At 44.9% G+C, this 144,179-nt stretch overlaps 1 protein-coding gene across 2 annotated transcripts; it reads right to left on the bottom strand.

Moving 5' to 3' along the window:
• Positions 1–47,727: 47,727 nt before the first annotated feature.
• FOXO3 (forkhead box O3) lies at positions 47,728–143,072 on the bottom strand. 2 transcript variants are annotated; one of them, XM_074150148.1, is made up of 3 exons: positions 142,491–143,072; positions 64,450–65,885; positions 47,728–51,926 (listed from the first exon to the last, which is right to left on the bottom strand). In XM_074150148.1, the coding sequence occupies exons 1-2, from the start codon at positions 143,070–143,072 to the stop codon at positions 64,485–64,487; spliced, it is 1,983 nt and encodes a 660-aa protein (XP_074006249.1). In that variant the 3' UTR covers positions 47,728–51,926; positions 64,450–64,484. The 2 variants fall into 2 exon arrangements, with proteins under 2 accessions (XP_074006249.1, XP_074006250.1); XM_074150149.1 differs by lacking the exon at positions 64,450–65,885.
• Between the last annotated feature and the right edge of the window lie 1,107 nt (positions 143,073–144,179).

Here is a 144,179-nt window from a genome sequence, read left to right as displayed (position 1 = left end):
CTGCGCCCCGCCGCGCCCCGTCGCCCGGGGACGCGGATCAGCACCGGGGGCTGGGTGGGAGGACGGGGTGAGGAGTAAACGCACCTGGGCAGTGGTGTTGGGGGACGGAGAGGGGCTGGGTGCCCCCGCAGGCTGTCGGAGGCCGTGGATGTTTGCTCCCCGCCGAGCTGCAATGGACGCTGCCCGCCGCCGGCCGCTGAGCGGAGCCGCCCCGCCGCCGCCGCTGCCGCCGCTGAGGGAGAGCTGCTCGCCAGGAGCCGGCCCTCGCCCGGCGCCCGAGAGGGACGGGGGTTTTTCCTCTTCGGCAACGCTCCGCTGCCGCCGGCCGCCCAGATAGGTGGCATGGCAGCCACGGCTCGAGCAAATAGGTAAACGCCACTGTGTAGATGTGCTGTCTGGAGAGGAAAAATAAATAAATAATAATAATAATAGTAAAAAAATATGAGGATGCGGATGTTGGGCCTGGCACAGGGGAGGTGTAATGGCCTCTTCTGCTTTGCGAGATGCAGCCTGAGGAAAACGCAAGCCCGGCGTGAGGCGGGCTGGAGCCCTGCGATGCCCCCTCCCCGCCCCAAAATTGCCCGGGTCTGTCCCCGCCATGCCGCAGCCTGTCACCACAGGGCCTGTCCTGAACGCAGACTCTCATCTGTACGAGCTGTGGTATTTAAGAGCTACCACTGCATTGTGGAACAAACAGAAATCAGTTACATTCCGAACTCAGAAAATTTTAACTCGTTTCACTTGTTACCAAGCTTACGAGCTTGAAAGGAGAATGTAGAAACCTGCTTTGCCGTCAGGCCGTAATAGCATTGGTTAAAACATTTCTGCTTGGTTACTGTTTACTGCTTCACACCCTCCCAAATATTTCTGACTTGCTTTTTTCCCCTATCCACAATGTGTTAATACGTTGCCTGAATATCCTAAAGATGTCAGTGTGTGTACTGAAAAGGCAAATGCGTGTGGAAGAACTGTAGGCAAAACACAGAGCAGGGTTGAAATACTTCTTGGATTTAATGTCGGTTTCTGCCTCTGCCTATGATATAGAGCACGGTGATGAACTTTCTGCCTTGATGCTTTTCTTCCCTTCTTCCCCATTCATCCCCAAATTAAGAACAAAACTTGATGTCACGGTTTTTCTGGGGAGTTATTTTTTTTAAGATAAAAAATTCTTATGCAACATGAAATATTAATTATTGTAGGAGAAGCTGCAAATACTTACTATAGAGGACCTGGAAAAAGTAAAAATAAAAATCAAAAGAATACTTCATCCTTCCCTGAAGCAAAACCCACTGAGATATCGGCAATCTGAGGTGCATGCCTGTTTATGGCTTTATGATATGATGAAGTTTGTGCCAAGGTTTCTTTCCTTTTGGGAGAGGGGAGCCTGTAATAAGAAATCCTTCCCCCTCTATGTTTCTGTTTCCTCCTTTTCCTTACCTTATCCCTGTCCGTGAAGGATGAGGAGGACTGTGAAGCCTTGTTTCCCCTTCTGTTGTTGCAGGACTCCTTGGATGAAAGCGAAATAAGCGCCGGGAGCATTTGGTGATGTACGTGGGAGGAAGGCACAAGCCACCAAGGCCCCGTTCCCTCCATCTTGAGCCTTCCGTGGTGATTTGCAGCAGCACAGGGAAGTATGAAGCACTGAGGGACTGAAGTCAGTGTTTAAACCTGAGTTCACTTCAGTGTAAATGACTATCCAAGGTTCACATCAACAGAGGACCAGGGGTAGAATAGCAGAAGTACTTAAGGTGCCTCTTTTAAAAGTTCGCTTTTGAGTATTTTAAGATTAAGGAGATATTTAGAAAAGATGACTCTCCACATGTGTTTATGTTTACGTGTCCTAATAGAAGATGACGATCCGCATTATCTTACGCGCTAGATACCTCTTGGGTCAGTCTGTATCACTTTAGTGATTTCAGGGGAGCTGTATTGATTTAACATAGTTAAGGAACTCACCCACTTAAGTTTTAAATAATTGAAATAATATTCTCCCTCTCTTTCAGTCAGATTTGCCCTTCATGTTACTTGTGTTTCATAATCCTCCTAGCTCTCCATTTCATCATTACAAGACCAGAATCTCTATTGCAAAAAAAAAAAAAAAAAAAAAGGAGAAAAAATACCCCTTAAAAGATAGTCTTTTTACAATCTGATCTTTGTTTTCATGTTTAAATAAATTGAGGGCACAAGCTCATCCTATTTTTTTTTAATAGACCAATTTAGTTTCATTTACTTACACTGGTATTTTTTTAAAGCTAGAAGCTCTCAGGAAGAGAATGTGTTCGATGCACCAGAACCCTTTAGGGTTTTGATAAAAGACATGATATCATGAGTAACATCTCCTCTTCTGTTATTCTTCGTATGTAGTAGCGACAAGATTGAATCACCATTTTTAGCTATTCTTCAGCAGAACTGGTAATCTATCAATGTGTCAGCTCAACAGCAGTTTTCTCTTCACACTAATGTGAACCAGAAGGTCCAGCTATCACTGATTTTGACAATTTTATTTTATCTGAGATTGCATGTATTGCCGAAGTTTGAAGAAAATGAATTATAGGACCTATTATATTTTCCTAAGGATGTACAAAACATAAAATATGTCATCTAAAACATTTTAAACTCATTTGTACAGGATAACATTCCTAAGTTAGATGTTTCATAAGACTTAAGCTATAAGCACTAGAAAATATTCGTGTGATAAATAACAAGTATAAGATCAAATGTGGGTCCCATATTTTTTTGAATGCCTCGGATTGCCCTCTGTGTTGTTACATAATGCATCATAAAGAAATACGTGCCTTCATTCTCTTTAAATCACTCCGGCATGGATAGTACTAAGCCTTCCTTCCAAGTCCTCGTTATGCAAGTCCTTGCTACTGTTAATAGCTGTCAGTTTGGCACGGTTACTTAAAAAACAAGGTAACCGCAGAGTTTTTGTGAAGCTCCTTGCATTTCTGGAATTTACAATGAGTCAGTTCCAGGTGCTTTGCTCCATTTCTTAACTATAAACTAAATTATTATGAACAAAACAGGATTTTCCTCATTAGAAGAAAGTTCCATTCATTCCACTATATCACAAGGTGATCTGTTTTTTTGTTTAGTTGCATCTGCAAGCATATTATGTTATGGGTATCTGAATGCACTTCTCCAGCGTCAAAATACAGTGGAATAGACCAGAATAGAGTAATATTTTGAATGTCTGTTGAAAAATGCAGGCATATAACTAAGTACTGAAAAAATGCGTAGCATAGGAAAAATCCATGACCAATCTAGCGAAGTTATTAGATAACAAAAAATCCATATAGGCATTAAGTACTATTATTTAAAGTAAAAATCTGTGTTACACAGTATAAGCAGCATTCAAGTGAAACTGATGAGACATCTGTATAGAACAGAAAGAATCATTTTTTAAAGCTATGATACTATGACGTTCTGTATTTCTTTACTTGGGAAGTGGAATTTTCCTTCTTTTCATAAAGGCATAAAATTAACAACAAGCCCTTCAGAGAATTAGGTGCACTGCCTGTTTTTTTTGTGGTTGTGGTTTTTTTCCTCTATCGAACGTAGAGATTGTTGGTGGAAAAAAATGTGGAGGAACCTATCTGTTTTTTCCCATATCATAGAGATCTTTCCACGTAGCCTGTCCTTGAGTAAGGCCTCGGCTTTAAAGATACTGAAATAGGAGTATCTCAAAATTCATAATACTGACTCTATAAAGAAAAATTTTGCTCTCAGTTTATACTTGTAGAAGTATACAAGTAGTAACTCGGTGATGTGTCACCAGAAAAAGGAGGATTTTGTTTCATATTCTATGAGTAGATCTATTAGTGTAACAAACCTTTATGGCATTTTTACATTTTTTTTTACCTTTTTGATGCTCTTATAAATTTGGGGTGCTGGCTTATCTGTTTACTTCCTTTCTCCTACTAGTAATTCTTTTCAAAGGTTCAACTATATTCTGTTCGGGTTTTGGTACGGCACATGGAAAATATTTTTTTCATTCCTTTTGCAAGCAGTAGGTTGGTGGGAGGAGGTCTGCACTGTAAAATAGTATACCTACTAAATTGTACTCCAGTGGGAGATTAAATAAGAAAGAGCAGAATGTCTGAGACAAGTCATTTGTCACAGATGTTCATGCAGTTCTGTGTTTTGTTTTAAGCTGGATTCATCAAACACGATAAGGAGTAATTTCTGTCTGATATGAAGTTCCCATCCAAGGAGACTAAGTGGCTTAAATTTAAACTGTGGTTTGAAAATACAGGGAAATGGTACTGGACTCTTGACAGCTTGATTCGGTAGCCAAAGTGGACGCAAGGAAGTAAATTGGAGAATGCTATTTTTGCAGTGTCTAAAATATGTCAATTCAGAAGTAAGAAGGAAAATGCATCACAAATATATTACTATGGAGCAGAGTTACTTTAGCTACAAGATGCTTCTGTCTATAAAGCGCCGAGATTTTACCATAAATGTCTGAATACGTAGATTATAAAGGGTACCGATGCTGTCGGAGAGCAAGCATGAAATGTTGATGTGATAACGTCTCATACTTAAGTGGCATTTACTGACTGCTTTTACAGTATTTCATAAGTTTATGAAATAAGTTTATTACTAAAACTTAGTGAAAATGCACGAGATAAGCATTAGTGTAGTATTTATTTCAGGTTTTTTAGATAGACTGATTATCATATTTAATGAAGTAGAATACGAATGAGAAGGCCCAGGACTAAGGTTACTTTAAAAAGGGGATTTTAAAAAATTAATATCAGACTCATTCTTAGTTTTTATTAGTTACTATCTTAATATTTTTTTCCCTTTTGTAAGTTCTTATCTGTCACTATTCCTTTGGAAATACTATGCCCCTGCCCCAAAAGGGAGAAATATAATGGCTGCAATTAGCTTCTGTTTACTGGAGCAAAATTATTTTTTCCCAAACTGAAATATATGCATTAATTTTCTAGACTTCCAGCTATTTTTACCTATGTTATTTGTGATAAATGGATAGTGGTGTCCATTTTAATGCAGCTTACTGCAGTATAGCAGCTGTAATCTAGCATTTTTCTCTTTGGAAGTCAGATACGCAGAATTGTCAGCCTGTTTGCTTTTAAGTACCTGAAAGCTGAATCGGAAAAAATATTTTTGATAGAATAAGTTTGGCTTTTCAGTCTGTACTTCCTTTTGAGTTTTCTAAGTAAACGCTACATAGACTGATTATCAGAAAAATCAAGGCTTATATAATCAAGCCATACATTTTTCTACTGCCTCCCTTCCCCCACGTAGCTTTCATTTTACTCTGAGAAATTTTGAATAGAAAATTACTATGGGATACTGATTATATACACATTTTCATGAGACTGCATAGCTAAGCTATTTATATGTATTTAGTAAAAGAAAGCAGTAAACAAAATTTTAGAACCTTGAGATGGCTAAACTTTAAAATTACAGTAATCATTAAGTACAGCTTTGTACCTAGCTGTGTAGCATGGAGTCTTTTTTCTTTGCATGGGGAATTTGGGTACTTCTATGTGTTCCTTATTCAGAATAAGAAAAATGAGAACGTCGTACCCCATTTTTTTTACTCCTCGTAAAGCCGATGCTCCTTCGTGAGGCAGGCGGTTTTAATACCCAGCTTTCAGAGGATGAGCAGTGATTGTTGTTGGCAAAATATATAGCAAATGAATCAAAACTCTGGCCTGCTAGAATAATTACAAATTGAATTAATGACAAAGAATGATATTAAAATTTTATCAAAATATGCTAACATGAACTCTTACCCATAGGTGGCAGTCAGCTTTCACTGTAGTAGGGATGCCAAACTTTTGGTTCATGGTATTCATGCTTATGCTGGAATAATGTTGATGGCTATGCGTATGTGCGTGTACATAAGTATATACATACCTGTGTGTTGGGAGAGGTGGAAGGAGGTAAAATTTACCCTAAAATAAATTAGTAATTAAGAGGATTCTGAATTGCTATATATAAGCAAAAGAAATTATCTTATTCTGGAGAAAAGACGCAGGTATTAATTTTTAAAACCACACAAACAATTTTTTATCTGTCCATTGCTGATGCTCATATAAAATAAGAAGTGGTAATTCAGAAACGCGCAGGTGCCCCTAGAAATTGAGCAGAGAGGGAAGTATCTCACCAGCCTTAGAGAACACGACCCCGTACTGTGCCCAGTCCTCCAAACTGCATTTCTGTTTTGTCACCCCTTATCTGTAAATTACAGAAGAGCCGCAGTGACGACACTCTGTCCTGGGAACCCGAGCAATAAGCTCCCTTAAACATCGAGCAAATACAGAAAAGGTGCTCAGGGTGAGGGTGTCCTTTCAGCCACAGAGAGCGAGCAAAACCTGTGGGCTGGGGTTCTCCTCCTCTATGCAGAGCTGCCATCGACATCTGTGGCAGTGCTGCGCAAGGGGAGGACGCTGCCTGCAAGAGCAGAGATCCACTCAATTTTGCCCTCAGCTTTTTGGGGGTTTTCTGAGGTTTATGGGGATTTCCTTTTGCAATATCGCTAAGGAGGCACTTGGGACCCCACCAAAACTGGAGGGGATAGAAAGAGCTAATGAGGCCAAGTCATCTCAGTCTAAAACAAACAGAACTTGTGAAACTGCACACATGACATACTAAGACGATAGAGCTCTTACGGGAAAATAAGACCGAAAACTGAAATTCATGAGTGGATAAAGTCATATTCTTTTTACTATTACAGCTACACTGGGACTATTTTCAGTTAAGATTAATTTAATATAGTGTCAAGGTAGGCTGTTTAGCAGAGGTCAGGAACTAGCATTTTACAAAATGGAAAATTGGAAAAATACACAATTATGTGTTGCTACTCCAATGTTTCGCTGTGATGCAAGATTAAGGGCTCAGAATAGAGTGGAATGGCGCAGTATTATTAAAACAGAAGGCCTAATTCTCCTTATGCAAGAGTCGCAGCAACACACATCGTTGTATAAGCCAGAGCAGTCAGTATGATTTCATAGTCAAAGAGAGTATTTCCACATACATGCCACCACGACGTGACTAATTAGATACTTGCATATACACAGACCCATTTGTTCCCCAACTGTAATAATCAGGAGGATTGCACTCCACATTAATTCACACTCTTGTGTAACACTACTGCATACAAGATACCAGGTGATGATAAACTGGCTGGTGACAAACATATAAATTTTATGTGAATTTTGAAAACCAAGGCTTTCGTAGTCAGGTCTGACCATGACATAGGCAAGACTGGAGAAGACTCTCCTCAGCTCTAGGGCCAGCTATCGCTTTTGTGGCCCAGCTATCGCTTCTGTGGCCCAGCTATCGCAGGCAGCCATGTTGCACTGTTCAACTTGTTTGCAGAGATATCAGGTGCCATCTTGAAGGTACCCACCCTTGTCATGAGGTTGCTCCTCATTTTCTCTTCCTCTGAATGGTTAAAGATTTCGGATGATGTGTATTCAGCACCATATTTCACCAGATTCAACACCCTCATGTTCTGTGGGGTATTTGGCTTCAGTTTAAAGAGCATTTCTCTCTCATGGTGTAATCACAGAATCACAGAATGGTAGGGGTTGGAAGGGACCTTTGGAGATCATCTAGTCCAACCCACCTGCCAGAGCAGGGTCACCCAGAGCAGGTTGGACAGGAACGCATCCAGGCAGGTTTTTAATATCTCCAGAGAAGGAGACTCCACCATCTCACCAGGCAGCCTGTTCCAGCACTCTGCCACCCTCAAAGTAAAGAAGTTTTTCCTCATAAAGTCCCTTCCAATCTTTCACCCCTTGAGCTTTTGTAGGTTCCTGCCAAAAACTGCTCCTCCGCAGTTCATCCAAAGCAGCCATGCCACACCTGTCGTAGAGGAGGATGCCTTTCCCCCACCATTCCTTTAGCCCTCCTTTGTACCTTTTCCATTTCCAGTAGATCTCTTTTAACGTGCAGGGTTAACCTCCACAACGGGAGGTTGTGGAGTCCCCTTCTTTGGAGATTTTCAAGACCCGCCTGGATGCAGTCCTGAGTAACATGCTCTAACATGCTCTAGGCAATCCTGCTTCAGCAGGGGAGTTGGACTAGATGATCTCTATGGTCCCTTCCAACTCTAAAAAAATTTCAGTGAAATTCAGTGAAATTCAGGGTTAGAAGTAGACACAGTTCTCCAGATAATATGTCATCAGGGCCTCTCGTGGTGGCTTTAATACCTTCCTATCCCTGCTAGATATACAGCAACTATTATTTTGATATCTTTAACTTTTATATTCAGAGCTACCTGCTATCAACATCTCACAGGCCTTGAGGACTGACCGAAGCACCCAACATACCCTTTTTTTATGGATGCTGATAACAAAAGTTCTTGTTATTCGTTCCTAGTTTATGACCGTGAACTTTGCACTGTTATACTGGTATTGCATGGCAAGGGTGTCAAAAGGCTTTTTATAAGAAGAGTGTCATCAGTTTCGTCCAAGCCACAGGCTTCCCGTGAATTTCCTGGCGTGTCCAGATTTGTTCAGGAATCTCTAGGCTTTGCACGACTATAGACGTGAGCTGGCACATGCATGTGACACGGCGCAGGGCTTTGCAGGTGAGCTACCTTGGCTCGTGAAACAGAGTTGTCTCTAGTATTACATTACTCCGGGCACATCGTGGCGTGTTATTTCAGGTTAGCCTTCAGGAAGTCATCCAGTACTTGTGACTCGATGTCCTGCACTGGCCTCACTTGACAGCTCTGGGAGCAGGAGACCGAATTCTGAAATATTTTTCCAGGATCAACAGAGGAGATGGACTGAGTGTCACATTATATTGTTTCGATTGATCTTGTAGGTTAATCTCCAGTTTACAGGTTATGCCTGTGAGATTGAAGGGAAAGTGGGATGTACAAGAGTTGTGTGGCACTCTTGAATAACATGTTAAAAAAAGCATTTTTTTTAATAGAAGAATCTGGAGGATTTCAGTGGTTGTTTCTGGAAGTTAAGTAGCATCATGACTGTCTCAAAATAAACAAGCCAAAATCTATTTTTCTTTCTTCTCTTTGTCTTCCCCTGGAACTTTCTGTACAAAATTTGTATTGTGGCATTTTTATATAGCAATTTTATTTGATATGTTTTACTTCTGTGCCTGCAGGACAGCTAAGAAACTTGACCACTGTGGTTTATCTTTATAATGAAAATACCATCCTGAAGAACTTTCGCTAGGTTTGGTGTATGCCAGCTTCCAGGATATTGGGTCAAGTTCATCCTGTAAAATGACTTTCGTGCCCTTTGTTATACGATATTTCAGCCCCTCTTTGTGCAAACAGTGCCCCAGCTTTGTGTCATCATTCCTCAGTTAAGGTAGTCAGTGAAAATAGCTCTTAAGATCTGTCTGGGATCATTCTTTAAGGAAGTCCACTATCAACTTCCCTCTGGCTTGAGACTTTCCCTTCAAAACTACTTCGCAAGTTTTTATTCATATTAAGAGTTAAATTAGTAATTGCTGTCTTCCTTACTTTAATTTTTTTTTTTCAAGTAGCGTACTAACAAATGTTTCCCTGAAATCCAATCAGATTAGGTCAGCTCATTTCCTTGATTTAAAAAAAGTAGGGTTTGATGTTTTTTTTAAGTGTCTGGCTAGTGTGCCATAATCTATTCTTAGGAAAGCTTTGTGGTGTTTTTCTTATTTTCTATTTATCCAATTTTATCCTACGCTTCCTTGCATCCAAGTTCTTGGTGGGCAGTCCCAGTTTTTTCCCCTTTTAAACTCTGATTACTTCTAAATCCTGTATGAGGTGGATGTTCTTCCACTTGGATTCAAAGACCAGCCTGTACAAGTTTTCCCACCCAGAAATTAAAAAAGGCAGAATGAAACTAATTTTTTTTTTTTTTTGGTCATTTCACCTCCATCTAAAGGATTCATGAAGAAGCTCACTCAGAGATGGTGATGAAACATGGATTTTCTTGGTGTCTTCAGCATGTAGCTGAGAAGACCATACACATAAGAGCCTCTAAATCCTGCAATTTACCGCTCCAAGACATTCCCACTTGGAGGGCTTGTCATTTCTTAGAGGTTTTCTAAAGTCTTAAAAAGAAAGTGAACATAGCTAAACAACTTGGTTAAGGTTGCTACAGGTTAAAAGGCATCTTTTAAAAACCTGAAGTTATACCCAAATGAAGAAAACAGAGAAAAACATTTATCTAGCACGTTATATGTGTGAAAACACAAGTGCATCAAAAATGAGTTTGAGGGAAAAATTCAGTGGCTCGCATGGCAGGAATTTTTAGTAATGGCTCTAGAGAAAGATACAGGTGCCATTAGGCCTGGTGACCAAGCCAGGTGAAGTAAAGAAAATAATTAGTGAGCAAAAGGATAACTAAGTGTGATTTTGGGAAAGAAACAGGCAGCTTTGGTGAAGAGAAGTGATGCCTCGCAAGTCCCTCTGTATGGGGAGAGGAGATCTGGCTGATACACCCCCAAGGAATAAAAAAAAGACATTTGACATCTTTTAGCAAAGACTCTGAGAAATTAAGCTGCGCAGGCAAAGAGGCAGCTTCTCACGTGGACAAATAACATGTGAAAAGACTGAAAGCAAAGGACAGAGATGAGTGCTCACTTGTCGTGGTGGTGGGAGACAAATAGCAGAGCCCCTTCACCAGCATTAATTATACAGCGAGCTCAGAAACGTTCTGGGGAGGGGCATGAATAAAAGTTGCAGAGATCGCTGTCAGCAGGGAGGCAGGAGGAGGAGGGAGGACACCCTGAGGCAGAGTGACTGGGCAGCACACCAGCAGATGAACCTTGGTGTAGGTGACTGCAGTGTGTTACTGAGGGGGGGTTGGCGGGGTCTCAGCTGGCTGCTACCCCTCTGGAGCAGCCTCCTCGGGCTGTAAGAGACCCTTCTGATGTACTTGGAGACAACACTTCCACGAAAACATCCATGCGCTGCTTGGCAGTGGTTCAAAAAACAAGCAAAACGTTAGGAATTACAAAGAAAGGGACAGGGAACAAAACAAAACAAAACAAACAAACAGAAAAGCCCCAACCAAAACCAAACCAAACATGATTATGGTGCTGCGTAAAACTTTTCTACCACTTTCCAAGTCTTGCACATGTTTCTCTGGCCTGGCTGCCTTTAGCATAAATGCATAGCAACGTGCTTGTTTAAAAAACATTGCAAAATCAAAGCTAGAAAGCCAGTATCAGACAAACAAACAAAACCCACTGTAGTAAAAGAAAACAAAGGTTTTCTTCGGGGGCTTCTCCCCCACCTTCAGAAAGGCCAAGAGGAAATGAAGCGATGTAAGAGGGTAGCCATGGCACTGCTGGAAACATGCTTAGGAGCAACGGAGGCGAGTATGTAGCGTAGCCTGGTGATACTGTCACCCTTATTTGCATCTCCCCTTATTTTTATCCTTCTAGAGCAGATCTAGTAATAAAGCAGTAAAGAAGTTGTTACAACGCCACGCTAAAAATCATTAGTGAGCAGGAGAGAGCATTGTGGCCAGGACTGTAACACACACACACTAAACACTGGGAAGAGAGATGTGATGGCAGACTCTGTTGACATGGTCTCCTAGATGAGGCAACCAGGAGTACCTCAGAGATCAGGGTTATTTAATATTTTCATTAATGACCCTGTACCAATAACACAACCCATGTATGAACTGTACTGGTGAAATCTGCCAACAAGGCAAGAGCTGGGAGTTCGCTGTGGGTACAGAAGAGGATTAGGCTGTTAATGGTGGAAGTGGACAGCTGTGTTCACTGCCTTAATAAAAGCAGGTAAAAATGTAATTAAAAAACATGTTTGCATGCTAAGGAACTAGTATGAGGCTCAACTACAGATGGGAGCTTATGAGTGAGACTCTCCAAGACACGAGGGTCTGTGAAGGTCACGGGATGACCCCGTGGGGCACAGGAGTGATGCAGCTGGGAAAGAAGCAAATGCAGGCATAGGGTATAACAAGGGCAGATGAGGGATTTCCAGTATTGGTACCACTTTCCAGACCAAATGGCATCTGCGATACCATTCATGATTCAGGTCACCTGTGCTCAGGAAATGTGAACCGTAACCAGGTGCAGAAAGCTGTTCAGGACAAAATGGAGCTCATCTTGCAAGAACTGGTTAAAAAGGGTTGCATTTATTATCCAAAGGTGGACAGGGAGGGGATATTTCTTTGGAAGGGCTTTTGTTCTCCGACTCCCACAGGCTTTCCCATCCGTGCTGCTCAGGTGCGAGTGGAAAACTGAAGGGGAGGAGGAAGCAGGGCTGGATGCACTCACCAGCCCCTCCGCAAGGCATGGAGAGTGGTTGCGGGAAGGGGTGTTCAGCCAACGGGTCTGCCTTGTGCGTGATGGATGGTAGCATTTCTCACCGCTGTAAGGCGGCAGCAAACATTTTTAAGCACCGCGATCAATTTTATTCTTTAGCATCTAATTGAACATCAGTAAATATGTTATTAAGATGCTTGACAGTGTGCTCTTTTGCAATCAAGGCCAAGATGTAGCCAGATACTCATCTTAATCTCTCCGGACACATTTCTAATGAATTTTTACGGTGCCCAGAGGAAAGGTCCCTGGTCTGAAGTGGGGTACCTGGGTGATAAAATACTATCCTTCCAATATCTGAAGGGAGCTTACAGGAGAGCCGGAGAGGGACTCTTTGTCAGGAAGTGTAGTGACAGGACAAGGGGTAATGGTTTTAAATTGGAAGAGGGGAGATTTAGATTAGATATTAGTAGGAAGTTCTTTACTGTGAGGGTGGTGAAGCACTGGAACAGGTTGCCCAGGGAAGTTGTGGATGCCCCATCCCTGGAAGTGTTTAAGGCCAGGCTGGATAGGGTTTTGAGCAACCTGGTCTAGTGGAGGTGCCCCTGCCCATGGCAGGGGGTTTGGAACTCGATGATCTTTAAGGTCCCTTCCAACCCAAACCATTCTATGATTCTAAAAGCAAATTATAATTAATAATATATTGTGTTTATGGTGTCAGATTGTCATCTAAAGACAGTGGTAAAATCTTGTCGTATAGGCTACTGCTAGAATCCTATTAATAAAATTGCTTACTTTATATCACTCCCAAAGCATAAGGTAGGATGTTTCTTTGTGACAGTGCTTTCTCTTGAATATTTATATTTAACTCCCTATTTATGGTCTATCAAGAAACCACCCAACAGTGATAGAAACTGTATTTTGAAATAATTCCATTGTATTGCAGTGGTTTTGTTATCATTCTGTCCTATGAAGATACGGATAAACTTCCTTTCTACTTAGCAGAAATATGGCACAAGGTCAAGGCTCTATACCCAGTGCAGAGCACAACTAGGGAAGAGAGCTAGAATGGCTTAGGATTAGTATACTGTCTCCTTCACTACTCAGTCCTCTATTTCTTTGGGTAATCAATCCACACTTTTACAATGGCAACATTTTGATCTTCTGTTTTCTGCTGGGCTGGAGGAGCTTCTTTACTTCATTTTTTTTTGAGTAAAATTTACAAATTTTACTTGAAAAAGTCTGCTGACTTCTTCCATGTATGAAAGGCAATCCCAGCAGTGCACGCTACAGAAACAGATTCTAGTTCTCATTGAAATTCACATTTCTAGTCAACCTAATTTTACTACAAAAGCATTTTGCTTTCCTTTGCCCCCTAGATTTTCTTATTCTTTTTGAACCATTCAAGCAGAAAGGATGGAATCCCTGGCCCCATTGCAGTGCTGGAAAATGTGCGGAGAACTACACTGAAATGAGGGCCTAAGGTGTTCAAAGCTCAAATGAAAGCTGTTTGGGTCATGTAGTTGGCTTTCAGCAGTCTCAACTTTTTAGCTCAGAAAACTATGTAACCAATCTAGAAAAAAAAATCCATTTATCACCTTGTGCAGTGTAACCACAAAGGGCTTGAGTAATAATAATAAAAAGACTGAATTATGAATTTTAATGGTCTGCTTTTTTTTTTTTCAATTATATACTTGTTATTTGACATATATGTGTGAAAGCATATGTATATTTTAGTTTGGGGGGTTATGACATTACTTCTGGAAAAAAAAAATACAGCAGCTTTGCAGACAATTGTTTAGTATTTCACAAACTCCAAATAGCTCCTCAACAACAGACCTGAGTTATAATATACAAAATTTGATTGCATTAAGGTATTTATCAGGAAAGCCTGAAGCAATGTATGATGGAATAATTTCCGGTAAATCATTATTATCAGATATGAAGTAAATTTTCCATTCATTAATTACTACAGTCTTTGGACATTCATCCTTGACCTATAGATTATTTTCCTTTTTTTTTTTTAAGGAGACAGCAGAATGTGTAAGCTTTATTGTTGTAATAACATGCCAAAAAATAAAAGGACTCAGTTAAGCAACTGCAATCCAGGTGGTAATGTGACAACTCTATTTGAGCAGCAGATAACCAGAAGAGCACATCTTCTCTGCCGTAAACCCTGGCAGAGGTCAAATGCACAAAAGCGGTTGTTGAACTGAAGCACATGGACCTCCTAATAAACTGGGATTCCTGTGGTGCTTACCCATGCCATGGCCCTTTTCCTTCTTGAGAAAGAAAAATACTCGCAATGTCCCTGTTCTGTCAGGGACCTTAATGGAACTCCCACTGCCAACTGCAAAATCTGGAGGCCTGATTTAAAGGGAGACACTTTTTAACCTTGGGCCATGGCTGTAGAGATAAAAGCAGGGTGGCAAAGTAGAGCAATCTTCAGGATGTGTGGCATCATTATCCTCAGACACGGCATAAGCCTGGTACGATAGCTCCTACCACTTCTTGTTCGAACTTGAACTATACCTTCTTTAGGGCAGGGAAACGTTTTCAAAATTGCCTGAACACCATAGCGTTTTGTAGAGGTATAATTTTCAGCTCTTCCATTGACTACCTTTTGGGCAAGTCAGTAGTTCACTTTCCCCTGATTTATTTGTCTGCATCATAGGGATAACTGTATTTGCCCGCGTGCGTGAAATGCTGGAGGGTCCTGCAATTTCTGTAGTTTCAGATTGCAGTATATCTTGATAGGGAGCAGTATCCTCAGATTACAAATATATTCATTTCCTTCCTGGAGTGGGAGTTTTTCAGGAAATAAAAGCCCATTCCTAATCAGGCAGGGAAATGAGAGCATCATGGCATATCCAAAGTGAGACAAAATATTTGCAATTTTAATATAAGAAGCTCATGTAAGTGCGTTGACTTTGCTTTTTGCAGGACAAGGAAATATGAAAAATGGTAATATTTTTTTTGTCTCGAATTATACAAAATCCTGTTTTGTATAAGAGTTAAACCAATCCCACTGGGTGTGGATAGCCGGGATTTCAGAGAAGGCCAAGACCATGTGGAATCGGGATTCATCTGCTGGGCATCACTCAAAGACTATTCAGTTAAAATCTTTCCATTTCCAATGACCTTTTATGAATCCAGGTCTCAGCCGTCACAGCCAGGGGCCAGACTAACTTTGCCACCCTCTGCACTCCCCCACACCTGCACGATTCCTGGATTGCCAAAACCAACACATCGGTTAACTGCTTTTTAAATGAATAGCCTAGCAGTAAGAATTACCTCCCAGGCTAACCACGGTCTGTTGGCAATCCCAACAGATACATCCTTGTTTGGAGCAACCTCTTAATATTACTCTCCCTTTTTTTTAAGTATTCATCCAAGGCTATAGCTGCTGCTAAAAGCTGTTAGTATAGATCGGATAACAAAAACCTTTGGATTCTTTAAACCTCCCCAGCGCACCCCTATTCTTCTCTGACCTCCCCTTATATTTGGGGGGGAGAAATAAGTACCAGGTCACCTCAGTCTGAACTAGGGATCTGAAGCAGGTCACGGGAGTTGTGCTCCAGAAAGTCCATTTTGTCCTATTGACTAAAGGGAGGCTGCATGGTTTGTGGGATCACAAGTGGTTTGATGTGATACGTCACAGGAAGGGATTTTTTTTTACATTTGATGGTTAAATTCTGCCTCATTTGCACCCATTCTTTCTCACTAATAAGGGTGGATCTGCACAGCCATACTTAAAGACAAGTTGTGGTCCATTATCTCAGTATGTTAATGAACTCTGACTTTTTTTTTTCTATATTTTATGCCAAAAAAGCTGGGTGTGGGGATGAATACAAAAGAATCTTGTTCATCAGATTTGCCTTCTGCTCAGGGACACAAGGCGGCTTTCACTGGGTGCAGAACATATTTTATTCATTTCATAGATTTTGGTTTGCATGTGATACAAGTATTTGTTTTGCTGGATTCTCAAAACTTTTGAGAAAAACAAAAAAAAAAAAAGAAAAAAAAGAAAAAAAAGAAATGTTGCCACATAAATGCATGTCTTTCCAGAAAACAAGCAAACAAACCAAAGAGCCAAGATCTCCAACTCGGTGCCGCTCAGCTGACATCTTTGCACGCGGGGGGAGCGTAGCCTCTGGACCTGCTGTAGCTGAATCACTACAGATGAGAAGCAAAGGCAAGTTTTCCACCGACCAGGGTTTTGTCTTCAAAGGATAACTGCTTTCTGTACACATCCTAGCAGCACCTCAGGGATGGGACAAGTTTTATTTCCCAGTGGCGCCCTTTAGGTGCAAGAAAACAGGCTAAGTCTGGAAGAAACAAGAAGAGGAGGAAAGCAGGGAGTATTAACTGCAAGTGAACAGAACAGTCCTTAGGAGGATAATTTTCTCCTTTTAAATCTGGTGCCCATATTAAAATTTCTCCCAACAGCACGTGCACGACCGATACTTACTCAGCTGATAACGCAAAGCAACAGTGACCCTGGCACCAATGCCGAGGCAATATTTACAAAAGGATGAACTGTTTTCGAACAATGTCTCCAATGTACTAAGCACAAACAGGCTTTTCTTCAACATCAGGCATGCATGTTGTCTCGTTCCAACGATTTTGTTCATGTAGAAATGTATTCATTGTGGACAATGCAAGGAAAATGTCATTCTCTATTTATATCCCAGTTTCCCTTTTGTCCTCTTTACAGTATCTCGGGGCAGTGATGCAGAGCAGAGTCTTGCTCTAAACTCATGCTATTTGCCTCCCCGTCTTCTTCCGAAGCTCTCGCAGTTGCAGAGCCGCAGAGTTAAAAGGCTCTCTACAGCAGATTTTTTTCTGAGGCACAAAGATTGGTCTCTCTCCCTCCACTTCCCAGCAGAGAAGATCTAAGTCCTGCCTCTTGCTCCATCACTCGGAGTACATAATGGTCTTGGCAGCCGAGGATGTGGTGGTAGCAGCGTTCTGAGCCCTATAAGTGGATGCACCTGGCACATCAGCGTGAATAGGCAACGTTAAGGCAATTCTCCCCCAGTAATGTATGAAACCATCCACTTCATGAGCAGCCTCTCTGTGATAAAGGCTGCCTTTTTGTTGAGTTGGATAAGTTCCCCAGTATGGTCAAAACAGAATAATGGAGGACTTTGAAAGAAGGGCCTTTGCACAGAAAATAATTAATCTAGCAGCGGAGGGGCAGGGAGAAAGATTTAGTGACACTTGAAAACAAAAAGCAACCCCCGAAGACCTAGGACTAAACTAAAAGCTTGGATGTAGACTTGCACTGTGTTTTCATCATAGAACAAATCATCTGCCCTGAAAGCATCTTTCTTGGGCAGGTTGGCCACATTTTTGGGTAGGAATTAGGAACATTATTTTAAGCGATGTTTCAGGGAAAGGCTATTTTGCCTTTCAAGTATTGGCTAATTTTCTCCAAGGTGGAAATTTCCACTGCTCTCAAGTACGGCATTCCACTCTGATAGGCTTCAGTTTATTGGTAAACCCATAAGCACCATTTTAGTACCTCTAAGCACATCTTTAAAAAATCAATTGATACAACTCCTTACTTGTACAATTAAAATCACTTTAAATCGGAAGCTCAACCTTAAGCGGAGTTTGCCTTTAATAGAGTTCTGCAGTCTTTCCAACTATGTGTATACAAAGAAAATATTCATACATGCCTCAGATGCAACAATGAAATGAATATAACACATTCCACATGTTCTAAGAAATTGAAAAACTCACATTTCTAAAGAAAGAATATGTGACTGTTTTCCAATGTGAAACTCCTGAGGCCTGTACACTCACTTGAATGGATCTCCCAGTAAAGAACATCCTTTACACACAGAAGTCACATCTAATTCACTGCCAAGCGTCAAAAAATTCACTGATGCTTATAGACTTTGTAAAAAACCCACTTTTTTCCCCAGATAAACTATCTCAATCAGGTTGAAGCAATTTTGTTCTCTGAAAGAAAAGTTTGAGACTTAATGAGTATTACTAAATGAAATTTCTTTAACCACGTAATGCATTTTAGATAAAGGTTATATATAACACCAAATAAATGAACTCTTCTTGTAATTCGTACTTCTAATAATGCATGATTTCATATGCTTTAACACATAAAAGATTAGATAGCTTTAAAATTAGAGCAGTCAAACTTTTAGCACAGCATGAGATGAAGATAAGGAGTATTCAGTCACTGAAAACATCTTTCCTTCATCACCGTCTTTCTCATCCTTAAGGAATTTTAAAATTGCAGTTGAGCAATTCTTAACTACTGGACAAAAATAACTTCTATTAGCTGAAAAACATTTTAAGATCTTTCAACTTTAGGGTATAGAGATAAACTGTCATGTGGGGGCATGCCTTATCGTTCCCATGAATTGAAATTTGACAGAGGTTGGTAATTCTGACATTTGGAGAGATGATTAAACCTAAATGATTGAAAGCTATGCATAACCCTCAAGATTAAATGAAGATTAAATGATCATCTATTATGGATGTATGCAATATATAAGATTTCAACAGTTAGCTGGCAGCAATCATTCATTCTCATTTTTCATTAAATTTTTAGAAAGTAGCATGTCCCAAAGTTAGTACTGGCATCTCCAAATAAGGATAGTATTGAAATTCAAATAATTCGGTTGTAATCTATTTTGTTTTTTGGGGGGGTTGTTGTGTCTTTTTTTTTTCCAAAAAATCCTAACATTGCTCCATTACCATATTGAAAATACTCAAACAACTGATTAGTCCCCTTTGGAAAACCTTTGGAAATGTTTTAATATGAACACCAGGAAAAATATGCTCATTTCAGCAAAGTTTTTAAAACTGTTTTCTCAATTTGCAAAGAGCTTCACTGTGTACGTGTCAATACAGAAGACCTTTTCTGCCAAACCGTATCATTTTATCTAAGGGTAAGTCTCGGAAAATGCTACTTAGCAAGTTCTTCTAATCAGATAATATATAATGAATGATTGCAGCTAACGATATTTTATGCTTTTGTTGGTTCTGCAGCAACCGATATTACTGGTTTTTGTAATTTCACATTTCTTAGCAACAAAAAAGTTTAACTTCTGTTGTTGGAAGCTATGCTAGGATTATTTTCACAATCTGCTCAATTTGCCTGCTCTTACATCTGACAATCCACCATAAGCAATTGAGAAATATTTTCTGCACGAGCTACATTAAGCCTCATGGCAATTATTGCTATCTTGGCTGATCCATTCAAAACCATTTATCCCCTTTACCCGAAAACCTGAAGCTCTTTCTTTTCAGGCTGCAATATCTTGCCTCGTGGAAGGTGTGTTACCACTGTAGGCACAGTCAGAATCCAGGTACACATGCAACATGATCAATTAAAGTTACATAGACTCAATGTTAAGTTATAATCACTGTGATTATTCTCACTCTCTGCTGGGTCAATACACCCCTGGATGCTGTGCTACACCTATGGGCAATAGCGAGTCTATTATAAAAGTGTGTGGTCACCATTTTTAGACACTAAAATTTTGCGTATGAGGTGATCCTAACTGCAGCTCTTCTAGTGTCACCACCTCTAGTCTGGGCATGTATTTAAAATGTATCTTTTTACATTTTGGTGATAGTTCAGTTTGCAAAGAAATTTAGGATTTGTTGGCTTTAAAGGTACCTATGGATGTAACACCAAAAATAAGAAGAGGGTTTGGGAAATAAGAGAGATTTCAGCAGAGATGGCTGAGGTTCAGCATCTGAGAAATCCTTCTGGGAGAGTGAATACTTAGCACTTCTCACAGTAGTTGTGAGATCTTTGTTTTGCTCTGGACAGAGAGTTGAGGTTGTTCAGCCGGGAGAAGAGAAGGCTCTGGGAAGACCTTCCAGTACCTAAAGGGGGCCTACAGGGAAGATACAGGACCAGGCAAAACATTTTAAGAAGATGCTGAGTGAATTTCAAGTTTTACTTACACCTGAGAAGCTAATAAAAAAAAAGCAGGGTTTAGTTTTCATTTCAGTTTTCAGTGAAACTTTAAAGACCAGGTAATTTTTAAGCAGCGATAAACAAATAGCTAGAAGGGAGAATAAAATGCTGGTACAAATTTTGGCAGCTGATAGTTTTTAGAAATTGGGCAGTCACCTTCAATATAACCATCTAGTAAAGGGTCTAAGGGAGTTAATAGAACTAACCTTTTTCACCATGACCGGGATATCCAAACATCTAAAAGAGGATCAGATGTCATAGAATCATAGAATCATAGAATCGTCGAATCGTCTAGGTTGGAAGAGACCCTTGGGATCATCGAGTCCAACCATCTACCCTACTCTACAAAGTTCTCCCCTATACCATATCCCCCAACATCACATCTAAATGGCTCTTAAACACATCCAGGGATGGTGACTCAACCACCTCCCTGGGCAGCCTATTCCAGTGCCTGACCACTCTTCCTGTGAAAAATTCCTAATGTTCAGTCTAAAGTCTAAATGTCATCATGCTGATTCCTTTTCCTTTTTTTTTTTCCCTGTAGTCAATTGCTCTTCCTGATGTAGAGAATGTTTTGTTGATTAAATTGCTATTTACTTCCATATATTCCTGGAAAACCAAGCCTCTAGCCCGTAAGAGTGACATGTCACTGAAAGGTGGCTTTCCTCTACTCGAGCACTTCAGACCTTCTAAGTCAGGCAGTCTTGGTGCACATCCTTATGCAAAAACTTCTGTGGGACGTTTTACTTTACTCCTTAAACAGTGGCATTAAATTTGATAGCAAAACTGCTTCCACCCTCTTTATATCAGTAACTACATAGAAGTAGGTTAGAGCACATGGTTTTAATTTAGCCTTTAGTGGTTTTATTTGGCAGGGAAAAAAAAACTGTTGAGCACTAACCTTGAATTAGAAGCTGACCTCCAAATTAGTCAGCCTTTTTCTTGTAAATGCATTTTGTAGAGTATAAACATGAACCGTCTATTTACATAGCGTTACTGACAGCCAAATGATTTCTTACCAGCATTAATGCTGGAAATCCCAAGCACTCCTTCCTTGCTGGAGAATGGTTTATCACTCCTGAGAATAATCTCCACCAAGTAATGGCAAACAGAAAAGGCTGATCATTTTCCAATCAAATTTAGGATTTCTCTAGTATTTCACTAAGAAATGCTCCCACAAATATGGGATAATAATAATTATAAGGTGCTGTTAAATGAAATGCAGGTCACCTCCTAGGGTGCACGGGAAAGGTCTGACTGTGTTGGCAGTGGTGCAGCCTGCTCCTGTACCACGGTGGCTTTATCCACTGTGCTACGGGAGACACCATGAAAGAGCAAAGAGCAGCCTGAGTCCAGCTTGGCACTGGGGAGCCCTGGTGCCGACAGAGTACCGGTGATGGCCCTGAGGCGGTGTAAGTCAACAGCAACCCAGTTGTATGCCTAAGTTTCTCCACCTCTCCCGTTCTTGGTCTGCCAGGAAGCCAAGGGCAGCGAGGAGCACAGGATTTTGGTTCTTCTGAAGCTGAGATCCTCCTTCAACCAGGGAAGCCTCCAGCAGGTGGGCAGCCCTCCTCTGCTTTCCCAGCTGGAGCGGCACAAGAAGGCGGTAGAGCAGACTGGTGGGCCCTGCACGTGCTGCCGGTACGTGTATGCCAGCACTGCCTCCTAACCAAGCTCGCTGCAACGCCTTAAGGGTTTTTAGCTATTTTCACACATCCAGGGAAAATGAAAGCCATGGAGCGCCACCAGGCTTTTGAAGTTCCTGTGTTTCTTTGGCTGTGAGCTTTGTTATTTTTAAGAATAAAATTCGATAAAATGGACATACTAAGTATGATGAAAAACAAATCTGAGAAAGATACAAAGCATTTGTGTGGCATATTCTGCAGGCCATGGGGACATTTAACAGATTTTGAGAGGCAGAAAAGTAACTTGATTAATTTTAGTTTATTTTTGCTCATTTTAAAGAGACAGTATTTTGTGGATAGCATAGCTTTTTTGCTTTTATTGTTGAATAAACAGCAGAACATCCTTTCTTTTTTTGAAACTGTATTTTCAGAAGGTAATTTCTTTTATTATTGCAGTAAGAGTACATACCGTAGCATAGCGCTTCTGCCTTGCTCCACATTTATTGGCATGCACTGCCATAATATGCCATAATAAGTCTCTAAATTAAGATGGTATTTTTCATGCTTTCAGCAACAGCAGCAAAGTACTCTGCTCTTTGCTGCGTGTTGTTATTATTAGCTCCCCCATGATCGAATTCCAGCCTCGGGCACTGGTTGTGTGATGGGGCCGAGCTCTGATGGCAGGTTTCAGCCCTTGTTTTGTCTGGCTGCGTTTGCCCTACCTAATTCACAATAGGAAATGCGAAGACTTGGCTCAACAGAAGGGAAGTGCACAGCCATTTTACGGCTTACGACTTGTCCCCAAACTAGAGTAAAGCGGCTTCTGTTTAACGTAAAGGGTGGGAAGAGTTCTACTCCAGGCAGAAGTTTATCAGCCCCAGCGCCATCACCAATAGGTGGGAAGAAGAAACAAAACATCCAAAGGCTTTTTAGATAACCAGCAGCAGATCACTTTTCACTGCCCAGCACTGTTTTTGCTCGCTGGCATCCTCCATGGGAGTACCACCGGGCCATTGGGGCTGGAAGGCATTTGGAGGACAGGCTGCAGGGCCACCGATGGTATTTCTTTGTTCTTCAGTGTATTTGAACACTCAGTTCAGAGTAACCTTGCTACCATCTTGGGCAATGTGGAGCCTTTCCTGAAGGATTGGCAAAAATACTGTCACTTGCTACTAATAAAAGAAGGCAAACATTTCCCCTCCCATCAGGGGAGGGTGTTGGTGAGTCCCAGCTGAGGATGTGGTCCATTCCTCCTGACAGAAGGTCAGAGACACCCAGCAATGTCTATGTAATGGCTCACAGTGAGAGGTCAGGAGCATCAACTCCCACAGGTGTATCTCCTACTTCTTCAACAAGGCTGGGGCTGATGAAGCCTGCCCTTTCTCAGGCCTCCTTCCTGTGGGGATCAGGTGAGCTGGAGCATCTGCTGCCATGTTTTTCTCTGTGGCTTTGGAGAGCAATGGTTCCTCCCAGTGACTTCCACACCCAGCTCTCTCCTAAGGACATGGCCGGCTGCCACCAGGCTGCCCTTCACTTGTCTTTTGCTCCTTCAGGTTACAGACCTTTGAATTTTCTTCCAGCTCTGTGGTGGGCAACACCGATGGCAACTTTAATTTAGACTCCTGTTGTCTTTAGAAACCTCTGATTGGGATCCTCCTGGTGTAGTTTAACATGCCTATGTCTGCCAAATGTAATTTTTTTTTTTAATTCTAAAAGCCTTTCTGTTGCTAGGTGGGGATTTTTCTGCCTTTCAGATATAAGGTGACTAATGGGATACATTTCATAATACATCAGCAAGTGCAGTGCTTGTCATTATCATATTTCAGTGCCCTTTAAATATTACCAACCTGCCCTGGAAGGATGGGGTAGTATGCAAATTGTACGTAAAAAGAAAGTAGGGGGAATCTTTGTTCTTTGATAATCATATTTATAATGCTAAGAAGGTTTATTGCATTAGGGAAATGAGGCTAAAAAATGTTGGGATTTTTAAACAGTTCTTTTCAGGAGATGAATGAATGCCCAAGAGGAGAAGTGTTGCGACTGAGGTGGAATTTAGATGCTATAAATCTCATCCTGCTCTGATGTAGATCCCGTCTCAGGCTTCCGTGGTCACAGGCTGGGAACACATTTTCTTCCATCCCAGCTGGATAACCGCTGTTTTTTCACCTCCTGTTGCTGCTTCCTCCAATTGTGTGTTAATAGACAAGGCAAAACATCAACCCATAGGAAAGCAAATGAATGGAAAAGTAGTCATGTGGACAAAAAGGAAGAGTGGGCACTGACAGTGGAAAACATCTTGGGATAGTATCGAGTGTACATCAAGGAAAAAAGTGATGATGCCATTTAAATTAATATATATAGTTGCAATTTTTGTCCGTTAAGCTTCTGGTAACAAGTCATTGTGCTACTGGCAGCCACTCTCAGTCACTAGAGTCACCATCCCACAGGTGAGATAGTTCTAGTTCCTGAAAACCCACAGTGGCCATGCTAAGAGAAACAGGCCTGGAAAATTCATTTGTGGCTTAACAAAATTAACCATTTCCACCTGTGCAGGTTTCTAGAACAAATAAGATTTACATCGTTCTTGGCTACTCTGAGGACTCTGTGTGAGGTATGGTGTGTTCCCTAAATTACTGCAAAAGAGAGAATCCAGCTCCGTACCGAGGAGCCCATCAACCCGTACTGCCACGCTTCACCCATTTTCTATTCTTAAACGCTCCATTGATTGATAATTTCAAGGCATATATGTGAGAAACTTGTATCGCAGAGATTTGTCTGTAAAAGAGCATTTAAAACACCAGGCAATTTAAGTTAGATACAGCGCGATAGGTTTTGGTAATAAAGACATAAGGTTTTTGTTAGTATATTGAAGCTGTTACAGAATATAGCTTGCCCATAATATGATCAGAGTTATCTTGCTGGTTCTGTTACGCCTTCTTACACAATATTTGTAAGTGAATTAGCAAAATGGTTTGTGAAGATTCCTCTTGAGCTTTTGTTCACTCTTGTTAAAGAGATACCAAGAGGTCTCTTTGTAATTTTTAAATATTCCCTAACCTTTCGGTTGAAGGTAACATTTATTTATTGTAGCTGATAATAATTAAGATAAATAAATAGAGATAAATAAACTTGGACTCAGATTTTTATTTAAAAAAAATGTGTTCAAATCTGGAATAACTCTAGATTCAAATAAAAGTAGAAAGAATATACTAAAAATTGTGAAGTAAAAAACCTCACTTTTAGAGTCATGGGATAGTTTGGGTTGGAAGGGACCTCTGGAGCTCATATGGTCCCAACCCCCTTCTCGGAGCTGGACCAGCTGCCACAGTAGTTCAGGCTCCTCAGTGCCTTGTTCAGATGAGTTTTGAATAACTCCAAAAATGGAGATTTTGTTTTTATGCATTCTCTTATTCAAATAATTTGCAAAGAAACAATTCACTCCTGATGTTTAAAGGGTTGCCTGACAGTGTAGGAATTTTGTTTTCAATGGCAAATTTTGTTTTTCTTTGAAATTCCTTGACACATCTGAATAGCGAAGAGAAATAAAAAAATCACCATTTATACTCCTGTAGAAATAAAAGCATAGAAAAAGTCAAATCTCATCATTATATTTTACAGACAAAAATGAATTTATGGTGACACTCTTAACTGTGGAAAATACATTTCTAGGTATGAATTTGGATATATGAAAAAAACTTCTATACGACTCATTGGAAAAACTCAAATAAAAGTCATTGAAATATATTAAACTTACTGAGTACTTTCATAGCTTTTTAATTTCTAACCTTATGTGTCCTTGGCAAAACTGAGTGCCTATCAATGGACTCATAATGACTCAAAACCTGCATCAGGAAGAGGAGGACTACACAGAAGAAAGATTTTTTTTTTTTTTTTTTTTTTTTTTTTTCCTCTGTGTTTTACAAAATTTTGCTAAACCTATTAAAAAAAAAATTGAAAATTCAGGTAGAAATTTTGAGGGTTTTTATAAGAAACCGATAATCTCAGACCATTCTTAAATGCTATTTCAAACAACAGCATCTAGATTAGATTTTGCCAGCCCTTTCGTTTGTTTTTATTCAAGTTCTACAGCTGTTAATATAAACTTTTTTTCTAAGTAAAACATTTTCATTTTAGCTGAGTGCCCAGCTTTGTCTCCAACACTCAACCTGTCGGTGAAGGGATATTTAACACCAGCTTGCACATTCTGGTCAAGGACTCGGTGGTCTGCAGGTATGGAGGTCTTATCAGATGCCGTGGTCTTAAAACTCTCACATTTTTCCTTCCTCTTTCCTTCCCACCCTTGGCTGTTATAACTCTCATCTTTTATACCACAGAAAATGTAAAGTAAGTAATATAAGGGAGAGTCTGCATTTTTGTCTGTACCAGGTTGTCTTGCCCACACACGTTTGGAAGGATGAATAAGTAGAAAATGTTTCAACTGTCCAGGCTTCCCACCACATTTACATTTATAGTATTGCCAAAAAAACCACCTAAATTAGATTGAACCTCTGAAAAACAAAATTATGCAATTTGTACCACCTTTCCAAACAGCTTTTCTATACAATTCGCCTCTTAGAAACCCATCCTACCCCAAAAATGCAGAGGAATAGATAGGCCTTGAACTGAAGACCAGTCCGAAACATTCTGAAGGCTAAAAAGAGAGAAACAAGGCAGAGGACCAGGGCCATCCTATGTGAGAGCTGAAGCTCAGTGCTGGACCAAATCCACAACTGCTATGAGTTGTCCCAGTTCCGTTGACTGTTTAAGTAAGTGCAGCAGTTTCCACAGAATGAGAGTGCCAGTCATCAATACCCAATTTTGGGGGCTGCTGACCAAAATGAAGGCTCTGGACCGCATCTTTCCAATGAATTCAGATGCCCGGCTCGCCGTACAGTCAGAGGTCTGCGTGCCCACCTCCAGTGGCAGAAGCAACAAAATAGGTTTTGTGTGTGCGTGTGTCTGTGTGCATTGCGTAATTCACGATCCAAATTTAATCCAAAGTATTTGGATGTCGGCCCACCCCAGGCTTGCTTGGTGGAGCTGGAGAGGCGTGCCAAGAGCAGCACCGACAGCTGGGGAGCCCGGGATGGTCTGCCTCCCAGGCTGGAGGCCCTGCACCTGCACGGAGGCACAATCCATGGACTGTGCAAGTGAAAAGGCTCCTGGTTTTTTTTTTTTTTTTTTACAACCAGCTCTGGAGGCAGCTGAGGTTTGCCTCGGTGAAAGCAAAGCAGGGGATAGTTTTCAGCCTGTACACCAGTTCCAGACCACCTCTCCCACCAAAGCTCTGCAGCTCATCCATTTCTTGCAGCTTTTTGTTCCGGTGGCCGTCAGGATGCATTTGGCAAGTCACTGCTGTTTTACGGGTGGGAGCTCAGTTTAACCACACCTCACAGCAGCCAGGTAGGGACTCGTAGAGTTTTAATGTACAACTGTTAATGTGCGTTTGCCTTTCAGCACGGCTTGCAACCCAAGATTTCATTTTAGCTGGTATAATATGCTTGCATCATTAACAACAATTACCAGTCATTGTTCCATTTGGATTTCTCTTGCTAATTAGATTCACTCTGACAATCTGTATGGCCCATAAACCTAACCCCAAAAGGAGTATCTTCCCACAGTGAACAGAACGCAGTATGAATAATCAGTTTAATAATTGTATTTGACTTAGCTTCTCAACACCAACATGTTTATCAACATGCTGACAGGGTTCCCCGGTGGGAGAGTCCTGCTCTGCTCCCGGTTCTCGCGAGAGGAGCAGGAGCCCTCCTGGCTGCTTTGCCAAACCTGCAGAAGCTGTGTGGGTCTTGCACAAGCTTTAAGGTCCTCCGCTTTCAATTCTTGCCATTTCGCACGGGCATCCAGCTCTTCTCTGTCTTATTTACTCTTGTCTCACACTCTGCCTTTCCCTCTCCCCCCTCTCTTTAGAAAGGCAACAATGACAGAGGCAACATTAACTCCTAGGGAAGCTAAAGAAATTCAGAAACACAACCACACAGTCCCTCCGCAAAGGGCACGGCCCTGCAGCCTGGCTTCGACAGCCCCGAACATCTCTGCTTCTCTTGCTGAGCTCAATATTTGGGTGTCAAACCTGGGCTGGAAGCCATTTCTTTAGCATCTTGCTGGGTCTTATCTGATAGCCCCCAGCAACTGCCCCTCTCCAACAACATCTCCGACAAAGGCGGCAAGGCAGCTTCCAGACCAGGGTTGCTTTATGTCTGACTGGCTTGAGGCATGGCCAGAGGGTCAGAGTCTGTTTATATCTGTTTGTTTAGGTTTCATCTGGAGCCCTCCTGCAAATTCCCTTCTCCACATGTGGAAAAACTTCTCTTCTGGTAATTGCTAAGCAGAGCAATCTGCAGTTTATCTCTCTGGCTGTGAATTGCGCAGACAGAAAGTTGTTTTTATTCATATTTCAGTTGCTTTTCCAAGCATTGAGGAAAAATACTAAAACAAATCTAATTGCATGCAACTGCATCCGCTCCTCAGCGAGCACCATCCTTGGAGTCGGACCTCTGATGCTGCCCTGCTGCAGCGTGAGGTGCTGGTGGAAGGGGCTGGTGACTCCCGGGATGGAGGGTGAAACATTGCACTGAGGCTTCATTTGGTACCAAAGCACGGAGACACCAGCGAACTGGTCCAGCCTGGCCTTTCCTCCCTCCTCTACCCCAGCCTATGCCACTTGCCCCAGGGGTTGTTTTTGCCCCTAATCCAAAGAAAATAAATGTGAGAGTGCTAACAGCTGGCAACACCATGCAGGCAGCGTTTGGATACTTGAGCCCAAGACTACAAAAGGGTACCTGCTCCATCAAACTCCATCCCCATCACTACATGCATGTGCTCTGGGACATTCCCCTGGCCTCCTGGAAGAGAGAAGGTCTCTGGTCTCCTGGTCTTCCTTGCAGTTCTTCGCTGCAGCTCCTCTGCTGTTAATGCGTCTTTCCCAAAAGGAGGGGCGGGAAGGGCGGAGAGTCGATCTGGGCTGTGTATGTTGGCACTAATATTTCCTCATCTCAACTGGAAACAGATGCACCATAAGGATCAAGCTGGCAGCACACACCTCTTCTTTGACTATCTAAAGCTGATTTTTATTTCTTCTCAGTTATTTTCCCAACTGATTCACTCCCTGTTAACAGCAAAAGCCGCCTCTGACACTGGTTTTCACCTGCACGACTCTTTGTCTTTTACTTGAATGTCATCCTCCTTTTATTACAGCCGTTCTCAAGGTGCCCTGCTCATCCTGCCTGCCCTCCAAACCACCTCTGTGCCAGCGATGCATCACGGCTTTGTGCAGCACATTTCATCAGCACAATGCTCGCGTGGGCCGGGAGCATGCCATTAATGCAAACATTCAAACAGAATTGGTCCCAAAACTCCTATTGGAAGAACTCTCCCAGATAACTCCTCCTGGCCTGAGATCTCCACCCTCAGCACGCGTTGCTTCCTCTTCTTACCAGCAATGCAATTCCTCTCCTAATCTATTTTGTCTCCAACAACATCAGTTGTTTCACACTTGACATCATAGCAAATACATTAAAGTTGTCTAGATAAAGGAAATCTGGCAGATATCACCTGTCTGGAAAAATAATTGTTTTATCAAAGAGAACCATCGGGTTAGTCTGGCAGGACGTATCTTTAGTTGCATTTCATCCCATTTTTGATGTGCCTTTGCATTCTTAATTAACCTTCAAGGCATGTTCCAAAGCCTCACATACCAGTGAGGTCAGAGCTACAAGGACGATGGTTGGCTGGATTATGTTTTAACCCTGCGCAACCAAATGCATTGTAATGGATATTCCGCAGTCACGGGGTCCCTCACTGACTTGACAGATGTATAAAACCAGTTGCTATTAGATGTTCCACCTCACATGCTGGTCTTTCCAGAACTCCTGGACAGGCATGACCTGCCGCCCCCCCAAGAGGAACGCAGCCTGCTCTTTGAGCTTTGCTTCCCCACAGTAGTGATTCCATTTCCATATCCTTGTTCCCATTAACCAGCCTGCTTTTGCCCCTAGGATTTGTCTTCCTTAAACGAGAACAGAGGTAAAATACTCCTTTGATTTTAGGCCATGCCTAGATTATCTTTAATCTCATTTACTGCACAGCAGCCTGACTCTGCTTTTCTTCCTCTCTTACACTGAGATTTGAAGAAGTTTTTCCCATTTTTTTTCTGGAATACTTTGTAAGTTTCAGCTCAGGTTTGCTTTTGACAGTTATATTGACATTTCTCAACCTCTAGATAATCAAGTCCTCTTTCTGCAGCCTGTGAAACCTTGTGTCTTCCCAACAGCCTTCCCGAGGCTCCTCAGGACTAACCGGAGAACTAGGTGCCACAGAGACAGGGTGTGAGCAGGCAGGGTGTGGGATCCCTCACCTCCTTGCCTCTGCCCGTGCCTCCCCTGCACTAAAGCCTCCACCTTATCCGTCCAAGCCGGCTTTGCTGAGGAGCATCACCCCACTTCATCAGTTTGCTCCCTGGAAAACTGAGTCTCAGATGCATACGTATTTGTGTTTATTCTCCCATTTGCTTCAAACAGTGAGTTCAAAGCTCCGCTCTGTGACTAGATCCCTAGTAACTTAATTGCACATCAAAACAACATCACCTCATACAAGTTCACTGATGAAGATGTTTGTTGGTTGTCAAATCCAAGAATATCTGGGCCCTACTGTTGCTAGCTTGAAGCATCATCGAGTAACGCAGTCTCCTCAGATTGCCAAAGCACTGAATGAAAATCCGAATAATTTCCAAAAGAGTTTTTATTGCAGCCAAAAACAATGAGCAGCAGCTAAAGGAACAAAGACAAAGTGTATTTCTGACCCTTCAGCTCTGCTCCTGCTGAGTTTCAGAGGCCAGATGTGACCATCAGAAGTGCAAAAGCTTCTCAGCAAAATGTTGCCAGAAGCTTTTACGCTGGGAAGTGTGTGGTTATCAGCACGAGGTGTTCTAAGGCACGGCGAAAATGCTTCTCGCTACCTAGAGGACTGAAGCGGGCCAAGTCCAATGGTGTCAGAGAAGATTTTCCTTGACCGATCTCTCCAACCCAGATGTGTGTGCGTTGCACCCTCAGCACAAAGGACTGTCTGGCCTTGCCTGCATGAGGCCAGGATCAGTGTCAGGAGTCCTTCTCTTAAGATCTGCTCTTCGTTTCATCTAACCTCATCAATTACCTCTGCCCTCCAAATCCTGCTGGATGTGTCAGCCTAGCAGTTAAAGAAAAATAATTTCTCCTCTCAAGAACAGACACACCACAAGTGCTGTCGTAAAGGAGAATTTATAGGTTCTTGTTTTCTATTTGGTTACACTTTTGAAAACATTTTTGACAGCAACAGCAGTTCTTTGGTGCCTGAAATGGGAGGCTGGGCCGTTAGGGTGGCCACTGATGGTTCGGGTCACCAACAACTCAGCAGACCATCCCTGCTCAGTTTGAGATGGGATGTACAAAAATCCCCTATGGGCAGCTCCCTGCCCGGTGCAGCACTTTCCAGGGCAAGGAGTGTGAGAGAAAGAGTTCAGCCATAGAAAGAACAGGATTTTAGGCAAAAGCACAAACTGAAAACAGTCTTGTTTTCAGACAGACTGGTGGGTAGCCCCAGGCTGCTCCAGGCCAAACCTTCTGCCCCGGGTTTGGTGGCAGAAGGACAGGAGGGAGCCAAACATCCCTGTCCCTTCAGAGCAGGGCTGTTGGTTTTTTCCTCCTCTTTCTGCATTCCTCATCCTCACGTGTCGGGGGACTGGATCGCGATTTCAGCCCAAAGGGACCGCAGATGCACCCTGCAAATGTACAAGGACTGAAGAGGCTGTGAAGTCAGTCTATCTGCTATACAGCAGGCCCTATAGGATGCTATAGAACAGCAGTCAAATAAAACACATAAGACATCATAATTGCGCTGAATCCTGTCCTTAGCAGAAAAACCTTTACAGGGCCAGCTCCACATCTCTTGTTCTGTGCTCAGCAAAACAACTACATTGTGAAATGCCGTGGGTCTATTGAGTAGCTCCAAACATGTCAATATTCTGATTGCATCAAGTCATGATGATTTTGCTCGACTACATGCCTGGATGAAACAACAGAGAACAAAACCAAAGAGAGACAGGGCCAGAGCTTGCCTGTGCGCTACTTTTATCTTCCTGCCTTTCCAGCGCACCCATCGCAGCAGCGTCTGGGTGATAAGTCCGTCTCTTTACAAAACAGGAAGACCGTGGGCTGGTTGGCTTCTCTGACGAGCTATAAATTACACGGGCTTTACCTGGCTCCCAGCCTGCGCTGTACGCTAGGTAAGGCAGGTGCTAATGGAGGGTGCCGCGGTGGCCAGCGATAGGATAATTACTGTTATTGCATTAGGAGAGAATAGCTGCGACTTAAGAGCCGGAGGGAAAAAGAGTCCCAGGAAATGGAGCACCAAAGGCATCGCTAGCTGCACGCACACAAAGGCGACTGAGCTATAAATAATCTGACCTCTTTGTTCCAGTAAAATGGCACAAGAATTAAGACCCCAGTTCAGGAAGAAACCTAAAATGCATGACTAAACTCGGCATAGCTGAGCAGACCTATTGACACCCCTGGGGCCCGAAGGCGTTTCTGTTTTGTGACCCTTTGTGCTCACCTGGGAGAGTGGCTGCTGGAGGTGTCTGGATGGCAGGGCTGCTTACCCAGGGCTGGGGCAGGCTTAATTACTGCAAGTAAATGAGTTAAAGAACTGCCCCCCCCACTCTCGTTCCCCTCCCCACCCCAGAGTGGGACTTGTCAAGGATACCTGGGGTTTGGTGAAGTACTCTTTCTCAGCTAAGTTACAGCTAAAGAAAGAAAAATCTGTTCACCTCAGTTCTCAGTTACCTGATAGTAGTTAGCAACTTGAAAACAAAAAGCTAACACGTAAAGCAAAAGTATTAGGCAAGGTGTTAGAACATAAGCCTAACAAATGTAGCCTGGAGATTTGTCAGTAAAACAAAATCAAAACAAAACAGAAAAAAAAAAAAAAGAGAAGAGCCAGCAGCAGGGCAGTTAATCTCTAGGTTAGCTTCACCCTGCACATGTATCGTCTCTCACCTTCGGCAGAAAACCCATCCAAAAATATGCTCTTTCAAATGAAAAGGCTTGTGATCAGGCTCTGAAGGTCCTTGGCAGCCTTGATAAAATAAAGCTAGAGCTACTTGTGAAAAAAAATAAAGGCTTTGTTGATTGCCTTGGGTGGGGAGCAGCACCACTTACAAATATATTTTTTTTTCCTAGCTCTTGATCACAGACACTTAAAAAAAATTTATCTGAAATTTATTGGTACATATAAATAGATCAGAAACCCTTCCTAGATTTTTCTTTTTCTCTTTGTGGTACAAAGAGAAAAGAACTATTTTCCTGGAGGTGAGGAGCAAACCTGGAGAGAGTTCAAGACCAACCCAGCATTGCCCACCCCACCACCAGCCCCTTGCCCCCCGTGACTGCCATCTGCAGCAGATACGTGTGTCCCGGGTAAGACAAGATGGGTTTAAGAGCCTTGTTGCTGTGGGGATGAGTACCAGGATTTGGTCAAGCATCTTTGAGCCTAGTGGGGTGTCAGACTTGGTAGTGCGCTACTGGGTTAGCAGCTGGCTGGAAAAGTGATAATCCAGCAACATTTTTCCAGGTGAGGGGGGAACTATAGGAAGCAAAGTTATCTGCCAGAAAGTTTGCAGTGGCTGTTTGGGCAACCACAGGAGGTCCAGCCACTCTCATTTGTGCTGTGAACACCTGGAAAGTGAGGAGCTCTCAGACATGCACCCATCCCTTTCGCCTGCACTGTGTTTTCATGTGTCTGGGGACACTGAGGGAGACTAAAGAGACACATTCTCTTCATAGAACTACTTATCCCAACCCACAGTACCTTTCCACTTCACTGGCCTTCCCCATGCCTCACACGTATGCATAGCCCCTAAAGCAAGCACTTTAAAAAGACTGGAAGCACAATCCAAGTTTGCATTATAATTCTCCCTATGCAGCTTAGTTATTAGTTACCACGGAGCAATTAAGAACTAACAGGTCTAGCAGAGACAGCCAGTGTTTTCTGGTTGTGTTCTCCAAGCTCCCAGGACCATTTCAGCTGATGTCCTCCTGGGTGGCTCTCAGTCCCGTCACATATTGTATGGCAGAAACTCTGCAGCCAGCTATTCCGCAGGCGCACGTTGTGTGCGTCCTGTGTTTATACAGTTCCACGCTGGAAGCCACAATGTTAAAAGCCTTACCATCCCCCTGTTTCTCATGCTCCTCCCGTGCGCATCCCCCGCTGTCCCAAAAAACTGTCAGGCTGCAGAAGAAGCCAAGAGGCAAAGTTCATCTTTTTGTCGTGAGGTAGCGCAGCGCCTGGCATGGCTATTCCTGGTCCCTGACTCAGGGCACAACCATCTTTGAAATAAATAAAATGAAGAAGGAGAACATCTTTGGGCCCATATTTGACACTCACATTCCAACACCACTTGACATTACGTAAACCATATGGATCGGTATGGTAGTTATTTTGACTCATCTGCTTAACAATCATTTTATTTTAATCAATATTTATTTAACTTACTGGCTAGACAAAAGCTCCCTAATTTCTTCATCTGATTTAATTGACGTTCCCCGACAGAATGAAGCTAGACTGGATTAGACAGTACAAACTGTGCCGGTCTTCTTCATGTTTGGTTTGTATCTATCTCTTTTAACAAGTCCTGTGACTGTCGCAGAGCCGAGGCACATCTTACATCTCGCAGACAAACTGGGACCGTACGTGGCTGTACACCCTGGGACCAGAAGCGAAGAAACACGCCAAAACAATAAGTGTTGACATAATAATTAGCATATTGATTCTCAATGCAAATTACCTCTTCATACATTGTGAAACACTTCACAATTTCAGAGGACTTCAGAGGAGCCTGTAGTTTCTCGTAGGCACCACAACAATTAAATACATGTCTTCAGTTTTAATATTAAAATACAACTTTGGGTGAAGGATCATAGAAAGAGACATGCACGTTGCACAGATAAAAATGTATGGGATACATCTACCTGATATTCCCCACACCAAACACGCACCATAAATTACATTCCCAAAGGAGCTTTCAGGCTATGGGTGTTTCAGGCCTCTTAGAAGAACTTTTTGCTTTCTCTTTGAAGGAAATTGTCTCTACCTTGTGTCACTTCAGCCTCGTGCCAAGGGAGAGAAGTGGCTGCAAGCTGAAGGATTGAACCACAAATTTTAATCTTAGCCCAGTACTCCACTTGTCTGGAAAGAAAAGTCCACTTTAGCATAACCTAGAAGAGACCGGCTTTCAGAGGAATGAATTCTTCAAGCTCAGTCACAACACGGGCAGGGGAAAAAATGAACTCTCACACTTACATATGGCGGAGTCACACAGAGACTCTGATCCTGAAGTCAACACATGGAAAAGCTGAAGTGAAGCAACGCTGCAGCTGTAACATGCTGCCCAGATTGGTTCATACCCGGCTCCCACTGCCAACATTTCAAGTCTCTGTGAAATGCTAAAGTGTAAAGGGTAGCCCCGGCTCTCAAGTCCAAAGTCAACTGATATTAGGAAAGGGTGCAATAATTTTATGATTGTTAACAACATTAATGACCCTGTGAGCCAAAACAAAAAGCTGCCAGCCCGTGTGCCGCAGAATCACCTCTGCAAGAAGGAAAAAAACCCCTCCCTCCACAAACATACTGGAGTGTTGTAAAAATTATCTAGCTACCTAAATTGCAGGCTGAGGGGCCAGAGCTACCTGCAGTGCCAGAGGCAGATCCTTTCCGGAGACAAATCTGACACAGCGAAGCACCCACCAGGACACCTAAGTTTAAACGTAGACCTAGGTACATCAGATGAAGGTGGTAAGTCCTACAAAAGGAAGCTGCTTCATCACAGTAAAATTTCTGGAACAAGTCACTGTTCTGTAATGGAAGGCCCTGAGGTTCACTGAGAAGGCCTTTCCTCCAGCGATGCCCTTTGTATGCTCTTCACCTAGATATTGCCACATGCTAATGCTACCGTAGCCTCTTGATGAATTATACCAGCTTGCAAGCATACTCAAGTCCTTCAGGTAAGGCTTCAGGAGGCACTTGAAAAAGGCCATAGAAAGACACAGACCCCTTCTGAAGAGCTCCAGGGAACAGGAGACAAGTGAAGAAATTTCATCTTCTGCCGAGGCACTCAGGTCAGCTCAGGATTTGTTCAAGCTTGGTTTTCTAAACAAGTTGTATAAGGTCAGACACTCCCTGTAGAGAAGCTTTTGAAACCATTGGCTGGTTTTGGTCATGCATGGGAGGACATGAGGATCTGTGTGATCACCCAGTTCCTCTGAGTTTTCATGCAAACATTACCCTTTCCTTGCAGTTTGGACGGTTTGCAGTGGGACGGGTGACCAGAGGGGTCAGAGAGGCCAGCAGAGGGTATGGCTCTGGGTAGGTTCACTGGGTATTTGTTTCCCAGGGCCGAGGAGCAACCGATTACAACCTGAATGATGGGCTACACCTGCTCCAAGGCCAAATCCTGGTGAGCATCCAGAAATGAGGGGAGGTCCCAGCCGCAGGGGGTTGAGTGGCGCTGGTTGAAATGGCTTTCATTCTGGTCCAAGTGCAATTCAACTCTCCACCCTGCGCCCTAACAAGTCCTGGCTGTTAGCAAGAGCTGCCAGCCTTGAAAGCTGTCTGTAATTGCAGGCTTTCTGTTCGCTGAGAGAAAGGGGAGGGACTGGATAAAAAACACCTCAGGTCTTTGAAGCACTGAAAAGGTGTCCGAGTCGGTTCAATAGCCTTTCCCAGGCTCGATGGAAGGTTAATCAAATCATCCGCAATGAAAACAAGTTTGGCATCCCTGTCCCTGGGTTAGCAGTAACGCGGAATTGTCATGCTGTTGCCTACAGTCGATGCTATTACTTGGGAAAGGCCTTGAGTGCAGTCCTATGGGAGGGGGGTGGAGAAAGGGGGTCATAAAAAGCCCACGCCAAACCCAAAAGGCTGCAGGGGCAGAATCATGATACAAATTTGCACTTTTCCTGCCTGTGAACGTAATTCATGCAGTCAGTGCTTTATCAGAACTAACTTAACCCACTTTCTCATTTAAACTACAGAAAAGTGAGTTCAAGTAGGTTCCTTTAACATAAAGGACATCTTTTAACCCAACTTTTGCTCCAGTTCACCCCACTCGCACCCAATGCTATTAAATGGTTTGAAACGTGACACAAAGACACATGCCCTATCATATTGGTTGGCTTTTTTTCACTATAGCGGTCCTTATCAACACTCAGCAGCCCTATTAATGCAGTCCCCCGCAATCAGCAAGAAAAAGTAACACTCCATAGATCTCGGATCCATCCCTTCCCAACATCATAGGCCATTTCTGGATGCAGAATAAAGAACAGGAGCCCTTTTTATGCCAGCAGTCTGCTCCATTACATCTGTTCTACGTGCCTGTGGTCCATAGCTCTCGCAGGTCTCCCCGTGGCAGAGCCCTGAGCTGCTGATCTAGCACGAAGCTGCCCTTCCCTGGGACGTGGCTGATGGCTGCCCTGTTGCTGTCACACTGGGTACCCCTCCTACGGCAGGGCTGGGACAGCCCTGTGCTCATGGCCCTGCGTTTAGGGGATGATTTACCTGGATAACTATTACATGTACCACGCTGCTAAGTACAAACTGCTCTGAGGAGATGCTGTAGATTTGCCTTAATCCCATATTGCGTTCTCAGGAGTCATGGTGGAATAAAGTGTTGGCAAACCATTCCTCATGAGCTGCCAGAATTTTTGTAGGAAAAAAACTGCAGAGACCCAAACCTACAGAGCCTACTCTAAGGAGCAGGGCTTCAGGAGTCAAACTGTTCAGAAACTGGGAGCTGGACATCCTCACTGGGCACTAAATTTGAATTCCAAACAAGAGAAACACAGACCCCAGCAACTAAATCTCCATTCTTTTTAGCAGTTATATTTGCCATTTTTCAGTCTTCATTGCATATGTTGACAACCTCTTTACTAACTGCTTTCCTTGGGTTATTTTCAGTTCATGGGTTGATGTACTTCATTTAAGATTCCCAATAAATTACAAAATAATGTAAACAAGTGTCTTCAAAACTGTTTGCATCTCCCCTTGTTCCCTCCTGAATACAGAGGATGGGACCAGGGTGTCCTTGAGATGCTGTACTTGATCTTAGCCAACAGACTGAGAAACAGGGTCAGCAAAAACAGACAGAGGGAGGATATTGCAAAACACCAGTGAAATGTTTTCCTTTGGGATTTTGAGTTTGGTTGGGCAGGCGAGGCTGGCAGGAGGTGAGGGGGACAACCTCTCCACTTTTGCCCCACATGAAGTCAGGCTTGTGAGGAGGAAGCCTGTATTCTGTAAATGCCTCTTGGGCAAAGTTTACACTGGGCATGACAGGTTACGGGCATTTTTTGGGGCACTCGTGGTGCAAAGACAGGGCACCTATGACATCTCTGCAATGTCAGAGTACCCACAGCACCTCTGCAATGTTGGGGTATCCAGCTGAGCTCAGGACCAAAGCCCTGGAAGGCCCCATCACTGGTCCACGCCTGGGGGACTCCAGCCCAGGCAAGTCCCACTGCCATTCCTCTGGTTACCCTGTCTTGCGTCCACCCTCAGCAGCCACCTCCCCACCTGCAGCCCCATCAGTCATGGCTTGTGGGGGACAAGAGGTGGGCAGGGAGGTGTCAGCAGGAGTCTCCAGGGGCTGGGTTTTTCCCCTGAGGCTTCAGGGCCCTCTTGCAGGGCGGACAGGTCATGTAGCGAAACGAAATCTCCACATGCAACTTCTGTTGCAAGACAGAAACTGCGAGGCATGGTTGCTAGCTATGAAAAATTATCCAGGGAGAAGGTTCCTCTCTTACGAAATCCATCTCCTGATCATCCTGCAGAAACCTCGCCCTCGCTACTGCTGCCACCCCTCAGATTTTCAGTTCTACCTTTGACTTTCTTACAAGCTTTTAGGAATGTCTGCACACGAGGCTGCCAAGCAGCCTTGGCCTTGCTGCCTTTCCTAAAATGCGGTTTCAATTAGGGGAAAAGAAACCCCCAAAGCCTGCCCTAGCTTCGCAGTACCGATGCAAATGGTTTAGGTTTTATTGGGGCTTACCACATACAATTTGGGCTAATCTAGGGTCAGTTTTTATACTCACAGTGTTGCATTCTTATTCTTTAATGTGCTGTTTGGAGGTGTTATTGACACATAAAATGGTAGCAGATCTTCCTTTTAAGTACTTAATCGCCATGTGCACAAAAGCAGAAAAGTTCATACTTCCCTGACCATTTAATTTCTCCATTTCCGACATCATTCTCCAACGCCTGCAGAATTATTAAAGATAAGAAGGAATCATTCCATGGTTAACTAAAAGTACATATACTCTTTTTTTTGTAGGAAAGGAGGAAAAATCAGGTATTTCATATAGCCTTTAAGAACTTTTACCAGTGCAAGAATGGGCTAAATTTGGACCAGTGAGACAGAGCTTAAAAGCGTGTATTGCCAAAACAATTCCCTTCTTCTAGACTCTAGTTTGCATCAAGTTGAACATGAGGGCAATTTCACAACATTAACCCCCCCATCTGGTACAACAGCAATTCGAAAGGTGTAAATTGCTAAACAAGTTTGTGGGGAGACATCGATTTAGATATTAATTTAGGTAACCATAGGTTCTCAGTGCCCTCTGTGTGAAACTATGTGAAACAAACGCATCAGGGCAATCAGCGGTGATAAAGAAAACTGGAGAGACTGACATTCTCTTCTTTCAAAACTTTTGGCTTGATTTATACAACCATCCTGTCTGTCACATGAGCATTCAGTCCACAAAATATACGTTTGTTTGTGGTGAATATAATTTTCCTGGGGAAAAGGAGCAAATGTCTCTAGTCAGCTGACTTATTAGGATTTTATTGTTGTTTTCAAGGAGTGATTTAGCCGTGACTGGGGAGCAGGCTCTTCAGGAGCCGCACACGTCACGGATTACACAACGCACATAAAACATGATAGTGTCATTACCACACCTCTATTTTTTTAAATACACTTCCTTCTGCTTTTAGGTCGGGTCCAGTTATTCATGGGGAGTACCTGGCTCCGTACGAGGAAGCGGTGAATCCTTCTCCTCTTCCAAAGCACGCAGCCAGCAAGGAAGACCAAGTTTTACTCAGGGATTTCCCGCCAGATCTTCGGATCAGATCTCTTATTTTCTCAGTAAACTGCAGCACATCTTTTTTGCATGTTCAACTGTGGAGGAAAGGCCTTGATTAAACTGGTGAAGCTGAACCACCTCCCTAGTGCCACTAAGACATAGCAGCATAAAAATCAAAATTTAAATGCAGTATGGAGCAAGTAATCCCAGTTAATCCCCGCAGCCCCTGACAATCCCTCATGGCGCAGGGCGGGCAGGAACCAGCCATCTCCTGCAGCCACTGACCATCCCCTCAGCCCAGGGACTTGCCCCATGGCCGGGTATGGCACCTTATCACCAGGAAGACACAGCAGATAGGACGCAGGATCCACAGTCCCATGGCGTGCCAGGAGTCCTCAACACCCACCAGTCGAGCCAGGGAAGAAAGAAATCAGCCAGAGGGGAGCTGAGGATGGCCCTTTGCACCATGTTTATTTGCTCTTTTTTTCTTCAGACACCCTGAGCCACCCGTTCCTCAAAATACCAGTGGAAGCACAAGGGAGCGTGAGACTAATTTATCGCAGTTTGGCAGAAACTGCTCTAGTTTAACCTATAGGTAAGGGTAGTTGTAAACAAAGCAGCGACAAGGACAAGGAGAGACCCCTGGCAGGTTTTCCTCCAAGTCCGTGCCCTGGGCAGGGCAGGCAGATAGGATCTACAGCACCATAAATCAACTCACGGCAAAGGGAGAAGAGAAACGGATTGTGAAACGAACTGTAAAATAAACATCTAATGTAAACATTGAAAAGGCAGTGGTTTGTTTTTTCTGTCTGGGAGCCCAAGTCTGGCACAAGTTGCTGGCTGACTGTGCTGGGACCCGGTTGGGGGGGTTACCGTCAGCCCCATTGCAGGGCAAGGAGGCAGTGGCCGCTCTTCTTTGCTGGCAGGAGAAGAGGCTGATCCCACCATGAGCATCCCTGCTGTCCTCTGGCACAGCCCATCACGCGCTGGTTTGGGTGCCTGCGCTTTGCCCACGGTTGCCAGCAGGGGCTGTCTGGCTCCTCCTGACCCAGAGGGACACCCTCCCAGACACCAGCCCTGGTGGCCCGACAGCAGTGATGAGGACACCCCAAAATGCTTCAGGCTGCATCTTTCTCTGAGGCCTGGGTTTTCTGATAAGCAAATGCTCACCCGACGCTGCCTCTCCCTGCCATGCCTCCTGCGTCCCTGCCCACGCCAGCCCTGCTGCTCACAGTCAGTGGGGCTTCACTGCTTGCATCTTTTGGTCCAGCCCATCCTCCCTGCTGGGAGGGCCAACATGTGCCCTCAGCAGGGGAAGTTGGCCACCTCTGAAACAAACCTGCCCCACTGCAGGAACATCTTCCTTTTCACCTGTATTTATACTTCTGGTCTTTCAAATTTGCAGGGATCCACCCATGAGAGGAGTCGACAGATGCCAGAGCATGTGGTGTCCTAAAATGAGCACTTTCTGCACTGGTTTTAATCAGGAAAAGGAAACCTACAGGGCAGGGCATCTTCTCAGAGCTTCGAGTCTCATCAGGAACAGGAGAGAACAACTTCTGTTTGCAGGGAGGTGTGCCTGGAGAACCAATTGGGACAACACGCACCTTCTCTGGGGGCAAAGGGAGATGCTAGAGAGAAGAAGGAAACTAAGCACCAGACTTTTAGCAGGCAGTTGCACTACATCAACACCTCTCCGGGGTCTGGCGCACACCCTGGCTCATGTGTCAACACAGCAGGACAACATTACTCGATACCTGTTGCACTCAAACCCGGAGAAAAGATAACAATTTGCTACTGTGCATAGAGATCTGTGCCTCAGGTAGGAAAGGGCAGAAGCCTTTGTGGGTTTTTTTATGTGTTTTATTTTGTTTTTAAAGCTGTTTTAACTCTTTAAGGCAAGTCATTGGAGCATGAGGTCAGAAGGAACCTCAGGAGATCATCCTCCTGCTCTGAGGCAGGGCCGATGAAAATCCAGGCAAACATTTTGCTCTCAAATACACCCTTAATGAAGAAAAGTCTACACCTCTAGGAAATGTGTTAATTACCCTCATAGCTAGAACATGACCTACATTTGCTGCAGATGAAACACAGCTGTGCCCTCTCCTTAGTGGGCAGGAAGCAGTTTTTTTAGTAGTCTTCAATGTAAAGGGCAGTTTGTGTCCCTGTTTTAACAAATAAAATCAGTCTTTTCCCATAGGTCCTGATTCTTGCTGACTTTGCTCATTCTTGTAGTTTTTCTTCAGACTGGCTCCAGCATCCAGGACTGCCCCAGTGCCACGACACCGCAGCAGGAGCTTGGGCAGTTTCTAGGTGATTGCTGCCCAAAATACCTTTTTTCCAGCGCTGCTGCTTGCACCCCACTTGGTGCACGCGTAGCTCATCTCTCCTTCCTCAGGACAGTGCTGTGGACCTTTGTCTACTGAATTTCACCTGGTTGGTTTTTCCCTCCCAGTTCTTCTTGGTGGCACATGGTGGCACTCCTCCTTCTGCAAGAGGGCCTTGCTTAGGGTGTGGGGCACCTGTCCTCCAGATGCTGGGCTCGCTGACACACCAGCAGTCAGAAGCTGCTGCCAGCTTTCGGGTTCCCAAGCCCCCATGGCCATGGGCATCCAGCCAAGGCTGGGTGGGGTAGGCAGCATGGGGACCGGGGGACAAGTGTAGCAGGAGATTAGTCTCAGAGGAGGAGGATGAGACAGATGGGATGGGAGATAGCGCGTGGGTCCTGCTTTGGAAATGCATGTGCAAGAGCTGATAGTTGCTGAAGTGTCCGGTGGAGAACCGGTTTCTACCTCCAAATTCCTCTTCCACGTCCACCACCTGTGGTTCTGCCTGGAGGAGGGGGAACAGGCAGACACTTGGATGAAAAGCCTGTGCGATACAGAAGAGAAATCCTCAGGGGAAAGGGACTTTTAGCTGATCACCATTTCCTAACAGAACAGCCTGCATCTCATAATGCCCTACCAAACAGGGTGGAGGGGATGCCACTGAAGATTCTGATTTTAACTGGGGGGAATTATCCACCTCCCCTGCTCAGTTCACACTTTCAGCCGTACCTACAGTTTTATTATATTTTGAGTTTCATACATTGGTTTTGTGTGAAGAAGCCGAGCACATGTAATGCCTCACGAAGTGTGCTCTGAGCAAGGCTTAGCGCGTGTGCATGGTGTTACAGGCCACCAGCTGCGGATGACTGTCCCCACGTGCGGGGTACGAGGGTCCCCAGGGTTTGCTTTGGGTACCGTTACCAGCTGTTGCAGCTGAACACAGACGTGTGCAGTGAGACGCAGGGGACTGCTCACCTTCTCTGGTGCAGCACATACCCATGCCGCAAAACGGATAGGCAAAATTTGGGAGTAAACTGCTTAAACGCAAACAAGGGACTTCAGCGGTTTGGCATAATTAAGATTTCAGATAAGAGGGGTCAGGAGAATGAAATTCTGCTCTAACGATTTCTGAATACATCTCCTTTGTTCAGATGCTTATCATTATCTTATATTCCAGGTGACAAATTCAACCCACCTGCAGGTTTCCGGTATAGCTTTGTCCTGAGACTGTTGGCACACAGGTGATGTCTGAGACAAGGTTAGACCAAAAAGAAATGTGTGTGGGCTCTGTGCCTGTGTAGAGATCTGTTAGACAAGTCACCTTTAGACGGTCTTTCCTCAACCATGAGCTCATCCAATCTGCCCGTATGATAAATTTGACCTTTAAGTTAGTCTTGAAATGCTGAACATGCATCTACAGAGGACTGTCAATTACAATGGAAAAGAAACAGATAAGCCTTTTGTTAGCTTATGGGTGAGGTGATCAGCATAAAATGTTCAAATTCTGTTAACCTTCAAGAGGAAACGTTGGAAGATTCTTGACTCACCGGAATGGAGAGAATCAGAGTTTTTCAATTTTATTTTACAGAGTACAGCCCAGGGAATATTACAGGTCACAAAAGCCAGCACTGCTGGAGGGCAGGCACTGTGGCCGCCTCTGTAGATGGTTGTTCTAGGCTGCATCTTTGTACATAGGCTGTACGAACCTACTTTACAACATCCATTTCTCACAGAAAGACTTGGCAGAGCATGAACAAAAGGAGTAAAACACTTTTAGAAAGAGTAAGGCATTCATTTTTTTGCCATTCCTTTGGCTGTAGCAGTTTGCTCTGAAGTGGTGGGCTCGTGTCCCTTTGAGCAGCCACACCTGGTAAGAGGTCCACAAACCTCTTCTGCTTACTCTCAGCTCCGCATCTCCTGACCTTGGCAGACCTTTAAATACAGCCACCAGTCCGCATTGGCTGAAAACTTGCTATTCCACACAAAGCAATGTTCAGGGTTTAGCCTATGTTAGGAAAAGGTGGCTGACAATAGCTAGACCAGAAAACTGTGTCTTCAGACTCAGATGTAGCTCAAAGCAGCAAAAAAAAAGAGTGCTTTTTGCCAGCGTTGCTGGAATGGAGTCAGTTGTACCGGCAACAAGCTCTTGCCAGATAACTGTGCTACCTGGGCTTCTTACTTCTATTAAAAACATCATTAAAACTTCTGTATAAATGAGACCGTCTTGCCATAAATTTTGCTTAACAGATGCACACTGAGGTTGATAATGCAGTTTGATATTGCAAGTATGACTCTCAAGAGAAGTGTGAATGACAATGGGATTCATTTAATCAGTAAAAGGACTAAGGTTGCTTTTTTATTATTTTATGTCTGTTATGAATTGCTTTCTAAGCACTGACTTTTCTCCAGGACATTCATCCATGAACTAGTTAATGGTGTACAAGTCTGGGTAGCCTTCAGTGAGAGAAGCCTACAGAGATTTAAAATAAAGTGTTGGTGAAGTATGAATTTTCTACTGAAACAACAAACGCAACATGAGAGGCTGCCTGGAGACCAAGCCCGTCCTTCATAGCAGAGGCTTGGAAAGGCTGGATCTCACCCTCCTGGAGGAGAAGGTGTCAGGAGCAGCATCCTCTGCTGCTCTTCAGGAAGGACCTCCAAGGTGATTGTGTCAATGCACAGTTTTCCTCCATCTTTTGCTTTGAAGGTCAGAGTACAACCATATTTCCTGATTAGCACTTTCTAACCGATGCTGTCCTTCTCCAAGGTGGTTACAAACATTGTCCATGCAGCAGACGAAGCCTCAGAGAGGTCTTGTGTGACACGTGAATACCAGAGCAGGGAGCTGGCATCTGCCGTACTTCGTTCCCACTGATGTCCTCCCCATCCTCCTGCCTCGGCACCTCACTGCACCAGCTGCGGGGGCTTACAGTGGCCCCCCCAGGCATGAGACAGAGCCGAAGCCTGACATTCATGGGGCGCCACTTGCCACAGGTGCCAGCAGCAGCCCTGATGCCCACCAGGGTGCGCGAAGCAGGGCAGCGTGCAAGGCTGGTCGGCACCCCTCCAGTGCTAATCCCTGGGGAAAGGCAGCGCCTGAGAATTGCCTTGTGCTTTGAATTTCAGCAAAACCCAGGTTCTAAGGTATCACCTAAAAAAGACTGAAAATTGAGGGGGGTGGGAGGTGGGGAATCCTGTCAGGATTGTATTCGTCTTGGAAGTTGGAAAAGTTTTTATGAGATGTTGTATATTTTTACTGTTTTCCCCCATTTCACCACGCGTCATTCATAGGATACAGGTACCTTTAAACCTGCATGGCATAATGTAACATTAAAAGAATGTTACAAGTTACCTTCACTTAGGCCAATGGTTCCTACTGAATCGAGACATTTTATCTCATTTTCTACATTAAATCGGTTCCTTGGTATGTCATCAAAGCATCAAACAATAAAAGCAGGAGATGCTTTGTTCTAATAAGTAAATGTTGTGGCACATGCAAAGCTCCTGGTGTCATTAGTATGAAAAGAAAATCCAAGTGTGAAAACAAAAAAATCCCAAACGGAGTTTCTGAATCTTGTCAGACAATTCCAGGGTTTTCTAAAGATTTAAACAGCATTTAAAAAAAAAAAAAAAAGTTTTTTTTTTTTTCCTGATGGAATTTTCTATGTTTTATGTTTACATGATAAAAGTATTTTCATTTTAAAAAATTCCACAGGCAGAGCCAGTGGGAAAAAAGCTCTGTGGGCCGGGTCGGGCAAAGAGAGAAGCGATGAGACACTGCAGAAGTCGCTGGCAGCGGGATGAAGCTGTGCGCCAGCGAGAGCCGTATCTACTCCATCTGGCTTGGGCTCCACTTCACCCGAGAAGTCCTCCTTTTGAACAGGGAGATACCAGTCACGATGACTCCACCAGAAAAAAGAGGTAGCCTCCCAGGTTTGCTTATCTCAATCTTCTTGAAAGCACCCCTAACTTCCTTGGCAGCGGTAGACAAACAAGAGCTGTTTGTTACAACTTCCAAGACCAGGGAACTGTTTTCCCTGGTCTGGTCGAACTCGCAACTCAGCATATGTGGTGGGGAGCTCCCAAAATAGCTCCTGGTTGCCTCACCAGACTCGGCAGCAGCAGCTCGAAAAGCCTTTTGTCTTCTGGGACGACTCAGAGAAGTTTAAAATGTTTGGACTTATTTTGAAAGTACTCTGAAAGATAAGAATGATCTATTCCAAGGCTGGGTGAAGTGAAGGTCACAGCTAAGGCATTGCACAACACAACCAAGTAGGTTCAGCACAAAACTCGCCCAGGGTTTGATCAGCTCATCGTCGCTGCTGCTGCTGCCCCTGCCTAAAGCCAGGTCAAAGCTGAGGCTCTTCCACCTGACACCTCACCGGGCCAAACGCTCTCATCGTTTGTCCTAAATACCAATGCGGTGATGCCAACGAGGCAGAGGAGATGGGTCCTTCCCTGCCAGAGCACTGTTTGGAGGAACCTCCAGAAAAATCACGCAAATCAGCTCCATTTCCGAGGAGAAGCTGTAATTGCTGCGGGATAAGCACGGTCTTACTCCAGGAAGGGTAACGCACAGTTCATCCTGGCCAAAGGCTATTTTCTGACTGGATCTTGCAATATTTCAGGCTATCTCTAGTTAGGACAAAGCCTGAATAGCTCTTGCTATATTAAACAAGGGATATCCCCACACTGCTGTACTGCAGTACTTCAGCTCCTGTGGGCTTTGCACGGACAACACGGCCCTGCTCCCTGCGGAGTCACGGGAAACCCCTCCCTGCTGCGTGAGAAGGCTCCTCTTCCTTGAAAATATCACTTACTCTTGAAACATGACTCCAAAATACCCATATACATCTGTGGCTCCCCATCAGTTTTCTGTCGGCCTGGCTCCTGTTTCTGAGCACAGTCTCCTGCGCCTTGGCCGGAGCCCTCGATAGAACTTTCCGCAGAGTCAGGCTGCTGGTTTTCTTATCCCAAATCCCAAATGGGTGGTTTCAAGTACTCCAGGCTTTTTTCAAAGACAGTTTGAAACCCAGCCAAGCCCACGGGGGATGTGTGTGTAACTCTTCTCCTGACCGACTCGCAGTTGGGCTGGTTGTCTCCCAGAACAGGCAAGCTGGGCTGCAGCTGCTGGGTGCTGCCACCGTCTCGGGGGACAACCCTCCCACACCCACTCCCCCAAAAATGAGTGAACTTTGTGATTTTTAGCAGCAGTAAATGATCCCATTGGGGGTTATTTGACCACCAAAACTATGCTGGGTTGGCTGAAGGGTTGAAGTGCAGATGTTCACGTAAATATGCACTGACAGACTCCAGTGGATGCAGGATTAGGCCCCCTTCCCAGCCCCAAACACTCCACCAGCTGGTTTCACACGCTACTTGGAAGTCACCCCCTCTCTGGGTCCAGCATTTAAATGTCTGGCCAAGACACAATAAACCAGAGCGAAGGCCGATGTGCAATGTAGAGATCCATTATGCTTTATTTACATGCGTCACCATCTCTTTTACAAACTAGATTACAATTTAAAATGGAATACACAAGGCAATATCTACTAACACCAAGTGGAGTAAGCACTGCGTCTCTACTTCCTTTGGAAAGGGGCAGGTTTTGCTCCAAAACAAACTTCCTTCCAACCTCTGTGTAGTAAGGTAGTATATTCCTCCAGGGCAGCATCTTTTTTCTTTTTTTTTTTTTAATATAAAATCCTCAGTAAGACTACAACATGAGAGTGTCTGCTTTCAAATGAAAGTACAAGATAGCCCAAATGAAAAGTATAAACTGTTCAGCTCTTCGGTATGTAAAGACGGCCATGCGCGATAAGGCTGTGGATTTAATATTCTTCCAATTTACATGGCTTGAAACAAAAACAGATAAAACAGTTTTACAGATACTGTATACATATTTTTTCCAATCATGCAACTTTTTTAAAAAAAAAAGTTAAACATGTGAAGCCAAATGTACAATCCATTTTTTCCAACCCATAGTAACGAAATGTATCTGGTCCCCCTTCGCATCTGTTGGCAATTCCTAAGGTATATCGTGTACTAGAAACACAGGACACCGATTGCCGAGCAATGACATCATTTTAGAGAAATACATGACCTAAAAGGTAACTTTTTGAAGCGGTGACAACAAAAATTTCTGGAGTTAAGCAGTGGTCAACCATCCAATGATTCTCAAGAGAAATTTTTTTTACAAAATCATTAAATCAAGCCCCAAACCTGTGACTAGGAACTGCGTAAATGTCACCTTTTTAGACCTTTTCTTTAGACCAAGTGTTTAAGCGATAACTATGTAATTGTTCTGGACCTTTAGCTGTTTTACACGGTTTCAGAGGGAAAACGTCCAGGCATAAACATGTTCAAAGACTCAAAGGCCAAATTTTCCAACGGTAGGTTCCCAAAATGAGCCATTCAAGTCTGTATTTTGACACCTAAATAAGTGGCCCTTTGAATTCAGCGAGAACTATTTAGCACCTCTGGAGATGAGGGTGTTTGCTGGGCACCTTGGCAGGAGTAGAGGGTGGTGACGTTCTCCTGGGACTGGGGAGACCTGGCACCTCTCCTTCCTTTGAGAAGCGATGAGGGCAGAGCAGCTCACCCCGTGCCACCACGCTGGAGTCCCCCACCTTCAGTGCCCGACTCCAGGCACTTCCGATTGAAAATTTCGGCCCCAAAAAATGAGCAAGAGAAACCAAACCAAACTGAAGAGGCCGGCCAAGTCCACCCCTCTTCAGTGAGTGCTGGGATGTTCTCCAAAGCAGGGGCATAAGGTGTCCCAGCCACGCCAATGGAAATGCTTTCCTTGACGTTGGTGGGAGGCAGGTTAAGCCTTTCAGCCACTAATGCTTTTATTTATTTTTTTTTAAAAAAAACCTCTCTGCCATTGATGGGCTGTCTCTAAATCAAGTGGTTTTTCTCCATTTTCTGAACAGAACGGACCATAGTTTTCTCTCTCATTCCTGCCAGCGGGAGCTAGCTCTGTTGGACTCAAGGGGGCCAGGCTGCCATAGCAGAGCAAAAGTTGCCCCCGTTTGGTTTAAGCTAACGGGCCTTCTCTTGCCTTTGACAAGAACCACATCCCTACCAAGAAAAAAAAATAAAATTATGGATTTTGGTCACCTTGGCCATACCATCAAGTCAGGCCTTACTTACTGGTGCTGTCAGCAGCCTGGTTGGTGGTCTTTGGGCAGGCACCCTGGGTGTCACCGACGGCTCACCCGTGCAGGGGCCAAATGCTGTGCCCCAGCACAGGGAGCCACCGAGTGAGCTCTGCCGGTGGCCAACACCGTGGGACAGGAGGATGAGCCCAGCCGCAGGGCAGCAACCACGGAGGAACCTCAGGGAAAGGAGCACCGGAGGGAAGTCCTTCAGCGTACACCTGCATTTCGGGGTGTACCGGGAAGCTGAGAGCTAATGCTACACACTCAGGGGAGGCTGGTGACAAAGCGCTCAAACAACCTTGGTAAAAGGTGCCCGCAACTGGACTCGGATAAGCAAAGCGACCTCTAGCCCAGGTGACCGCTGTGCCACACGAGCGTCCTGGGTAGCTGGCTGCTGACAGAGATGGGCAATGAGCATCAGTTAACTCCAATAAATGTAACAAACTAGTCCCCACGCTGACAAATAGACCATCTCAGTGTAAAAAGAAAAGAGAAGTTTTTTTAAAAGGCAAATGATAAACCCTTGGCTGCTTGGAAGAGTCGATAGGCTACAGGGCTACGATAACCACGACAGCACAGAGTCTACACAGTCAGAACTGCGGGGAGAAACCAAGAGGTGCATCTTTATGAGAGGACACCGTGGGGGCTACGATACAAAAACAAAACTTCCATCACACTAGGAGCTGTTGTTTCACTAATATCACCTCAGGGACCTGGAAAATAATGAGCGAGGAAGGGCCCACGAATGGGTGCGTGCGTGTGTGTGTGTGGTGTGTGTGTGTGCAAGACTGTGCATGTGCGGTGGCAGTGGCGAGAGGGAGTCACTCCACATTGCATGGGACACGGGTCGGTGGGAACTCATGCACTGAGACTTTGGGTTAAAATGCTAGTTTTTTTTCCTAACATCCATGCATAATGATCCATTTCTGTACATAATAAAATATATTTATATATTTATATGCATAATGCTTTTATGCAAAGAAAAAAAACTTCATATATCGCTTTGGAGAATTATGTATACATTGTCCTATTCAGAACCTCTTCGTATCGAGTTCCTATGTACCATTGTTGTTTTCCCCTCTCTTTTTGTATCCCTCCCCCCCCAAAGATACTCATAAAAAGTAATCAAACTTTCCAGATTATAGAGAGGATCTATACAGCACCATACCTTTTATTCATTATTATTATTAATTATTATTCATTTTACAAAAGAAAATCTTAGAAGCAAAATATATAAAACTGCCTTGTCTTTCAGTGTCATTTATCCTGTTACAACCTACACCCATACGAAAAGCCATTTGTATGATACTGTCACCTTGCCATTCCCTCTCCTGCTTCTTCTGCCACAACAGATTATACATAATGAGAAGGAAAAAATAATCAAGGATATGTCCAAACCAAAAAAAAAACCAAAACAACCCAAAGGATCACTGATGCAGTAACACACCCTGCGACGACCTGTGCCTCAGCTCCCGGCGTTGCCACTGCAAGTCACCTGCCGATGCCCAACCTCTACGCTTAGCTCTTCTGCCAAGTGGCACGTTTCCCTTAATTTTCGCTTTTTCAAACACATCTTTACAGGTGGCCATGTTCCACTTGTCTGGCAGCTCAGCTTTTAACTCCTTACCATCTCGCTGTGGCAGTAGGGGCTAACGGAAGGCAGGAGGGGGGAGCAAAGGGGCTCCTGCCTCGGCACCCGTGCGGGCCACGGCACCCGCTGTCAGTCCATCCTCACGAGCCAAGAGGCACACTTGCCAGCTTCCCTTGGTTTGCAATCAACCCTGGTTTGACGCTTACGGAAAACAGGGGTGTACCATTGAATTTAGGGAAAGAATAAGAAAGAAACAAACAAACCAACCCAACAAACTAACAGACCACACTCATCACCTCTCTCTGGAATTCAGCCAGTTGATCGGATTAACAAACGCAGTGTAGTCAGAAAACCCTGACGTCTGAGCAGTGTTGGGTTATGATCATCTCCTATGATCATCGCGCAGGACTTCAGATTCCCCAGGGAGAGAAAGCAAATATGGTCAAAAATCTAAGGAAATCAAACTGGAGGTTGTAGAGGGGAGGGTGGGCAGATGGGGAAAAACCTCCAAAAAGAAAAGCCAACTTAAAAACATCCCATAAACCATTAATATATTGAAACACCACATACTCATTGACAAGTAACTACTGTAAAGGCTACACAGTGTGTTCTCAACAGGATGGTGCTGAACATTGTCTCCACAGCAGGTGCTTGGCCATCCCAGAAAAGGAAGATTTTGCATACTTCAGAATGAGTTCAATTCCCCCCAAAAAAAGAGAAAAAAAAAAGAAGAAAAAACAAAAAGGAGGATCTTCAGTCCAGTAAGGGGCCTATTAACAGTCTGCTTCATTAGGAAAATAATGCAGGGTTCACAAAGGTCGTAAGCTGTAAACAGTATCACTGTCCACTTGCTGACAGCAGATTTGGCAAAGGGTTCTCTCTCTACATCTCGTGTCAGTTTGAGGGCCTGGAGAGGAAGAAGAAGAAAAGACAGTGAGAGGGCTGCATGTAGTTAAAAAAAAACACAAAAAAAAAAAGGCAACCAACAAACCTCGAAACCCAACAGCAGCTTCCGCTGACAAGCAATTTTGATTTGTTTGCACCCAGAAGCTTCAAACTTATAGCAAGGTATAACCTGCACCATAGCCCTGCCTGAAAACGCTTCTCCCTTGCCAAGGTGTGAGTGTGCTTCCTTGCTGGCTTAGCTGCTCCCAAGCAGGAAAGAAAAAAACCCTCTCTCCGAAGAAAAACAATGGCTACATCTGATTTACGGAAACCCAGTGCACCATCTATTTGTTGAGCCTATTTCCAGGTGAAGCTTGGAAGGATCCTCCACCTTTTCTCCATTTTTCATGATCACCCTTTCTCAGCATCACCAAAAGGCTGGACAAATCTTCCACCAGCGTTTGACATTGGCCACCATCCTTGAAGAACAGATGAGGAGGCTGCTCAAGAGAAGCAGTGAGGAGCCACGGATTTCGGTTTGGACTTTGGAGTTCTCCATTTTCCTGCTCGTACAATACACCATAAACAGACAGGGTCCACTCAGCTTTAAAAATAGAAGTAGGGACCAGCTTATTCTGTAGCCATGAAACTTCTCTACAGAGGGATAAGCACTGGGAAGACAGCTCGAATGCAGCATGGAGATGACTATGAAGGGACACGGTAAGTAGGTAAAACACTGAAAATAGATGAACATTTCAATCAAGGGAGCCAGAGGCCAGGTTTTTAAAGGTACTCTGTGACTTAAAGATACAGGCAGGCACCAAGTAGGGGCTTGGAAAGTATGTACATTTAAACATCCCCGTGAAACCAAGGCCTACGTGGTAGCCATCCACGTTGCAGGGCATGTAACTTCTGGCTCTGAAATGGCTTCTGAAACCAGGGCTTAGGCCCCGACACCACTTACAACCTGTTGAGCGTCTTCCCTGAGATGAATGGTTGGTGATTTCTTTATATAGTGCAGGAACAAGGGGACACTTGCTGAAACCAAAAAGCCATTTGAGTTGATTACAGGAATGTCTTTTCTCTCAAAAGATCCTGGTTATCAGGCACCCTCATGAAAAACGGTGGATTTAGAGGAACTGCTGGACTAAACTGGACCAGCATCTCCTGCAAGAGGGATCACTCAAAGGCTGTCACGAGATGACTCTCCATCACTACCCCTCTCCTTTCTAAGGTGCCGGGCACCGATCCTATGATAACACTTTATTAAAATGACCTATTCTGATAATGCTAAATGATTGATGGAAATTTAATCATTTTGTCCCATGGTTATTAGAGCAACAGCGTGACAGCTGCTCCCTGTGCCATTAGGGGAGAACTTCATTCAGCACAGCTTAGGGAGCAGACAGATTGCACATTTCACCCAAACAAAATTTGGCTTTAGCCTTAATTATGTGGAGGGGTTTGGGGTAGACTGTTTTGTGAATAAAGGGATTTCCAACTGGATCAACATATTGATTTCTTTATTTTCAAAGGGCAAATTAACGCTAGCCGTTCATTAATGTGACTGCCTGGCAATGACTCCATTTGGTAAGTGTGTCCTGATGGCCCTAACAAGGTCAGCAGGAGATATACGGACAAGCCTGGTAGCGCCTAGTAAAACCTGGCTAGTGGTTTGTATGCAACTCAAACGACTGCATGCCCTTTTCTCTACTTCCCCTTAAAGCTTTAGGACCAGGGAGGCTGCAAATGGGTGACTTCTCAAAGCGCAAACCTCATCCGAAGGCAAGGCGGGGGTCCCGCACACCGCAGCCCAGCAAAGCTGGCTCACTCTCAGGCAGCCACCAGTTACACTGAGCACAGGCTTAACTTCAGTATGTGTGAGAAGCCTTGCTGACTTTGAATGGAGCTATTAATTAAAAGTAAACAAGTACAGAAACTCCCAATGAAGTACCAGAGCAGTGTTTAACGTTTAAATTAAAAATGTATGTAAAATATTATACTGCGAAACAAAGCGACAACAGAAAGAAACTGGAGGACGGATTATGATGAGCATCCTTTGTGGAAGTGGCACTGCCTGACATTTTTTCCTGGGGACACCCATCCTTCAGATAGTGCCAACGTTCAGGAGACAGATGCACAGCTGAGGTGAAATTTGCTCATAGCAGAACCAAACCACGCTCCATTTTCACAGCTCTGTTTACATGGACTTTGCAAATGGATTAAAAAATGAAAAGAAGTAGATCAAAGTCTTAAACTGCCTGCCTTCAAATTACCCCATTAAAGTCTGTAATAGACCCACACACTCTCACTTTCTGTCTCGCCACAAGAAGCCTCTGTTAACCCTGAGTTAGCAGCCTGCTGCTTTATAGCAATGAAAACTGTATCAGGCAGGGAAGCAAGCACTCCAGTTACATCTCCATTTATCAGTGGTCCTCAACCACAGCTCCTCGGTGTTCCTCTCTCCCTGCCCCCAAATATCTCCAGCTGCATCCTGAGCCACCATGAGGTTTTCTCCCATTCCTGGCAGCCATGGGAAAAGTTCATCCTCTGGAGTGTCACCCTGAATTTGCAGAGGCAGACAGGGTTTCTCCTCTGGTGAGCCAGGATGATGCTGTCCTCTAAGGGCAGTTCTCCAGGTTAATTACTCCAGTCCCCACTTTATCCTCTTTCCTGGCCTTTACTATTGGGTTCTGTTTTGGGGATAAAAGCAACAGAAGTATGAGCACAGGGAGTGATGAAAAAAATCCATAGAGCAGAGGTCAAGGAGGGATACAAGAAAGGTGAAGTCTAGTAGGGCTAGTGGGCTAGAGCAGCATTTGCTAACTCGCCACAACAAAGGCATAGAGCCCCCTCTTACATGTGGCGCAGTTTCTTGTCTCTTAGGCTGTGGGGAACTTCCGAAAAGGGCACTACTGGAAAACATCATCTACCTGTACTTCTTCAGTCACTCTCTGGAAAATTCAGTTCTCCCTTGAAAAGCTTCTCTGCCAAACCTGAAGCCCTTTATCAATCCTCAGGGAGTGGAAAGGAAGGAGGAACTTTAGACTTTCTCCTGAAGTTTCTTAGGCTTCCTTTCCTTAAGATTTCCTTCTGAAGAGAGCGAAGGCTTTATTTGGAGTGCAGTCTTCACAACTGCATTGACACCTGGGCTCTGTCCCACACACACGTGCATAATGAAACTAGAGGCAATTCCAGTAGGGATGTTTTGAACCCCTGTGTACAGAAGGCTGGAACAAGATACCTCTGTAGGACACTGGAAGAATCCATAGTACTACATCAAGCTATAGCTTATGCAAGCATCTATGCATGCGGTTGGTGAAAATAATGACTTTAAAACAGAAACAGAAAAAGCACTGAGTGAGGGATGAGGACGAACTCCTGCTTTGTCACGTCCCACAGATATTTTGAACCATAGCTGCTAAATCTGTTTATCCTATTTGGTGGAAGAGTGTAAAACAAAAAGCAAGTATTTCTGTATTTTGTAATTCTTCAGCTTGCAAGCAATTATGTAGGAGATGAGATGCCCCTTTCTTTTGTGCTTTTCTCTGCCTTCCCATCCTTTACCTTGCTACTGACCAGTTACAAATGCTACTCTTGCTTGACTCTGTGGCAGAGCTGTTGGTTGTGATCTCCCTCCAGCAGCAACATTTCCTCACCTCTGTCTCACATCATTCCACCACTTAACTGGACGGCTGTCTCCCAAGCCCCACGCCAGCTCAGGCACCATCAGAGCAGCTCTGAAGGGTCATCTGCTGTTTGTTGCTTTCTCCCTTTGATTCCCAACAGTGCCAATTACGCAGCACTGGAAATTTCTTCAGAATAGAAAGGTGACGCATTGACGCTCCCCAGAGCGAGGCATGGATAACGTGCATTGGTGCCAAGTTTATCAGTAAGTTAACACAACAATTAGCACATACAGTTTTCTGTTAAAAGAAATGCTATGTGCTCCTTTACGTAATTACAGCATGAGAAACCGCACTAGCAACACCCAGCTCCTCTGCAGGGCAGCCTACCAAGGACCTCCTGACTTTGCTGAAGGTTTGTTGAGTGTGTCGCATCTTGAAAAATATCACCACTTAAAGGTCTGTAAAACAAGTGTTCTCCTTGGGTACCATTCTGTAATGAATCCCCAGGGACAGGAAATCCCAATAACTACTTTTACTGTCCAGAGACTGGGGATGCAAACATTTTGAAGGAAACTCGCATCCTTTCATGACAGATGTGCATTCTGGTGCCTCTGCCCCTTGATTTGTCATCAACTCCAGCTGTACAGCTTCTACTCCAAAACAGGGGTAGGCTTATAAAGCAAAACTTGATTACATGTGGTTACAAGTTAATATTCTGCCCAGGGTTTCACAGCTCAAGACTGAAGAATACACAGTATTTGTTTAGAAACAAGTAAGGAAGATAACTACTGTGGCCAATCCCTCTGTAATGACAAAATTGCAGTATGAGATATTTTGTTCAAGCAGAATAAAAATCAGGAGCCCGGATGCCATGGCAGGTGTGCCACAGTGACACCCTGCAGGCTTGGTGTACGCTGCAGGAGGATGGCTCTGTGCCGAGGGACAGCACTGAGGTCAGGATGTGAAGCCCAAGGGGAAAAAAACTTTCCTCAACTTTCAGGCATGTTGCAACTTCACTTTTTCTCTTTAAGTTCTACTCATAAAAATAGATTTTTTTCCAGCTCAGAATCGGGGGCAGAGAGTGAGGGAGAAGGATGGAAAGAGGAAGAACGCCGGCACAGAACTAAGACTTATGGGAGCTAGAAAGTTGCTGTGCTGGTACTTGCACAGGCACGTAAAGCACGAAAGCATTTCTTTTCCTTCTGTTGCTGCTCTTCCACTCCAAGAAACACCGTAAACCATAGCAGACAACCAAGTATTTTAGAAGAAAATGTAACTAAAGACATTCTCTCACCCTGTATCAGCTCCCTGGGACAAAAGGCTTGCCCAGAACTGCAGTGAGGTGCCACAGCTATTGATATGCATGTTATTCTGATATCCCACTTGTCTACAGAATCCTAGAAAGGTCCAGGCTGGAAGGGACTCAGATTCATCTGGTCCAACCTTCCATTGAAGGCAGGGCCTTAGGTTAGGTTATTCAGGGCCCTGTCAAGCCAAGTCTCGAATATTTCCAGCAAGGGAGAGAGAGTCCACCACTCCTCTGGGCAGTTCATTTTACCCTCAAAGGTGGGTAAGGTCCCTTCCACCCCATTTTACAGATGAAAAGGAGACACCCAGAGAGAAACCGGTCCACCCATGCTCGCATACTTAAAAGGAAAAGTAGATCAGGGTTTTCCTCACATCATCAGGACCTGATACTGAACAACCAAATCAACAGGAAATTCTGCACTTGCTCTCAAGAGGAGCAGGCGCATGCAGACTCCACTACACGTCACCATGTTATTGCCCATACAAGAAGACCATATGCTTACACACTTGTTTTTACACCTACAGACATGTCAGTGTGCAGTTATTCTGGCTTTCCGGCACAAGCACTGCTGACACCCAATTGCTGTTGAGAACCATCACATCTGGCTGGGTTCAATCCTCTGCCAACCCTGGCTGACAGAGAAGAGTTTAGATACAGGACATCATCTCCCTACAAGGTCTCCAGGCTTCTTACTTGACATTTTTATGGTAAATTTTATCCCCTGCCGGTCTTTCAGGGGCCTGAGGAGAGAGGTGGAAATCATGGGAAATTATGGGCCATTGACTGAGAGACATCAGCCTGGATGTTCAACACAGCAGCTTTTAGGCAGGATACTGCTGGATTAGAGGAAGCAGGCCAAAAATAATTGTAAAATACAACTTCTGTTACGGGTAAAATATATCGGCTGGAATAACGGTGCTTTCTTTAGGCACTCAGGAGCATTAGGAAGCAGACCTCTGCTATGGATCAGAAAAGCATGGGTAAGTACTGCACCTGAGCAAAACCACAGAAGGATTCTGGTCACACTTTTGAATCTGAGCAATAAGAGCCACTTTTTAGAGCAAAAGGTACCTGCAAAACATCCTGAATTATAGGTTTATAGTGCTATGGAAACGTGCTATGTACTCTTTATTCTGAATGTCCTCATAGAGTTTCTTTTTCTCTGCCAGGTACCAAGCCTATTTTAAAAACATTCTCCCTGCTAAGGAGTCTTCTCATTTTCCTCTGCAGTAAGTTGAAAATGACAGGCCAATCATGCTCATGCAGATCATACAAAAGGATTTCCACCATGTTGATATAAGGCAGGACATCCTCTATCATGACTTACAAGTGGTAGAAAAGGCAAGAGAGAGAAGGTCCTTCCTCAATACCAGATTTTCTCTACGCTGGTATGAAGTAAATTACCTATGAAAGCCAGGAGAAGCAGGCAGTGCAAAGGAAAAACAATGGGCAAGATATTCAGCTCAGCTGTAAAAGTGCATAAACGCAAGCCATTCGCCACGGCATCGTCTGGGAAAAGTGGCTTTTTTCCTGGCATAACAGCAGACAACCGCGGCTACACAGTGGCCTCCGTGAGCTGAGCTGTGTCTCCGTCCGATTACTGCTCAGCAGATGTCTGCTCCACCAGACTCCAACAACTGCCACCCTGCATGGTAATCTGAGTGGAAAAGCTGATTAAATAGCCCCTGTAGACCAGACCAGAGCAGAGCATTCCCACCACCCAGCCACAGGTACCTGATTTAAAGGGGTCAGTGTCCCCACACACTGTGTGGGACTTGATCACGGGCAGCGCTGATGGGAGCATCCTGCTGGACACTCTCCACCAGCAGTGCTGGGAGCCCAGGATGGAGTTGTGTGAGCATCTTCCTTCATCCTCCCTCCCCAGGCCAGAAGAGAAAGGCCAGCTATTTACATGTGGTACTACTCAAATTTGTGTACTCCCACTGCCTACGCTATACCTGTGCTCTTTGGCTGTCATCAACGCAAGACTTAAACCTCTCCGGCTGTCAGCTCACCACCTTGGCTGAGTGCTCAATTGCTAAAAAGAAAGATCTCGACCTTTCCTCAGCTGTATGACGCTAGGTTTCTAAAAAGGATCTCTTATTACGCACTTCTTCAAGAAAATATGATTTTAGGGGGGCTATTTAAAAGTCTGGCACAAAGGAAGGAAAGAAAAAAAAAAAAACCCACCTGTAACCATCCCAGCTATCAGGCCACAGCACGTCTGGGGACCAACACTGATTTGCAGCTCTAAACAATCATTATGGCTCATTCACATGAAAAAGATGATTTGTGAAGACTCATTCTGTAATAAAACCTGCGTGCTGCTGATCCAGGGAGGAAAGCACTGGGGAGACCAGTTGATGCAGGCTGTTCTAAAAATATCAGTTTGTGCTGTCATCTGGTGAGAGTATGTCATCCTGTAATCTTGGCATCTGCAGGGACAGCAAGTTTCTGCCTAATTATTGCTGCCGAATCATATGACAAAGCATGAGGTACTAAAAAATATATCTATATAAAACACCAACAGAAGAACACCCAAACCACAGGCTCAGACCACTGTCCTGGCTTCAGCTGCTCTATACTCACAAGACAAGCCTGTGGAGGCAATCCTAGTTTTTACAGATCTTTTTTTCCAGGGTTAATAAAACCCCAAAGCATAATCCCAGATTAAAAAAAAAAAAACACCAAACCAAAAAGCCCTACTCCCAGAAGGAGTAAGCGATTCATTGTGTTTGTGTGTCAGCTCCTGCTGCCCTCATGCAGCAAAAGCCACCGCATCCCTGCAAGCGTAGGACTGGCCCCTGTGTGCAAGGGCCTTCGAGGGGCACTGTGGCCAGCAGGACTGCACGGGGGGCAACCACAGCAGGGTTTGCCAGGCTTTTGCCACTCCTCCTCCCCAGCAGCCACAAGCACCGAGTTTGCTCCTGTGCCGCTGGTGTGTGCCTGGGGAGCGAGGAGCCTGCTTGGGGCAGCCCCTCCTTGGAGTTAATGGGATCCCTGTTCCCCAGCAAAGAACGCTTTCTGCATAGATGTTTTTCTTCAAAGACTAAACTTGGCGCGCCTGATGTTCAGCTAGTCACAAAACCACCTTTCAAAACTTGGGCTGGCTGAAACAACACTTAAATGTTAGAAGCGCGCCACTGACTTAACCACTAACCTGTTAGAAATGGAGCAGAAGAATTTGCTGCTCCTGAATTTCCTTTAGATTTTTTAAAGGCAGAGAGCCCCATCTTGGCTTCACGTAAGAAATCTGCCAGCCCTACCCCTAAGATCTCACTTTTGAAAATAGGAGAGGAGGAAGCGCAGCTATGGTCCTGACGCTGTTGGCATCCTCAGGCAAGAGGTCCACTGATTCTGGTTTCCACATTTCAGCTTTAATGAACAGAAAACAAGGCTTCTGGTAAATTGTCTTCCTTGTGACATATTGTCCAGAGGTCTCAGATTCGAAACTCCATCCAAATGGAGATCTTTTCTCTATCTACTTCAACTTTTAAGATGGTGGTGTAGTGAACAGTGAGTCATCCACAGACCTATGCATTCATCTTTGGTATGAATTTCACCCAGAACAGGTTGAACACCAATTAACAAATTGGCAAGCAGTCCAAACTGATACGGACTAATGAAACACCAACAGGCACTTCATTACGTTTCTTAGGATTTTGCTTTATCAGAGATGTTAATCACCAAATTGTGTGAATGTTACATGACGTGGCTATTAGTCGCTTGTGCACTCTACTGCTACAGTGAGATGATGTGGGGAGCTAGATGATGCTAGGACAAAATGAATGACTTTAACTCATCTGTGAAGTATTTTAATTGCGATTTTCAAAAAGGTCAATGTGACTCCAGCACAGCTCTGTTACAGAGCCCAGAGGCGTCCCACTAAATGGCACACTGAAATCTCTCTCAAAAGATGCAGTTAGATGAGTTTTTCAGACGGTGAAACCAGCTCAAGTTCCTGCCCTGCTTGCGCTGAGCTGTCCTCCACCCCCTGCCCAAGCCCTGCCAGCATCGCTGCCTGCGCGGCGCCGTTGTAAACTGGATCACTGAAACAATCGAGGTAAAAACAACTTCTTGGATGGGTCTTGGTGCTGGAGGAATGTTTGCCCAAGTGGTAGCTGATCACCAGGCTCCTGACTTTCCAGGCAGCAGTAAATGTCCCAAATAGTCTCCCCTGCCAGTTTGTTTGGGACTACTCCTTGGTGAATGCCAAGTCCCCTGCGACTCGCCGGCCGAGGACCACAGAGGCTGCAGAGTTGTGGGAATCCCAGGCTAAGAGAGGACCCATTAATTTCAAAATAAAAGGTATTCTAGAGACAGGCAAGGGAATAGTGACGTCTTTATTTATTGATAAACAAGCTGAAAAACCAAGGTGATGATAATCTGAGTGGGCGGAGGGCACATCCAGTGCTCTTGGGAAGCAGGCAGAGGTAGAGGAACAAAAGCACCAGCCAGCTTAAGAGGGGAAAATTATGGCTGAGTGAATAAAGCAAGAAAAAAGCATATTGATTTTCTCCTTTTCTTCTTGTAAGAAGAAAAAAAAAAAAACCAACACAAAAACCAACCTCAAATTTGTTTATATGCCTCAATTAGGGCCCTCTAAAAGGCTGGACATGGTCAGCCTCATGGGCACAGGGCCAGTGCGGTGGGACCGGGCAAGGCTCTCTCCAGGGACTGTGCACAGGCTTTTTGCAGTGCAGCAAACGCGCACAGCCACTAAACCCACAACGGTGGCATCTCCCACACGGGTTTTTTCACTTCCCCTATGAAGAAACTGTAGTTGATTTTCTCCCAAAGTAAATGCCCCTCCATACCTAAAGTATGTATAATCTAAATACCTATGTATTTGGTTTCATTCTTTTCTTCCCGAAAACTGACTCCAACGTTTCTCTTATTTTTCATAGAAAACACAGCACTCACTATTCCCAGCTATGCCAATAACCCATTGTAACTGCTTCTGCCTGCCTGCAAAATGCACCTGGCTGCCCCTGTGAAATGGATTTAGCATGAACAAGCGCCAGGCTGCTCTGCTGAAAGCAGTTCCCCAGAATTCAAGCCTGTAAAGATTCATTACTGAGAACATGAACACTGCAAAGTGAAGATTCTAATTCAGGGGTCCCTACTGCTACAGCGAAGCGGAAAAGTAACTGAGAAAGCAATTCGGAACGATTGCATCCGATGTCAGGCGAGGCGCCCCTATCAAAATATGAGCTGCTCATAGGGAGGCACCCTCTGAAATAGCGCTACTTCACAGACGACAAAGGGTGCATGATGAACCACCTCAGCAGAAACCATCTGTGCTTGCACCTGATACCGGAGGCACCCCACAGCAGCCGGTCCACTTGTCAGAGAGAGGGAAAGAGGCTTCCACGGATGCCTGGACAGTAATCCGCCGAGGAGAGCTGTCTCGTTAATAAATCTGTCCTCTGCAATGAGACTCCACTCACACAGATGTGTCAGTTCCTTTATTCAGAGGGAGCAGCCTGAAAAAGATCACGGTGGCTATGCTTTTCGTGAATGGCACAGGCAGGGGTGAAGTGGCAGCAGCAAGCATCGGTGGGAATGTGGCATGGTGAGCCTCCTCCATGCTGCCCAGGCAGGTCTCCCCACAGGCATCTTCCACCTATACATAGCAAATGAAGATACAAAGGGAGGAGGCTGCCCTATTTGCCCATGTCAAGCAAAGCTGTCAATAACATCTGTTTTTTAGGCCTCATTTGGCAGATTGTACTGTTGGATGTTTCACAGCAATAAAGTTCCTACAGCCTTTTCTTTTTTTTTCACCTCATGCAAAAAGGGGTTTTAAATTGAAAGAGTTCATGAAGCTGGAGGAAGAGAGAACTGGTCAGCAAGCATGACCTTCTGCAAGTTTTAGTTTCCCGATTCATGAGCCAATTCTTTCTTTTCCCCTTTCCTTTCTTAAATTCTCCAGCACTGGAACTGAAGGAAAACTAGAATTCAGCTGTGGCCCCCGGCCTTGCCAAGTTGCTGTCCTGTGCAGGGTCAGTGGGACATAGTGTCCTCTACAGCCCACCTCCACAGCCCATGTCCTGGCCATGCACTACAATGCTCTTGCTTTGAGCAAGAAGATGTGAAAGAACCAGAGGAAATCCTCCCACTGACAGAGGAAGGACTATGCAAACCACCCGCTCCACCAGAGCAGAGCAGCTTTGCAGAATAACTGAAAGGAGGACTCTGGGGCAGTCTTGTTCTCCCTAACAGACATCAGACCAAGCACACGTCTCCTGTGGTGCTCCATACACACAGGACGACATTCAGGAGGTTCACCACTGCTGTTCACCTACCACAAAGCTTGCCCTTGAACACCTAACAGTGAAACACAGAATGAAAACTCAATTAAAGATGAAAGGGGCAAATTACGCACCATAAAGTCAAATGGCACTGACTCCTCCTTTCCATCCTTCATCCAGAAAATAAGTAAGTTGGAAGGAAGTTGAAAACTGAATGAACACCTCATTTAACCTCACCGCTGGGATACTCAACATACTATTCTGAAGTTAATAGAACACTTTCAATAATTTATAGCTAACCTTTTATCCTACTATATTTTGAAATCTACTCCCTTGTACTAATAAATAAACAAAGGAGAAAGGGCACTTCGTGTGGCACCTACCCTATGAGTCAGTGAATATGTGTGTGAGCAGGCAGAGGTACGGGCAGGAGCCTGCAGAATCACAAAATGACAGAAACAATGTCTACAAGTTCAAATGCCCCCAGTTATGGAAAAGAAGCAATGGAAAAAAACACATCAATCTGGAAAAAATTAACATGAAGAAGCTAACATTTGAAAAGCACCTATGTCAGAACCCAAACATATGGATATTCTCTTGGTGAAGTCCAAAAGAAAACGACACCCACCCCAGTCCTGGGGTGGAGGGAACCAACAACTTTTGCATATTTACAACATTAAATCCAGGATGTTCCTGGGATCAGGATCTCACCTTTGCTATTTCAAGATACAATTCCTTGATTTGCTACTTTGGTTTTTTGCTAAGAAACACAATTAAAAAAAAGCCCAAACAACATCATTGCTGTACCACAGCAGCAGTACAACTCTAATTCATTCAACATCTGTCCCACACACCCAGATCCTCGGTGCATGCACTGATCTTGCAAAGATGCTCTTCCTCCTCCCCTGCAATACTATTGCTCCACTGACTGCAAAGCCCCTTGCCCCGTCCCTATGTAACACAGCTTGGCTACGTGCAGCATTGGCTGCAGAGAAGAATCCATCTGTTGTGACTTCAAAGAAGACAAGCTGAAGCTCTGTGATTCCGAAAACCCACAAATATTCCACCTTGGTCTGCCTGATTTGTCATTAACATTTCTCATGCCTAAATTAAGAAGGACGCGTAGCATCAGCTGCGTGCTGACAGTGTTGCAGCCCAACAGCTTTTACAGCTTAGCCTCATTTCCCTCCACACCTCCCAACGTTTCTTGGTTGTGCCTGTTGCATACCGACACACAGCAAGCCATCAGAAGCCAAATTAATATTATTAGTGTGCACTAACTATTAAGGGTTTGGTGCAAACTCCAATAAAACTAAGGAACCAAGTATTTTACCACATCTATGGGGCACTGACCTGTTTGCCCATTTTTCCCTGTTCTCAAAGATCCTTCAGCCTGGTACCCAACTCTGTGATGAAGCCTGTTTAGCACCAGTGAAGCTCCCCACATTCAGACTGACAACGTTCTGAGCTGAGATGAGGGAATCAAAGTTAAAATCCAGCCCATCTGCATCCATGAGTTCACTGCGGATAATGGACTCCATGTCACACTCCAAGCTCCCATTGAAAATATCCAGGTCCAAGTCACTTGGGAATTTCTCGTGTCCCATGACCGGGAGGTTCACGCTAGAGGAGTACAAAGAGGAGCCTGAGAGCGGGTCAGAAAGTGTTTGCATAGACTGATTGACAGGTGACTGCTGATGTTTGGTGGATCCCAAGCTGTTCGAGTCACTCAAGCCTATGTTACTGATGGAATTGGACAAGGCACGGCTGCCACTAAGAGAGGAGTTGTGGGACTGGTGCTGGTGATGAGGCAGGCTCTGATTGACCAGCCCGCCCTGGCTGGACTGTGCGGCAAACGACATCATGGGGTCGTTGCGGAGCATTATATTCCTGCGGGAATTCTGGGCGGACACAGCTGTGCTGGCTTGTGACATGAGTGGGTCAGACTGTGTCATCATGACATCGCTGTGACTAAGTGCATCAGAGGCGAGGAGATCCTGCAGCGTCTGGTTGTTGTAATGAGAAATGGAAGAGAAGGTGGCTTGCTTGTTCTCCTGAATGGTCTGCATGGGCGACTGGCGGAGGGAATTCAGGGACGACGGCCCAAACACAGCGTTGTTGAAACTACTTGATGGGGAGCCCAGCCCTGAACCTTTGGAACCATACGGAAAACTGGAGCTTCTCTGCATTATCCCTCCTGTGGGCGACTGCTGGGAGGGAGGGAGTGTTATATTGTCCAAGAGATCATCCATGAGGTTATCTGTAAGTCCATCATTCAAATTCATTGTCCCAGCCATATCAGTCAACCTAGGCAACTCCACAGTACACGGTTTGTTTACCGATGGGGACAAGCTTGATGGACTACTGTACAGCATGGGAGAAAGCGGAGCGTCGTCATCTTGAACATCATCTAGTTCGGTGCTTGCCAAAATTGGTGACAAGCGGCCACTGATGGTACTGGCATTGGAATTTGTACGGGAGCGAAAATCTGTCCATGCATCCAGCTCATCGCTGCTGCGGGAGGTGGGACTCCCTGGCCACTTGGAGAGCTGAGAAGGGCTGTCCTCGCTCGTCTCCGGGGCAGTCTGCAGGGCTGCCTTTTTCTTAGCCGCCCGCCCTCTGCTCTTTGTGTACTTGTTGCTATTGTCCATCGACACAGCGCGTCTCCGCGGCGCCTTGCCACCTTTTCCACCATCTGGATTGATCATCCACCAAGAGCTTTTCCCAGTGCCTTCATTCTGCACCCTGACGAATCGGCTGTGGAGTGACAAGTTGTGCCGGATTGAATTCTGCAGGAAAGGAACAAAACAAAACATCAAGACCAGCACCCTACTTCTTTTGCTACTCAAATCTCAATCATTAAAACCAACATCAAATGAAAACGGCAACATGAATAAAAAGCATTGGGCCCTCCTGGACATCACCATGGGTTTCTTGGGTGGTGGATACAGGAGGGCTGGAGCATGGCTGCAGCATGCTGCTGTAAAGCAAGACCTGTGCTTGCACTAGCTGTGCACTCCTGGTGCCCAGCTCTACATCCCCAAAAGCTAAGGAACTAAGCATCCTAAGGAAAGGAGTGTGACACAGCTCCATTCCCGCTAGCAAGAAGCAAGACGGTTCTCCCTTACTTTTGATTGAGGACAAACCTCTATACTATCAGCAATCTTGCCATCAGACCCTTGAAATAAGAACTGCAAAGGCACTGCAAAAATCTGACTGGAGGGGTAGTCACACTCATCACAGCCTCTGCAAATGTCTTTTTAATTCTTCATGGGCATGTGTGTTATGCATTTGTTATAATAACTCTTGAGAAAACTGCAAGTGCTGTTGCTCCTCTCCCACAGGCACCCTGTGCATGACTAAGCTGCACTTTCTATCTTGATCAGAGGCACCAGAATTACACTCGCACCGCAGTAGCTGACCAGCTGTCCCCTCGCTATAGTACCCTCACAGTCATCAAAACATGATGTGACACAGTACGCAACGATACCCCTGTCCTTGTAAGCTGCTAGATAGAGTTGTATAAAGCTGGTGTACACAGTTGGATACCCCGTGCTGTACAGGATGCCACGAAATACAGTACTTAGAGGGGAGCCCGTGCACTCTCTGCTCTTGTGTATTACCCGCTTGCACTAGTCAGCAGTATCTACCATCCAAAAACCATGTTAGGTCAAACCGATGATAATCACCCCAGAACGAGGTAGAGAAAACCAGCCCATGGTAGCCCTAGTGAAGTAACTCCAGATTTAAACCAAAATAATGGAGATGAAAATCCCACCCACTCATTCTGCTGATCTTGGGCTTAAAATATAGCTCAAAGAAAGGACAAGCAAGTAGTATTTGTTAGTCAGAATGCTTCCAGGTTTGGTTTTGGTTGTTTTTTCCATGTGCAAGTCAAGATTTTTCGAGCTATCCCATATTCCTTTATAAAACAGCTGTGCTATTCCTCCAGGTTAAAGATGATCAAGTTTAAAAAGTCACACAAGTTTTTTTTTCTTAAAGTTTGGCAATTACCAGGTATAGCTATGAAGAGGATAAAATCACATTTGTTCTACCAGCATGCTTTAAAAACACGAAGTCAACAGGATCATAGCATAATCAAACCATCCAAGGTAAGTGTCCTTCATTTACAAAGCATTGAAGAAATTCCAGATTTAAATGGGCAAAGAATAAATCAATCAAGAAATCAATTCACAAGCATCTTGACATTTGCATCGTTAGGATAAATGGATGTTTGTCATAAATGAACTGGTGACACACTGGATGTATAGAGAGATATAGCCCAGCCTTTCTCAAACAATTCTTTTCAGTATAAAAGGCCTTTTTTTTCCCCTGTAAGTGTTGTGGTTTTTGTCAGATCGTGAAATGGAAAACACGCCTGAAGTTCTTCTCGCATGCAGACAGCAGGCGCGGTTGTGATTATCACTTAATGAAAAGAGAAATCATATGGACCACAGTTCAAAATAGCAACTGTTATGTTTTAAACAATTTGCACAAAACAGCAGACCAGGCTCTGCAGACATACTCGAGAGAAGCTTGGGTCAGTGCCTCAGCTATAAACTTGTCCATTTCTAGGGGACTATCATATCATCAAAATATGGTGGATTGAGTTGCAGCATAATAGTTCTTCAGTCTAAGGAAGGAAAGAGCTTTTTATTATTTAACTGTTGACATTTTAACTGTATTTTCAGTCTGGCAACAATCTGTTTCTAACTTCTAATAACTAGGCGCCACTGCTTACTTCCTCAGGTTTCTCCCAACTGGCTGGAGAACTGCTGGTTTTTTGAAAAACAACCTTTTTTGATATTCCAGCTTGTACTGCATCAACACAGGTAGCTCAGACATTCATCCCCTGTGACTTTCATGGGCAACTGCATGTGAGAACATCTGCAGGGGGATCTCTCCTTGCAAAGACACAGCAGCAGGACGAGGACAACCACAGCTAGACCAGCACACCAAGCCAGGCTACAAGAGCCATTACGAACCATGCTGCTCCCCACCTAAGAATGCAGGGTATGAGAATACACACCACCATGATTCTTGCTAATGAAAAAAAATCTTGGAAAACACTGAAAAGAAACACCTAAGGTGGCATAGGCAGCATGTCACGTAGCTTCAGATATAAAAACACTCAGCCAAAGTGCCAGCAGCTAACAGTTTTCAACCTATGGTATTCTCATAAAATGGTTTATTTCTGCTGATGGTAGCTGTAGTATGAAAATACCTGTACTAAAACCATGAAAAATCCTAAATGATGAAATTGTGAGACTGAAGCACCTTTCAGGATGAGGGCTGCTACATGTGTGAATCTGTGTACACATGTGTAATTTTCTTCTTATTCTATCTTCTTGCTCAGTGTTGGTATTACACAAATAATAAAAGAATGTAATAATACTTTTGCACTGAAAATTGGTGGGTATAAAAAATCCAAGCAGTTTGTTTTCCTTTACATTACGCAATATGCCACTTATGCTCTGGCTTCTGTTTTTCTTTACTTTTCTTCTGTAGGAAGCTTGTTTTCTTAAGCATAATTATGGGCCAATTTATTTTTGTGTACCCCATCTCCACCCTCTGTTCAAACACTGCCTTAAAACCCACTTCTTTCACGTAACCTCCCCCGCTAACCTCTTCAGCAACAGTATCTGAGTTTCTTGGTTTCTCCTTGTGTTGGATGCTCTGCCAAATCAAATTAGGGCTGGATTCCACTATCCTTTCACATGCAAGTTTTGCTACAGAAGTTACCGGGATTGACAACTCACATTAGTAAAGGCTGTTGTGCTGTGCTACCAGGCTGTAAGCTGGATGGAAATAACTGTGTTTTCTACCTGGTTTCTGAGCTGTCACAGAACGTTCCTGTCTGCTTAAAATACTGGAAAATATCATGGGACAATCTTTGTGCACAACCGTGTGTGTTAGTAAGATATGACCATGCGACAAACCACAAAGGAGGTGGGGAAGCAAAGGAAGTACAGTTTATGATTTGAACTTGCTGCTGTTCAAATTAATGGGGACTTGTCTTTCACTTATTTGGGAGATGGATTAGGTCATGATGATGGAAACATAACACATTTTTCCATGCCAAAATGCAATAAGAAACTTTACAAGATCTATAAAGGAACTTCCATCAATCTGTCCTGGAGACCATATGTAGACGGGACAGATGCTAGCCAGGCTGCAGACACCTTGGAAAGAGCTCAGACACCACCAAGGGGTACAACATACGGACTGTACAAGAGCAGAGTAGAAAAGAAATACGATGAGCTCCTCCCTTTATTAGTGTTACTATTTATACCGGACTTGAAGAACGCTGTGCGCTCTGCTAAAAGCCAGAAGACTGAGGTTCCTGCAGATAAGATCAAGAGCATCCCGTATGGCGTTGAGCCCAGTCCCGGTCCCCCGGGAAAGTAGTGCTACAGGGAAGAATGACCAGCCCTGGAGAGGAGGAAGGTCCAGGGCAGAGGAACAGAGGAGGCCGGGCAGACGTGGTGTGAGCAGAGGCTGATGCGGTGCCACAGGCGAGCAGCGCGGCAGCCCTACCCTGGCTTGGGCTGACGGCATCAGGAGAAGGGCTGCAGCTGGGTGCCCGCTAGTAGCCCAGGGCAGCAACATGTGGGGCAACAGCACTTTCCCCAAACCCGGGGCCACGCTGCACCGCATTTTGTTCAGTTAATGCTCCTTAAGGGAACACAGCCACATTTCGCTTGAAATAAAAAAAATAAAAAAAAAAAAAATTAAATCTTCTACCACGTCCTAATTACACGTCTCTCTTGATATTTTGATAAGACTGCAAATGGGTAACCTCCCAGAGAGGACACTCAAACATTTCCAAAGCGCTGTACACCTGATTTGACATGAACAACTGAATGAGTCTCCCAGGGAGGCTGGGACTGAGCGTGATTTCAACACTCAGCCCCGGTCAGGCAACAACAGCAAATGCTTGAGCCCTTAAAACGTAGAAAATTTCCCCTCCCTGTGCCTGTTTCAGCCTCTTCCAACCCGTGTTTACCTTGTGGAGCCTGTCCATTAACTCAGACACCAGCTGCAAGTGCTTCCACTGCAGTACAGAGTCTTTTTTGTCTGGAAGCAACATGTGGTATCAATTTATCATCCTCAACAACGCAACAAGGAATCCACTCACTTTAAAAATAAAAGGAGAGTTGTGTAACTTAACTCTTAAAAGCCCCTGCTTTTTTTTTTTAAAAAAAAAAAAAAAGCTAAAGATTAGCAAGATGAGGTGCAGCTGGTGGCTGCCGAGTCCAAGTTACACATTAGTCTGTTTTTATTTCAGTGTTTTGTAGTGAGTGGCTAATTTGTTATTTCAGATACAGGCTCCTAAACTGTAAAGTTACGGCTACAAATCAAAAGCAGTTGTTTATTTTAACAACTGGGGAGATACTAGGACACGATGGGAGAAAAACAAATGTTATCTGCAGACCCATAAATGCTGCTAATGCTCACTTGGGAGAATTATACTTTATTTTAAAAAGTATTAACATATTTAATGTTCTAACTTCACCATATAAAGTTGTCTGGTAGCCATGCAGTAGGGAAAGGCATCAGATCTAACACTACTGAAAAGAAGCCATGAAAATAACTCCAACTTATCAGCCTCCAGCCAACCGGAGGGAACTCCGCTTCTCCATGGCTCTGCTTGCTCACCTGAATTTCAGTTTCCAGCCTATGTCACCTTGCTCAAAATGCTGTAGCACAAATCTCCTTTGGGATGAACACCCCTACAGAGGGCTTCCACCAAACATTAAACAAAAAAATGAAACAAACTGCTTTCTTTGCATTCAGTTGTTGCTGAAACAGTATGTTGTGAATAATCCAACACATTTTGCCCACTCATCCAGACCGTTATCTGTGCTTTCTCATAAAGTAACTCAAAATGTGCTTCAACTACCACTTTTACATTTTGCTTGCTTTAAAGCCCCCAATGAGATCCAATTGCAAGAAAATAGATACAGTGACTCCAAAATTACAAATATTCAAAGTTACCAATTATGTGCATGTATGTAGGAATTCCTGGTGAAACGGATTTGCAAGTCTAGGTAAAATCTTTAGGAAGATCCAGTCTGTTGGTTCCATGCAGTCATTTTGTGCCTCGCTCTGTAAGGCTGCCATGCTGCGCTTCCCAAGGAACTCGGAAATCACCAACCCAAAGAGGTCTCAGTCTCCTCCTCTGTCCCGTAAGTTCTTGCAAACCAGCAAAATATATATAATTTAATAAAGTAGTAAGGGTGCTCTGGAGATGCAGAAAAAGAAAGAACTAAAACATAAGGAAAGTCCTCCCACAATATCTATCCAGCCATGTTGTACTGATATACATCTTTTTCCATATAAAACCAAATATTATGTATTCCAGATTGTTATATTTTCCCTAAATTATGGAAGTTGCAAGGGTGGGGGGAATTAAGTGTATTACACACACAAAGAGAAACCTTTCCTGACACCCAAACATTTTCAGTGTTTGATGTTTGGTATCATCTGCAAGTTCGTAAGGCAACTCCCACAAATCCCACCAGATGTTCAGCAGAAGGAGGCAGCGAGAGCGCACCAGGGTCCCGCAGGGGATAACATCCCTTCGCACCCAGCTGGCAAAGGCCACCGTCCCCACAGCCCTGCAAAGGATAAGTGGGATGACACAGGCTCAGCCCCGCCAGAAAAAAGGGGAAAAAAAAAACCCACGGATCTAGGGGGAAAAAGTCAGCTTGGCATCTGAAGGGTGGCTTTGTGGATTCCCCTCCTCATCTTCTCTTCAAAGGAGTATTTCTGACCTTGGTGGTAGGGGAACGGCTATAAGAGGCCCCCACTGTAATTAGCGCTCTGCCTGCATCTCCGCCTGCTGTCCCCCACCCCTAGGAAGAGCAGAAAGCCTTGAGGGATATTAAAGCTGCTTGGGAGAACATTAGGTCCGGCAAAGATTTATCCCCCGAAATGTGCTGGCTCAGATAGGAGAGCAGTGCATGGATCTGCCTCCGTCCCGCACGCAGGGCGCCGCGGCGTGCCAAATTACGACAGGAGAAGGTGATTAGCACAGGGAAAACAAACCCTCCCTAACGACGCGCGCCTCGCTCCCCGCCGCCCCAGCTGCTCCTTGCTACAAGGGCAGGCGGCAAGCGACGTGCCTGCCAAGGAGGTTTATGCTCTCCCTTCTAAAAAGAAAAGCATCTTAATGCATGGAGCTTTGGGAACCGAGTCGCAACTTAATCAAAAGTTTTTCCTAAAAAAAAAAAAAAAAAAAAAAAAAAAAAGTTAATTCTAGCTAAAACAACTGCTGCCTAACTCTTTGCAAACAGTGATATTGCAAATCACTAAGCTGACGTAAATAAAACTTAGCTGAAAATACACACTGCCTGGAAATTGTCTCAGAGCATCATGCTTCCAGTTAGCAGAAAAATCTCCAGTTATTTTACAGTCAGATGTCCTCTGACCACAGGAGGACTCTAATAAATAACATTTGTTTGCTGCGAGTAGAGCATGCCGGTTGCCGTTTATTTTTTTCCACTGGGTGTTGGGAGATGGGAAGCAGAGAGAGAGGAAAATGCTGATACTTCAACGCAGCTGCAGAGCAAGAAAAGGTCGGGCTCTCCAGCAAATCCTCCCGGTGTCGGGAGCCACATACCCCGGCACCCTTTGCTATAGGAAGTCCCCTAAAAAATAACGCGTTAGCCTCTGCATGCTATGCCAATGCTTTTCCACATTAAAATGGATTTGGGAACCAGAAGGCAGGAACCGCCATCGAGAGGCTGGTAAAGGCACCTTGTCAAGAGCTGCCTTTTTCACTCCCTTCCATGTGCTTCCTACCACGGCTGCCCAAAATTCAAGAACAAAATTCACTTCAATCAAAGGATTTAACTTAATTATGAGCAGGAATTTACTTTCAGGCATTGCTCTTGCAAGGTGATGAATTTGTGAAAATCCCAAGGAAATTGAGCGCAGGCATGACTGGGACATGAACACAGTCAGGGACTGAAGGGAAGATGTTGCCCATTACTGAACTTAAACCCAAGGAGTTGCACACAAAAAACCTGCAATGGATGCACATGGCTGCTGAGCCAGACCAAAACAGTTCTAACTTCTGGTCAGGAGTGGTGTCACCAGCAGATAACATCTTTTTTTTATTATTATTTTTTAATTAATGGCAAGCCACAGCATTTAAAGCGTTTCCACTGTAGGAACTTTGGAAATGACACCGCTCTGTATTTGCAGAGCCCCTTCAGCACAGCATCACTGTGTTTCTCCTCCTCCGCGCCACAGAACCCCAAGAGAAGTGCAGGCACACACAACTAATCAACCCCAATATTATAGGTACAGTAACTCTTATAAAAATAGCTACCACTGTCAGCACAGCCCCAACCCGCCAGCTGCTGAAGCTTCTGGAAGAGTCTTCACAAACCCCAACGGTCACCCAGTTAGACCTCAACAAAAACCAGACAATTTTACTGTGAGGCTGGCTTTCACCCTGAAGGCTTTGGGTTTGTTTTGCTAGAAAGAAGAACTAAAAGAAAAAAAAAAAAATTCCCTCTGTTTTCCATTTCTTAGATGCAAAGATCCCAGCACAACCCTCACGCAGTGTTGTGGAAACCAGAATGCTCAATTCTATTTTCGCTTATTCTCAGCATATGGCCGTTACTATACATCGACCATTTAGAAACACGTATGGGCGTTCTTTCATGCCTTTATAAATAAATGTGAGTGATGCTACTGCTTATAATAATTCACTAAAAATAGTAGCTTCCCATGGAAGATCACAAAAGCCTCTCACTGCTGAATCACCTATTATAAATCTTTATTTCTTGAATTTTTTTTGTGATCGTGTTGATTCATTTTAACAGCTCCCAAGCCTGTGAAATGTAACTAAACCAGCTATAACTTCCACCCCACAGAGGCAGGGGAAGAGTAAAATCCATATGCATGAAGAAAGTCTTCCAGGGCTCCTGCCCTACCGAAGTATAAGGCTGCCCTGCAGACGGCTCTGTGAAGTGCTAGCTCTGAAATGATAGATTGTTAAATACCCAGGCCGGATTAATTGGAACTGTTGAGCTGTGCACATTAAATTGCAAATCTGGTGACAGTTACGCCTGACATGTGACTGATGAGAGGAATAGATCTGATACGCTGTCGCCTGACCGAGTTTGATCAGGCCTGAGCAAGCCCTTCAGAAGCCGGCACAGGCACCCGAGACCTTCTCGCAAGAAAGCCTTCAAGCAATCTCCCAAACAGCCCCCGGCACTTCTGCTATATAGACTAATCTGAAACAGGACCCCTCTCCTGTGCTATTTTAAGCACATAATTAGTTTATTATCGAACCAGAAGATAGTACCTGATTTTTTTAAAAAATAAAAATTTAAAATGTGATGCGCTTCAGTTGGCAGCTGACATGGCAAAGGGAACGGTCCTGCTCCACGGACCTGAGCACCCGGGGAAGCCAGGGATGCATCTAAGCATGACTCTCAGTGGGTCTGACCCACTGGCTTTTAGGGGCAAAAAACCCTTGGGAGCCTCAGGGGAAGGGCAGCTGGTGTGGGAACGCACAACCGCAATATTCACCGAGTTACTGCAGTGCCGGTGCAGACGGGGTGTGAATTAGGAGACGAGGGATGAGTGAACAGAACAACTTGAAAAACAGGTACCTCCTCCTTCACGACTTGACTCGAGACTGGGTAGCTGCGGCACTACCAATAAATACCTGAGCACTCTTCAAAACGTAATGGCAGCTGTAAAATATTAATGCCTTTTGAAAGTAGAAAGTGATCAGTTTTCCTTTTTATGTATTCTGATGCACATTCTGATTTCGTCCTGAGACTAACACACAGGTCCTCCCTAAACTCTCTGTTTCTTACATTTTCCCTCTGCTTATTTGAAAGATGGTAGAGACTTGCTTTCTGTGTACAGAAACCAAGCTCATGCCGTGCCAGATGACACGGGTGGACAAAACCATCCATCTCCTCACCATTTTCACATGAACAGTAGCAAGATGGGTTTACTTCAGGAGTCTTTTCCCCAGCCCACTCTTTAAGCTGACTTCCATGGGCGCATTGCACTGGGACACCCAGTCCCAAAACCAGCCCTGCCCACAGACTCACCACCTTGGCACGTGGCTTTAGTTTCCACGCTGTGATGCCCTGGCTGTAATCTTCAAGTTGACGGCATTTGATTTTTTTTATTATTTTTTTTTTTCCTACAGAGAAAAGCTTTTTTTACGGCCTTAAAATGTAACTCTCCTTACCCAGCCTGCGCAGCTCCAGGTCAGACCTTGATGTCCAAGCCAGAAGCACCAGCCCCCCTTGGCAGTTGGTGGGGAGAAACGGGCACCTTCAGCAACAGAGCCCACCAGCCCATCTTCCCGTTTTCCTCTGCAAGTGCCTGACTCCCTCCGCTGGCAGATCCCACCCTTCACACAGGGAGGCTTTGGGATGGCAGAGGCTTTGGGACGTCCCTCCTGGCACTTCCCAGGGCAACTATGGCAGCTTCAGAGAGCTTGCCTTCACTCAGACCAAGGTCTCCCTCTACCCCTACGGATTCATCTCAGCCTCACCTCACCCCACTTACAAACTGTTTTAGTTTTCATCAAACCTCACCTTACTTGGATAGTCATGTTACTGGTTTTACTGGATTTTTTTAAATTTATTTTCTGTTCACTGCAGGGGTAAAATATACCCGAGGAGCTGACAAAAGGGAAGATGACACCTATTATGCTGCCAATGAATCAGCCCTTTGCTACAGCAAGCAGGACATTCCTGTTTCACACGCAACTGGCAGCAGCACCATCCCAGAAACCTCACAACCCAGGCAAATGCACAGGTATGAAAGTCATCTCTTTTTTTTAAAAGCTATTTACCTAATCTGAGAAACTAAGAACACTGTCATTGATACAATCACAATCGCAAGTGCTAAATGTTGAGCCTAAAGCCAGGCTGTGTCAAAATGCTTCGGCACTTCCTGGTGCTTTGTTAGCACCCCACCCCGACACCAGAGCCTGAATAGCAGAACGATGAGTGGAAAAGCCCCTTCACGTTCCTGGTTTGAACCTGTATATATGAGTAATCCCTCCTGAAGCCAACACTCAGGCCACGGTGGGGCCCCTATATTGCTCAGTACATATACTGGGACATTTTTCAGAGGCAGCTGTGGAGCCACAGGGTCATGGGATCTCGACCATGCCAACGGCCAGGGTCATCAACAGGTACTAGGACAGGAATTACCTACCCTGTAGGTTGCAGTCTGGTTGATGTCCCATTATGGGAAGGACTGCACAAGTAGAAGACACTTGCATCTGGAAGTTTACAACCTCAAGAGGCAGACAAAGAGGCATTCATTCAATGAAGGTGCTACAAAATATAAAATGGAGAGGCTCGCTTTGGTTTCATTTGCTAGCACAAACCAGCCTTGCCTTACCTGTCCTTCATGACAAGCATCGAGGCAACCTCTCCGTCCCCTGAGCTGGCGTCACTTCACAGACACCATCTCCTGCTCTGGAAAATTTTAAGTACTGACTTGCTGAATCAAAATCTATGCATCTTGGGGTTGCAGTAGCTGTATGTACTCTGAGCTGGCCCCAAGATCCCTCCAGATAGGTGCTCTCTTACCACATGGGATAGGGAGATGAATTTCTGCTTCTCAGAGACACTGGTCCCAGACCCCAGGTGGGCTGGGTGGACACACAGCACATCCTGCCTTTAGGGGGAAAACTTTGAGTTATGTTAGTGGAGCTACACTGTATGAAATAAGCCCTTTTTCAACACCTACATGTTCAAGACACAGGGCAAATTTTAAAGGACGATGCTAAGAATGATGGTGCCTTTGGACATCGTGGTTTTTTTATGACATTGATCACAGCATTCATGGCTCAAGAATGCAAGGCCTCCTACGTATTCTGGGTATCATTTTCATAACAAAGGTACACAAGAAACAAGCACCTTCAAGTTGCAGCTGAACAGATGAGGACAGAAAGAGCGAGCATTAGCAAATGTTTATGGGGATATTTTCCCTCCTTCTGGGAAAGAGAAGGGACCCACTATCAAGCACCCGGGGAAAAATCTACACCCATACATTATGACAGGTCTACTAATACTTTTGTAGTATGAGCTGATATGGAAAATACGAAAAAATCTAATACAAACTAGTTTTATGCCTTTTTTTTTTGCCTTTTTTTTTCCCCCTGTGATTAAAGTTTAGAGAAGACGGGATATCTAGAAAAACAGAAATGAACCAGGCTACTTTTTGGTTAAGATTAGCAAAGTAGGGAATGAAAAAAATTAAGGAGATGGAAAAGTCTACACTTGTCCTTAGTCAGACTTTTTTCAGAGCTGGTAGAAACTCATTCTGTTCACAGGATCTGACCACATGCCCTGTTGCAAAGTGAGATTCCCACCTGCAAAGACTTTTGCACGTATCTAAACGCATACCCTGTGAACTGCTTTGTGGACCTGAACAGGAATGCCCTCAATGTGTAGGGTTAGATACGCACTAGTCTTTGCCTTGTTGACAAGGATAAACAAGAGGAGACACAGAAATTTCCAATTTTGTTCACAGGCAAATTTCAAATCTTGCAAAAGTTAATGAAAATCCTCTAGTAGTTTTGTATCAAGCTCTTTCTGAAGTGAAAATGCACCATATTAATTATTTTCAGCAGAAATGGGTTCTTGGTGCCATCCAATCACAGCTATAACCTCAGTGGCCCTTCTGAAGCAGAGTGACAGCTGAGTCACTAATGTTAAAACAGGGATGAGAAAAGGAAAATGAAAAAGAAGCCAGGCTACTTCCCCTGAGGAGCTAAATACAGTATTTAATGGCATCTTTTTATAAGGTTAACAAATCAAATGCTTCAGCTATGAATTGTTGCCATCATCATAACTACAACAGGATGACCCTGGACAACCTATCTCTGTCTAGGTTTTTTCCTCCTGTGACACATAAATAAGGAGGAAGAGGCTGGGAGACAGCCCAGCCCTTCACCACACTCTGGGCTTTCAGGGAGACGGGCCGCAGTAGCCACATAAGGACTGGGCAGGACAAAGAGCAATTCCATCAACAGAGGGAGAAGACAGTGGGAGGGAGCAGATGGGTACTTCTCTTTGCCTGCATCTGCACCAGCTGCCATCTTCATCAGCTGTTGTGCCCCCATGGCACTCTGCCTGCACGAGCAGGAGCGGGCTGCACTCGGGTTCCTCTTGTTTAACTCACAATGAAGAGTTGTCATCCTCCCCTCTTCCCCTTGCCCCCCCGACCCACTGCCCTTAAATGAGTATGTCAAAAGCAATTAAAGTCAGGAGGGCGAGAAACCTTAAAGCTATATGCACAGAGGATCTTTTTCCCAATGCTGCAGAAGTGTTGGGACTCCATGTCACTCATAAGTTGCATTTTAATAAGTTGCATTTTAGTAAGTTAAGTAGCTTGATGTAGGCATATGCCAGAAAATATCTGTCCAGCGGAACAGTAAGGACTGCAGCTGATTTTCCAGGAAACCAACTGCAGCTATCTGACAAGTCTTCTGTATTAGGAGACCCTTAATGTACTCAGAAGACATTATGGCACAACAGGGTGTAATTTTTGCTCCTTTTCACGTCCCTCCTGCTGCTCCAGTGCCACGCTTGTGAGCAATGGCCCTGGCTCGGGGCTGCAGCGGGTGAGCTGCTCTGCAGCTCCTGGCCCAGCAAATGGTTCCCACTGCAAGAGCCAACAACATAATCAGAAACGCAACAGGAGTACGGGGTGGTTCGAAGCACTGCCTCCTGATCTGATAGCGGTGCCAAACGTGGGAGTGCACAAGGTACCGACCAGCACACGGGGAACTGGGACATCTGGGCAGATAATTCCTGGAAAGATCACATGCGCCTGGACTAACCTTCCTCCTCGGGGCCGACACCAGGGACTGCACATTGACATCGCCGGCACTGCATTTACATGTTCTGTTTAGGGAGCCACTTTCTCTGAGTTCCAGAGTTTGGCCCAAGTCAGCCCTGCTTGCCAAACAAGCAACATTTCTATTTAATTAATCCCACACATGTCTTCAGCAGCCTCTCCGTTCCGTTGGCTTAAAGCACCCCATCCATGCCTTATCACAAACTCTGGCCATGCTATTAAGATTACTTTAAACGTAATCCAAGCATGATGCTGAATAGCAAGTAATCACCGTTCGTGCAAAAAGTCTGGCTGACCTCTGCAGGACTCTTCACGGGAGAAAAAGTTTGCAGGATTAGGACCGAAGCCTGGAGACAGGGTCATGTCTTCCCTCTCCCCACCCCCTCTCCCTTGGCTCTGACATCCAGTACATGCTGTCCTCTTTGCTACTTCTACGCAGTCCTTAAGGCTTTAGACCTGAATGAAGAAAAGCAGAATGAGCAAGCTCTGTGATTCAGGGGTATTTAAAAGAGGAAAAAAAGGGCAACTGTTAGGCAGAATCTGCCAGGAGGAGGAGAAGGAATCAGTCTCTGTGCCAAGAGGCAAGAGTCCACAGTCTTTGAATTTCAAAGGCTTTCAGGAAAGACGTCCTCAAGATACTTTCACAGCTACTTTGAACGAGTCACAGTCTGGTAATCTGCCTGTTTTTTCCTCCTCTCCTTTTTTCCACCTAGATAACTTTGTTTTTTTTTTCACTTGGTGAAAGGCAAAATAACTTTAATAACTTTAAATAACTTCACCATTTGTGGGCACTTACATGTCAATTAGCTCTGGATTGCTGCTATATATTGGGATGGTACACATGCTTGGAAAAGAGTCCCTGGGAACTATAACACCATAAAACACCTTGGTGCTTCAACCCTACCCCATCACTCTGGTACGCCAGCCAGCAAACACAGAGCGCTTTTTTCTGCCGTGTCCCTTCTACATCCCCTGCTCCCTACCGAGAATTAGGACGTTGCTGCAACCGGGTACAATGCTCTTTACAGCCATGCGTGTTCAAAATAAAAAATGAAGTCCTGTACAAAAGCAGGATCGTATCTCAGGCTGCCTGCGATCCAGCACCTTTACACTGCCCAAAAAAACACAAAGACAGCGCTTGCATGTTTAGATAACAACTGGAGCAAAATGAAGACTGAAACTGCAGGCAATCCCTTTCAAATGCAGAGAGGGCGGGGAGCGGCTGCCAAGACGCCCTGGCGCTAACCAGGGCCTTATGAACGTTTGACTTGTTCCTCTCCCAGGTTTCCACCCTGAGTCCCGGGTGGGTGGAAGTCATCTGGGGACACAGGCGGGCACGGGAGAGCCCCACACCTGCAGCTCCCCTCCTGCTGGGGAAGAGGCCAGCTGGCAGAGCCAGAGGAGGGCACAATGTTGGGTGCCTCCAGGCAAACAACCCGGTCAATGCAGGGGGGGTAAGGCCAGGCCTGTCTGCTCAGTCTCAGGCACGGACTGAGAGAGGTCATGGGCGTGATGGAGAGGTCTCTGCAAACCTGGGGCTATGCCTGCCCAAGGAGTAGCCCTAGAGCCCAACTCCTGCAAGTATTAATAGTCATCACATGGTCATCAGGAGGGGCATCTACCCTTCCATGAGCACACACTGCCAACAAGAAGTCTTACTAACAGCAGATCTGGGACACCCCAACAGCATGACTTTCTAGGACAGAACGAGAAAAAAAAATAATCCACAACTCTACTCTTGTTGACAACTGGTCCCTGCGTTGTGCTGAACGTCCTCTGCTAGGTACTGAATCCCCCAGTTCACACTGGCTCTTACTGGAGAGAAAAGCAACTGGCTACATCACCTACCTACTACTGACAGCAGGACTGGGTTCACTACTGAGGCACTACTGGAGCCCCACGTGTCAAATGACAAGGAGCCCTGCTGTTTTTGTGGGGTTTTTTGATCTTTTGGAAGTACCCAGAGAAAAGCTGGCAGGAGACTTCCACCATCAGCCAAGTTTGCAGGGGAGCTACTGAGGAAAGGAAATAAACTGGCTGGGAAACGTCATGGTGTCATGCCATTGTCCTGATGCACGGATTTTCGGACATTGCTGTACATGCTGCAGCAAGATCTCCCCCCCAGAGCCCAGGCACTGGATACAGGCACTTCACGGGCTACATCACATCCGTCCTCCAGACTGGCAGTGGTTTTGGGAAACGGTCATCTTCAGGAACAGGAAAAATTCCAAGCATCCTACAGGACAGGATCCATGTTCCTCCACGGCTATCCCAACAAGTAACGGTAAAATGAAAAGGCTGGGGCAGACGTCAGCAGCTCTCAGGGGCCTGACAAGCACTGGAAAGGAGCGCTTTCCAGCACCGGGAAAAGGCTGGGAGTATCACCTTCCCCTGGGTACATAGCAACAGTTGCTAGTTTTGGCAGGCGGCGAGATGCAGCGCAAGACGTGAGGGTGACATCATTTGATTATCACCTCGCTTCCCTTGGATTCAATTGGATTCCAATAAGAAATTATTTTTAGAATCGCTACAGACAAAAGCCTCGAAAACTAATTTATTACAGATTTGGGTAGAGGAGGCTGGGGACTGTATTACTAGCAGACAAATCCTTAACAAGGCCCAAGTATTTGGAAACCAAAACCACAGCAGAAATAACACGTACATATTAGCAGTGAAGGTGATTAACCTTCTGAAAAAACATACTTAAAGGTGGGGTGGATTCTCCATTGCTTTAGGGTTTTGCATTTAAGGGTAGGTATTTTTCCATAAAGTGGGATGAAGCTGAAACTGAATTTGGGATTTGCTGTTGAAAGAACTGATGGGAGCTCTGAAGCTTGTATTCAGAAGGCCTGCCCTTAAAACCTTAAAGTTTGCCTGCTGCCCACACTTAGGAAGTTCAATTCTGCTTTGCTAATATAGGCATTTGCAGTTACGAAGAAAATTAAGAATTACTAGAGGATATCATGACATATGACGCAAATACTCCAGGGAAAGCAGTACAGGGGAAAAAAAAATAAAAGCCCTCCAAAATGTTAAGCCAGAGGTCCATTGCTTTTGCCCCGGACACGAGAAATGAGTAACGTCATGTCTTGTTACTCCATGCCACCAAGAGCTTGAAAGTAATTGATCCTGCCTCCGATTTCAAGTTGGCCGTGGTGTTTGTTTAGGAGAAGAGGTTCACATGACAGGCTGGAGCTCCTGAAGGAGACCTTTTGCTGAAGCGGTAGCAGCTCTCTGGAAATAAATAACTGCAGGGATTCCCAGGCAGCCGCGGGTTCGTCAGCAGCGGTCCGCTGCTTAGCAGCGCACAGCACTTCTTCATTATGTTTATGCAACTACAGGTATTAGTATTTACAGCAAACGGCTTCTTTTTACATCCCTTACTTTGAATATTTGATATCCTTTATGAATTTTAATGGACCGTTGTACTGTCTTGTGTTTTTTAGCTTGTCATTTAATATGCTTGTACAGTGACAGACTAATGAACTACTGAGTGATGTGAGGAACTCTGTGGTATGTCACAACAACTTGTTTTATAAAGTAACAGGGCAAAGCTTTCTCTACTTTTATAGCAAGGACAGATTCTCTGCTCTGCTTGCCCCAAATGACAGCAAGAAAAAACGTATTGAGCAAGAAAGAAGAGGGGGGCGGGGGGGGAAAGGCAAGACAGAAACAAAACTGCACTGTCAGGTTTTCATTTTGTTACAGCCTTCATAATCAAAGGCAGGAACGCTACCCAGCGAGGGGCCCTGGACTATCGCATCATCCCCAGTGCAAAACTTCTGACTGACGTAAGCAATTGACTTCTCTGCTAATTTGATTTCTACAACTCACTGCGCCGGGACGTGACCGATAAGAGCTGACTAGCAATTCCCACAGATAGGGATTTTGCAGAGCCCTGCACGCCGTACAGTGCGGCCAACTCCACCCATTTCTTTCTGCACATGCCACTGTCACCCACAAATCTGAGGCAGACACACAGGACTCTCTATCAGCAGGACCATATGCGTCTGCAGAGATAGGAAAAGCCAGAGACTGCCATCAGCTAGCCAAATAAACAACTTCATGTACAAGAAATGACATGTGGTGGGAGAGATCCAGGAAAGGACACAGTTTAAGCCTCCTAAATTCAGAGGCTGCTGCTTCAAGTAACGCCTCTAGCAGATGCAGGGGGCAACCCAATAGCCACGGATTCCTCCATGACACAGGTTCCTATTACAGAGAAGTCAAAGTCAAGAGGGACAAACCATACGCAAAGCAGAAGAGATGGACTTCCTCAAAACTGATGCATCTAAATTGAAGATTTTTACGTATGTGAAAGGCCTTAGATAAATACTTTGCTAAAAGGGAAAGAAGGGTAAAATGGATGGTAAAAGGCAGGCCAGCAAGTAACATGAGTAATTTGAAAATATTTGGTGGGGTAGGTGGGCAATAAATTACAAACCATCCAGCCCGCACAGATTTATGAGAGGCTGTCTGCCAGTGAGGCCAAGAAACTCCTTCTTCTGGAGTGGCATGAGCAAGGAAGCACAAGGGGAAAGACTGAGACTCTTGTTTACTGGAAAAGTAGATTTTTAAAACCCTCAGAGAAAGCAGGACAAACTGAAAAGGAGACTGCTCAAAAAGCTCAGGCTTCTTGCAGCTACACGCCTTGAGCTGAAGGCTGTGCTGGTACCCGTGGCCATAACTGCCTCCCGCAAAGGATGCGGCACTGCTGCTGGAGGGCCGGGAGGTGCCTGACCTTCCCTGCCCAAGTCCCATCACACCCTCCTACCCAAAGGCCAGCAAGGATGTGCTGCTTCCCCTGGGGTGTCCAGGGTGCACAACAGAGCAGCGAGCAGCGACGGACATGCTCCCTGGCACAGATGCATCCCTTCTCCTTCTCTGAAAGTGCCCATCGGGGTTCGGGGGCTGCAGCTCTGCAGGGCTGCACTCGGGACCCCCGGGGCCCATCGGCTGCCGGCGCCAGCAGCCCCACAAAACAGCTTTCTCAAATCAAAATACGGTTTACTACTAACAGAAGGTAGGCAGCATAATGTTTTCTAAAATCAATACAAAAGAGGACATACGTCTCTCCTAGCTCGATCCCGCGCCACCACATTTCAAGAGCTGCCGAGAAGCCGAGATTCCTGCAAACTCGAAGGGAGGTGTCTGCTCCCAGTGAGCAGCTCCCAAACAACTGCCTCCCGTCTGCCTGAAGAGGTTTTTTTAACTGTTTATAGTTCCTTCCTTTGATCTGTTCCTCCTCAACATTGGCAAAACAAACTGGAGCTGAGGAGGTAGGATCTTCCCAGTTAATAGCTTCAGCACTGTATCTTAATCCCCCCTGAGGCACCTTCCCAGAGTCATTTTACCAGCAGCCACTGTCTTGCCTGCCTGGTTGTTTTTAAAACTACTTTGCTATTAAACCAACCCCACACAGCCCTACAGTAAACATCCCAATACTGGGGCATACGCCATCTCCATCCCTGTCAGGAGATGCGCACCACACTGGGGACAGAGGGTGGGGAAGAGCGGGATGAGCCACGCTGCCCACCTTTAGTCATCATCTTGGATGTCCAAGCTGGGAGTTGAGGCTCCTGAGGCATCCTGAGAACCTGAGGCTTGTTTTAGAGCACCCGAGATCAAAACTGCCCCACCGCTCAAGTGTGGCACAGAGGCACCTGAAGTCAGACCATGAAGATTTTCTCCTCTTCTCTCTCCCCGAAGTTATTTTTTCCTTTAGCTTCTCCTTTCCCATCGCTAAGACTGCAAGCTCTGTGCAAGCTGTTCTCATCTTTGCATGCCCAGAGAAATAAACCAAATGATAATAATAGCACATGAAAAAGGGGAAATTTGTCTCAAGACCATGGTGTTTCTATTAAAGCAACTGGAGAGGCAACACACATGCCCTGAATGAGGGGGGAGGCAGGCAGGCAGGGAGGTATGGGAAGAGGAATTAGTACTAACAACACACGCAGTAATTTATCCGATCCAACAGAACCGGACTACAGAATTTCTTCTTGCGCTTCTCAAGTAAACGACTTGTAACAAACAATAAAGTTTTCTCTACCAACAAAACAGACAAAGCACTTAACACCTGTAATTTTAGCCTCAGAGAGTAAACTATTTAATCCTTCAATTTAAAATTTCTTTTACTTCTGAAAAGATCACTAGCTCCTCACTCTGGTGCTTCCACAGCAATTCAACAGGCATCAAATGACAAGATAACAAACTAATAAACTTCAGTCTGAAGGAGAAATCTCTCTACCCTCATTTAGAGCAGGAACTTCCCCATTCATCTCTCTCTGAGAAAATCCAGCGTAAATAAATACAGTGCTTTTCCTACCCTCTTTATTTAGAAAAAACCCACCACCACCACCATGTGATACAGCCTCAGGGACATGGCTTTCTAGAAAGAAAGGCCAAGCGAAACAGTTGTTCCTAAAGAGTTTTCCTGACTGCAAAAACATGGCAACACCAAGCAATGAGCAGCTGGGCAAGTGCCTTAAATCACACATCACAGATGCTTCTTGGTCCTCCATGAAGCTAACACAAGGAAGCGCAACTGCTGCGGCTGGCGAAGGAGAGCCGGGAGGTCATCAGGAAATACAGGGACGCTGCCACAATTTTTACACCGACTGTACCTCTGCTTGACAGCTCCTCGAAAAGGCAAGACCGCCTGGCCACCGACAACGGTCAGGCGATGGGTCAGGCAAACAAAATCCCTGTACCTCCCTTTTGCGGAGGTGGTGGCGTGAGCGGGTGGCAGAGCAGGCGGGAAGCAATGTATCAACTGGAAAACTACCATGAATGAAGAAACCCAAGCCTTACCACAAAAACATGAAAACCCGGGCGAAAAAAAAAAAAGACGTTTCTGTGAAAATACTGTAATAGGTTACCTTTATGTGGATGACTCTTCATGCTCGCCTAGACTGAGTCACTCTGTGAACTGCCTCGCGGTCCATCTGTCTGCCAACTCCTGGCTAAACTTGAACATCCTGTGGCTGAAATGAATGCATCAAAGACTAAAGCACCGCAAGGTAACAAGGTTTTCTTTGTCCAGCACTTCCAGATGCACCAGCATTCCCCTTACACTAGCTCTTACGTATCCTCTGGGTCTGTATTTGGTACATTTCTGACTTTCAGAGCCTGTAAAAAACTCCTAGACTTGGACTTTGCCTCTCACCCTGCTTTCACAGACCCCCTCAATCCATCCCTCCACACATACCATGGACATCCCCCCGCAGACCCCTCAGCCCCAGCATGGCACCACCGCCGTTTGCAGAACACACAGGGCCAAAAACCTTTGCGCACTGTGACTTGCCCTCTCGCCGTTTCGAGCGCTTTTGGTGCAGACCTTACCCAAGCACGGCTGACAAAACCTGCCTTCTCCACTTGCAAAGCAACACAAAGACGTTGCACCATGTCTGCTGCTCCCCCCGTGATCTCCACACTCCCTGGTTCCATCCCCAGGCTGGAGACGCTGCACCATCGCGCCGGGGCGAGCCCTCCTCCGTGCACTGGTTAGCGTGCAGCTTCACCAGGGCCAAGTCTCCCTGGAAGGAGGCTGGCAATATTTCATGCAAGAGACACTACAGGGGAACAAAAAGTACATTTTCTGATGTGGATCCATTTTCAATTTTTTGTTGCTTTGGACTGAAAATTTTGCTGCCACCTATGTAAACAATTTTCAAATACTGGAGGACACAATTGCTGCAGACGAATGCGGGCACAGAAATCACTCCGACACCATCTCTTACAGAAGGCAATCCTGCATCACTGGATTCTGCACTTCCACTGTCTGCCTTTCAATCTGCTCACAGTTGTAGTGGGGAAAAAAAAACAAAACAGTATTACTTACATTCCTAGCTTTCTTTCCCAAATCAGGAACACCCTCGTATCTCTTAGGTGACAATATAAACTTAAATCATTTTTCCTGCCCTCACTAAAACCATTTTAAAACCAGTAGTCAGGAACAAAACAAACATCCCAGCTAATGTAATGTGTATTACTCAGTGATGATAAACACTATACACCCACCTAGACTTTTCACTTGATGTGGTTGGAAACTGCTATGTAAGGTGGAAAAAGTAAGGTAGGCTGCTTTTATTTTTGGCATTTGTTTAAGAGTTTAGGCTTACTGAGGCGGTATATTTACTCTGGCTCCTCGTGCTGCTTGCAGCCAACTGTGTAAAGGTATTTTGTGGGCTAATTCTTGGGGGTGAAAAGGAGGTATAACCCCCTGTGTCTCATACTCCACTGTGCTGCCAGGCTGCAAGAAGGGAGTGCTGTGGGGAGGGGACCTCCTCTTCCTCACCCGCCGGAGCAGAGCTCAGCAAGGTAAAGCTCTGTCTAGCCAACAAAGCTCTTTACCACGAATATCCTTATTAAACACAGCCTTATAGGAGACCAGTTTCTGCAGTGTGAAGCAGTCAGGAATTAACTCTGTCAATATTTAAAATTTCAAGCTGGGATTAGTGCCCAGACCCAAGGGGATGTGAGCAGGCGTGCGAGCTGAGCCACAACACCGGCACCCAACCGTGCTCAGGCTGTGCAGAGGTCTGCCTGAGCGGCCATGGCTCCGGCTCTGTACCCGCTGCCTTGCTGGTACCCCAGCCCCTGAAGGGCTCACTGCTGGGGGCTGCTGTGGCAGGGGAGGGGGGATGCTGAAAACTTGCCTCTCTCGTGCTTGCCGAGGCAGGGACCGGTAAATACCACTAAGCATTGATGGCATGGGTGTTAAAATGAGCCACTGTGGCTTCCTCAGAGGATGTGCTGTCTAATGCATAAGGGGTCGGGCTGGGGAAAGACCCCCAATCCAGTGGCATCAGCTGTGTGCAGAGGGCAGGGGAAGCCAGCCTGGAGGGGGGCCAGACAGCACCCCACAAGCATAGCCTGGGTCTGCCAGGATGGGAGGCTCACCAGTGCTTCCCAAAAGGGTGCCACTGGCCAGCAAGGTGCACGGCCGGGATATAAACTCATTCAGTACGCTCCTTCAGCAGCCTCTGGCTGTAATCCCCACCCACAGGATCAGGATATGTCTCCTGCCTTATCCACAAGATGAAGCCGTCTGTCCCCGACACAGCCCTCGGGGCAGGGCTGGCAGGACACACGCCGCCCGCACTCCCTCCAGCGTGAGCCTCCACTGGCCTGGCACGGCTGCCCAGCATGGAGAAGGTGCAAGCTTCACCCCACCGCCCCATGAGTCAAGGTCTTAATGGAGACCTTGTTCCTCCTGCTACATATTGAAAGCTTGCGATGCTATTGATGGGAAGACTCCATGAAACACGTTCTTAATACTGCACTAATAAGGCAGCGACCAGGCTATTGCGCCCTGTCATTAGCAATCCTGGTGAAAAGCTTTCACGCTGCCCTTTCCTACACAAAGAAATCTCTGCAAAAGAATTGGAGCTGCTCTATTGTTTTTGTCAGACCTACCAAGCTTGGCACAGAGTCCTCAGGTGTAGGTGCTGGGCTTTCGCCAGAAAAAGTCAGCCTGGGTAAGCATTGAAAATAAACAGTATGTTACAGGAAACACTGCAGTCTGTATTTTCCTTTTCCCCTTAGATAATCTATTGTCCCAACACAATATGCTGCTCCTTACGTTTAGCGCAACAGAGGATGCTTGCAGTGACTGGCACTGCAAAATAATGATTCACATATCATGACATTAATACTCATGATTGCAATAAGGGGTATTCCAAGCCTGTAATACACACTGTAGAATTGCATTGCCCTCTCAACTGAAAAATGGAAGCACCTTTCCTGGGACTCACAGTATTGCTTCTAGCTCCTTTCCACTGAAGACATACAGAACTGGTGAAAGAAACCATACATAAGTAGGTAGAATGACATGAAAATCAGAGGTTATGCCCACTAGCCTTTTATATTTTTCCACCGGCATTGTTAGAGAGCCCAACAAATAACCGGAAGAAAGGTTAGAAAAGCTGTAGGAATAAAGAAGAGAGCCAGTTTTGATCTTAGCTTCAGTTGTTCTGTATCAAGCCTCTTAGCTGAATTATAGCCTTCGTTCTAAAACCAGAACATGTATTATTTGTTGTATATTAATCTACATATCAAAATCATCCACGCTAATGATTGCCTAAGATTTCACTGCAAGTTCCCCTGTAGTTCTTACTGCCCAGAATATCTATGCACCTCCCAGTAAAGCTGAAGGAAATATATTTCAGTATGTCTGAACTACAAACATTTTTAAACCTTACCCCTTCCCCCGAGCTTACTTTACAGCAGGAATCAAATGGTTAAACTCATTACTGAGTCCAATTACGGACATGGGGAAAACACTTCCACTGCTTTTGGCATAAAGCAAGTGCGAAAAGTTGCCTTTCTGCTTGACTAAAGGCCTGAACAACAAACAATGCACACAGCGTACATTGTTCAAGGAGTGAGTGCAAACAAGCTCACAGGCAGATGAACTCTGTAGGTGTCCTGTGGGAGCAAAGTGGGCAGAACCTCCTGTTCCCACTCCACCACCCTGGGCAGCGGGTGCCGAAATGGCCGTGCAGCGCCAACTGGGATCCTGACCATTAACCTCCATGTCAGCGCTGGGAAATCCAAACTTGCACCTCAGAAAATAAGCAGTTATTTAAAAAAAAAAAAAAAAAAAGGTAGAATCTTGGTCTCTCTGGCGGCTCTAACAGGACCTCTGTCTCATGCCAGCGGGAGCTCGGCAAGCAGAGCGAGAGCAGAACATGCCCCATGATGCAGAGGACTCCTGTAGATGCCTGGGTGTTAAACCCAGCCGCAGACAGCAAAACAGAAACGCAATTATACTGCATGCGCAATTTTAAATTATTAAATGTCTTAACTTACTCTGATTTAAACATAACAGCACCTAGGGAAAATTAAGTTTTTATGGTGTTTATGCTATATCAAGGCCTGGCTACTATAAAGAGACAGGAAAAGATTTGAGATAGAAAGTGCAGACTGTACTATGTTAGATGTTTTTGGTTTCCTTCAAAGTGCTTCTCTGTTTAAAAATAGGCTTTGGTGTGAGCTTTTGAAACCTACTAACTATGCAAAACCTGCTATTACCTGTGTGGTGTTATTTCTCCAGCACTTGCAAACTCCTCATGCATCTAACAGTTTGTGTCCCCCCAATAAATAGAATAACCAGGGTTAACTCTGTTAATCAAAACCGAAAGTAATTGAGAAATTGCACTTTGGTGTTCCAGGAGACAACCCGGGAAAAGGCGTGAGGCTCAGAAAGAGATCCCAAGGAAAAGCCATCACACAGAGAGCACAGGTACGAACCCAGCTTTAAGAGTCCCTGTATGCAAACTCCTGCCTGCAAACCTCTGTCCCCAGGCTCCGGTGAACGCTACCCATGCTAGAAGCCAGCCTGGTGTAGTAGCCCCGTGGAGCTCCACCATCACCAAAATTTAACAAAAGAAGGAACCAGGCAGGATAGCAGAAAGTCCTGGCCGTCTGCCTCACTCCCAGCAGTGGAAATATGTGACTAAAAAAAAAAAAATCACGTAACGAAGCTGCTACCAGTCCTAGCATTTAAGGCTTCATTTTACTTAGCTTGCATACTAAGAGCTTTAACAAGACAAGGCCTTCACCTCCAACGAGCACGCACTCCCTATTTAAAGACTTATTCATCCTTTTCCAAACAAAATGAAGAAGCTTTCAGCGAGCCAAAACCTGTGGGGAGATTCTCAGTCACCAGAGGCAGTAGTAGGTGCCTTGATTCCTACTCAAGTCAGCAGAAATCAGGTGCCTAACCCATCCGCGCCTCCGAAATCCCCTCAGTAATAGCTTAATGCAACAAAAGGGAGAAGCAAACGGGTTTTGTCTATAGGCTGCTTCTCAAACAAAGAATACAAATTGCATGTGACAGGCTGCTGTGCGAGTTTGACTCTATGTGTCTACGTGCAAGTGGAAGAGTGAATGGAGAAGTATGCCAACTTTAGGAGGGCATATTGCTGCCAGTCATTTTTAATAAAAAAAAAATAAATAAAATAAAAGGAAACCCAGAGATGCTGTAGGCTCTGTTACACAAGACCCCTTGATCTGAGCAACTTGCCATTTGGAAGTAGCATGTGCCACTGGCTACCCACAGCCACACAACTCAAGCATCAGGGCTGGCTGCCCTTGCCGGATGCATCACGCTAACGAGAGTCCTATCCTACTGTCCTAAGAGTCAGTCACCCCCAAACCTTCCCTTTCTCTTTAACGGCACTCATCTTCGTGTCCCAATGCATATGTTTGCAGCAGCATCGCATCTCTGCTGCTACAGCCACGAAACACGTACCTGCCAAGCAGGGTGAAAGCCAAGCTTTGAGGAACAGGTCCTTCAGAGGCAATGCTGCCTCAAGCAGGTCTCTTCTCCCACTGCCCAGGCCTGTCCCTGAACTGGCCCTCAAGATTTTCTGGAGATGTTTAGGTGGTTGCATGAGTGGGTAACCAGTCCTATGTAAAAATACTCTTGATTTTCTCCTGGTGTATCATTTCCCACTCCTGTGTAGAGAGCTGCCTGCCTACACACAGCTCTACCATGACAATTTGAGTTGCAGGCTCATGTTGGGTGGCACTGGTCTGAACAGGTTGCCCACAGTCCTCTTTTTTTTCTTCTTCCTGACAGATTTTGGCCAGATCAGCTCTCTGAACTGACCTGCTAAACAGCAGAAGAATTGATGTTGGTGAAGAAAGGGAGGAAATAGGAAACCATGGGGGATGCGGGGAGAAGAGGGAGGACACAGGACAACCAAAGCCCTTCTTAGGGTCAGCTTATGTTGCCGTGGAAGACGTGGCTGTCAGAAGTAGTGCTCCTCTCTGTGTCCTGAGATGAAGCTAGCCTCAGTGAGCATGGGAACATCCCCTGGGAAGTTGCAGTCATTGCTTCAGATAGAATCAGCCTAAGCACCCCAAATTCAAGGATTTTCTTTAACGTTTTGGTTGATCTTTCAAAAGTGGAAAAAGGGCAAAATACAAAATTTAGATCCAAATCTCCCTGTGTAGGGTGCCTGGACTAAGGTAGGGGCCAGGTAAGGCACCTATTAATTAAAAATCTCAACTTGACCCTGCTGATTTCCAAAAGGCTCTTCTGCTCATAACTTCATAGCACTGCAACTGAATCACACACCCCCCTTTATCTTCTGCAGTTCTCCCTGGGTGATAAATACTAAAGTTTGTAAACACACTGTGATTTTGATGTGGTTTTTTAGTTCACAATAACATTCGAAGGATCACTAGTATTTGGCAACACTGGAGGAACCATACACAGAGAGTTAGGTTCTCACACTGGGCATCTGGAGAGAAACACCCAGCAAGGTGTTGGTGTGCTAATGTGAAATCAGATCAGAAGAGCCAGCACCTCCCTCAGTTGTTAGCATTTAAAAGAGGTCGAGGCTTTCAGAGGGACCCAAGACAATTAGATCCTCCAGACTCACTGAATTTCAATTAGGTATGCGCACTTAACTTCCTTCACGTTCTTCTAAAATCAAGCCCATCGCCTACATCTATAATCATACTTAAGTTTTGAAGCACCTTTCTCCCTTTATGCGTATGCAAGTCTTTATTGGGGAAAATCTTTTGTGCGGATGATACACTTCAAACCTGTTTAAGTATTTCTTAAAGTAAACACAACTTAAGCACATTTAGATTCAAGCAGGTTCTTGCCTGCTTTTCTGAAGAAAGATGAACTCAATCACGTCTACCCATTCTTCTAAACGGGCCCTCAACACATCTAATATTACTTTTTGCATGTTTGCTTTTTTTTTAAAAAAAACCCAAGATGTTCGTACTACACTACAGAGTTTATGAACTCATTTCTTTTTAGATCCCAATAATACTCTCAGACTGGGATATGTGAGTACAGAATATACTTACTCATTTTGAATATATTAATTTTCATCTGAAGAAAACCATTTACACATATCCAGTTTCACTACAAATTTAAGCAGTACACAATTAGCACTAATTGTTGGATATGCCATATTACTGTGTAATATGCTGATCTTCTAAAACCTTGAGTTGTAATCTTTAATAATCTGTCCCTAAACAGTGGTGTAAACTCAGCTTCTCTACATATTTTGTCTTACCATATTTGATTTGTTAATAATCTTCCCAAAAGCTGCACTCAAAAGGCAGTAAAATGTAAAGATCTACATTAAGATAGACATATTTGGATTCATCGCGTTAGAAATCAGTAATACTAACTGTCATATTCTAAGTAATGCTTAGATGAAAGACGGGGACTGAAGTACTTCCAAGCGAAAAGTGGGAAGTTCTTGACTGCGCCCTATGTGAGATTTAAACAAACAAAAAAACCCACAAAGAACCAACACAAGCACAGCAGACACTGAATGACCACCCTCATAAACATTTATGTCCAACTTCTAGTCTGAGGAGCCTGTAGGCTGATTCTTTCCAAGCATGGAGCTTGGCCAGAACACTGTTGGGAGAACCCTAGAAGGGGGTGAGGCAGGGACACCGGCCGAGGTCAGCTCGCCTGCTAACACACCCCATGAAAATTTCAGCTGCACCAGAGTGGAGGCTTTATGCAGAAAGTGAAGTGACTCTGCCCTTTTGCACATCTGTGACGCAATTCGCTATTAAGCAAAATTAACTGATTATGTAGCAAACACGGCAAAATGAAGCACTGACTCCTCTGACAGTGCTATCTCCTTTTTAATGAGGCACGGAACAATCTGTTACCAGGACTAGCACTGCAGACAGTGTTTATGGTAATGGGTCCCAGCTCATCTATTTTTTTATAGTTGAATACGTACCTCAGATGCCAGAAGCATCATACATTAACCACTGAGCCTACAGGGGCACAATATCTGGACATGTCATTGGAGTATTAACAAACTTGTACAAAGGACTTCCAACAGTTTAATACGTTTAATGGCATCTACTCTAGTCCTCCCAATCTGTTCCAGAGGCCTCCACCTTGCCTTATGAACACTCGGTCCAACCCATTCCTGCCTGTATGGCTCATCCTCCGCTGTTACCTTGACCTTTCCTTGCCTCCAGTATGTTGTGCTGGCCATGCTTAACTTATTGGGCTTTCATAAGCCAAGGAGCAGCTGAAGAACATTCCTAGGAAACCCTACAGGCAACTGCAGAATCAGCTAAACTGTGCACAAAATAGGTCACTTCTGCATTATCGAATGTATTTAGTACAATTACAATCACAGAGAACCATTTTGAACTGAAAAAAAGTATGGTAAGGAACAGAGAAGAAGGGAAAGCCAGCAATAGCAAATGTGAAGTCCTATTCCTTCACAGAAGAATGCCATCCACAGGTAACCCTGTCTGGAAAAAAGAACAGGCTTTAAAATGGACATGGCTATTATCACGTAATTAATGGCTGCAAGAGGACACATTTAGGTTTTCTAGTACCGTGATGAACACTGGAAACAAGAGCATGGAATAAAACATTCAAAATCTGTAACAGCAATCTCTAAAAAGGAACCAGATGGGAGCTGCTATCCATGCAAGAACCTGGGTGGGAAGCTGTTCCTTCCCAAGAACCCCACTCTCTTTCCACAAAGTCTCCTCATTGCTTGAAACTTCTCAGAAGAGCAGGTTGGAAAGAAAATAACATGCTGTGCAGGGCTTTTAGCCTGTAAGATAGGGTAAGAAACAGTTTTCAATTCTCAGCTCTTGAGGGGCCATGCATCTTTGAAAGAAGGTCTCTGGAATCTGCTCCCTAGCAACCATCGACACCAACTCTTCTGCCTGGATATCCTGCTTAAAATTCACACCCAACTACCTCTAGTGAACAACTCTTGCTAAAGTGAGGGTCTTCCCCCAAGGAGCCAGAAAGTCTTTTATTAAACATATCCTGACATGTGAATGTCTTGCATTAATGAAGCAAGTTGGCACAGAATACAAAGATGACAGGTGCGTTAGGGAGCATCCCCTCTTGCACAAAGCAGTCCACAGGCTGCACTTCTTCCCCTTGCACACAGAATCCCTTGCAATCTATTACAGGCTTGAGTGTTTCTTTACGTGAAAACACAAACACAACACCTTCAAAAGTACTAAGGGCTCACCTTGGAAGCTGAGACTCAGACTGTTTTGAATGAGACAACCAAGCGAAGGTGTGCCACGAGTACAACTCTCGTGTACCGCATGCAGACTGACAGGAAAGCATCATGAGGTATGGGGTATTTCATGTCAATCACATTTTTTCATGACAATTATCAAAATTATTTGATGTCAATCAAAATCACTCTCCACTCCACCCTTAAGACACTCCCTAAACAGGTCATAAGCACTACTGAAAACAAGACTCCTTCGTTTTCTTTCTAGCATGGTTTCTTGTGCAGGATGAACGTCTTCATCATTTAAACAAGTGGGTTTTGTAAATGCAAAAAATATGTTCAAATAAAACTATTCTGATTTCTTGTTTGTTTTTAGTACTTCACTTGAGAAATACAGGTCTAAAGATTACATACAGGATAGCACTGTTGCAGAAAGGGACTGTGACACCACACAAAATGATAATGAGACTAATTCTTCCATCTCCTCCTAATCCCTCTGAGAATGCAGGATATTTACTTTTATCATTACCATCGTTCGACTTCCCAGCCCTGACTGCCAGTTACAGTAGTACAGTATGTACTGTTCAGAGTTGCTGAGTCAAGAAAAAATAGCTCAAGTAATTAGAAAACAAACAAACAAAAATAGACTTCTCTTTCTCTCCCTCCCCTCCTCCTCAAACAAAGCAACATCACAGACTGTGAATCACACCGTGACCATCATTTGTCCGTATCAAAAGCCTTGTACTTGCTGTTTCTTTTGCTGTGCATGTAGACAAGAGAAAAATATTTCACTGAGAGTTAGTCATCATAAGGCACCTGCTGAGTTAATCATTTAACTTTGCAATGCAGGATATCTCAAGAAATCTGTTTTTGGACTGCAGATTTTTGGAGAAGGGAATATTAACTTGGGAGAGGTCACATCATATGTTTGATCCTAATATTGGTTGGCTTAGGAACAGTGTGGGTTTCTGTGACTTTCAGTTTTAAAATGTACCTGCTGACACTGAAAGTAATTTTATTTTTACAAGAAAATAAAGAAATATCATATACTATTTTATATATGCATTCTCACCCTCTTTATGGCTCCGTTTGGACCATACATATTACTAACATATAAACTGGACCCCTAAAAGATTCTCTCAGACTGAAACTGAAAATTAACAATGTGCAAGCATTCCAAGCAGTAGGTGAACAACAGCCACCATTTAAATAACACCAGAAAAACTAGAATCCATTTACAGTAAGTTTTCAAAACCAGCATTTAGCGCAGCCATAAAGCCTCTAAGCGACACGAGGATGCCTACTTCCAGGTAGAGATATGCTCCGGCTGCCTGGCAAGGCACGGGCAGAATGGAAAATGTACTCACTCCAGCCAACTGCTGCCAGTGTATTTCTTTCTAAAGAAAGCAAATGGCTGAATAATCAACTGCAAATGACTTCTGGGTCACAGAAGGAGGCGGAGAGGTTGAAACCTTGAACTACTGCTGCTGATGTATAGTATCTTTATCTCCCTGCTCCCTATGGCGTGTAGTTGCTGGTTATCTCAAAGGATGAATGACCTGCCTGCAATGAATTATGCCTGCTTATCTTCCAGACGGGGCATACACTAAGTCATTAAGTCATCTAAGAGTGTAACCCCAAGGGAATTACTAAATGAATGCAAAATCCTGTCCTTCTCTTAGTCGTTGTGTCAGACTTCTGCGTGCTTCTGGTGCAGGCACCGGGGGGACCGTGGCAGGGGCATGAACATCTCTCACCTGTTGGTTACCTGATTTCTGCTATTGACTTTTTCCTGCTTCTGACGTTGCAAAGTTAGATGGTGATAGAATAATAACAGTAGCCACCTGCTTCAGAGGAAGGGAAAATGCAGCCCCCTCTGACCACCAAGATTTCTAAACCACGAACGCACCAGCTGGGACAAGCAGCCAACGTGAGACTAGCGGAGAGCTCACGGCTGTCGTATTTGTGTTGGAATATAATGGGTTTTGTCCAGATGAAAGGGTGCACTTCTTCTGAAGAGCAGCACATTTTTTTTAATTAAAAGAAATTGATTTAGTGACAGGATTTACAATAGGGTATCTGACAAGCCCACTGACCTTCACACATACATACAAATGACTGAGGCTTGATGCACTCAGAGCAGCAGATCCTCGTTTGAAACAATAAAACTGTTCAACACTGAGATCACTGACTCCTGCAGAAACCGAGGAACTCCCCCCTAAGCAAACTGTATCAAAGGAGGCTTAGGGTAAAGACTGATCCGCACAGCGAGCCTTTCCAGATAACATCTCATGAAGTTTGGGGGGGATAAGTAACATATTTAAATAGAGAGGAAAGAGCATGTTTGGCAAAGGGTCACCTGTGCTTTATTACAGCCTGGCAAAGCTGTAGCTCACCATTTGCCTGGGATGCTCTATTTACTGCTCCTCCTCCCATTGCTCTTGTACTAAGTCGCACAGTAGTTAAATAAATGTCTCCTTTCAAGTATTCTCAGGACCCGCAAAAGAAAGCAGCTCAGCAGCAACCTTAATGAGAAGGGATCACCCCGGCACCTTCAGACAGCGCTAAACTGCTTGGCACCCAGCCTCTAGAGCTGTTTTCAAGGGGCTGTTGCTCAGGTTTGGTTTCAGTTTCTCATTATCTGCAGCCAGGGTGATAAGGACCCTCGGAGGTGTTTCCTTGGAAGTGGTGGTGCAGCAGCCTCCACACTCCATCCTGGCTGACCAGCATCTGAACCTGAGCTTTACTGGGAAGGAAAATAAGAAGGATCCTCTGGGAAAGCAAGCAAGCCTGTCTGAATGGAAATCTGTGCCTTTACAAAAGGGCAACAACAATCTCTAATCTTCTGCCTGGAGATACCTACACCATACACAAAGAAACAATGCTCAGCATCATTTCAGCATCCTTTCCCAAATTTAAAATGATAGAATAAAAAAATAATAAGAACTTTTAAAAAGCTCGGTTTTCTTCTTGACTTACAGGCTTTACTAAATGAATGCCCCTCCCAGCCTGGTCACCCTGATAGGTTTCCCTGAATGTTACCAGATAAAAAATAAAACTTAATCCTTGCTTGAATGTTCCTGGGATAGGGCCAGGATATTTATATCTTTCCAGGGCAAAACTCAAACTAGGCCTTGCGCTGTCACTTGTGCCAAGAAAAGTCTTGCTAGGACATGGAAAGAGGAAATTGCTCCCGTTTCCATGTGGACATCAGAAAACTTTGTCTGGAAACAGAAGATGCCACACAGATGGTCAGAGAGCAACCAAATTTCCTTTAGAAAGCTCCACACACCACACTTCTCAAAATTTTTTGGAGGACTGTTCAGGCTTGTTGTTCTTCTGTATGTGTTTTCTTCTGGTTTGGTTGTTTTTCAATCAGGACCTTCTACATGAATAAAAACCCTTAAGTAATTTATGTTTCTTTTTTCAAACAGTACTTTGCACGCAGAGACATACCGGGCACCTCCGGAAGCGTGATTTTAATCTTATCTTCCTATGCATAGTGGTTTATATAAGGACTTAATTTTCATTCTCTTATATAACACCTATTTTTTCACACTGTGCCTACAGCCACTACCATAAATGAGGAGTTAAACTGCATGATGGTGAAAAGATTTCACTAATAGACTAGCTTCTAAGCTTGCAAGCAGTCTGCTGAAGGAAAAATAAAAGCAACAGATTTTCAGTTTTAGTGGACAAGGACAGCAAGGGCTCCCTTGTTAGCTTCTATTTATGGTCCCACAGCAGATGACCTGAATCTCCTCCATACTCATCCCCCTTTACAGAGTCTATAGCTTAGATTATTCACTTCTTAATGAAAACACCACCTGCCAGATGGACAAGAGAATAATTACATTACACTTACATTAATAAAATACATACAAGTCCCGTTTGCTGTGCACAGAGTAGTGCTTTACATCTGGATCTGTGTACAGTAGAAAGACTCTCAGAAATGGGATTTTCCTTGCTGTATTTTATGGTAATGAAGATCAAGATCTGATTCATGCAATTGTCTGATGCAAATCTACTTGATGTGGGAAAGGCAGCTCTTGGAGTAAAAAACTGTCTTTCCTTATCGTCTGAGCTCGCTGGGTTTTGTAGGCCAGGGTTCAGCTATTGCATCTGCAACGTGCTGCCATTCCCACCTTAAACCCCAAGCAGATGGAAAGAGACACCACCAGAAGCTACACAGAAGGACAGAGCTCTAATGGGAGTCAACTAGAGGTAGGGACCTTATCTGAACTTGATAAAAAAGCTTTGGATTTAATTTTAGAGGTGATCAAAAGTTCAAGCCAATTATGCCCCTGTATCCCTAATATTATCCACAGTGTCAACTGACAGCATGTCCTACCCTGGCGGTGTGTCTCAGGGAGCATTTCCACCTCTCCGCTAAAAGCCTCATTATTCATGTTTCTGGGAACCAGGGGTAGAGAATTAGAAAACAAAATGCCTGAATGGGCAATGTAGCACATAATAGTTTCATCATTAAAATGATGGCCACAGAATTATTCACTTACCGTACGGCCACAGCTGCATCTGCGTTGCATTGAGGAGTGCAGAAAATTGATTTCCCTCCCCAGGAATGTCCTGAACTGTTATGGTTTTTATCCAGGAGGGCGAGAAGACCAGCAAGCACTTTCTGCTGGTTGAATCCATTTCTCGCTTCCCCCAAGAGAGGCTACATCTTTAACAAAAAAGGCTACGCTTTTAAAGTTTAACCTCCAGAAATTCTGCTAACCTAGAAATTGCGGTGATACAGTAATTCAATGGTAACAGAAATGCAGGCCATTTTCATCTCCTGGATGGCAGTTGTCCTCGTGGGGTGAAAGAACAGGAATACAGCCTTCAGTTTACACCTGGTACACTCCCTCTGCTGTCAATAGCAAAGTTTCCCCTTAAAAGGACTATCGTGATTTGGGTAAGTAACAAAGATGGAAGAAGCCCAGAGCTAACACCATGCAATGCTGCAAAAGCCTTGCACACAAGCCATCCTGTCTTTCTGGCTGACGATTAAACGCAGATTTCCTTGAGGGAAGAAAACATCTCCATCAGTTTGCCTGAGACCCAAACGTCAGTCCTAGCCAGACAGCAGTCCTACTTTCACCAGGAGCCAGACTCCAGCCCTGGATGGTTTCCATCAGGATCCCATTAAGCCTGTACATGTGCAGCTCGCTCAGAATTTGCAAGAGCCACGTGCATATTCAAGAGCAGATTTAGATGTTGTGTTTGTTTCTGGCTTCGTAATGGTTCTCATGTCCCTTAAATAACAGCCTGTTTTCTGGAAATTCAGTAATTTCTTAAACATGTTCACAAGTTTATCCCTCTTATCTGGCAAACAATATTGAAGCTATCAAATGTCTGTAGCTTTTGTTTTTATGTTTGAAGACAAAGGACTCTGAGAAAGATGTTGGTTAGACCACGTACAGCAGTGCTCAAGAACCTTTTTCCCTTACCATACTAATGCCTGCAAAGGTCCTGCTACATACAGTTCCTGCTTTGTCTCCTAAGTTTCACCAATTTAGTCTAAGCAGATGCGAGGTGTCACAGAATTGGACTAACACCTGTGTCACGAAACCAAAAATTACCTCATAACACAAAATATGGAAAGAAGAGAAACTTTGCACAGAGCAGAGTTCAGGTAGCCTGTGCTGCAGATCATCTGTGATCCCAGGCAATTCCCAAAGTTCTTGGCAAAAGCAGCGTATAGATCTAAATTCCCGAACGCAGCAATGTTTATTGCACTAGCTCGGTGATTCACTAAGTACAGGATGTGCCCAATTATTCTGTGTATTTTTCCAATCCTATTTCATAAACTTCAGTTGCACAAGTACAGCAATACATTCTTTCCTGCTTGTCCATGAAAATTCATTTTAAGAAAGGCCATCCAACTTGAACAATAAAATCATCAACTGGCTATATGCACGGGTTTTTTGGTTTTGTTGTTGTAACCATGGAATCAAAAACCTCAGCTGTTAAGCACATACATTCTGTGATACAATCACTTTCCTTTTTGTCTCAACCTGCTGAGAAAAGTTTTGCTTTTAACTTAGGATGTTGGGTTTGTTCCAAATCCAAAAATTAAAAACAGCAGTTCTGAGGGACACAGATATCTAAGCCAACAACATTTGGCTGCCTAACATAAAAATTAGCAGAATTGTTATTACTAAAAACAAACCATTAGATCTTTCCAAGATAAATAAAAACTTAGAATTTTGACTATCAGTCCACAAACAAAGCTCCTAATTTAGTTTGTTTGAACACTGCACCATGGATAAAATAGATACAACTTCAATTTCTGTATCTCTAAAGCTAATTTCACTACCTTAAGCAAGCTGGCTGGAAACTGAAGCTTCACCTTTTGTTTCCTTCTGAGTTACTGCAAGCAAACACAAATCTTTCTGTTGCCATTGAAACATCATTGAGGCAGCATGGCTGACAGCAAACCATACCTTGACAAGCATCTTCCATATTCAGGGCTACATGTTCAAGATTTTATGAATGAAATGTGGGTTTTGTTGTGAAAGCAGCGAAGATGACAAAGTGAAAGATGAGTATGGTGCAGGGTCACCATCTCCCACCACAACACACACACAATAGAGTGTAGTTTATATACAATGAACCAGTTTTCACTCGGAGAGCTCACACCACCCTGCTTGAAGCACGAGGGGCAGTCCAAGGTACAGTGGCCTCCCACCAGCCACGCAGCGCCCATCGGTGCCAGAGATGTAAAGGAAACCTGGACCTCCCAAGCCTCCACCTAGGATCACCCTGGCTGTGTCAACACGAGTGAGCGGTCCAGAGAAGTTCTGAAGCAAACCCCTCTGGCCATCCCTCCTATTGCATCCTGACTTCGTTCATGAGGTGGCAAGTGGTTGCTTGGACAGATTAGAGTAGAATAAAACAGACTATTTCAATTGGAAGGGACCTACAATAATCATCTAGTCCAACTGCTTGACCAATTCAGGGCTGACTTAAAGCACGTTATTAAGGGCATTGTCTAAATGCCATTTGAACACTGACAGCCCTGGGACATCAACCACCTCTCTAGGAAGCCTGTTCCAGTGCTTGACAACCCTCTCTGTAAAGAAATGCTTCCTAATATCCAGTCTAAACCTCACCTGGTGCAGCTTTGAGCCATTCCCACGCACCCTATCGCTGAATACCAGGGAGAAGAGATCTCACCTCCCTCTCCACTTTCCTTCCTCAGGAAGATTCAACACACATATGCAGTGGGGACATTTGGTCCAAAGGACCAGACTAAATCTAGTCTGGAATAAAATGCTTGGTTCGAATCTGGTGTAGACACAGGAGCCTCTCCACCTGCTGCTTTTATCTACTTATCCTCTCGCACTGTGCCAAACAGCATGATAAAGCCCCCGTCTCCAGCACAGAGAGCTGCCAGGCCAGCCAGTCCCTCTTGCTATTTGTGCAGGGCAGACGCCTACCCTATTTTTCCTGGACAGCCATGTATTGCACTAACAAATCATTTTATGCACCAAAATTGATGAAGTAGGTACAACTGCCCTTCTTCAAATTCCAGATGACAAATGCACAAGGCAGAATGGACTTCTGGTTTAATGGTGTTGACAAAGCAGGGAGGATTTTATCCCCTGGTTCCACTCCTATGTGTTTTCTTTGTCAGAATTTACACATCTGTGGAACCCCATCATAGCAAGTTCACCGGGAGCAGTTCCCTCCTACAAACCTGCAGCATCTACACCGCTCCACGAGGCCGAGCGATACCTGACAGGGAACTGCTGTCATTTAATGCGGCCCTTTAATTAGACCACCCACTCTCTCCATGGAACACAGAAGGCAGAGACCGAGCTGCTGTGAGACACTAGGATCTGACAAAACAATGCCATCTAAAACCGTCTGGCCAGTTTGAAACAAGCCCCCCTCCTCTTCCTCCTCTCAGCAGAGGTCTACCTCCAGCAGCCACCCAGCACTTCAAGGAAATTAGTGTCACCGCACCACTTGGTGTGCGCACCCAGCAGTCACTGGTCAGGCTTTGCAACCTCACTGGAGAGAGAGACGAGAGTACAACAGGCCAAATTAAAACCCTAAGCCCATTAATCACACCCTCATGACTTGAGATAATGCAACGTGCAACGTGCACCATATGCTTATGTAGGTCTTGCCTTCGGCCATAATCTAGATTATGGAATAAACTAGGAGCAGGGCTGCGGTGAGAAAAAGAAGTGACACAAGTGAGGAGGGACAGACCAGGGTCACGTGAATTCGCTCCCTCGACGACAGGCAGTTATGCAAAGAGCTCATACCTGAACTCAAATGGCTTGATTAACATTCCTGAAATGAAACTCATCAATTCTCCATGTAAAATGAGGCCAAAACTGATGGCACGTACCAACTCTTTGACACGCTCAACGCTTGGAGTTCAAATGGATCACTGCAGCTTCACAAAGTTCCCTGTGAAGAACTGCCAAAGGAGCAAAATTATGTGAAATACCACTTCATCATTCCTACGGTGGAAGCAATGCGGAATCACAGAAATGGCAGCGAAAGAATGCAGCTGAAGTAGTTCCTCTGACCTGCTGCAAGGCACTGAGAAAGCTCTTCAGCCTCGCTGGCGAATTGCAGGGAGCTGAGTGGCGCAGTCATTTCATGCCTGTATTTACAGACTACGTTGCATGGTATTTTAAGATCTGCATTAATAGAAATCCTTTAAATAAAAAAAAAACCAAATGAAAATTGGACATACTCAAATTACATTATTTCCATGCTATGTTAAATATGAATTCTGTTTGGTATAACTGCAGAATATTTCATGTGGAAAAAAAAATAATTTTGAGGGGGAAATGAGCCATGTGGAGATTTACAAAGATTTAAAATCAAACGCATCAGAAAATGAGTAATCCTATTAGACCAATAGTTTAAAGTCGATGTCTTTCTAAAAACTGCACTGCATTTCCAGCAGATTCCAACCTGATATAGGAAGGTTTGGATAAACTGATATGGTACATAGCTACATGGTTCTTTCTGACCCTAACATCTGTCTGTGCTAACAGCTAAACTAGAAAACACCCAGCCTGTTTCCATCTCGCACCAACAGAGAGCTTTCTTAGGGAGTTTCATGAACGTGAGTTGCTGAAGGAGCCTGTCACCTCCTGTGGCAGTGGCCGTAGAAGACACAGCCTCCAAAAAACCACCGGTGGGCCCTCTTAATGTCAGGGCAATGCTGTGGGCTGCCCGTCGTGCCAGGTCTGGGACAGAGAGGTGTCAGAAGAGGGATCTATTTCTAACTTGGCTTCAATCGCTGCTCTGACTTTCAATCCTATTACTCAGTGGGAGAAACATCAAAAGATAGATACGCACTTGAAGAAATTGCAAAATTTGTTCCACTTACATGTGGAAACAAGTCTGCCACAGACCCAGATCGCTCTGGAGTCCCTGACAATGGACACAAATGGAGGGTGAGGTGGAGGAGAGGAAGAGTTGATCCCGAATATGCATGTTTTCTGGATGCATGCTTCCCCCCAGCTGCCCCAACCAACTCACAGATGTCTATGCCCGAATCTCTGCAGAATAGGGTTTATACTGGGGAGAGGACAAGTCCCAGAGGTAGGCTGTCCCTGCGATCTTCTAACACGTAACATGTTCTCTCAACAGCCTTAGTCTCCACATACAAAGCATCTGAGTTTTTATTCTATCTCCAAGAATCTTTTTTTGCCTGCAGATAAAGATTGTTTCTATCTATTTAACACAGATAAAACTGTGTTAAATCCCGCAGCTCCACCTGGCAAAAACAGCAGGACACTTCAAACTATGGGGTTTGCATCGAAGACATTTAGCTTACATGGGGCTTTAATGAACACAATAGCAAATGTCTTTTTATCTTCATCAAAGACCTGCCATCAGCTCAAAATCCCATTAGCTTAATAAAATAGAAAAGGAAAAAAAAATGAGAGCGGGGGGCAGGTGGAGAGAAGTTGAGGAAGGTGGGACGGGAACTGCCCAGAACCTCTTGTGTATTTATAGTCCCATTCCTGTAGTACCCAGGTGGAAAGGTGAGACTGGTGCTAGGATTGGGAAGAAGTCTTTTTTCTGACCTAAAGAGACCAGATTTAGATACCTGTGGTATCTAAGTGGTACCTAAGGTACGGGAAAGGTGGGGAATGGAGCAAATTTCCTTGAGAGATGTGAGCTGTGATGTGGAGGACCCTCTCCTCCCTTGCCCGAAGAGAGTGCCTTGGGCACACGCCGCCCTTGTTGGGTGGACTCATCTCAGGGGATGCAGCAGTGCCCAGAGGAGCTGGTGTGAAGGAGGCAGCTCCAGGTGACACCACTTCCCCCCAGTGAGTCTGGGAGTGCAGAGGACACGACAGGGAAAACTGCAGAGGTGACTGTGTTTGCCCGAGCTCTTTCAGTTAGAGTAATCATGGATAATATGAGTGACAATGGTAGGTAATAAACAAATGCATAAATATCCAACCCTAAGCCTCCCGAGTTCCTTTGATCGTGGCGAGTCACACCGTCACACACTCGCAATGCTGCAAACCCTGCCAGGAGGCTGGGAGGAGACACCAAAAACACACCACCAAGATACCATGCCGTATCTCAGTGAAAACTAACCTGCACTAGTTGCTCTGCTGAAAAGCAAGCCACAGAGCAGGGGAAAGGAGAGCTCGCCCTCCAGAGCCGGTGCTCTGCCTGGGGACAAACACCGGCCGGCCAGCCTTCCCGTGTCCCATGCACAGCCTGGCTGCCACCGCACAGTGTGGGTGGGTGGGCAACCCACGTTTTCTTGTGTTTAGGGAAGAGAGGGCTCAAAGTCTAAATATCCTTCCTAGACAGGGACTAACCATGATTTTTATTAGCTATTCCTGTGCTGCAGACCAATGCTTTCTCTAAACACGTCAACATGAACCATTAGAAGCATAAGATGCTTCTACCCCTCCCCAACCAGTCTTGTTAATAAAACACAAAGGCGTCCTCTTAAGCGACCTTCCTCATGTAACTCCCCCTCAAGCCAATAGTAGCCAACCACTAAAAATAGTTAAAGGTAAAAGCTACTCCATGAAGGTCCTAAAGACAACAGCAGGGCTGCATGCCTCGAAGGAATCATTTGTCCCTAACATCTCAAGCATTCACAGATGGACAGAGAGACACTTGGCTTAATGCTCCTTCCCCTCTCCCCCTCCCCTCCTTCTTGGAAAGGGTATTATGGTTGAACACTTTGCTCCAAGTACTCCTAACCGTCCCTGGCTTTAAATGCCTCTTTCCTCCAGGAATCATTTCAATGTAGGCCACTCTATTTATGCTGCTCTTCTGTAATCGGGGGATGAAAGAATATCGCTTGCAAGACACAACTGCTTGGTTCACAACCCATCTCCAGGCGGTGCCAACAATAGGACTGCTTACGGCTAATCCATTTACTCGGCTTACCTGCTATATTCCCATGCTCTTAATAAGTGCTACATGGCAGCTCCACCGAACTTGGAAACTGCTAAGTGACCGGTAGTAACCTCCCCTGTGCCACGTACTTGGAAAGCTGTGGATTTGGATTAAGACAGAAGCAAACCAAAATTGTCATGGAGCTTCCAGTGGCCTGCTAATGAGAGACGTCTACACCTTTCCCTGCGTGGAGACAGCGCTGTAACCATCAGTGGATGCAAGCACCTCCCTTTCCATGGCTAACCTTCAAGGAACAGAAGCCAGACATGACACAAACAGCAGCTCCCTCTTCAACATCTGTTAAAAAACAACCACATTATACTACACTCTGTCTCCTCCGGCTTTTTACCCGCCCATGTGGGCAGATGAGGTTCCCAACATGCTGCTGACCTTGCTGGTAAAAGGGCTTGCAGCCTCCTGCAACCAGCTCTGCTACGCCAGAGCTCACCATTTCCCTTCTCTTCAAGAGCTTCAGCGCTACTTCCCCATGCAAACTGCCATGCAAAGTAACAGGCAAACAAAAAGCAGCGGGAAATGGAGGATGGAAGCTTTGGTGGTTTTAAAAGAGCTTCATCTCCTGCATCTACAAAAGGCCGAATTCTTCATCACATGCACAGCAGAGTAGGGAAATGGATCAAGAATACAGCAAAAGGAATTGAAGACCCACATCATTTCTACTTAAAATAAAACACTTAGTACATCTGGGTAGGTAAAAAACTCTATCTTTCCCTACAGAAAGGTGTAGAGAGGGAAGTGGAGGTTTTGGAACCCTAACATAAGGGATATATTCAATTACAATGCCAAGCGAACAAAAATCCACAAAGTAAATTGAATTAAAAAACAAACAAACAAAAACCAACAAAAAACCCAACAAAAACCTAATAGTGACTACAGAATTTATTATGAAAAAAAAATCCTAATACATATGAACTTCCACAGAAGGTCCCGTTACAAAGATGGATATGACCAGTATAGTTGTGGACTAAGAGAAAAGACTCAAATACTACGAAGGTCTTTGCAAGCACTTTTCAGGTGGTATTGAGAGAAGAAAAGGCAGAGGAGAGCTCCTGTCCCCAGTCCTGTCCCCAGTCCCCCAGGGCACAGCTTCATGCCAAGCTACAAAGAAAGACTCTGCAAAGGCAGGTATGCAAAGAGGGTTCTGCTTCCAGGAACTCCAGATCAACATGGGAAAAGGTCCCCTCCTACCAGCAGATTTGGCCACCCAAAAGTCAGGTGTCCGTACAAAGCGAGGGGTCTCGACTGCCTCAGCTGTCAATAAGATGGGTATGAGAGATTACCTTGTCTTTCTTTCCACTGACTCTACAGGGGCCACTGGCTATGGATTTAGACTTGGTGCCCACCCCGTGACTGCTAGAGGTAAAGGAGATACGGAAACAAACTTGACCTTGACATGTCTGTGCAACAGCGGGATGCTCCAAGCCTCAGAGTTAAATCTGCAGAGCAAAGGGGCAGCGTGCACCTTAATGAACATATAATGTAGAGTTTTGAAATGTCTCTGCTCAGTAATATATTCATCCATAATGTCTCTGTTCAGTAACATACTTATCCCTGTAAGTCCTTCCTGGATATTATTCATGCACTTAATTTATTCATACAAATTACCGTAATGCAAGATAAAGAAGTGACCAATAGTACTTCACCTTGCAGTTCACAGTGAACGGGTTGGTCTACCCAACAGTAAATACAAATTTTCATTTAATTTCTACTGCTATATAGAACCATCATGATAAATTTCACCACCCTCAGTGGGACCAGTGGTCCCTGTAGCCTAGTAACCACAAGTGGTCCACCAGAGAAGAGGCTAAAAGGAGGGATGGCACAGGGTGATCCCTCCTGCTCCCAGCATCTCAGGGACTCTGTAGAGCAGAGGTGAGATTTTTGTGTTGTAAAAAGCCCATCCACCAAGCCTGCTCCATTAACCTCTGCCTACTGGATTTCACTAACTGTATAAAATAGTATTTGTTCCTTTATGTCCCATGTAAACAAAAATCTTTAAAGCAAGAAAAAGCCACAATTAGGAAAAAGAAGTAATTTGTAGATTAGAGCTAATTTTCCCATCAAGACTGCAGGAATGCTCTGGAGCAGACGCTAACATGTGGAGTAGCAGCACTGCAGGCTATTGAGCAAAAGGAAAGCACATTTGTACCTTTAGCTTCACAATCAAACTGAATGCAAAGATCCTGAGTCCCTGGCTGTGAGAAGCAATTTATTCATCACCTGGTGCACACAACACTTGACACTACAGAGGGCAGTTTGACTGGCCTTCACTACACATTATTATTATTTGTTAGATCTACAATTTATGCTGGACTATCAATCTCCAGATAATTATTCTCAGCCTGGGAAGGAATGGAGGAGAGAGGTTAGAGAGAATTTTCTAAAACGTGATTATTTGTCTCTCATCACATCACCTGGCACACCTATCTACCCTATAACCCTCCCGACTCTTGGAGCAGCTAAAAATAAACAGTTCCTCGGTCACTCAATGCACAAATAGTCACCAACACATGCCCTCCACACCTACCAAACACAAGTTATGCTTTGTGGAACTACAGCTTGATGGAACAACAAATTGGGTTTTAGAGAATTCCATTATTTCAAAAAGCTTAACGTGTCTGTAATAGAAAAAAAGAACCCCAAAACATAACGAGCAATACTTACATAAATGATATTAAGAAGAGTAAAGGACTACCAGAGTAAAGCCCCAAAAGACACACCTTTCAGGGAGGGCAGGAGAAGTCCAATTGATTCAGGTTATCTAAGAGAAGACTACAAGGTGACCTGGACATATGTACCTTCACTAAGCAAAGATCTCTGACAGTGGACATCAGCTGAATTTAGCACACGAAAATAGAATACAAAAAAAACCCCAACAGTGGCTTGACAAAGTCAGAGTGGAAAAGTAGTATCAAACTTCTTCTAAATATAAGGTAATTAATTGCTGGAAAAACTTCCAAGAGCTTCATTATCTGAAGTCTTTAAATCAGAACTGGATGCCTTTAAAGTACCCTCAAGCTCAGTTGGAATTTATATGCTTGATGCAGGAATTATTAGATGTAATTCGATGTCCTGTATGTCACACAGACGTCAGACAATGGAATAATGGGTCCCTCCAGCTTTAAAATCTATTAATTCTACTCTGTATGTGCTAGGAACTCAATTACATTTTGCAGCTACCAAAACCTATACAAATATTATCACATTACTGCAAAAGACAAGCTAAACAGTTTATAAGTCACAAAGCATCGCAAAGTGAGGCTTCTTAGTGTACCTTAAGACAAAAGTGCACTAATAAATTAAAGAAAAAGTAACAATGACACTTTAATAAACTCATCTAGTAAAACTCATCTAGACCTAGGGAGATTTCTCCTCACATTACCCCAGTGTTAACACACAATTTTTTTAATAGCATTTATTGGTTAACAAATAGTATCAATTATTATAACAAAATGTGTTCACTTATTTTTTGCATATGACTGGAAAAAAAAGAATAAAGGAAGGAGAATTCTCTTTTCAAATCCAACACCTGGACCCTAGTTGATAAGAAGTGCTCTCTTTCTAGATGCTTTATTCCAGCATGGAGAAAAAAATTCTTAGAGAATAAAATACTTCGAGTTGAAACAGCAATTTCCATTATTAGCACTAGCAGACATTAGCAGTCAATGTCTTTCTCATAAGGATGCATCCTACCTTGTGCCTTGCCTGGATGAGGGACTTGTAGCGCTGGTGCTATATGAACTCAGAGTATCAAGAGATGCTCGCTCTCTCACACAGCTTTTTTAGAGCAAGCTGTCTCTTTTCCACATCTTGAGGAAACGCAGGTAGGTGAGAGAAACATACTTTTCAGAAAACACAGCAGCGCTTTGTGCCACTCCAACATCTCCCCCTTCCCCTTCATGCCATCACCTCCCACCCCTTCATGCTAAGATGGAATGCTCCGTGCTTACTTACACTTTTGAGTTGATTAATCAAGGCTGCTGCTACATAAAATGAAGTAGATAGGGCTCCATCATATTTCTACATTAATGTCACTTCACTTAATCTGATCTCTTTATTATACTCAATCATTAGGCACAGTTTTCAAATTTGCAGCTAATTATTAATAGAATTAATTTTCTGGTGATTTTTTTCTCCCTAACAAAACAGAAAATAAAAAAGGACTAGTCTGTCTTTTTTTTGAGAACAGGCTTTTCCTTAGTAATAAAAAGGATCATATGACAACAGTTTTGCAGTGTATCGTGCAAGCTCTGCTGGAATCAATCCAGTTTCTATACAAGTGCTGCCATTTGGACAACAAAGCCGCCTTATTGAAACGGGCAGGCTTCATCTTAATTCTGGCACCACTGAATGGAGAGTACACACTAGCTGGGGAACAATGAACCAAGAAAAGAGTTACAAATCTCTCGTGACAACTGCACGCCAAGGAAGAGAAGATGCATTATGATAGCCTTGTTCGCTCTGCTCCTTCCCAAGACCACTTTCAAACAAAGATGGCTTTTTGCACCCAAAACTGAAAGCTCTTTCCAGATTTTGCACATGTATCTTCCAAACCCATCACCCTTCCAGTGAGACCCTCCATTACAGCTCCACTCCTTGGACAAAGGTGAGAAAAAAGAGGCTCCCACCTTCCCACTCCCTTCCCTGTCCCGACCCATCACCCCTGTTATCTAGAGCCTCCCTTGCTACTTTCATGTTTAAGGCACATACAACCAGACCATTGTATTGTTCTGGGGAAAAAAAAATAATTTGCCCTTTATTTGATTTACGTTACTTAGTTCTCAGCGAAATTTAACTTCTGAACTCCTGAGGTTTCCTGAAGTCTAGCTTAGTGCAGGAATGCCTGCCTTGACCTTGGCTCCTGCAAGGCATGGTATGGGTATCTTGGCTCACATTGGTCCCCAACTCATCTGGGGATACAAGCTGAAACTCCTTACATGACGTGTTTTGAGGCACCATTACATACGGCTGTAGAAATATATGCTAAATATATGCTAAAGTGCAGAGGTGATGAGATATATTGTTCAATAGTGTACATTAAATCCCTTACAGAACAGGTTTAAAAATGCTGCCTCCTACCCAGTGTTTCCTTCCAACACGTTATTTTTAAGTGGGGACAGAAGCAACCAACATAACTCCACAGAGGGAAAAAATAAAACAAAATTTCAAGGTAGCAGAGGATCACCTGCGCAACTCTTACTCGAGCCAGCAATTCTCTCGTGGCTGCGTGTGACATTACCGAGGGGACACACGCTCCTAGGCAGAAAGGGTGGGTGACTCCAGCCCGGGATCTCGATTGCCGCAAAGCTCTTTCAGTTTGCTTTCATCTGCACGGGAGAAAGACTCAGAACAGCGACGTGGGAGCAAACCTAGTCTTTTCTCGCGATTCAAGACAATTTTACCAGTGTTTGCAGTAGTTCTAGAAAACAGGGCAATGTGTATTTATCCCGACCCAGGATGATTACAGCTCTCCAGGCTGCTTGATTATTGGTAGGGTAAATGCAAGGACACATATACACCCATATAAACATGCATACACATAAGAAGATAGGACAAAACCTTGTGAAACCTGAGAAACAGGCCAGCTCAGTCCATGAGCTTCAACGTAATGAGTTTCTTAAAACCTTTCAGGTATTTACTCTGGCAAATACAACCTGATAATACAGGTATTTGTAATATAAATCAAATACAGGTGTGTGCATGTTTTTTTTTAATTAAAGCAATTACAATCTTTTAAATATTTGAATAAAAAGCTTTGCTTGGTAATTCTGGTAAGAAGTTCAGGAAAATACCAGCTTCAAAGACTCCCAGAGAGAAACACCAATTCATCACAAAATGCTAGGCATTTATGGAAAGATTTTTCAAGGACAGCAGCAACAGCTTTTTCTTCATATCCCAGTAAAACCACCAGGAGTTGAGAGACCAACTCTTCTAGTACATGTGAAAGTCTCCTCCTCACTGTTCGAATGAAAACACTGGAAAGCATGAAAGATTTTAAATTAAAAGGCATTTAATTTTAATGGTTTCAGAAACTTGCTAATTCTAATGCTGATTTATACAAAATGTCCCTTAGAAAGCGGGGATGCAGGGTCAAAAACAGGACCCATACCCTTTTTATGCTCACACATAAAAGACAAGAAGGAGAAAGATCTTGTACTTTCTTTTCCTTATTACTAAATAGCTTTGAATTCTCACTCAGCAAAAACGAATTAATTTTTTTCTTTGGTGAACTGCAGCATCTTGGCAGCAAAGACAGAACCTAAGTTTAATCTTTCTAGACCAAGTCCTCAAGCTTGGATGATGCGAATGAAAATATGCAAAGGGAGTTCTTCTTTCCATGCATAATTGCATGGGGGGAAGAAGAAGCAAGTCACAGACCTAATGAGCCCATTTGCCCAGCTCAGCCGTTTTGCTCCCCAGCGAGGGAAGCACAGCTTCTGTTTTCTTTGGTGAAATGGGATTACCACTCAAGTTTCTTCTGAGACTGGGAACCTGGGTCCACAGCCTACAACAACTGCTGTTCACTTGCCTCTAATCTGAATTTAAAAATTAAAAAAAAAAAATTAAAAGCCCTGGAAGCCAGGAAATTTTGAGAACATCAGAAAGAGCTAAAAAGGTAAAAAGTCCAGTCACTCAAAGCACTTGGAGAAGCCCCTGGAGCTAGAAGAGATGTGTAGGAACGTGTGGTTCGGGCCACGGGATGTCCTCCAGTATCGCTAAAGCAATGGGCACAGTAAGGCAAGCGCAGATTCAGGATGTGCCCAACAGGTCCTCCCATCAGAAATAAATTACAAAATACAATGCAAAAGGTGCCCTAAGGCAATAATCAGCAATCTGCTAATAAAGCCAAAGGTTGTTAAAAAGCTGCTCGACCAGCTACATAGAAATCTCAACTCTCCACTGAAGACTTTGCTTGAAGACCACAGCTAAAGCTGCCTGACATAAATCCATCAAGAGTTCACCTTCCTGTCCGCTGGAGCTGGTGCTCACAGGGCTTAGAAACCCATGAATATGGGTGCAACACACTGCACAAGGGGCACAGACATCAAAAAGACAGCTGAGGTCTCCAGCAGCTCTTAGGGATCCTGAAAGCCCTGCAGGACCCTGTCTTTGACTCCGAGAAAGTACATCAGTACTGAGATGGTTTGGGCTCAAAGACTCTGCTCTGGGAAAAATCTCCAAGCAGCCCTCATCTCAACTGTGTCAAGCTAGTTAGAGCAAAAAATGCAATTAATCAAAAAGTCCATCACAAGTTCTAACTGAGAAAAATTGTTGATGAGAGAAGATACCAGGTCCTTCCATTTTAGAAATAAACAGAAGACGTGCTTCTGGTCAGAAAAATCTACCAACGTGCTCCCCAAAACTTTTGACCGAAGTTCTGAGAGAGGCAGCTAAGTGGTGAACACAAGCACCTCCGGCATTGCTGCTCAACACATTTAAATCCATAGGTTTTGATAAAATATACCAGATCTTGGACTCAGTTCTACTCCGCTGCTTGTAATTTCTAAAAAAACCCAGAAAATAAATAACACCTTGAAAATTTATTATAACAAGTGCCTAGAGAAGAGGGTTCAGGGTACAAGGTTACAACTACCAGCCATCCTTTAAGTAAAGAAAGATGGAAGTCAGGTGCCAGTGATTGAGAAATGCAATGCAATTCAAGAAATTCAACAAAGAGAGTTTGTATACTCTGTCTGATTATCAGGTGTCTTAAGATTACACTTAAATAATCAGATTAACAATTCAAAAGGAAAGAAATACAGCTTTGGCATAAGGGTGGGGGGTTTTTGTGATCTTTTTTGTTAAAGTGTCATGGAAAGCACAGATAAATTTCCAGCACAGTAATACCGGAAATCTCCTTCATCTGATTCAGGAATTCCAAAAAGGAAAAGAAAAAAAAAAAAAAAGCTGTAAAGAAGGAGACATTTAGAAGTGTTCAGTCTATTCAAGGGAACTTTTAAAGTTCAAGAACCGGCTCTTCTAAATCTTCTGCATTTGACTTTGTTTCCAGTGTTATAAATTCAGCCCAGCCAAGGGGAAATGAACATAGATTTAGAAAGAAGTGCTGGGGAAATAAGATGAGCTCCTTATGATGAGGTCCTAGAGCTCCTAGATGAGGTCACTCTCTAAAACAATGTAAAATATGGTATTAATTTCAGTCAGCTTGTCATAACACATTGAAGATCTGAGCTACTTTCCAGCAACACGCCGAGACAGACTGAAAACAACAATAATAAAAGTCCAACTCCCAAATGACATTCTTCTTGAGCACAGAGGCTCCCAACACAGAGAGGCAGGCGGCACAGCCTTTCAACAGAGAATGAGCCAGCTTTTGTGCTGCCTTAACATGACTGTCATCCACGCACAGACGTGTCCTGGTTGACTGCAGAACCACCCTAGGTCACAGTGATGTCCTTCTGTCTCGTCCCTTCCCGTCTCAAGAAGAGGATGCTCCTGGGAACATGCCCAGCTTCTTGGATAGAACTTGTTTAAGCACAGCCTAAAACCTCTCCCCATACCCAGCCACGCTGACTCCAATGGAGCCACTGTCAAGCTACAGCAAAAGTTTGTAAAATGATGCCTAAACGTGGTAGCTGGAAAAAAAAAATACTATTTCTCAATATATTCTTTCATTGTTTGGAAAAGTTGTTCACACTGTTCCTTAAGAGTCCGTGGAAAAACAGAATTGTAGTCCAAAATTAATGTCACATTATGACATTCACTCAATTTTCATTCCCTCCTTTCTGAGTCAGAAGACACAGAAAAACATCCTGCATTAAACCAAAAATATATGGAATATTACGTACATATAAAGAGTTTTCTGGCATAACCCTGTATTTGTATTTGGATAAAGTCAAAATGACAAGTATGCAATTACAAATTAACTTTTCCTTTTTTCCTGCTTTGAATCCAAGTAACTCCTGTCGGGCAGCAAACTATGACCACCATGTGCACAGGGCTAATGAAACAACCCCACACAAAAATAATCACTGGAGACAAAGAAAAGGGAGAGGTTACTGGAGGGCAAATAAACCTAACCACTGAGAAGTACCTAAAATAAGCAAGGGATTTACAAAACTGTTCTCAAGTCCATTCCATTAAATCTGAATTGTGAAACAATTTCTGCTGAGGAGGAACCACTTCACCTAGCATATTATGTACCGATAAAGTTATTAGTACGTCTTCACTCTGGTATGCAGAAGTAGCTCCTGACCAAAAGAGCGATCCAATGATAATGGCAACCTACTATTATTTATATAGGAAAACAATGCACAAAATATGCAGCCCATTGTATGTTTGTTCTGAATATACCTAATTGCTTACAACAGAATGGAATTTTTAAGATATTGCAAAGGAAACGTTCAGGTTTTTGAGTTACCACCTGGACGCCGCAACGAACAGAGCCTTGTGGTCACTTGGCTGGGGCTGACCCCGGCACCTCCTGCCTGGGGGAGGATAGCTGTAAATCACACCCTGCGAGACCGCGTCAACATCCTCCATCTTCAAATGGCCTGGTAGGATCACCCCATACCTGGCAACGCTCGCAAGATCACGTAGGCAGTTGCCTCTGAACCTTTAGGATTTAAATTTTGCTGGCCCGACATGCAAGGAAGTCAGAAAACCTCTGAAACGCGCGGCCTCCGAGCGAAACCGCTTGCACAACATGGAAGAGGCTGGAAGGAGAGAGAACATCTTTGGTTTTGCTCGCCTTGCAGAATACTGAACAATCTTAATTGCTTCATGTATCAGAGATAATAAGAAAGGATCTGAGTTGACTCTATGTGGAAGCACAGCACCAATGTGAAAGGAACTCTTGGGCTAAAAAGAATAAACACAACTCCCTAAAAATTATTAATTGAAGGTGGCAAGGGCAGGCAAAGGTGGGAAGACTGTGTCCCAGCACCATAAAGAAATACTTATTTCTAAAGGAAGAGGTTTTCTTTCCCCAGGTGGCCGGGGGAAAAAGATGCAGAAAGTTCCTAAAAGACAGGTTGCCTTTGATCCTCTTAATACACTAGATTAAAAACAATCTAATTTATTTTTGCCAGAGGTCTCGGGAGCATCTGTATCTTGGCTAGCTTTAAAATACTTAAAAAACAATTCAGTCCCATCTCTTGCTATTTACTCCTTTAAATGACCGCGTTAGCTAGCACAAGAGGCTAGCTCCTGCAGCCAAAAAGGTATTTAAACACAGACATGCTATCTGATTGACGTATCACATACATTTACAATCTTCTCTTTACAGCTCTCCAGTCTCTGACTCGGACATTTCCCCACGGGAAGAGGGGAATCCTGAGGAAGATGGGAAGTGCCCACCACCAGGTCTCCCAAAAGGCTGCAGAAGTCCTGGTGGCCACAGCACTCGCGTCCTCAGCACCCACCCCGATTCCAGCGTACCATGTGTTTTACACCCTGGGGCCAGATTGTCCCGACAGCTCAGGGTGTGGGGGCCTTTGCTCACGAGAAAGAAAGAGATAGCAGCCACTAATTACCATTTTGCCATCTAGCAACCTTCTGGCGTTGATTTGGCTGTTTTTCACATTAAATCATGCAGTTTTAAACAAGGAAGCACTCAAGTTCACCGAGGTGAGCAGTAAGGGTGGGGTGAAACATATCCTTGGCTTTGGCTGATAACGTGCAGAGCCAACATCTGAACAAGCAGCCCAGCCTTGCAAGAAACTGCACCAGGATCGTGCCAGCCCAAGACACCTCTGTCCTCATTGCCCAAAGACCGGTCATTGTCTCCCCTTCCCAATTCAGCACCCCCCTGCAGCCACAGCCAGACCCTCTGCTTTAACGAGGAGGTTCCCCTAACCTTGCCGAAGCTACAGCTGCCAAAACACCCAGCCGACAGGGCTAGTTGGGAGGCAGCCAGCAAGGGAAGGGAGCATTTACGGAAAGGGTAATGGGGGTGGATATCTCATACACCACCACGACAGAGCAACACACGTAGAAGCGAGCATACGCTGGCCCTTTGCGTGGCCCTATTTGTGTTTGCAACAGCCTGCTGGGGCGTATAGACCCTCTTCCTTTGGTTGCCCCTAGCAAGAGTGGGGAGACTCAAGCAGAGGGGATGGAAAGCTGCAAGCATCTCGGCTAAAGCTGCTCTGCCCGGCCTGCCAGCATCCTCCTCCCACAGCAGGAATACCTTCGAGGTACAACAGCTGCTCCAAAACAGCAGAAAAGTCTCTCATCTGGCGCAGCATCGCCTCAGCAGAGGAGCCTGCGAGAGGCACGCAATAAAGCCAGGGTGGCAACCATAAATCGCCAGGATCTTTTTGGCCGTGTGGAGGCCTTTCAGAGCCATGAGGCAAGGCAAGGCTGCTGCCCCAAGGGACCTGGAACCGCATTTGGGTTGATAACCACACAAGCACACACACACAAATGGGTGCAGAGCCAGAATAACCAGGGGTGAAGAGGAATCACATTAAGGATTGAAAACAACAGCAATGAAAAAACCTTCTTTTCTCCCCACAAAATCATTAGAGGGTTTTGAGTCCATTCAGTCATGGCATTTTCACACAGGCTTTGTTTAGATAAACAAATTGCTTTTAATGAACTTTGTTAGCCCTCCCAAGCCATTTGTTAAACGCAGGGTAATTGCCGAAGGTGGAGGCGACAGCTTTACTGAAAACCTTTTTCCTCTAGAAAGCTCCTTCACCTTCTGCTAAAAAACAATCTGCATGTCACACCAAGACCACCCTTAGAAACCCACTTCCCTCTTTTGGGAAGGAAAGAACACAAGCCCCAAACCGTCCCTGTTTTAGAACCAATTTCAAAATTACTAAATACTAAAATTTGCAGGTCAGCAGCCCCTGCAGCCCAAACCCAAATTTCTTCGAAGATATAAATAAAAGATCACATTCACCGAATTAATCACCGTGACACCTGCGGCACATCTTGGCTTCACGTGGCAGACTGTACGACCTCAGCCTTTCGGAAGAGCTCAGGTGCTGTGGGAAGTGCTTGGGTTGGGTTTGCTTTTGTCAAAAACCCACACAGAGCGTGGAGATGGGACCAGTGATGGGAAAGGACCTTTCATTTCCCCAGCACCAGATCAAAATCCCAGCCGGGTCAGCTTCTGCTTGCTGCCTGATAGCTGTTGAAAAGCCTCCGTAAAACGAGTTGGCTGTTTTAATCCTGTTTCAAGTGGATTGTGCTTAGATCCCAAGGTGGTAAAAGCTTTAGCAATCAAGTGGACAGGCACATACCCTCCATATAAAGCTCAGTACAACCAGTACTAATCAGCTGCAGCCATGCAGGAGAGAAGCCAAGGACGGAGAGGAGGCTGGAAATCCAGTTACCCACTCCATTCCTAGAAATGATTCAGCTAGATTGGACTTGCAGCAAATGGGCAGAAGCACAAAAAGTAGCTTGTCTTTGCTCCCTATGTTTTATGAATAAGTATTTCAGCTCCTGAACCCTTGATCTTTCTTCCCATAAAATGCTATTGCAAAAGCCAACTCATATTTTCCACACACATGGAAAAGTATTTGCTACCCATTCGATTCCTTAAACAAACACATGCACTTAACTCACCAGCTTTCTCCCTCCCCCTCTTTGCATTTTTTCTTACAAAAATGCTTAAGTTTCTTCTTTTTGGGTCTTTCGCTTCAATATTACAGTATTTTTTTTGCCTGTGCCATCACTAACTTTTGGAGGGCAGCAGACGACATCAGGACGATGCAGTACCATTAAACTGAATATCAGGATTTCTGCTGTCTGTTTACAACTTTATCAGAGCATGGCATCTTCCTGTGAGATTTTCCCTCTTGCAGCGCTGTTGACAAGTGCATGAGAAATTAGTAAATACCTCGTCTGCATTGTAATAAAATAAATTAAAAAAAAAAGGTCTTAAATCCCTTACAGCACAGCAAATAGAAGGGGCAAGGGGGGTGTTTCGGGAATCGTACACGCGCAGTAATCATGTGCTACTTCCAAAAACACGCTCCCAGCTGTTATGTACAAATATTGGTCAAAAAATGAAGCCCTAAACTAAGTGCCAGCACTGGTGGAAACTGCTGGCTGGTGGGGCACTGCTCCGCTGACACCACGTACATGCCGTGCTGTCACAGAACGTGCTGGTCCCTCCCCGTCCTGGTGTGTCCCCGGCGTTGCATCACTGCCAGTGAAATAACGCAGCTGCCTCACCGCTTTTCGCCTTTTTTTTTTTCCCTTTTTTTTTTTTTTTTTTTTTTTTAAGCGGCAGGGAATTTCGATGCCATAAATCTCTGAGCCTGTGCCCAGCTCTGTCGCCCACGCAGGCCGGCTTCACTGCAGCACCCTGCTTTTTCAGACCCTTCTTTTTCCCCCCGCCACAGCCTCATTTGGGAAAAATAACCCTCTCGCCACCTGAAAGATGCCATGATTAAGCTTGAAGATTGGCAGCCATGTTATTGCCTGTCGTTATCCCCTTAGGCCTCTGGGATTATTGCTTTCACTGACCATTATCGGTGCATTCCCAGGAGCTGTGCCACGTTAAACGGCCTCTCCGATGGCCCCTGCAATCCACTGCAAACCCCGAATGCTGCTAAAAGCCCCCAGAGCAGCCGCGGACAAATCCCAGCAGCAAAACACATGAAACTTTTCTGGGCGCCAACAGAGAAGCGGCAATAGGTGTGATAAGCACCATCTCACCAGGCTGCTGCCCTTCGGGGCTGTTCTACAGGCAGGCGGCCATGGCCACGGCCAGGTGGCTTTCAAAGAGCATCTCGGTACCGTGATGGCGATGCAGAAAAGTTCCTTCTTCCAGCTTTTCCCACTATTTACCTGTGGCAAACCTGCTGAGTGCCGCGCTTTATAATGGCAGAGCTCTCCATGGCCACTGCTTGTTGTTTTAGTAAGTTAGCAAAAGACACCAGAGACCATGAAAACATCTTACCATATGGTTCAACCACAATTTTAGAAAAAACACTGCAATTTCCCTCAAAAAAAATTCCTAAGAAAAATCCCTTTCTTCTATATTTTGACAGCAGAGATAAACAAACACTTTCAGGAGCATTTCCCAAATGATGGACACAGAGAAACCATTGCTGATCTCTCCAGAGCACCTTCTTTTAATTTTGACAATTAAATGCATTAGCGTAAGGTTCAGCATCGGTTGCAGCTGCAAATGCTCTAGCTGAAACCTGCAAGCTACGTACTTGTTCAACCAGATTCATGTTATTATCTTTTCCCTTTCCCTTCGTTGTGGCAAGAGTAACAATTTAATTAGATGGGGGAAGAAAAAAAAAAAAGCCCGTATTATTTATAACTATAGCGCAAGACATTATTTTTAGCCGAAGAACTCTTAAGAAAGAAACAGTGCCCAGACCGATTTTCATGTACAACTTCCTGAATTTGTGATTCAGTGCCAAATTTCAGGGACAAGTCTAATTTAGGTTTTGATCCTTTTGACCTCAGCATGTTAGCAAGAGCTCCAGTTTTAGGTGATTGAGGCTTCGTTGCTTCCGAGCTCTATAGATCTAAACCTCAACAGGTCCCTCGGCTGCAAAACCAGCGATGTCTCAGAAAAGGCAGGCAGCCTTCAGAGAAATAAAACCGTCAGCCTCCTGCCGTTCTCGGGGAAATTTGGGAGGCGGGGGGGCGTCTACCCGGGCACAATACCAGGCTGATAGGAGTGGGACGTATCCCGTTACGGGAACTGTGCGTTCGCAAACAAGCGCCGGAGTCACAGGCTGTTCTGTGCCGCACGGTGGAGATAACACCGACAGGCTTCACGCTGCAAATCCACCCTCCCCAGCAACTTCTTTTTTTTTTTTTTAACCTAAACTATATTTGACTTCGCTGTCAAGTATTTCAGCGCAGCTGCTATTCTCAGGTTCTCCTAAAATACACACAGTAGGTACTGTACTATTGCACATATAAACATCTACCTTCCTACCACAGCTATTTATGACTAAAATAACTTTTCTCCATTTCTGATTTCATTTCCTCTCTCTGGGTCCCGTTCTACGTTGCACAGGAGGTGCTTTCAAGACTGTGCCCAGGACCAACCTCTAGCATGAAATAAAGAAAGAAATTGTTAGCCTGGTTAGAAGTTTAGAATTTAATGTCCAGGTTCCCTTACGGACGACCAACAAGCAGGACCTGATCTCTGAAGAAAGGACTGAGAAGTTGGCAATGGGCCGAGGGGGGGGGTGGAGAGGAGCTGCCTGTCATCTGCTGTTCCTCAGATGCCACCAGTGTCAGTTATAGTCCCTGCTAAGCTCTATGCATCTCTTACTGGGGCTTGCACAGAACAAGTCCTCTCTAAGGATCTGACCCAACTGCATCTGTCGCAGCCAAAAATTATGCAGTTGCACAACAGCTACACTTAGCAGTGGTGGATCTTACTCCACCTGAAAACAAACTCCTTAGGTCAAGAAGAACACACATGCTTTTTGGCTGCACTGGAAGAGGATAAAATGGTAGTGTACTATTTAACAGGCTCTTCCACTCTTCTGGGACACTTTCATGGTTCAAGGGTTCTCTACTGATGTGATGCATTACAAGAAGCCAGTGGCTCCTCCGTGTCTGGAAGGTGGCTCCTCTGCATTGAAACCCACAGCATCACCTCCTAAACTCACCTGTCCGGCTTGGCAAAGGGTCTTCCTCACACAAATACATCTTGTTTCCAACCATCCTCACACTGGGCAAGTGTGGAGGTGAAAGTATTAACACAGCAGTTACAGAGCTGAAGGGGCCATACGCAGGATTGGACACCTTCACCTCCTCAGCCACTAAGTCTTCAGGTGAGCTCCAAGCAGCAGCTCTCTCTACAGCATTCAGTGATTGAGATGTTCAGACAGATGTTCTCAGCACCCAGTCCTCACCCAAAACCTCCCTCAGAGGTACCTGTTCCAATCCAGACAATCTTGCCATCAGTGCCCATATCCTTCCATAACCAAACACGTTCGTTCCCAAAGCTGCTTTTCCTCCCAAAGTTTTTGCATGATCTGTAACTTCAGCACAACGTTAGCTCTGACACTTCTGGAGGGCTAAGGATGACTGACCCCTTCTAACTCTCAGAAATGTTACTCTGGACATAGTTGAGCAGCCTCATGCCTTGTCCATGACCGTCCTGACTACTCAGTCAGCTATTAACAAATAATTAACCCACACTGAGGCAAAGGCTCCTTTCTGCCTGATGGGATGGGGCCTCAAACTTTCAGCGTGAAGCTCCTTTGTACTGAACTCACTATGTCCTAGAAATCTTTCTGTGGGCAGCCGTACTCTGTAAAAACAGTGATACAAACAGCAAAGATTAATGGGGTTCATCTCTCGCTACTAAAGGAAAATTAATAAAACTTGTACAAGCCCTTTTAAGGCGACAAGGAAATTGGGGTGACCGAGGCTGAACCCAGACTCCATGACCCCGTAGCACAGTCAAGAGGAAGCTCCCGCCCCAGGGAACTGGACTCAAATTATACAGTTCCTCAAGCTGAGCCACAACCCAGCCCAGCAGGCCCCAGCTGCGGGCACCAGCGCCGCTCTACTGCCTGTACGGCCACTTCCACCCAGTTACCAGGACTTAAAATCGGCTGCATGACCAAAGTAGCATCAGGAGAAAAGCAGCAGCTTCATTTTGTCTCAGGGGAATGCAGAGTATGGGAACTGGCTGGCACTGGTTTGTGTAATTTCGGTCTTTCTCAGATGCTAAGAAAAGTTGGCTATTGCTAAGGTTCTTGCCATTGCCACTAATTCACAACTGCAGAAAAATGTGATTTACCTGGTCCCTTCCTCAAACACAATCTAATCAAGGGTCTCATCCCATTGGAGTGGAGACGGTGCAAATTCACAACCCAAGTGGCACACAGCCACAGAACAGCTATCTTCATCCTGAGGTTGAGCCCAACCAAGCATCGGGATACCTGCACATATAGACACATGCTGAACCGGTCGCTTCCTTATGAAATTCGGCAGTTTTCGTAAACAGCTGTTGTTTCACAAGACCCTTAGTCTTCCTTCTCCTTGCTTTTAAGTTCTCCCTTATTTATAATTAAGGACTTTGCATGAGGACTTCACAGAAATTTGCATTTCTAGGATGAAGAAGTGAAATTTGTGATGTCAGTAAATCAGGGTCCAGGGGTTGAAAATAAAAATACTTGTCTGTGCTGCCTGTTCTCCCTGCTCCAAAGCCCATCACCGGAGATGTGAGGCTGGTACTCTTCTGACATCCACCCATTTAAAACAACTGCTGGATTTGTGGTCAGAGGAAACCCCCCTCCTTTGACCTGCCCTGCCCTCAAGATCAGACTGACAGGGAAGGCTGTTGGAAGATTTTTTTGTCCTGACTTCTGGCATGGGATCCTCTGGTCATCTCATTTAACAGACACCCTGCACCTGCAATGCCTTTAGTTTCCCCTGGTCTTTGCAAGCCGTACATAAGTGGTGTGGCTTCTGTATTTTAACTACGGGCTTCCGTTTGTCTTAAGGTGGGAGAAAAGTGTTTTGTCTGACATGCTGTGTGAGATTACCCAGCCAGATGTCTGTGCACTCTCTGGAGAAAGAGGCTCATTGCTTGTCTGTCCTCTGCTATCAGGGACTGGGCTTAGCAACACAGGTGACTGGTCCAGACCCACCAACTTCAGGTCCATTAAAATCTCTTTCTTTGTAGGAGAGAAAGGTGCACATATATTGCAAAAATAAACTTACTTACACAGCAGAACCCAAAATCATATGGTTTTCTTTGAATTTTTTCTACCTACTTTTCATACCTTTTTTAACTGAAAGTAGAAGTGATTTACAGCGGGGACGCTTGCATCAGACAAAACTCTGATAGCTAACCTCAACCCACGGCATGTTAACTCAAGCATGTTAACACTCCCAGCTCCTTTCCTCACACACTGGAAAAAGTGGAAAACAAACAAAAACCACACAGGGCACATGGAAAAGCCTCGATGCAGTACAGACAGGACAGATTTTCTGATTCACCTCCAATCTCTTCACTTTTCTGTTTTCCTCAGACACTAGGTGGTATGTACAGGTTCTTGTATCACAGGTTGCTAACTTCTAACTGGTGTAGGCTTCAACGCACGATGTGCAGCCTGGAAAACAGAAGTTATTTAAACTCCTCCACGCTCCACAAAGGCATAGGAAAGCCTCAGCTGGCAGCCAGCATGCTGCAGCACTGAGGCTGTTTCTAAAACTTCTAAACCAGCCTGCAGCATGTATTGCTGTGCAGGCACTTACCTGCACTTTAAATATGGACATTTGAATTTTTTAAGGCACAGAAAGCACACAATGTAGAAGGAAACAATTTTAACAGGACATAGAGCTGCACAATAATGCTCCCCCTGAGTTACGCAGCCAAAGCTTCAGCCAACAGCACCGGCTACATGACAGAAATACTCCATCAAGCCAGTGCTACGGCTCTGCGAAACTGTAAATGATTACAGAATAATGCCCTGCAATCAAAGAACAAAATGTGTGCTGTAGATTAATCACTTTCCAAGACGGGAAAGGAAAGATAGGCTTGAGAGATAAATCTGGCTGGGGTGTTTATGCAAGCGTATCATGCTCCTTAGTACTGAATGTCCCAGAACTTACAGAGGAAGTAAACACTGTGCTGGGGGGGCGTGCGGGGGGTGTGCGAGGGGTGTGCGTGTGCCTGTGCCCGCACTCACAACCCTAAACGGGACAGCTTGTGAAAAATGCCTAGCTTTCAGTTATGAAACAGGAGCCTCAGAAGTCCCCCAACTGCCAGCTCTATTGCTACTGCCCGGGAAAAATTTAGAGCAAGGACCTGCTCAGATACAGCCGACGCTTCTCTGTGAAATTTCAAACTTTTACAGAATTCCCTGGGGATGCCCACGGACTCCTGAGCCCTCTCCCCCACGTCACTCAGCAGCCATGGCAGGCAGGCAGTGCATTCGAAGGCAGGGACTGCGAGTGCTTCTGGTTGGGATTTACTTCTGGAGGCGCGCTCCGGCAACCCACATTTTCAGTGTCCCTCTAGCATATAATCATGCTGCTTTTGGCTGCTTAAGCGATGCCAGCTTTCATGCATTCCTTGTTTTTGTGTAAACATATTTACATTTGTAACTCCTAACTGGCTTAACGCTGCACAGGCATTTTGAGGCAAACCCTACCAGCACTTGAATCAAATGCAACACTTGGTTGATGAGAAAGTCAACATGAGCCGGCAACGTGCACTCGCAGCCCAGAAAGCCAACCGCATCCTGGGCTGCATCAAAAGCGGTGTGGCCAGCAGGTCGAGGGAGGTGATTCTGCCCCTCTACTGCACTCTTGGTGAGACCCCACCTGGAGTACTGTGTCCAGCTCTGGGGCCCCCAACATAACAAGGACATGGACCTGTTTGAGCGAGTCCACAGGATGGCCAGAAAGATGATCAGAGGGATGGAGCGTCTCTCCCATGAAGACAGGCTGAGAGAGTTGGGGCTGTTCAGCCTGGAGAAGAGAAGGCTCTGGGGAGACCTTATAGCAGCCTTCCAGTATCTGAAGGGGGCTACAGGAGAGATGGGGAGGGACTCTTTATCAGGGAGTGTATTGATAGGACGAGGGATAATGGTTTTAAACTGAGAGGAGATTTAGATTAGATATTAGTAGGAAATTCTTTACTCTGAGGGTGGTGAGACACTGGAACAGGTTGCCCAGGGAAGTTGTGGATGCCCCATCCCTGGAGGTGTTCAAGGCCAGGCTGGATGGGGTTTTGAGCTACCTGGTCTAGTGGGAGGTGTCCCTACCCATGGCAGGGGGGTTGGAACTCAATGATCTTTAAGGTCCCTTCCAACTCTAACCATTTTGTGATTCTATAACTTTCACAGTCAATTGTGAACACAGTGAACAACAGACAGACCGCCTGAATGAGGGGAGCTGCATTTCCCCAGAGGGCTCCTGGTGACTCCAGCGCTGGGGGGAGTGAGGGCTAACCCCATCTGCTGTGGCTGAGCAGGCTTGGGGAAACACCACGCTGCCCGGGCACCAAACCCAACAGCAAAGGAGGGAAGCAGCCCCAAGCCTGACTACAATCTCGCAGGGCAAAACCATGTGGCTCTAAACTTGTGCTGGTGAAGTGGGGTCGTGTCACCTGCCGAGAGGCGTCTTCACAATCTGTGGGGTCATAAATCAAACTGCACCTTAGCACGTTGCATCATGACTGCTCCCTGCCACCTGACTGCGATGGCTGCAGAAGAGGCCGGCGACCTGGATTTAGACTGGGGGCTGCAGGTAAATACTGAGAGGTTTGCTGGGCAGCCCCTCGGCAAAAGCTCACTGGGGGCCTACACCGCAGCAGCCCCAGTTATGAAAGTGCTGAGTCCCCTTATCATGATTCAAGGCATTCCAAAAAAGTTACAAAATCTCCAGGCAGAGAGTTTCAGCTGTCACCGCCGGATTCGGAGGAGGTCAGGGCACGATGGTGCAACTCCTCATCTCAGGATAACAATTCCACACCAAACGTATATTTCCACACAAAAGCTGATAAAAATTTCCCAAAAATAAAAGTGAGATATGGTGCCAGGGCATGCCCTGCAACAGTCCTGCATATAGGGAAAAATACTTCACAGAAACCAACTATTTAAGGTCCGTCCTCCCTGCAAATATCTGGCTTTGTATTAAAACCAATTAACAATAATCTACTAACAACAAGACTGTGATGTAGCTGCGAGATTCCCCTAAAGCAAAATCCTGCCAATGCTAGTAATTGATTCGGCAACGTGCATCAGCTCAATGGCACAGGCGTCTCCAATTCTTGGAAACATTACATCCAGTCTAATTCCCCCCCAAGGTCACCACAACCATCAGAAAATCCCTGTACATGGTGACCCAGAGAGCTGTGACTGAACAGCTGTTATCAATAGCCTGGGAAACTGGAGCGCGGTACCTGAAAGGCATCGGCCACCACCAGCGAACCCCTCAGCCATCCGAGCCGCTGGAAGGGCCTGGGGAGCAGTGGTGGAGGGTGAACGTCAGACTTCTCTGGCGGGAGAGGAAGCAGGGCATGCCAGATCTGCCTTTGTGCTACTCGCTGCCATGCCTGCTTGCACCCACTTTATTGCGATGGAAAGAGGGCAGGCCCCCCCGTTAGCTGATTAAAGTTCCTTCCCGATAAAGCTCAAAACAAGGGACTCATAAACTGCATGCTCTATGCATAGGCTCTTTAAAAGGTCAATATAAGGTTATTCACACCATTAAATTACTTGATCTAGCATCGAGTCTGCTGGAAGCTGTCTTCTGACTATGACAGAAGCTAAGTTGTACCCAGCAAAAGCACCAAAGGTTTCCATCCTCCCACGCTCCAGGGCATCACCTTGCAGTTTTAAGCAACAATTCAGCATGAATTTCTCAGTCTGATTCTGATAACAAAAACCTTGTGATCGGCTTCTCACCTAGATGTGGAGGCATTTACCAGAATCATTAGAAGACCAGGCACAAAGTCAGCAGCAGAGGCAGAAGGAACAAGAAAGCTGGGGAGCTATGTAAGGAAAAGGGTCTTTACATTTTCCAGCCTAAATACACCAAGTCAGAAGGTCCCTATTAGAGAATGCAGAATATGGTGTGACTACGGACTGTATACTTTCATGTCTTATACATTATCAGTGAGGAACTTTTACGTCTCCTCTCTTCTCACTGATAGGGAAGGAAAAAGGAACAGCCCCTCACCATGGAATTGAGAGCAATTACTACATGTACCATTAAATAAATATTCTAGGGACAGCTCAGTAGTGCTATGAATTGTATACTCTCAGACACTGCTGTATAGTTCAGGCCACACCAAAACAGAGATCGAAGACTCTCCAGGGCTGGATCCTCCATCTCTGACACGGATGAGCAATCCCTCTGTACGTAGTATCAGCAGAGGGCACAGGACTACCCAAATGACTAAGGATTTGCACACCAACAGCACTAGGACTACTTACCTAAGGGTGGATTAGTTAAAAAAATAAACAATGCTGTAAATTATAGGCGGTGCTGTGAGCCCCACCTACACCTCGTATTGTCTAACACTTCCTATTATAAGACCCTGTTCCCCGTTGCTAATAGCTTTGCAAACCTGAACTGAAACTGGGATTAGAAACAGGGTAAGTAGCCCAGGATAGGTAAAACATGGGAAATAGGGAATCCTGGGGCAGGGGAAAAGTGTGGAATGAGGAGCTGGACAAAAAAAAAAAAACAGGCAAGCTGAACAAGGACAGCAGAACTGGAAAGCTGAGGAGGTGGGCAGAGGTGTGGGAGATCCCAGGAAAAGGAAGGAGGGATGAATGGAGCAGGACTGGAAACCACAGGGACAGAGGCTGGGACAGGAGACTGCGGGGAGTGAGGAGCTTGGGGAGGGGAGAAGAGGATGTAGGGCTGGGATTGTGCCCATCAGGGAAGCCCACGGATACCAGGGAGGCGAATGACACAGACGAGCACACCGGGAAGGGCGTATTTCTTTACTCAGAGCTGAGTGCAACAAGTATGGCACAGGGCCCGCACAGAGATCATCACGGAGGATGAGCCAAAGCCCTGAATACCCCTTGATGCATCCAGCTTGACAAGGAGACTGGGGGTGGATAAAGTGTGTGAGCTCATTACTAACGACGGTGTCAGAGCCAGCATGAGAAGTAATTTCAAGTGTTAGAGGCAACTTTATTTGTGACACTTTGTACTTCCTGAGCACTTGGCTTTTATATCGAAACATTTTTTCATTGTAGATTTTTGTACAAATGAAGTACACTCTTATTTAGTACGTCTGCTTGGCACTTCACTGAACAGTCTTCTCTATCCTCAGAAATACTCCAGCAATATGCAGTTAATGGTCAAGCCATGTGAAATACAGCTTTCCTACTCCCTGCTTTTGGAAAATGGGAAAGGCCCATCACTGGCATTGCTTGAATCCACCCACTGTATCATGGTGCTTCTAGCGAGAAAGCTGCTGGCCCCCGCACACCTGTACCCACCTGGAAGAATCGTTGGTTTGATACCTGATACAGTTTCCTGCAGAAAATAAGGAAACTATCATCTCTCAGCCCATGCAGAGAGCTTTTTTTGAAAAAATAGGCAAGAAAAAAAAGGAAAAACAACAAAACACAACCAACAACCATCCAAAGAAAATGTCAAACCAGAAACCAGGCACTCAAGACTGGATAAATTTAGTAAGATGTCATGATTCAACTACAATTGAAGGAAATCCATACTTAATTTCTCAAACAACTGCTATCATACTTTCAAGCAAACTGTTTTTCCTTCAGGCTGAGGGGACACAAAATCCACACTATTTCTCAATTTACTACTTTTTTTCCCTTTTTTCCCCCTTCAATTAGAGAACATTGTCATTCCACATGCTTAGTACAAGCCTGAATAAAAAATGACACGTGAAAAGCTTTTGCCAGGGTTAAGTCCCGACACAGCTGTTGGAAAAACCCAAAATGAACATTTTATCCTGGCCAAATCAGTGTTCTTTTCACTATTTATACTCTTGGATGCAGCAGCTGCAAGTGACGCTACAGGTCATGTTGTCCTAAACAGACAAAGAATCTGAGGATCCTCTCAAGTTTTGGAGGCTTGTTTGTACTTCTGTTCTCCCACTCAATACTTGACAGCGCTGCTGCACCGACGCCAAATTGCTGCTAGTTTAAGTAGGGTACCAAACTCTGATCAGAACAGTTTTTTCAGTTAAGATTTTCCATCTTAAAAAAAAAAAAAAAAAAAAAAAAAAGAAGGAAAAAAACCCCTATTTTTCCTGCTTCCATTTTTCAGCACCAGAGGATCAACACTGGCTGCTCAGCTGATAATACCCCTCTTTATTTGAAGTTATTTTTCTCCTTTCACCACCCACATTCATCTGGGACTTATTCAGTATTATTCTGCCTGACATTGGTCCAAAACAGCAAAATATTTCTGTAACAGCACAATGAGCAGAGCGGACCCTAACGGAGGAGCTTTGTTGTCTAAGAATCCCCTTATGCAACATCCGGTTACTTACCAAAAATAATGTTGAAAAAACTATAAGCAGGTTAGATACAGCTGTGCCTTTAACAGAACAACTTCTCTGGTATCAGTACCAGCATTTTACAAGCGGGGAAACGTTTCTGCTGTACTTTGGCCTTCTGTCATCAGAGAGAGGTGGAGATTTATGCCCTTTCTCCTCCTAAATTAGACTCCTTCAGTGCTCTATTTTATATTCTTCCTGACAGGTCCCTATTTTGTATTAAAAAAAACCCCTGCTGTCGCTCTGTTGCATAGCAAAAGACCTTTCCAGCCAAAAAGAGAAAACTCCTGCCACAGAGTAAAGCGGCAAGAGGTAACTCTGTGGTTAAAACTGCGAGGATAAAATACTTTGCCCAGCAACATATTCATTTCCAGCAGGATTTGATAAAATTATAATTCACTGTCCAGAAAAAGACTAAAACATTAAACGTATTATACTGAGAAAGTCAAAATAGGTCATTCAATCAGCGTTATTCCCCCTTCATTTCAAACATAATACAAAGCAGTTAAGTAGTTTCTCTTGCAATTAGCATCATCTTTGTCTCTTCGGTGTCTAAAATACACTGGAGATATGGAGCTGCTCTGACTGTACAGCAGCCCAGGCCCTGCTCCCTATCATCACCAACTTCGCAATAAATACACAGAGGTGAAATTTTATCTTCAATGATTTCAACTACGATCATTTTCTTTGGTTTTTCCAATTCCTTGGTCTATTACCTCAAGTGATAGACCTCTCCCCACTGATTAAAGAGTACGGATGCACTCGGGAAGAACTCCAGCATCTTCAACCGCTCCTACACGTCTCACTCCATCCTCTGACCAGGAGGACTTCCTACCTGGCAGAGCCCTGAAGAAGGTGGGCTAGAAACAGCCTCCCTGGGGAACGGCAGGGTTTTAGAGATCTTTCCTGGATGTGAGAAGTCTGACATATGCTTCAAATGCATTTTCATTTAGAAAAAAACGTTGGAAAGATTTTATTTATGTTTCTAATTAGGTAAACAGTATGCTTCTTCCACCTGCTCCAAGCTACCCCACTAGGCCCAGTAGACATCAGATGTCTGTGAACATACATCAGGTTGATTTACTCACTATTGCTAGTTCACAGAATCCTTCCCCCTCCCTGCCCCGTATGCCACTACCTCATGGCCTACACACTTTCCCTCTTTTTTTCGTATGTAAAGTGACCTCAGTATTGATTTTCAAATACCTTCTTAAGCACACAGTTCCCTTCACCAGAGCTTTCTAAAAAATAGCTTCTCATAAAAGATTCCTACCCGAAGTGTGCAACCCTTCTAGTACGTTTCAATCAAAAGTATTTTTGCCGTGCATGAACCAGGCTGTAAGAGCAATGGGGCAAGAAATAAGTCTCAACATGCTATGGGAAGCGAGAATTACACTGTCAACATCATGATGAAAAGAATAGTATTAGGTTCAGAGCTTTTGGCTGCTACACAAACTAGGCTGGAAACCTCTGGCCCGATCCATGCAGAGCTCTGACATGATTTCCATTTTAAAATCGAAGATTTTCGATGTGGCCCATTTATCTGGGCCACATACATGGCTCAGGCTACGCAAATGCAGAAGCTGCTTGCACCAGATTCACAAAACGCTCTGGAGTTTTTACAGCTCCTCAGTGGCAGCATCATTCTTGGTGCCAATGCTGTTCTCCTACAAAGGCATCGCAGGACTAGCAGACTCCCATTGTAGGTCTCGAATTCTTAAAGAAGCACCATTCACTCTGAAACCTGACATCTCAGACAAATGGTTTTGAGTTCCCCCATACAGTGAAACTTTTACACACAACAGATCGTGTTGCACAAAAACAGGGACAGCGGCTCAACGTGTCTCAGCTTACAAGCATCTCAGGACACGACTTGAACTGGCGTCACCTTCTCCTACGAATTCCTGGAAAAAAACATTCTCTGAAAATTAGTTAAGGTCCCGAGCAGTTCTGCAGAACAAACAGCAGGTTATAGGCTTTCAGGAAACCATATCACTGCTCTCAGCACAAAACCAATCAGCAAAAAAGGCGATAATGTGGGAGCCTGTGAGAGTCTCACACAAAGACATTCTTTGTTGAGCACCGTTCTCACTTATCAAACCCCAAATTTTATGTACTAAGCACATCTAGAACTTTATATATGAAACTGATAAATCCTCCATGAAGTACTAGCAAATATATTTACACAAGATAGGTGTTCACTCCCTAACTTCACAAATACCCACAAAGTCAGAAACTTTTGATCTGGATTAAGTCTCACATTCTAAGGCATGTTTACACTGCAAATTTCATGTAAGAAAGCAGGGCTAATGTTGGTCATAATGTGCTTTTGGAGAGCTGAAGTAGCTGCTTTAAGAGCTAGCATAGAGAGGAAAAAAAACAAATAGAGCAGGTTTTAAGATCTCTGACACATAACTGGCGTATACATCAAGATAATTCGGTCCACATTCTAGACGAAACAAATATGGCCCTGGAAGTTGTGTCCTAAAATGTTTTCTTTAAAATAATATATTTATTCTTCTCCATCCTATTTTGGAAAAAATGCAGAAACCAACACGGTACAGCATGAAAAAACACTAAGTTGTAAGGTGCTGGTTGTCTAGACTAGGAGAGTAGTTTGTATTAGAATATTATTATGTAATTAATATGTCTTTAAACAAAGCTTTGTTTACTTAAGTGCAACACTGTTACTAATACTCCCTGGTCCTGCTCAGTCCTCACCCGGAGCCCAGGCTCAGCTGCAACCAGGATTTTAAGCACCGCTGGCTTGAGTCTTACTTACATTAATGCAAATGCAGGCTGCTGCGGCAGGGTAGGAGAGCCACACTCTGCTGCCTTAGCACGGCCTTGGGCAGGGACAAGAGTCAGACCCTGCTCTCTGTACTCCATCTACCCCTGAAAGTTGCACCACCACAGACTGGGCTGCATCCCCGCAAACCATTCCCACTCGGAACTGCTTCGGACTGAGCAGTCGCAGCGGCCGGGAGGCAGAGCGAAGCCCAAGCGGACACGTGCCCATGTGTTTGGGCTGCTCCTCTATCTGTCCTCCCCCAGCTGACCGCTCTCCGTCCTCATCAGCCTTCCAACTTATCTGCTGCCTCACACTCCTCTGGGGTCGGGATAAGCAGATGTTACCTCCCTGTTCCAGTGCTGGCATCCAGCCTGGACCTGCCCTTTTCTGCTCACGCGACTCAGGAGCCAGCAAACCTACTGAAAACGTTTTTCCTAGAACTGCATCCCACCCACTCGTCACAATCCTGGGCATCCCCATGGCCTCCGCTGCTCCTCCGCTCCCTTCCGAAGGTCTCAGAAAGCCAGGGCTGGGGAGGCAGGCTGGCCTGAAGGCACTGCAAGGCTGAGGGCTGGGTTATGAACAGCCTCCAGGCAGATCCATAGCACAACACGAAGCGTGAAGGCAGCCCAAGAGGCAGGTGTCAAAGGAGAAAAACAGCACCTTCAGCAGCACTACTGCCTCCCGCCCTCATTACGGAGCTCTCGACAGGATTTTGGCATGGAGACATCAGCACAGACCCACTCTTCACCTGGGCACAGGATGTGGGTGAAGGGATGCAGAAGTGGCATGATCCAGTGACTCACCTCACGGAAAGTCTGCGCCTGACCACCAGCAGCATTCAGGTGTACAGCAGCCAGAGACTGCACCGGCAGAGCCCCACACCCACTGTGAGCAGCCTCCTGCCCCCCAAAACCTGGCAGGCAACACTCTTCGGAAGACCCAGAGCTGTCAGTGCCACACGCTGCCCTCTTGGCTTCAAGTGGACCTTCCTCCAGCCCTCTGGCAATGATCCCCCGGCTGCCTCTGCCCTCCTGCCCCAGCACACACCTGCCTCACACTTCCTTTTACACACGGCGAGCGGCAACTTCACCGGCAGGGGAAAAAATAATAAAGAAAAGCAAAAGAATACCTTGCCAAATAAACACGTTCAAGTGAGAACCTAGCATTCATAATTCAGCTCTTAAGTACATGGCATGTTGTGATCAAGCAAGCGATCCATTCAATTCGTTAGCACAAGTCTGTTACAAGAGCTAATTTTTCACAAGGCGTTTCTTTACCAGTAACAAATTCCCAGAAAGGCATTTCTCTGTCAGTGAAATCTTACAAAGGTGTTTTCTATCAGTAGAAGTATTTAAATAGCCCTTATTTTTAATAGGTACCAGTGTACAGATAAAGAGAATTGCCCCAATAAGCAAAGTCCAGGTAGGGCACAGAGTTATTAACGAGACACCAATGCTGTTAACTCCTGACCTGCCTCAAACTCCCTGCAAAGCAGTGCTATGAGCATATCAGTCCTTGAGCAAAAATGCAAGGGGGGTGGCCCAGAGAAAGGACTCTGGCTTTCCTGGGCAAGACCAGCTCCTTCCAGACCTCACAGCTACGTGCAACATCAGGAGGAACCACTCCGGCAAAAAGCAATGGCGACACAGCGATGCTCTTCTTCTCCAGCCCCACTAAAAGGCAGCTCCCTTGCTATTTCACCACAGGGATAAGGCAGTGCACAAACGCAATCACTCCCTTGCTCCCAACCCTGTACACTGCCCTGAAATTGCTCTTTGTCAGCCCAACTGCCTCCACGCTGCATCCCCAGCCAAAAAGCACCTATACTCTGCCACACGCCATGCAGAGTTACAAGTCAGCCTTCCATTTCCCACAGAGGCACCTCATGCACCGTGCAACCCCCCGGGCTGGTGTTACAAAGGGAAGGATGGAGAAGGTGAAGTAGGACATAATGTCCCTGGAGTCTCACAAGACAGGAACGGAGCAAATGGGGGATGGGGAATTGAGGAATGTTTGGGGTTTTTTTGTTTAATATTGGTATTTGGAAATTGAACGAATGCTCTCTGCTTGCTACTCCCCTCATCTCACATGTTTTAGACCAATGACCTGTGACAACCCTTGCCCAACACATTGCCCAGGAGATAACGGATGACGTAGCTGATGAATACAGCAAGACATAATCTGCTGTTGTTGAAGACCATGCTCCATTCCAGCGGTGGCCTGCTCTCAAGGGCTGCGGGAGCCTCAAGGTCCATCATCCTCGGAGGGCTGAAGACGCCCTCCTTGCAGGGCAACACAGGGTGTCCCAGCAACTCCCATGCACCCCTTCCAGCTTTGCACACCTGAGCTTTTCCTACCCCTCCACCCCAAACAGGGGCTGGGGCCACATCACCACAGGCCTCCAGATCTCCCTGCAGTTCCTGGCAAGCTGAGAAGCATGGCTCTGTCTCCAGCTACCTCAATCAGAAGAGCAAGAGCTGTACCCACCACTAGCAAAAACCACTTGGGAACACACTGGTTTACTTGGGAAGGTTAAGCTGATGTCAAATAAATGTCAAATACACATGGGTAAGGAGTTGGTGCCTTTCAGTGGTGCAACAGTATGCCACACACGCAACTGGAACATCAAGAAACTGGTACAGCCCTGCAGAGAAGCACAGGATACCCCGTCTGAAGCAAGTTACAACAAAACATCTCACTCTGAAGGAAAATCCCCTTCTGTAGACAAGCCACTTTTTAATAATAAGTGCTAAATGGACTATTCAAGCAGGTAATTAATGTTAATTAACATATGTCAGGCCATAAATTGGCTAAATGCACCTCATTTTCCAAGCTTAGTGTGTGGCAATGCTCAGGAAATTGTAACAGAAAAGAACAGTCTAAGTTTGTAGAAGCACAAAAAAAAAGAGCAAATAAAAGGTTAAGCATAATCTTCACTTAACTCATGGTGTGCTGAGGCAGCACTACCAAAAACTGTATGACTGTGCACATTACTTGAACACTTAATTTTGCTCCTGAACCACTGCGCTACGCACGTACTGTCAGCCCCAAGAAAAGCCACATCAAAAAAAACCCCTGCAGCTCCCCGAGAGCTGTGTTATCGGGCAGGCCTTTATCGGGATGCTCGCTACGTGCTGCGGGACCTGGATGTGCCTCCTGCCCCGGGACCTGGCGAGGCTCGTGGCCCCTCTCCAGTTCCAACTTGGGAATCACAATTTTTTGTGGCGGGGGAATGGAACAGCAGCGGGAAGATGCTCAGAGCTCACCCTCCTCCAGAGAGTCTGCCTCGAAACGCGGAGGGCCTCATGCCTTTAAAAGAAACTAACACTGCCATTTTACAACCCTGCCCTTGGGCACATTTTCTGTGTTGGAGATAGTAGTAAGGCTTTTAAAAAAGTGGGAGAGAAACAAGAACTCGCAAAGATTTTAGTCTAAGTAACAACTTGCATTAGGAAACACTTTCAGTTTCTCCCTTGGCGAGCCGCCACTATGCTAAGACCCACTGTAATTGCATTGCAAATAAGAAACAATCCTCACAAAAGATTTTCCATACTTCCACGCAAAATTACTGGCTGCCAAAACCTTGCAGGGCACCTTTAGGAGGCTGCCACCTAGAGAAATGCTTTGGCTGTTAATCCTCGGTTTTCCCTTATCTCCAAGGCAATCCCTTCAGCCTCCCTTTGAACCCAGCACACCCACCTGTAATTTTCTGGGGTGATTTCATGCTTGTTCTCCCCATCCACCCCCAGCAAGCTGGCTCAAACCAGCCCGGTCGCTGCAAGGGGATGTGGGGGGGGGCTGCACGTTACCCCCCCCCAGCATTGCCTGCCTTCTGCAAGGGACGCCACCGACCCCAGGGTTCTACTTTGTCCACCTCAGCACAAAGAGCTTTCACAAAACCACCGGGCTAACCCTAATCACTCGCCTTTCTAAATGCACCAGCACGTGCCCAGCCTCCCCTAATCTCCCAGGATTACAGCAGAGTGGTGTAGCACCATCAAAATGACCCGAATACAAAACGGCCTGGCGTGTGAGACGTCGCTCGCATTACCAGGACAAAACCAAGCAGAAGCAGGACATCCCGGGGCAGGAGTGCCAGGATGTCTCTCTTCCCCAGCCTGATAGTCTCAGACAGTGTTTGTTCAAGCCAATACAATACAGCGGATATAAAAGAGACTAAGGTGCTCCAACTTTTGTTAGCAATAACCATGTACTTTCAAACACACAGGTAAGTGTAGGGGCCAATCTCTTGACTCTCAAGCTTCCTATTTTAAATATGCTCAAATATTGACACTAATAACCTATTACAGACAACACCAATGTTGGTTCTATGACTGTTTTAGGTTATCTTCTGTCTCTAAAAAACTGAGGAACATCAATTCCAGTATTTGTCATGCAGGTTTACCTGACAGCGATACCATCCCGCATCATTCACTGGAGGTTTCCCATTCACATCAAAAGTTAAGTTTATTAGAGCCTGTGACTCTTCACAGCTGATGACATTCACCAAGGCAAATATATCTGCATTTAACAAGTCCTTCAGTGCAGGTGCTCCTCACTGTCACACTGTGGATCAAACAATGTCAATGATTCTGGGAGAGCTACTCGGTGTCTCTCTCTCTCCTCCAATAGCTGTCGCCTGCCTGCATGAGCTGGGGAAAAGTGAGATCTTTGATGTATGTTACAGATATAAAATAATAATGTGCGCTAATATCTACATATGGTTTCTGCTGGAAAGTTGAAAAAGTCATTTGTTACTTTGATACTAAAGTATACTCCTCTTTGATGCAAGAAGCTTGTTATTCAGTGGGTTTGACTCTGGGGCTGGAACCACACATCTCTCTATGTTGCTCAGCACAAAATTCACTTACAGATGTTACTGAGTATTTTGTTAAAGCACAACACAGTAAGGCTTTGATCAGGTAAGATGCTTAAGCAGTAAGTTTAAGCACACAAGTAATCCCAGTGAAGTCCCAAGGATCCATTCACGTGCTTAAACCCGTGCTCGCTTCGGTAGATCAAAACTTAAAATAATCGGGCTACAGTTTGCAACCCAAGCCCTTGTGTGCAGATGAACAAGGCAGCTCAAAATTAGAAAGAAAAATATATGTATATACAATAGAAGAATAAAATTCATACTAGCAGTTAACTGAGAAACACATTCTTTAAAAAAAAAAGAAAAAGAAAAAAAAGACAGCAGACAAAAAAAATTAAACTGATACAAACTCCAGTTTTACACTGCCGCTCCTGATAAAGACGCTGTGTGCCACTTCGAGGAAGGAGACATAAGAAGAACAGAGAGTGGTGTTGCTTCCTTCCCACATCCTTTGCAAAAAGACGATAAAAAATGTCCAGCACATCTTGCCTATCAGCATCTGGCTAACAGATTTAGACATCTGTCTACATCACTTGCAAATTTCTCAAGCCTTTTCAAGTCTCAATAATCAGAGAAGAGACTCATGTGTTTGCTACACTGAAGGGACTGCAGCCCTTCGGTACATATTGGTCAATAAAACATGGTAAGGAACGGTGAAATGTCCGTGTACAAAGTTTACAAAAATCTCCCCTTCAAAGTAAATGTCCCAGCAGCTAGTGCTTATCTTTCGTGAGGAAGATGAATGCAACAGGTGTAAACAAACAGACTTCCGATACACAAAACAAATCAAAGCAAATCAGTTGCATTTAAATTTGGGAACTGCTGGTATCTGTGTATAAAAGACCAGATTCATAGTCTTGCCATACCGCTCAACAAAGAGGAAAATAGTCCCCCTAGTGTACTCTACATGTAGAAAAGACTGTTTCACAAGATAGTGCTGCAAGAAATTACAAAATAACATTATAGGAAGAGATACGGAAGTACTTAAGCTGTAGTGAAACCTGGCACCTCTACTACAGACACGGACACAAAGGTGTTTCAGTTTTCTATGTCAAGATTACTGAGTGGAGTGACTGCATCCTACATATTTGGGGGGAAAAACTTGGTTTTTAAGTCAGCACAGACAGTAGTTTTGTGACTGCAGGACATCGACAGAGTAACGGAGACCTGAATTTGGAAAGACGGCTCAATCCGGTCATGGAGGAGCTCTGTGGAAGCACCTGCAACAGCCGCCTGGCACAGCGCGTGTCACAAGGATGAAACCAGCTCACCCTCAGACCTTTCCCCCCCCCCTCCAAGTCATGATAAATATAAATACTGACCCTCTGTAAGTATCTGAGACAGTAAGCGGATATTGAAGCATGCACCTAAACCCTTCCCGGTGATTTGGAAGCGTACAGGACTGTATGAAACCAGGCTGCCTGCGGGACATGACCGCATCCGCAGCGTGCCGGCTCTGCGGCCGTGCACCGTACACTACTGCCCTAGTCAGCTCTCAGGCTGTATTAGGTCAGCTAACGTCCCACCAGGGCCAGGGGGAGCGGGAGGCAAAGACGACTGTTGGGGGGGGGGGGGGGTGTATTGGGCAAACCCTATCTGAATTAGCGGAAACGTAATATATGCCTTCCTAACCACATCTGAAATGTTCACTTCTGCTTTAATGCCCTAGGCAAAAAAAAAGAGAAAAGAAAAAAAAAAAGTGATAGTTGTAACTTTAATTTATAGCTCTTAAAATAATTGTTTTGAGGAGTATAATCCCAGCTCTGTTTACGGATTATGGTATTCAGCACATCTCACTGGAAACGGTATTAATATTTCATATATAATAATACGTAAGATAATAAAACCAAGTTCTCTTCTTCCCTTTGTTTAAAATGACAATTTTCCCACTCAGTGCCAGAGCAGAATATTGTTAAATGGGCTTCCTGCCTTCAAAGATGAATTTAGCTGTGTAAAAATATTCTAAATTAAGATAAAAGCTTTCTGATACGGAAGTATCTTCTGTTCATTTAAAATCTCAGTGTAACTAGCAATCTGAAAAAGTCTGATGTGAAAAGCTGACATTAGTTCCTGAAGAGTTGTATTCATTACCTGTGAGGGAAACAAAGATGATAATAACATATAATGTGTTTTAGCATCAGGAGACTAAGATGGAGTCTCTACTTAGGAGTGTTGCCTCTGCACAAACTAATTTACGTTCCACCCAAAGAAACTGAAATAGTCCTCTTCCAAAACAGTCCTCTCCTGAATGTATACGCGTACATTAAAAGAAACTCTAGCCCTGCTAAGGAATTAAAATTTTGCAGTTTTGGATGCCTGGCAAATTATTAGCTCCTGACCTCTCCTTTGCCCCTTCCAGAATGCCCCTGCCACCCACGCACAACTGCACCCGCCGTTAACGCGATCCAACGCCTCACCCTAACTTCCAGAGACAGCTCACAGTCATTAAAGAGGCAGAATTTTCTCCTACCAGTGTGCCTGCGTCTCCCAAGAAAGGTCATCTTAAAGGCTTGTGAGAAACTTCTGAACTAAATTATATCAGAGGAATCTCAAGGGATCCAAGTTTTTAACATTTTAATTAGCTCCAAGTACCAGTTAATGCTGCTCAGCAAAGGAATCAATATCAAATTAACAGTATAAATTGTCAGAAAAATTGTGACTGTATGAAGCATACTAATCAATGTAAGCACTTTGCGTTATGGCCCAGATCCTGCTTCTGCTGAAGCGAATGGGAGTTTTGCCACCAAATTCAGCTGAAACAGTATCAGCCCCATCATTCGATAAGTCTTCCTTTGAATCAAGTATCAAGAATTTACCGAAAATTCAATGTATCAGATAAAAAGCCTGGATTTGTCATAGCAGCTGACATCTAAAGCCACTGCTTCTGCGTGAAACCAAACGACTCCTGAAGGCACGGGCTGTCATCGGAAGACGTAACCCTTTATCACGCTCTGTGTCGCACTTCTGAAGTTAGATCAAAATTCAACACCTAATACAGAGGTAAAAGCTGTAAAAAGGATGTGTGTTTTTAAGAGCCTTGTCCTGAATTAGCTATGCCACCGACAAAACTTTGTGTTTATATTTTCCCCAGCCTGAGACAAGTACTGCCAGTGAAAAGCTTCCTCTACAGTGCTCCATTTGGAAGGTAAAAATCACACAGCTGCACTTCAGTTCCGAGCAGCAAGTCCTAGTCAGGCACCAAAATGAGCCAGGGCTGCTAATACAAAAACTGCCAGAAATGCTTCATCCATACAGTATTTCTGACTGATTTGTATACTGTAAATTATCCTCTGATCCAAAGCTAGAGAGAGTCAAAGAGAAAATTTTATTTCTCTGTAACACAATAAAACTTCCCGGCGAATTCACCTTCAGCCATCCATTCAAAAAACTCGGGTCTCGGATGCTGCCCAGCACCGGCCCTCGGCAGCAACTGAACCGTACCGGGATTTCCCTCTGCAAACAGTACCGACATCAAGCAGCACCTGCATTTCTGTACAGCTGCAAGTACGCGACATTTCAGTGTCCAACAGACACTAACAGACGGACGTGGAAAACCGGGGAGGGAAAAGCAGCTCTGGAAATCACTACAAATGTGCTTTACATGCAGCACCGGCTCCTGGTAGGCCTTCTTACACTCTGCCTTTGAGAGCAAAGCCCAGCCTGCCTGCAACGTGCTTTTGCACGCACTAAGTAAACAAGCCACAAAACCAGATTTATTTATTTTTTCTCACTTACTAAAACAGCAGTAATCTTAGCTGCTAACTGTCGCAATGCTGGACAGAAAATGCTTGGATATATGGGATTTATCAGCAGACGGTGCCCTCATACACTGGCACCGCAGGAAGCGCAAACCAAGCGTTCCTGTGGCTGAGCAGCCAATAACTCCATGCTTTGATTAACTTTACGAAGAAATGTCAAGACCCGAATTTCCCTCTATTGCCTTTGAGGAACGTGCAGGAAACCACGGGGGTATTTCTTGACACAAATAATGGAGTCGTTCTGTATTTGAGCTTTAAGACTCAGATTGACCCCGCATAAAAGCAACTCTGCTTATTTCCAGTATAAGCTACACCGTAGATACCTATAACTTAAAAAAAAACAAACAAACAAAAAACAAACAAACAAAAAAAACAAAACCCCACCCTTAAAAATACTTTTTCCTTTTTTTTTTTTTTCTTCCTTTTCTTGCCCTGCTTATGTGTTTGCGCACCAGAGAAGCCAGCTCCGCTCCAGCTTCTCCCCTGCTCCAGGAGTTCGGAGCCCTCCCCGCTTGTACACAGCAACAGGAAAGAGCCAAAACTTTTCTTACCCCCTCCCTTAAAAAAATAAAATAAAATAAAATAAGCAAAGGCGACATCGCGACCCCCAGCACGGCCAGCAGCAGAGCCCGGCTGGCTGCCGTCGGGAAAAGCCGCCGGCACCCCCACCCCCGTCCGCCGCCGCCTCCCCCGGGGGCAGCACGCCCGTCGGGGCGGCTGGGTGGGTCCGCCGGGACCCCCGCCTCACCTTCCAGCCGGCCGAGCTGTTGCTGTCGCCCTTGTCCTTGAAGTAGGGGACGCAGCGGACCATCCAGTCGTAGATCTGGGAGAGGGTGAGGCGCTTCTCCGGGGAGCTCTCGATGGCGCGGGTGATCAGGTCGGCGTACGAGAGGTTGCCCCACGCGTTGCGCCGCGACGAGCACTTCCTCGGCGCCGCCGCCGGGCCCCCGCTCAGCCCCCCGCCGCCCGCCGCCGCCGTTCCCCCCGGCGACAGGCTCGGCCCCTCCGGGCCGCCTCCGGGCAGCGGGGCCAGCAGCCGCGCCGACTCCTCCGGGACGACGGTGGTCGCCGCCGCCGCTTCTCCGCCCGCGGGGGCCGCGCTGCCGACGGCCATGGCCGAGCTGCCCCCCTCCTCCTCGTCGTCCTCCTCCTCGGGGATCATGGAGGCGGCGTCGGCGGGCGGCTCGCCGGCGGGCTTGGCGGGGCTGGCCTGCAGCTCGGGCCTCTGCAGGGGCCAGGTGCAGGAGCGGGGGCGGCTCTGCGGCTCGAACTCGGGGTCCAGTTCCACGTCCAGGGGGGAGAGCGGGGCGGGGGGCGACGCCTCTGCCATCTTGGCCTCCCCCGCGGGCGGTTGCGGCGGCGGAGCGCTGCGACGGGGCGGGCGACCCCGCTCCTCCTCCGCCGCCTCCTCGGTGCCAACGGGAGCCTCAGCAGGCGGGGGGCCGCCGGGCGGGCATGCCGCTCTCCGCTACGGGCTTGGTGGCAAGCTCTCCCGCTGCACCCCGATCTCCGCTCGCCGCGGGCGATGCGCACGCCGGGCAGGGGGGGGGGGGAGAGAAGGGGAGGGAGAGAGGGAGGGAAGGAGGGGGAAGGAAAAAAAAAAAAAAAAAAAAAAATCAGATTAGGAGCCGGAGCGGCAGCGCGGTGCCGGGCGGTGCCGGGGGTGCCCGCGGCGCTGCCCTCCGCGCCGGCGGAGCGGCGTTCGCTCCCGCGGTGCGTGTGCGCGTTTGTTTATGTTTCACTCCATGCGGATGCAGAAGTCGCTCCAGCGGGAACCGCGCTGTATCCAGCCGGGAGAGGACACCCCCCCGCCCCCGGCGCCCGCGAGCTTGCTCCTCGTCGCTTCCACAGATATCTTCCTTTTCGGGGGGGGTGGTCCTTTGCCCCCTCCCTCGGCAGAGGGCAGGGAGAGGGATCCTTCAGGTTACGCCGAAGACTTTTTTCCTTCTTCAAAACGCCCTAAAGGCAGCCGAAGTCTTAGCATACATCCAACTGCACACTAGCGCAAGCCTGTCACTTTGCGGTACCCCCCGAGCCACACACAAGCAGCCCCCCAAAATCTCACAGCCGACGGAGCAGGGGGCAGGAGAAGCTACCCCGGGGGCTGGTCTTTAAAAAAAAAAAAATAAATTAAAAATCCTTCTTCTCGCAGGGAAAAAGCAAACACAACGGGAACAAATCAAATCGCCAGTCTTCCAACAGGTCCAGAAGCTTTAAGCCCTCCCTAGGGCTGCCAAAGAGAATAGGTTTTGTTCCAGCATCAACACCACATTCATAACCTCCTTGCTCCTGCTGCTGCCATCTTGACAGTTTTTTTCCCCCCCTTCACTCAAGTCATTTAAAAAGCGCAGGCAGAAGAGGCAGGGAGAGCCACATCGGGAGGAGAGGGAGGCGGGGGGGGGTGAAGAATCAACAGCCACCTCCACACCGGCAGAAA

The sequence above is a fragment of the Numenius arquata genome, chromosome 7 (assembly GCF_964106895.1).
Source record: "Numenius arquata chromosome 7, bNumArq3.hap1.1, whole genome shotgun sequence".
NCBI classification, from domain to species: domain Eukaryota; kingdom Metazoa; phylum Chordata; class Aves; order Charadriiformes; family Scolopacidae; genus Numenius; species Numenius arquata.
This window is presented reverse-complemented; position numbering and strand designations above follow the sequence as displayed.

What these genes read in the sequence shown, in the direction of transcription:
- FOXO3 (XM_074150148.1), bottom strand. Translation starts at nt 143,072, where the DNA reads ATGGCAGAGGCGTCGCCCCCCGCCCCGCTCTCCCCCCTGGACGTGGAA. An exon ending in ACAGCTCGGCCGGCTGGAAG is followed by an intron (nt 65,886 to 142,490) that starts GTGAGGCGGGGG and finishes CCTTTCCTGCAG; the next exon opens with AATTCAATCCGGCACAACTT.